At 38.3% G+C, this 144,179-nt stretch overlaps 4 protein-coding genes across 8 annotated transcripts in view; 2 read left to right on the forward strand and 2 right to left on the reverse strand.

Moving 5' to 3' along the window:
• Positions 1–18,844: 18,844 nt before the first annotated feature.
• On the reverse strand, positions 18,845–28,815 carry Spcs3 (signal peptidase complex subunit 3). 2 transcript variants are annotated; one of them, XM_028858282.2, is made up of 5 exons: positions 28,548–28,815; positions 27,006–27,079; positions 24,584–24,660; positions 23,371–23,486; positions 18,845–21,926 (listed from the first exon to the last, which is right to left on the reverse strand). In XM_028858282.2, exons 1-5 carry the CDS (start codon positions 28,688–28,690, stop codon positions 21,794–21,796), a joined length of 543 nt encoding a protein of 180 aa, XP_028714115.1. In that variant the 5' UTR covers positions 28,691–28,815; the 3' UTR covers positions 18,845–21,793. The 2 variants fall into 2 exon arrangements, with proteins under 2 accessions (XP_028714115.1, XP_037067635.1); XM_037211740.1 differs by lacking the exon at positions 28,548–28,815 and adding an exon at positions 28,199–28,487.
• Positions 28,816–57,477: 28,662 nt separating this feature from the next.
• Positions 57,478–96,922, forward strand: Asb5 (ankyrin repeat and SOCS box containing 5). Of its 4 annotated transcripts, none has more exons than XM_028858284.2 (7): positions 57,478–58,013; positions 88,117–88,196; positions 90,819–90,926; positions 91,754–91,904; positions 92,068–92,202; positions 94,388–94,579; positions 96,299–96,922. In XM_028858284.2, exons 1-7 carry the CDS (start codon positions 57,818–57,820, stop codon positions 96,424–96,426), a joined length of 990 nt encoding a protein of 329 aa, XP_028714117.1. In that variant the 5' UTR covers positions 57,478–57,817; the 3' UTR covers positions 96,427–96,922. The 4 variants fall into 4 exon arrangements, with proteins under 4 accessions (XP_028714117.1, XP_037067637.1, XP_037067636.1 ...); XM_037211742.1 differs by lacking the exon at positions 57,478–58,013 and adding an exon at positions 74,029–74,239; XM_037211741.1 differs by lacking the exon at positions 57,478–58,013 and adding an exon at positions 78,427–78,709.
• A 9,082-nt stretch (positions 96,923–106,004) lies between these two features.
• On the forward strand, positions 106,005–117,751 carry Spata4 (spermatogenesis associated 4). Its single transcript, XM_028858286.2, has 6 exons — positions 106,005–106,246; positions 107,006–107,135; positions 107,476–107,594; positions 107,703–107,923; positions 113,116–113,226; positions 117,140–117,751. Exons 1-6 carry the CDS (start codon positions 106,032–106,034, stop codon positions 117,289–117,291), a joined length of 948 nt encoding a protein of 315 aa, XP_028714119.1. The 5' UTR covers positions 106,005–106,031; the 3' UTR covers positions 117,292–117,751.
• Positions 117,752–120,107: 2,356 nt separating this feature from the next.
• The window catches only part of Wdr17 (WD repeat domain 17), a 124,895-nt gene continuing 100,823 nt past the window's right edge, over positions 120,108–144,179 (reverse strand). The window contains 13 exon segments of the mRNA XM_037211745.1: positions 120,108–120,410; positions 122,258–122,441; positions 122,764–122,862; positions 125,752–125,853; positions 127,099–127,201; positions 127,514–127,655; positions 131,361–131,428; positions 131,431–131,471; positions 133,794–133,814; positions 136,063–136,202; positions 137,245–137,344; positions 138,733–138,824; positions 139,685–139,817. Of these exon segments, the coding sequence (XP_037067640.1) occupies positions 120,291–120,410; positions 122,258–122,441; positions 122,764–122,862; positions 125,752–125,853; positions 127,099–127,201; positions 127,514–127,655; positions 131,361–131,428; positions 131,431–131,471; positions 133,794–133,814; positions 136,063–136,202; positions 137,245–137,344; positions 138,733–138,824; positions 139,685–139,817 (1,345 nt within the window). The 3' untranslated portion in view covers positions 120,108–120,290.

The following is a 144,179-nucleotide window of genomic DNA, read 5'->3' on the forward strand; positions in this document are numbered from 1 at the left end:
AAAAATGAAAACACATAAGATAGTCAAGTAGAAAAGACAAAATCAAATAAATTAACAAAGACCAAGAGATTAAAAAAATAAAGACAGGTCACAATTATAAAATAACAACGGATTTCAAGAAATAAAAAGTGTAGCAAATTAACCATGACCAAGAAGGAAAGGAGTGGTTCAAATTTCAGAGTTGAAGATTTGAAAAAAACATTCAGAATGAGATAAGACAAAACATATATGCATATGTAAATATATATACATATATGTGTAGTCGGACTTTGTTTGGACCACCAGCTCCCAAATAATGGCATGGAGACTCCTTATTAATTATGAAAGTTTGGCCTTAGCTTAGGCTGGTTTCCAACAAGCTCTTAAAACTTTAATTAACCCATCTATATTAAATTACATTCTGCCATGTGGCTCATTACCTTTCCTCCATACTGTATGTCTGACTCCCTCCAAGTCTCACCAGTGAATTCCCCCCTCTTCTTCCCAGAGTTCCTATCTCCTCCAGGAAGTCCTGCCTCTCCTCTCCTGCCTAGCTATTGGCCATTCAGCTCTTTATTAAACCAATCAGAATGTGCCTTGGCAGAGACACATCTTCACAGTGTACAAAAAAGATTATCCCAACACATATATGTCTGGAAAAAAAAAAAAAAAAAAAGAGCGCCAGGCAGTGGTGGTGCATGCCTTTAATCCCAGTGCTCACAAGCAGAGTGCTCTGTGAGTTTGAGGCCAGCCTAGTCTACAAAGCGAGTTCCAGGAAAGGTGCAAAGCTACACAGAGAAACCCTGTCTCGGGCGGGGGCATAATGAAAGAGAGTGATGTATAATACATATCACACACCAAATCAAAATTTGAAAGTAATTGTTGGCTTGCGTAGGAAACAATGAGTTTCACTATGGTGTTTCATATATATGTTTCATTATACTTTGTTCTTATTTTTCCCCACTGCCTCTTCCATGCTCTCTGACCCCTCTGAGTAGCCCTTTTCTTTTCCCAAAACAGTATTCTCCCCCTCCTTTATTTTATCACATGTGTCCTGTTAGCCTCTCTATTTCTCCCTGTCTTAAGACCTCTTCCTCCCCTCCCATGGCCATCTTTCTAGTCTCACGACCTGTGCACCCTCTCCTCCCACACACAAGTAAACACACATTTACTCACATACACATACCTTATTTTTTTCAATAGGCCAAACTCAGACAAATAACATGTTTTCTTTTAGATGAAGAACTTAGATTAAGAGATGTCCTATTCGTCTGTGTCTGGCTTATCTTAATTAATACACTGATTTCTAGTTCCACCCAATTTCCTACACATGCTGTGATTTCATTTTTCTTTACATCTATGTAAAGTTTCATTTTATGAGTGTAGTACATTCTGTTTATCCTTTCATCTATTGATGGACATCTAGGTTGTCTCTCTTTTCCAGCTGCTCTGAACACTGCAGCAGTAAACATGGATGTGCCAGTATCTCTGCTGTTCCCTGGAGTCCTTTGGGTATATACCCAGGAGCGGTATATCTAGGGCTGGCTGTAGTACCATTTTCAGTTTTTTCATACTGATAGTCATATATACATATTCACGTAACAACAATTAGTGAATGAAGACACCATGCATTTGAAAGAGAATATGTGGAATGGTTTGGAGAGAGTACAGAGAAGGGGGAAATGATACAATTACATTTGAATCTCAAAATAAAAGAAAAAAATCCAAAAAAAACACATCTATTCAGTTTGTTAGCCCATTTATTGACTGAGTCTTTTGGTGTTTAATTTTTGCAACTCATTTTGTACTTTGGATATCTAGGCTGGTAATCATGAACTGTCTTTTTCGTGTTTGTTTTGAAATGCCTCTATTATTTCTCTATCAGTTTTAAAAGAGAAATTTTCTGGGCAGCAGCCAGTTACTTATTTTCAGGGCATGAAATTTGTCACTCCAGAATTTCCTGGTTTTTTTTTTTTTTGTTGTTGTTGTTGTTGCTGATGAGAAGTTCGATATTATTTTGTTATTTCTGTACTTGAAGATGAGTTGATATGTTTCCCTCCTAGTTTTTAACATTTGCTCTGGCTTTGTATTTTTTGTCATCTTGATTATAATATGTCATAAAGGAATTCCTTCTTGGTAATGTTATTTGAAGTTCAAAACACCTCTTGTGTTTGAACGTCTATTTCTTCCCCTGGGTTGATGAAATGTCTTGCTATAACTTCATCAAATAGATTGTTTATGCCTTTGGTGTTTATCTCAGCTCCTTCTGTCTTGGTGATTCTTAGATTTGGTCTTTTGATTGTATGACTGTATCCCAGGGTTTGGGGATGTCATGCTCATGCATTTTCCCCCTTATTGATGTCTGATGTAGAATTTTGTCAGTCTTGTCCCCCGTCCAGTATTCTTTCTTCTGCTTGCTTGACTGTATTTGTTTTGCTCTATTAGAATTTGATTCAGATTTTCAGTTTCTTTGCTGACATTTCCATCCGTTTGCTTTGCCAGCCATATTGTTGGTTATTCCATCCATTTTGCTGACTTTTTCATCTACATTGTTGGCTTCCCATTCCATATCTTCAGTTGAATTCATTTCCTTGTCCATATCCTCTTTCCCGCCTTTTAACATTTTACCAGAAAACTTAAATTCATCTTGTTCTTTCTCTTTTACAGCATCTTTGAGTTCAGCAATTGAAAGGTTGTGATCTGGGGGTCCTGTTGCCTTGCTGTTTTACAGTTCTTATGTCTCTGTGCTATGATTTTCACATCTCTTGTTTATGGTATGTCTGGTTTATTTAGAGGTTTTCTTATTGAGCAGCCCAATCTGCAAGGCACAGCCCCAGGTGTCACTCAGTGAGGAAAAACAAGCTGCTATTGGCACACTGATTCTGGACTTTTAGCTTGTAGGGCTGAGACAATAAATTCTATTGTTGAAGCCACATCGTCTGTAGATCTTTGTCATAGATGCCCAACTAAGCTGTTGTCCAATCAGAGAAAGCATTTCTCTATTACAAGAGTGAAATTATGGATAACATATAAGCAATAATGAGCTGAGGAAAGTACAAGAATGTCCCAGAGACAAATGGTACAGACAGATATTTAAATTTATTCACATGCTCTCAATATAGATGGGGGCGGAGCAATGAACTAAAGGCAAAATTTCTGCCCAGATTTTTCTCCTGGCTAGCTGACAAAATCATCATGGAACCATGCCCAACCTGCCCACCATACAGTATGCTAGTCTTCAGTAATATGAGTCTTTCAAAAGAAAGTTTGTCGGAGTTGCTAAGTGTGAGGTAGCAAGAAGCCCACATCTTAACACCAGTTCCTTTACTCTGAATCTTATAGGAAGATCAAGAAAAGTAGCAATATTTGAAGAGGTGGTGGGATGTTTCTAGAAGTCACCAAATTACTTCATGTATCCAGAAAATACAACTTAAACAAGAAAGAAAAGTCCTCATGAATAGGTGTGGGAATAGCAGAACACTGATTAGACTAACAGATGCATTCTTTGAGGCTAAAGCAGAAGGCAGATGATAGATACAGACAAAAAAGATACCTTGAAAGTGTTGAGAGAAAATGCCAGCCAATCTAGTGTCAAGTACTCAGTAATGCTTTTCAAAACTTTAGACAGGGAGCATCTATGAAATAGACTTTGAAAGGAGTTTGAAAAGCAAGAAGTCACAGTGAATGGATGAAATGTTAAATATAGAAGGAAATGTAAACTATGACAGTTGCAGTGACAATGGTGTCCAATTGATATCAATAAGTTAAAAACTCTGAAAAAAATAATAACACCAGTGTCAACATCATGAACATTTGAATGTGACTAAAATGATGTAAGAGCTAAACTGGCTGGGATGGTTTAGGAACTTAGCATGAGGACAGTGGACAAAAAAAGGACAAAAGTTCCAGCTTGTGCAGCTTATGTCCGGAATCCCTCTTACTCTTAAGCATTCATTTTAAGACCCATTAATTCAAGAGCCTGTTACACCTGTGTGGTAATATATCAAGGGTAACACTAAAAATTTTAAATCAATATATGAACACATAATAAGAAGCAAACAGAAGTTTTTAATTCAAAAGAAAATATGAAAGAAAAAACTAAGCACCAGATGCAGAGGCCACAGAGGGGTACTCTTTAATGGCTTGCTCCTCATGTCATATTCAGCCTGCTTTCTTATAGAACCCAGGCCCACCAGCCCAGAGATGGCACTGCCTACAATGGGCTGGAACCTCCCCCATCAATCAGTAATGAAGAAAATGCCCTATAGGCTTGCCAGCAGCCCAGTCTTACAGAGGCATTTTGTTAAATGAGGTAATCTCCACTCAGATGACTTTAACTTGTGGCAAGTTGATGTAAAACTATCCAATACATATATGCCTTTGTTTGTCAGCATAAAAACTATACATCTTAGACAGGGGTGTGGAGAATGGAAGGTGAGAGGGAGGTGATAGATCAGGGAGAGGGGAGGGGGGACAGAAAGAGAGAGAAAGGGAAGGAGACTGAACCTCCATCTACATTGTATGGAAAGTACAGGTTTTTGTTTCCACCAGCTCATACCACCAGAGGGCTCCAAAGGACAAGCTATTAAATAGCGAATGAGGAGCATTTGCAGAAAAGATTGCAGGTCTCAGAAAATCTCCCTAGCCTTTGCACAGTATATTTGCTTTGTGTTAAGTATTTTCAGTTCATCTAAGTAAAATGCAATACAAGAGCCCAAGTTATAATGCCTGGGTACTTTTTTAAGTAAAGGAATAAAATTTGAAACTAAGAAATTAAGAAAACCATTGTTGAAAAATTACTTTCCTCTAGGGTGGCTTTACACACTATATCAAATTAAAAATATATTTATTGAATAAATAATTCTAAGATGCCTCACTACTTATGTACATGAATTGGATACATTTGGCTCTTTCTCCTAACAATTTTTTTTTTGAGCTTGTGTTCCTGGGTGCCTTGTGGTCATGAATTTCTTCTGTGATTTCTAGACACACCCATTTCAGCAGAAGATGCAGAAGATGTTAGCTAACTTGCAACTCTTTAGAGCAAAAGGCTGGAGGATGGGAAAAGGCTACTGTAGCAGGCCAGAAGTAAACGGAACTCTTACCTGTAGTAAAGGCCTGACTTAAACGCCAGTGAAACCTGTGCTGAGATGCCTTATACTCTGGGGTTGCGCTATCATCCCCAGGCCTTTTAAAAACATCTGCATCACCCTCCTACCTGTCCCTTAAACGTCCCAAAAATTTCCCTCAGTTCTGATTCTTGGTAGTACTGTATTCAAGACTTCTTTTTCCTTCTATCGCTGTGGCTCCTCCCGGTATCACTGGTGAAATAAGCAAACACACACACACACACACACACACACACACACACACACGCACACACACGCACGCACGCAGAGGCACATGTGCAAGCACAGACACTGTTAATTGTGCTCATGTGTGCGTTTTCATAAAAAGATCAGAGGACGACTTGGAGGAGTTGGTACTTTCTCTCTACCGTGTTTGTCCTGGGCACCCAACACAGGTCACTAGGCTTGGCAGCAAGTACTTCAGCTTAGCCTGCTGAACCATCTTGTCAGCCCCACAGCTTCATTTAAAATAGGGCTTAAGAGTGTTACCAGAGGGTATTCCCTAGTCCAGGTTCTTGGTGCCTTATTCGATGGATTGAAAAAGTCCACATAAATAACAAAGCCATGATTTTCACTTATGAATAAAGCAAAAGTACAGGACAGACACACTACGAGTGCTGAAGGAAACTTCATAGAAGTGAGTGGGAGCTTACTCAATAGAAGTGGGTTGCCATTTTGGAGTTTCCTCTCTCTCTCTCTCTCTCTCTCTCTCTCTCTCTCTCTCTCTCTCTCTCTCTCCCTCTCCCTCTCCCTTTCCCTCCCTCTGTCTCCTTTTCAGATTATAGTTACATCATGTCCCCTTTCCCTCTCCTCCCTCTAAATCCTCCCTTATACCACCCCTTGCTCTCTTTCAAATTCAATGCCTTTTTTTATTGCTTTCACACATACACACACACACACACACACACACACACACACACACACACACTCCTAAATACCCAGCCCACTAAATCCACAGCCAGGCTAGTGAAGTTCTTGGAGAACCTACAACAGTGATTCTCAATCTATGGGTTATGATCCCTTGGGGGTCACATATCAGATATCACATATTGAATATCAAATATCTATATGATGATTCATAATGGTAGCAAAATTGCCATATGAAGTAGTAATGAAATAATTTTATCGGTTGGGGGTCATCACAACATGAGTCTGGTGGTTTGCAGAAAAATGGCCTCCAAATGGAGTGGCACAATTAGGTGGTGTGAACTTGTTAGAGTAGATGTGATCTTGTGTGGAGGAAGTGCGTCACTGTGGAAGTGAGCTTTGAGATCTCCTATATGCTAGAGCCACGCCCACTTCCTGTCAGTCAAGATGTAAGAACTCTCAGCTCCTTCTCTAACACTGCCTGCATGCTGCCTTGCTCCTCACCATGATGATAACAGACTAACCATCTGAACTGTAAGCAAGCCACCACATTAAATGTTTTCCTTTGTAAGAGTTGCCATGGTCATGGTGTTTCTTCACAGCAATAGAAACCTAACTAAGATAATGAGGAACTTTATTAAAGGGCTGCAGCATTAGGAAGGTTGAGAACCACTGATCTACAAGCTCCACTTTACTAAGACAGCATAATCCCTAACCAGATTCTAAATATCTGTCCCTATACTCACAGATAAATGTAATCACTCCCCATTAAGAAAACTTCTCTTTGCAAGGGGTGGAGACCATTCCTAAAAAACTCCAATCAATCAAAAATGCAAAGTTGTGGAGCCCAGACCCAAGTTGTACACCTGCAACATTACTCTTGTACCTAAGGCTCAGGGATCATTGCAGGAGAGGGGTCTGGAAAACTGTATTAGTCAGAGGATCAGGAAGTTGGCTTTGAGATTGTCTCCCCTAGAATTGTCAGAAGCTACACCCACAAAGTCTCACCAACATGGCTGCCTAAACACAACCTGAACAAGGACACACCAATAGAAATGCTAATATGGCAAGGGAAAGATCAGGAAGCCTCAACCCTACACAAAGCACTAAAGACTATCAAGGAATGCTGAGATGTGAAGAAATACTCTTCCCCTTGGGCCTTCTTTTATAGGCCCAGGAGGAAGAGGAGTCACTCATTACAGGGCAGAAGATGGGCAGCTTTTTGTTTTCATTGATAGGCTCGGGCTCTATAAGCTTTTGCTCACTGTGCATGTCCTTATATCCATAATGCATGTGTCCCCCATTATGCACAGGCATAAGGTGGAAAACATGTGATTTTCCCTAAATGTTCACTCAGAGGATACAGTTTGCCTTACTATGCATGAGGTTTAAGCTCAGGTTAGACCATGCCCTTTAATCATGGATACGCTCTAGGATGAATTTGATGATAAACAGGTGGGGGGACTAACAATTGCTAGGGAGCTGTGAGTGTAACTGTAAGCCTTTATTTAAAGAGAGGTGTGGGTGCAGTTTAATGTGGGTGGGGTTTCAGGTTGCTAAGTGCATTATTAGGAAAGGAGTAGGTGTGGAGCTTAAGGCAAGCAGAGGTTGCTAAGTTACCCCTGCTCTCACCTGCCTCACCGACACTTCATTATCCCTTTTCCTTGATTATTTTTATTACATAAAATGTGCTTTGATTTTGTGTGTGTGTGTGTGTGTGTGTGTGTGTGTGTGTGTGTGTGTGTGTGTGTGTATGTGTTAGATACCTACAGGAGCAAAATCCACCCCGAATATCTGTTGTAATTATTGTTCCTCCTCTACCTAGCATATACTGTATTAAACAGCACTCAGCAAGTACTTGTTGACTGAGAGAATCCCAATACTGCTATGACAAACCATGTTGCTTGTAGTCAGTCACCTAGCCCATAATACACGGCTAGTCATTTTAAACTATTATGAATTTTGTTAGGCTTCTATTTTTCAATTGTGATTACTGTCTGAACTGAGTAGTGTTTCTCCAAGGATCCTGAAATTGATTTACTAAGTAATGACTACTAATTTCTTCACTTGTATGGAAGACAAATAAATTAATATAATCTCATAGTCTAAGAATTGTTTTTATGAAGCTGTAATGTAACAGGAGTTGTCACGGGAGTAGAAAATGCTGATAGAGCCCTACCATGGCCCATAGGTCTCATGGAGATCTTTTGGATCTCATTTTCTGGAAGGAACATGACTAACACGGAAGGGCAGGAAGCAATAGGACTTCCATGTGGAAGGAGATGCTCTCTTCCTCTCTCCCTCCTTCCTCCCTTCCTCTTTCAGCCATTACGCTTATTTTAAATTTTTTTTTTTTTTTTTTGGTTTTTCTGAGACAGGGTTTCATTGTGTAGCTTTATGCTTTTCCTGGATCTCCCTCAGTAGACCAAGCTGGCCTTGAACTCACAGAGATCCACCTGGCTCTGCCTCCTGAGTGCTGGGATTACAGGCGTGTGCTACCACCACCCGGCTAAAATTATAACATTATTATAAAATGTTAAAACCACGTAGACAAATAAGATGCTAAGTAAATATTTAATTCCATTATTATAAACAAGTATAAAAACCCAGAGGTCTGTGTAGCAACATTCTTTAAGTTAAATGGTGTAAAGCATTTGAGGTGGAATTGCTCATCTCTTTAGGATTTTAGTCTCCTGATTAAGTTTAATAAGACATCTTACCTTGTGATGTATCTCCTACACAGTTGTCGCATTCTGGATACTGTCTATGGCCTTGCTATCCTACAGAATCTGGAGTTTTCTTAGCACTGGTGACACCAGTAACAATGCTGAATAGTTTTTGAGTTCTGTGCACTCAGAAAGGGGCAATGATTTAAAATTCCTCACCTTTTATGTTCTAAGGAACAGCTGAATTTATATGCCTTCTCCAAAGTACCACTAACTCCTTTTGCCCTTTCTCGTAGCTCAGTTAATACTGAACATCTGGATACCCGCTCTTCATGATTCCCTTGCTTGTCTACCTCTGTAAATACCATTCTTCCTTCCTTGGAAACACTATGCTGCAGATGTGAATGTCCTCTTTATTGTCACAGCCAGGACAACAGCATGGTGCATTTTGTTATTTACACCAACTTTTGTTCATTATTTGTTTATCTCTGACCCTTCTAATGTCAGAAGACTAAAATGGGAGTAAGTTTTTCTAGCTTTCAGAATTATTAATGAATTTTATGGTCAAGCTAAGAAAGATTTTTTTACCATGCTTACCTTAAATATTATGTGCACTATTCATAGAATGTGCTTCCTATATCAACTAAGACACTAGAGCAAGACTCATTGCTTTGTATAACAGGAAACAACAACATAATTTGTTTAAAATTTGTAAATGAAATGTGTTTCACCAATAGACTGAATTTATACTGTGTTCAGTTTGGTTCCTGAATTACTCCACACTCCCGGTATTTCAGAGACAATCAGTCAGCTGTGCACCAACAACACTCAGAAGCTCTTTACATAAATTCCTCACAGCAATTCTGAAAGAAAGGCATAGCCAACCTCATGTTGCTGAGAAAAGGGCAGCAATGCTAAGTAGAACTCAGGGTCTGGTGCCAACTGCAGCATTTGGATATTAGCTTCACCACTAACCATCCTGGTGATCATGGACAAACATCTCACCCATGTCTGACAGGAGCCATGTGACTTCTTTGGGAAACAAGGCCTGAGAATAGCATGGTTGGCTCTCCTTGTGGCAAGACCCTGGAGCCCCTGGTCCACTTGGCAAAGACATGTGGACAGTTCAATGCCTCATTCTGGGCATGACCCCAGGACCATATGTGCTACCTGCTCTCCCTGCTTTCACCAATGCTAGCCAACTGCTGCCTTGAACAGTCACAGTAGGTCATGAAGTTTAATGTTACATATTTGCATAACTGTTCTGGAAAAGATGATTTTAACCACAAGAGTCTTTGAGTAATGTTACTAAATAGATGATATCAAGAGTTAATGGGACCAGTCTAGGTACAGGAAATGTAGCAGAATCACAGTAACCCACAGTTCCCTCATTTCTAATAACTGTGCCAATACCCTAAGAGAGATAGACATAAGAACAAGGGATAAACAGTGTCAACTATTAAGAGGAAGTTTCCAAGTTATGTTGCCTATAGGATAAATAGAAAAACCTGGTATATCCCAAGAGGAGACAGAGTAATACAAAATGTAGAGTGGGTTGATCTAGCGTTGGCTAGTGAGCTGATCATGAAAACCCAAACCCTACTGTAAATATTAACCACAAGAAACAAAACTGTCTTTTACTTGGCATAATGCTGTAACTGCATGTTCTGCCAACTGGGCACACTGTTCTACACGTAGGTGTGTCTAACTGGAAAAGTTCCTCTGTAGCTTGCAAGACTGCTTATGCCTCTGACAGTAGAGATACAGATCAAAAAGGTAATGGCCACTGGTGGGAGAGTTGAGAGACAAGGGAAAAGAGGCAAGGAACAAACTGGTAATTATTGTAACCATTTTTAGAAACTTAGTAAGTAAAAACTGATTGTAAAACTGTTTGTGCAAACCATTAAAACTTTATAAAGACAGCCCAGGCTACCCAGGGCCACTTGTTTGAACAACAGGTGGTCAGTCACTTCTGGGCACTGACTTCATGTGAAACCTGTCTGGAGTGAAGCTTCCAGCACATGTCTACATCAGCTTTCTCCTCTTTAAAATAGGAATGATAATCTGGAGTACTGAATGTGTTAAATGCATACTATGCAATGTATATTGCACATGCAGTTTAATCAGTAGCAAATATGATTGGGCAACGAACTTTATGTTAGGAAACTGCATATAATTTACTTGGGTTCACACAGCTACCAAGTGGCAGTAACAGAATTCAAATCCAGGTATTTCTGACTTCAAGGCCAATAACATTTTCTTTTATGTATTATAGCATGATACGTGGTGAATAGATAGCTATGATGGAAAATAGCTAAAAGAGCATTAACTAAAAGCTGAAAATGTGATACTAAAATTTTGCTTATTATGAAAAGAATGAAAGTATAAGCTATAATGAGGTACAGTATATTAATATACAATAAATCAATGTCAGACAACAGAAAATTGGCAAGAGTTACCAAAGAAATCCAAAGAAGAAAAAAATGCATGAAGCCCGATCTGGAGATCCTGTCTCTACTTGCCTTATATTCCTGTCTCCACCTCCCAATTGTACTCGGATTAAAGGTATTAGCCTCCCAAATGCTGGGATTAAAGGTGTGCACCATCATCATCATCATCATCATCATCATCATCATCACCACCACCACCACCACCACCACCACCACCACCACCACCACCACCCGGCTGTTTCTCTTTTAGACTGGTTCAATCTGTGTAGACCAGGATGGCCTTGAAATCCTGATCTTCCTGCTTCTTCCTCCCAAGTGTGGGATTAAAGGTATGTGCCACCTCTGCCTGGCCTCTATGATTAACTAGTGGCTAGTTCTGCCCTCTGATCTCCAGGCAAGCTTTGCTTTTCAGAACACAAACAAAATATCATACAACAAATGCATGAAAATAAGTCTAACATTTTATCCATAAAGAAAATGTAAATGATAGCAAACCATGATAACTCTGGACACTTCCCAACTTGGCCAAAACTAAAGTTTGCAAAGCCAAATAGAAGCAGAGCATTAAGTAAAGGATTTTCATGATTAGTAAAAGGCACTGGCATAGATTCCCGAAGATTTCAAATCTTTGGTATATTCAGAAAGCAATGTTCTTCAGTCAGGAGCTCAGGACTTGTACACAGAGGCAGACTATACTCAAACAATTAGATGTGTTCTCAATATGCAATCCTTCTCCTATTGACCTTCAGATCCTGTGTCTAAGATTGAGGTCCACTTCCTCTCTCCTTTCATGATTGCCCTTCACAGAACAAAGGCACACCTTGAAGTCAGAGATAATTTGGCATCTGCCATAGGAAGAGTTCCCAAAACCACCCTGTGCATATCTCTACACTTATCTCACCAAGACTTACATCCAGTAGCCACCAAAATTTCTAGTGCGCTGTTTTCATCAGTTGTGTACTACTGCAAACTGTACTCTAGATTAACTTGATTTTTTTTTTTTTTTTTTTTTTTTTTTAGGACTCCTAAGAGTAGGAGCAGGTGTTTCCAACTCTTTGGCCTGCTCTTGGGACTCTTTTTCTCCTCTTGGGTTGCCTTGTCCAGCCTCGACATGAAGGCGTTTGCCTTGTCTTGTTTTGTCCTGTTTAGCTGTGTCTCTTGAAGGTCTGTTCTTTTCTTAAGAGGAAGCACAGGGGGAGTGGATCTGGGAGAGATGGGAGGTGGTGGGTAGCTGGGAGGAGTGGAGGATGGGGAAACTGTGGTCAGTATATATTATATGAGAGAAGGCTCTATTTTCAATAAAAATAATTTTAAAAAGAGAATCAAGAGAGAGAAGGGGCCATGGAGGAAGTAGAGACTGAGCATGTTCAACTGCTTTTTGGTTTGTACTGCTATGGATCTGCTGGTGTTCAGATAGAAATACTTTGATGTTCTTTCCCATTCCTGGTAAGTTGTTTGCCTTTATGAGAAGTCCCCAGTATTTGCCCAGGTCTACCAGTTATCCATGAGAATATCTGTCTAATTCTGTGAATAATTCATAGGCTCATGGTGAGTTTTATTTTTTTGTTTTTGTTTGAGACAGGGTTTCTCTATGTAGGACCTGGCTGTCCTGGAATTCACTCTGCAGTCCAGGCTGGCCTCAAACTCAGAGATCTGCCTACCTCTGCCTCCCAAGTGCTGGGATTAAAGGCATGAGCCCATGGAGGGGGTCCAAAATAGCCCGACCACACAGCTTCCTTGATAGGCCTACTGGCAGGCAACACCCAGATCCAGAAAAAGCCATAAGCTGATACCACCCAGGGATCCACACAGGGATGTGTAAGTACCTAACATCTCAAACATTCCAAGCATTAGATAAGGTGGCCAGATGTCCCTGAGCCTAGCACACACCTATTTTTGTTTTATAGTTACCCCTTGTCAGCCAATCAGGGTCCTGAATCCTGGAAATCCCCTTACCCCAACCTCTGCTATGGTAAAAAAAAACCCTGCCCCGTCTGGGCTCAGGGCTCTCTGCTCTCACTGCCTTTGGTCTCCATGGTGGTCTTTTGTGCATAACAAGTCTTGTTCTTAACTGTATGATCTGTTGTTGCTTTTATAAATAATTGTTAAGTCCAAGGGCACACAAAAAAATGAGAGACAGACCACCGAAGTCTAAAACTAGAAGCAAGCTTTATTTAAAAAAAAAAAAAAAATACCATGGGGAGAAGCTTATCTGCTAGCTGAGACCACAGCCAAATTTTGGGCTTCTGAAACTATGGCAAATGAGAGAGTTTCAAGCCCCTTTTTATAGTAAGAAGTAAGCCATTAGGCAGGCACAAAAGAATTTTTACAATTTTGAAGTAAGACTTTTAGAGACATATTGTATTTTAGGATTTGCAATTTCTCTAACACGTTTTTTAGAAGGTTCCAGCTAGTAGATGCTTGTAGAAGTCTGTAGTCTTCCCTGACACAGCTGAATGATGTTTGCTCAAAGCCTGCAACTTCTCCTGGCATAGCTGGGTTCCCACAGCAGGGCAGATACAAGACAACGCAAAGCAGGTTGCCACACAGAACTCATTACAAGTTAACTTTGGTCTACGGTGGTTGTAAGTGGTAGGGAGGATAGCTAACCCCAGGCTGCAGAAAGCCATCATAAAGAAACCTAACATTTGGGTTGCTGACAGAGCTGCCCATCATAAAAGAAAGAAAGGCCTAGTTAAAGGTTAATCCCTACTTGCTGCCAGAGCTGATGGCTGTTAGCTTCCATCTCTTAAGTTTGTAACTTTTTATTCCTATCTTCCTATTCCTTGGCCCTTTAATAATGATACTGACATATGTTATAAATAATGTATTTGTTCCCTCTTTAAAAAAAAAAAAATGCTCAAAACTTTGAAAATAAATTAAGAAATCACTTTGGATCTACACATGCATACACATGCACACACACAATCACTTTTTATCAAAAAGTTAAAGTTATCAATAAAAGATGTCAAATAGCATTCTCTATAGTATTTATCATAACATTTTGCTGAAGAGAAATACATCATTGAAAGGGAAAAAAGCAATTAAAATGTTAACCATTATGGAAGAATTTATTAGAAAATGTTTATAAGTTCCAGATCATTATGGTGCTTAAATTCCACTTGGATACATTTGAATACATTTGTTAAAATTAATGCCTAAGAGTAATACCAGTGTGTACTTTAAAATGCTAATATTTATTCAATAAAACACCTTTAATTATCTTAATAAGACTTAAAGTTTCCAATGTTTAATAATGTTAAAGGTATTTTCCTAAAAATTTACATGCAGACAAAAAAATTCTAGAAATCCCAGCCAGAAATCCCTTTCCTACAGAAACAAACACTGACATCCAGTCACTGACAGAGATCAATGTCCACTAGTAGAAAGGTGAATGCACAGGCCTATGTTGATCCAAGGCTTTCCCTGAGGCCCTGGTGTATGAAGGAAATTGCTTGGGAAGGCCAGTGAAGGCCTGAGGTCAGGTCCTTGGAGGAGCTGAGACTGCATCCTGAGAATTCTTCCTACCCTAGGGGACTGTGGTTATTGGTCCTAGGGCTCCTGCCTGCTCAGTTCCTGTCTTCCCTTTGTGCAACACTTGTTGATTAGCTTCCTACTGACTCATCTCATTTTTCCGACTTTCCCTCCTTTTCCCCCTGAAAACTTTATACAAGATGGTGTGTTTAATAAATTTACTTGGCATAAGATAGAGCTTGTGCAAGACATCAGATTTCCTGTCTTCTTACCTTCTCTTCCTCTGGTCTCCCTTGTTAGAATCCTGTCACTAAAGAATGACCTGCTGGTTCCAAGTCGGCTTCCTATGGATGGATTGCCAGGGATAACTCCTTATCAATGGAGTACTGCATAGCAATGAATGTAAGAGGCTACAGATTTGTATAGAAGACATACATCAATTATTTAAATTTAGTGCCCAAAGTATTTAAAATTTAAATCCCAAAGTATTTCTAGGATAAAGATGAATTTATAACAAAGTGAAACTAAACTGCATCACACATACCTGATGAATTATATGACAGGATGATGAACTCTCTCCCCTTCTTTATACGTTTATACTTCTTTATACCATGTAACCTGCAGTATTTCCCTTGTGGACTTTCTGTGATCCACTGACTTTGGTTATATGATATGCTTGAGCCAACAAGGAATAGAACTGATGCTTGTCACATTGGAGGCTTCACAATTTTCCATCAGTTTTGTGTACCAAAAGAAACCTTTTTGTTTTCCAATCTGGACTATGAAATGAAGACACATGAGTTTATCCTAGATTAGCCCTCCTTGATGCAAGAAACACTCACTGTACTTACAAATGCAAACCATAGTCTCTCTCTCTCTCTCTCATATATATATATATGTGTGTGTGTGTGTGTGTGTGTGTGTGTGCGCGCACGCGCGCGCGCACATATGTGTTTTCCAAGGAACTAAGTCATGTGATTCGGCTTATACAGCCAACATTTGTACACAGTAAGCCATTTTCCCAGTCAGAACTGTAACTTTTTAGAAGGAGGTGGGGAAGGAGAGAGGGAGGGGGAAGGGAGAGGGAGAGAAAGAAGCTAATTCATTTATCAATAGAAAATTTACTATGAGATGTTTTGAAATGCTTGTATCAGAAACAAAACATGTGAGCAAAACACAATATTCAGCCAACCAAATCGACAGTTTTCACATCTGCAGATCCACCCAAGTGTGTCAAAATAGTTAAAGTTCAACTGATGCTGCTCTGTGCTATGCAGTTAGGTCTGCAATGCCTGTGTCTGTTCTGAACATGTGTAGACTCTCTCTTCTCACCCTTAAATAACAGTTTTACATAGCATTTACATTGTTTTAGGCATCACAGGTAAGCAAGGGATGATTTAAAGTATAAGGAAGCCTACATATGTATTATGTGCAAACACTACACCATTTTACCTAAGAGACTCAGGCACCTTCGGTTTTAGTGTCTTCAGGGAGTCCTTAAGAACTAATCTCCCAAGGATAGCAAAGGTCAATTATAAGTAAAATTTCCTAAACACATTTTCACGTCCTTGCTTTTTAGTCAATCACACGGCAAATATGTATTTAAATGTCCTAAAAGAAAACAAAGAAACCAAGTCTTCATACAGAAAACTGCTAACCAGTATGGGTTTTATAAATACATATGTATATAGATATTCATTTGCATGCATGTACACACAGAGGGGTGACAAAATATAAATAATAGTACTACAAAATAACAAAATAATGATTCAGCAAGACATTTGGCAAGTTTGAGGCTAGCAAGGAACTTAACAGTGAGAAAGGTACTGTGTGTTCTGGTGGTGTGCTCCGAGAAAACAAATCTTACACTTCTTATATCAAAGCTTTGGTGATACAGAAGTTCTAGTATGTTCTTTGGAGTTCAGATTACCTATAAATATCTAGGTCACACTCTTCCAAGCCCAGACACCATTAGCAATTCTGGACAGACGTTGTTAAACAATTCTGAGCAGACTTAGGCAAAGTATCATTTACATATTTAAATTGCATTAAGTTATATAAATAGCACCATACATAAAGGGTCAAAACATAAACTGGGCAAAACCAAACCATAACACTACACAAAAATAAAACAAATGAAAAAAAAAATTTTTTTTTCAACTTCTGGATGTAGTAATAAGCCACAAAGCTTAGGTCAGTCAGGTACAAGATGACCATCAGAAAATCCTTAATGTTTGCACATCACATATCAAATGTGTGCAAACACATAAATTAAAAACAAAACAAAAACATTCATGCCAACTGGTTGTTCTCTGCTGGTCAGTTTCAGCTGCTGAGCGTAAACAAAGTCGCAGCTTAATTAGGAATGCCAGTGGTTCTCAACCTGTGGGTTGGAGCCCTTTCACAGGGCTCACCTAGGACCATCAGGAAACATATTTACATTACAATCCATAACAGTAGCAAAATTAGCTACAACGTAGCAATGAAAATAATTTTATGGTTGGGGGTCACCCCAACATGAAGAACTGTGTTAAGGGCCGTCACATTAGAAAGGTCGAGAACCACTGAATGAAGCAAAAGGTTAGGTTTCTTGCACATGGTACAGTTGTTTCTGAGAGTGATTGCCCGGCTGGAAACTTTCCCACATGCCCCTTGCACCGATACTGGGCTGGGTATTTACCCCTGGAATATGTTGCTGTGTAACACTAGAGGCCGAGCCGAGACGGTGAACTTTCTCTCTTTTTTTTTTTTTTTTTTTTTTTGAAATCTTACCCAATTAATTCAAATCCATGGAGGCTTGAAGAATGTAAATCCTCAGGCGATAGTCCCCCAAACTGGGCTCTCCAATATTGAGCAGAGAGCAACCATCAGGAGGTGGCAGTTCTGGGTTGTCTCAGTAAGGAAGTAGCAGCCACTGAAGCAGGGAACAACCCCTACTTCTCCAATTAACCTAGGAGACACCCATTGGGAAGAGTTCTCAAGATTCACTTCCATCAAAGTAAAGCTATTCCAGATCCACACTGCACCTCAGAATCCTCTTCCTCACTATGGTCAGCAATCCCTCCCCATTCTTTGGATTAGGTCATGAGCTAAGAAAGTTCCAGTCATTCCAGGCCCCCACAAGGGCATGTGGATGAATGAGGCACAGGCATGAACTGTATTTTGTGTTTCAAAAGTTTAACTTTAATCAACGCCTCTGCTGTCAACTCCAAACACCTACTTCCAGTACTCACAGATAAAAGACAGGCACAGAGAGGTTTCAGGGCTCCTTCAAAGGCAGTTTCTTCGCATACATTCACACTCAAGTACCGGAACTGACAGGGTAAGCAGTGGTCACACATCAGGCAATGGTATGGAAAGCAGTTTTGCTTTTATGTTTTTCCAGGGAAAAGGTAAGCAGACAAGTGTGAAGCAAAGCTTCTAAAAAAAATCAAAGAATGTTCCGTCCAGCATGGGGACTCCTGGAGTAGGAGAGAAAACCCAGTCTCAAACCTCTTATACCAATGGAAGGCTCAAACTCATTGATTTTCTTTTGATAGAGCAATTTTATTTTGTTTGTCTAAGTTTGCTGATATGTGTCCCTTCTGAGAAACTCTTCTCTTGAAGAATGGAGAATTTCCACACCTCAGTAGGTTCAGAGCTGTCAACTGGGCCAGACTAGAGTTAATATGCCCAAGGGAAGCTCAGGAAATACACTGGGCTTTCAAATAGCTGGACAGTGGGACTCACTTCTTCAGAGCTATACTTAAGATGCAACTTGAGTATTATTTCACTTCAGTCCATTAGGGTTTTGTATGGTTTACTCAAGTCCTCTCGTCACAGCCGCTCTGAATTAGTACCCTCACGATGAAGACCCAGGAGACAGCAGTGGCAGAATCTGGAGCGACACAATCTACCACTATTGGACAGTCCATCTGTCCAGCTTGAAGAGAGAGAAAGAGCAATAGGGAAGGAGAGAATAAAAAAGCAGCATTCATAAAGGGGACAGTGAACACACAGTCCCCATGGCTGGGTCACATCAGACACAAGCAAGCACTCTGCCATCAATATTTATTGGGTGCTTGCCTATCGTCTGCTAGGTGCTGGGCAGGGTACAAGGGCAGATCTGACAGCATGCCTCAAAGGACTTAAGCGTCTAGTACAGGGGCATAGAGCCCCAGGACCATCCTGGTATACTGAACCCCAAAGCCTGGCTGTACTCTTCTTCCTAAAATCTAATCGTCACTACAACTGGGTTTCCTTTCGGTTTAGCCGCTTCATAAAGACACATACAAATGGACATCTTTAAATACATACGTTTACTCAGAGAAAAACATTTTATTAGAAAAATGTCCAATATTTATTGTAATTAAGAAAATCTTCACATATATATTCAGCATATTTATGGATTATTTTCTTGTGAATTTATTTTTTAAGTAAACAACTTTCCAAATTGCATAAAAACTATGGATTAACTTTTTGAAACATACATCTCTGAACCATTGGCAGTCTCACAGTAAGGTACACAGGCTTGCTACTGAAAGCAAGGGAAGCTTTTGACATAGGCAGATGTTGGCTTACAATCAGAGGTCACGGCTACAAGGGCTCCTCCATAAATGTTGCATGTTAATCCAACGTGTGACACAGCAAAACCTCCACTGGCCTGCACCAGCCTCCATCCAAAGCGTTAGATCCTTAAAGCCCATGTCTTCACACGAGGAACTGACCAGCCAGACCATTGAAGAACTGTAAGATAACTACCAGAAAAGACATTCAAACCAACCAGTTTTCCTATCACATTCTTAACAGTTTCTGTCATTTCCTTTTCCTTTCAGCGTAAGGACACTAAATGCAATGAATGGACATAAAGCACTCAGGGGAAGCTGTTTCTGGGGAGACTGAAGGGATATGCTGAACACTACATCTTAAAGCTCATTTCATTTCTAACTGCAATCACTCTACTGAGTACCTTGCAATTATCCTCTTTTCCCAGAGCCCTCTCTGGGCTCAGACTCTACCCACAGATCGATCACCTTAGTTTGTTAAAATCTCAAGCACCAAGTCTCTGTAGAGTCCTGATGAGACTTCTCTAAAACACTGAGACTAGAGGTGCTTATCAAACATGGAAACTTTGGAAGGTGGAGAACTGTTACAAAGTAATAAAGCTGTGTACACACAAAACTGAGTTCCTGAGAACAGGGCTAGTGGTATGCTGGAGCAGCCATTTCCTGAGCAGCTCCCTTAGTCCAGGAAAAGAGAAGGCCTCTGTTACATTGTGCCAGCTGGGCTTTTCTGGTTCTCCTTACCGAACTCCTAAAGTTGGGCTTTTCTAATAAATGGCAATTCTAGAAAACTTCAGTTCTAGTTTGTCTGTGCTAGATCCACTCATCACAAAATATAGTGAACTATTAACGGAACTGAGGTCTGGCTTTAATGCTACAGATTGTTTTGTGGCTTCCTTAACCAGGACACACCCGGTGATATTCTAAGCTTTGACACTTGCAGGTTTTACACATCTAGTATCTATGCAATGTATAAAGCTCAACTTTGTAGGTGTAAAATGTAACAGAAGCTCAGATCACTATGAAGTATGTGATAATCTCCCCATCACCTTCCTGACCTCAGATGACTAAGGCGATTTCCTGTTCACGATCTGCTGAACAGAAAACACTTCAGATTTGTATCATAGTAAAGGATCATTTTTATAGACAAGGAAACGTTTAATGAAACTGCTAGTGCCAAACTCAGGCTGTACCTTTGACCTTTCTGCTGGTTTGAAAACCTCATGCACATGCATTTGTAAAAACTGCACCACCACATACAAGAGCTGTTAAAATGAATGTCACTAGACACTGATATACTTCACATGAGGTAAATAGAACAAATGCTAATTAATTTATGCTACTGCTAGAAAACAGCCCTTTTAAGTTACTGCTGGATGTACCTACAGTGTCTGCTCTTGGATTTAAGAGTAGCCAATTTGCAGCTGGTAACTCTGAGGGTGCTGATTACTACAAAAAAAAATTTCATGTCAAATATAATTATATATTCAATCATATATAATGTATTTAATTTCTAAATTACTTTACAAATCTACGTACTTTTAATATGGGTAAAAATGAATAGCCACAGCCAAAAAGATCAGTGTGTAAGTTGTTGGCTGCTGGAAAATAAGTTTCACATTCTATCATTCCTAGAAGGAATGTGAAATAACAAAAACTACAATAAAACTAGGTGAATGGGATTAATGTGTAGACTGAGGTATAAGAGAACTCCACCACTTGCTATTTATATTTGGGTGCAAGGCAGTAAGTTTCTGGGTTTCAGTTTCTTCACCTGCAAAGAGTTAACATTTGCACCATCTTCCTCATTAGGACTACTCAAGACAACATTCAAGCATATGAGAGAATTTTGGAAATGGAAAAGCACACCACAAATATTCTTACTATTCCAATTGTTAAAATATGGAGCTAAGAAAACTGTAGCTAATTACAGCGGCATGGTCAGTGGGACAAATCCAGTTCAGGAGGCAACCCATGCAAGCATTTTCAACTTTCAATGGCAAAGCTTAAAATTTGCAGATATACAAAGGAACATTCCGAAAACACTAAAAGACACACATTTGGTTGAGTTAAGACTTTTAAAATGAGCCTGCAAGATTTTACAGCATACACAGAGGTTCTTGGTCTTTGTTTGGAGAAAGCTGCGATTCACCTAAGGAAGACAAGCATTATGGGGATTTCTAAAACAAATGGAATAAAATTTTACCACTCTGCTCTTTTGTAAACCAGACTTCAAAGAACCACATTAATGTTCCCAGTAATCTAACATACACTAAAAGATAAAAGAGAAAGCTCACGTGTAAGTCACAATCACTGTCAACTTACACGAACACAAAACATGTAGTTCAGAATTCTTATGACTAGATAGACACCTGGAAGTTTAACAGCCCTTTATGCTCATTTTATATTCCATAAGACAATGCAAATAAAAGAAATATTTCAAACCTGCCCTGCTCACCAGTTCTCCCTATGCAGATGTCTTGTTCTTAACTGCTCTCTGGCAGTCTTTTGTTTGTGAAGTTAAGCTTAAGCAGCCCAAAACCTTTCAACTATGTCTTCTGATGTTAGTCTTTCTTACACCAAAACAGAAAGAAAAAGAAAAAAGTAACCAAAAACAAATGAAGATACAGGGAAGAGATGAGATGCAATTTATCACGTATAAAAATATGTTTCAAATTCAGAATAATTTAGTAACTCTTCGTTATTTCATATGTATCTGGGAATGGGACAGATACATGTCCCGATCCTGTCACAAGAGGTAGAATTCCAGCATTTGGTACCACATTCCAAGATAGCGTCAAAGTGACGTTCCTGTTTCCCCTACAAAAAGATGTAACAGACAAAGGTTAGCAAAACTCGTCATTTAATAAAATACTTTTAATCAAGTACTACAGAGCCACACGCTTCATTTATAACTAGCTACTTCTACTAAGACAAAAACAGAACCATTTCTTCATACCATCTGACATCCACAGGCAGCACTAGAAGACACCAGCATAAATTCATAGGCAGCCTCAACGACCAACCTAAACTCACAGCTCAATTAATTACCAACAAAAAAGCTTACATGAATGAAACACGATGAAGAGAAAATGAGACTCATGCCAGGAATCAGAAGGTAGTAATTTGAAATCTAATTTTGCTATTATTTAGAGGTGCAAACTCCAGCAGATCAAAATCTCCCATGTTCAAAAATCTTTATTTGTAAGTCCAAAGGTATGGTTAGGTCAAAATAGCTCTTTTCCTAAACCCTTTCTTATAAACCATGAAAAGGTCAAAATGACCTGAGATCTGACTACCAATCATTCTGATTTCCTCTTTTTGTGAAGAGTAAACTGAATTTGGAAAAAAAGAAAATGAGAGAAGTGAAACTAGAAACCTGGGTACCTGACCTACACTCAGCACGTCACTTCCTCATACAGGGCGCCCTGACTGGAGTTCAGGAAGCAGGCCTTCAAGTTCACAGCAGCGACCCGACCACTCATGAGAAAGCCCGTGTCCTTGTCTACCCAACAGTAACAGCTACTGCACCGGCTAGTTTTCAGTCAACATGCTGAAGATATAGTCATCTCAGAGGAGGGCACCTTAACTGAGGACCCCCATCAGACTGGCAGAGAGGCAAGCTTGTGGGGCATTTTACGATTAATGACTGATGTGAATGGGTTCAGCCCACTGCGGGTGGTACCCTCCCTGGGAGGAGAGTCCTGGGGGAGTATAAGAAAGCAAACTGAGGAAACGAATCAGCAGCATTCCTCCACGGCCTCTGCTGCAGTTCCTGCCTCGGCTTCCCCTGATGAACTGTAACCTGTAAGCCAAATAAAGCCTTTCTTCTCGGGTTGATCTGTTCCTGTGTTTCACCGCAGCTAATGCAAACAAACTACAACAGCTATGCACTTTCATTGTGACGACTGCATTTAGCGTTACTAGAGAAATGGCTGCGACGACAGATGCCCATTTGTATCTTTCCTCGGTCTTCCAGCTGAGTTCAAAACACATGAACACTTCTCTCTCAAACTGCTTTACTAATATTTCTATCCCCCGTCCCTAGCTCTATCCTCTTCCCTTTTTTCCTGTCTTGAGGGCTGAACCAGGTCCTTTTCATGACAGGCAAGCGCTCTACCACTGAGCTGTTTCCCCAGGCACGCTATCTGTTCTTCAAAACAAAACCACATTTCATCTTCCTCTCACCAATCTTACTTCAAAATGTTAAAAATAACACACACACACACACACACACACACACACACACACACAAATCACTCACTTGAGGCCATTCCCGTCATCGAAGAAAAAATACTTTGTCTTCATATCTTTCAAAAGCAGCTTCGGATTATCACCTCTTAAAACAATCTTGTCCCAAAGGACAACTTGGTTCAGAGCCTACATCAAATTCAAAGTCAGTCAGATAACTAATAATCAGACACATTATCACTTCAAATTCAAAGCCTATGTAAGCAATGAGCTTGACGAATGAATAGAAATATATTCATTGCTCACCAAAGCAGCAATTTAATTACAAATTAATTAGTATTCACTGACTGCATTTACTGAAGTAAACCAGAATTACAAATACACCTTACATATACTCATCATAAAAGTAACATTGATCCTCGTAATTTTTTGATACCCACTGAATAGTGTTTATGTACAGTAGTTACTCTTATTTTGAAGAACAGCTTCTTCTATTTTTAAAATACATCTTGATGATCTTAAAATGCAGAGATCAAAACTCTTATTTTGAAGGCAAGCTTTTTCTGCTATCTTTAAAATGTTTTGTTGATTTAAAGCTCACTCACCCCAGTATTCCCAATGCCCAATGAAATACCCAGAATAAATTTTTTACTCCAAATAATTACCTGTAGTGCCAGAAATTAGTACATAAAGTGGTTTAACATGCTGCCAATATAGGTCAATAAATATAATAATAATAATACAGGTCACATAAAATATAGACCCATCTTTAATTACAAATTACCTACCTACACTGATGAACACAGAATTGCTTTGGCAAAAACAACACAGAAGCAACGTTTTGTTTCTACACATCTCAATTTGAAGATTTGAACCACTGCGTACTTTCAGTAGCGGCACGAAAGAGAAAGCTAAGGCAATCAAACAATATCCTGCTGTAAGGCAGCATGCGTGCGCATCTTCCGGACCCTATAACGCTGGAGAGCCACCAGGCATGCGCACAGTACCAACAGGCCACTGCAAGGGAGAAAGCTTTCAACCAAAGCCATCTCGCCATAAGCTTGATTTGTTTTATTTTGTTTAACTGAGCTATGCAGGTCAGATTCTTTGACTATATAAAAATTGATACTCTTGGGCCAATAAAAGAAGGCTCAGTGGGTCCAATCCCCAGAATCCTAAAGGTAGGAAAGAACTGACTTTCTAACAGGTAACTTTTTTAAAAATTATATTCTCTCATAAGAAATAATGTTTGAAAAGAAACTATTACAATATACTTAAATACTTACATTATTTTTTGTTGAATACTCTGCTGACAAATAAAGAAATAACTGTTTAACGTTCCAATCAAATATATTCTCTAGATGTAAACAAATTAAGGACTCTAAAGATTGCAAATCAGCACACAACTTTCAAACAGATCTTCTTAAAACACCCTTAGCAACATGAACATTAAAATGAAATAAAACAGGTAGTCCAAAAATGTACAAAATTATTAATTTAAGAAAAAAATACAGGGTAAATACATTGTAAAATGTAGTACATTTGAAAAGGGGTATGTATTAGGAATACGTTAGCATCTTCCCTGTTCCTGTAAACACAACTAGCTGACATATTTATTAAAAAATAAACATAAGAAACTGAAGCTTTAATTCTGCCCATAGCAGAACCAATCATCACTATAAGGAAGCAACATGTACATATGCACAGAACTCAAAATTAACCAAGTACAGCCGCATTATACACAAGTCGATTTGGTTAAAGGTCAGTATAAATCATGATGTCTCAGCGTGTGGGATTTTTTAGTAGGAGGGAAGAAACACTAACAGGGCTCCATTCATCTTGGAGAGGTATACTCACGAGGATGAACTACAATACTATGCCACAATGGAGAAATGAGCTAACATGAGGATTTTTATTAAGTATTATATATAAATTACTGATTTTATTATATGTATATACATATTGATAGTAATAGGCTTATTATAATCTAGTTTTAAGGTACACCAACTATGAGTTATTATTCAGAATTGAGGGGTCTATGGCAGTTCTTTACCAAAGAAAAAGAACATTTTCAAGTATTAGGAGCACATTAAGAAAATCTGAGCAAAGCCGGGCAGTAGCGCACGCCTTTAACCCCAACACACAGAAGGCAGAGGCAGGCAGGTCTCTGTGAGCTCAAGACCAGCCTGGTCTAGACAGTGAGTTCTAAGGCAGACTCCAAAGCTACACAGAGAAACCCTGTCTCAAAACAAACAAACAAACAAAAATCTGAACAAACTATAAGATTGTATAAAAAGAATTGTCAGGAATGTCCTTGACCTGCCTAGGCTCAGTGTGCTGGGCTCTGCTGACTCCCCATGGGAGACCTCGATTTGGGGGATGTGGGGATGTGGGGTGGCTTGGGAAAGGGCTGGAGGGTGGGAGGAGGGAGGAAGGGGATCTAAAGATAGTATGTGGAGTGAGTAGAAATTTTCTTAATAAAAATGAAAAACAAACAAACAAAAAAGAATGTCCTTGAATTGCTGATCCTCCAATCATGGCCCTCCCTCTGTGGTGCTGGGATTATAATCATGTCTCACATACCCAGTTTATGCAGTGCTGGGTAAGCCCTCTACCACATGAGTGACATTCCCAGCGGCTTAATGTAATTTTCCAGATTACAAATTACCACTTTCACCTATGTATAAACTCCTTCTTATCTGAAATTTTAAAAGTAGAATGAAAATTTAAACATAAAGTTTGTCCTAAGATTTTTCTGATGGCATCTCTATTTCCAAAAACTAATTGTAAACCAATTCCTAGTCTATAACTGAATCCAAAAATTCGTTTCATAAAAACTGCAAATAGTTTCAGGATGCACAGCAGGTAAACCTATCAAACATATGCTTTGGTCAGGTACTTTACACAACTGTCTTCATAACCAATAGCAATAAATAATAATAAGTATACACTGCTAGGATTCTAACCTGTGGCCCTAAGGAAGACTAAAGTTGCCAAGATGGTGAGCTGCTGAAGACAGAAACTCGAGATAAAGAGAACTCGCCTCATCCTCACCACAGTAAATCTTCATTAAGATCTCTCTGACTCTAACGATGACAAAATGCTGATATAATGCAGCATTTCTTTAACAAAAGACCTTCTGAACCACCACAGGTGCAATTTCTTTTTAAATATATGGGTTTTCGTTTTGCTGTTGTTTTATTTTTCGAGACAGGGCTTCTCTGTCTACCAGTCCTGGCTGTCCTGGAACTCGCTCTGTAGACCAGGCTGGCCTCTAACTCAGATTCACCTGCCTCTGTCTCCTAAGTACTGGGATTAAAGGCATGTGCCACCACTGCCCAGGAACTTACGAGTTTTTGGTTTCTTACCTATAATACAAGATGGAGAATTATTTGTGCCTGAAAATGGACTATTTCTAGGCAGACTGAGCTCTGGTGAATTTTTTCTTCCTTAACCAAAATGATCTTTTATTTTTTTTTCTTTCCTAGATTCAAATTAATGTTCACATGAAGGATTAAGATATATTCACACTCATGAGTCTCGTGTTTTCTTAAAGTGTGAACAAGGAAATATCAACACTATTTTACAGATGACAGTAACAGCCTGTGGTGGAGTCAATATTCACACTCACTCTTCCTCAAACTTCTACACTTGCATCTCATTTCAAAACTACAGAAAAAGCAATCAAATATTTGTGTTGAAGGATATCAGCAGTTATATCAAATGTGATGAATCCCAGGTCACTTCTTTCTCTCGGGCCAGTGAAGTCTTCTACATTTTTTCTAGAAGTAAAGATAAAAGTTTCACCATCCTCATGGTACCACACAAAATTTACACAACTTAAACCAGCAAGGGCTAGCTGTGTGCATCAGTAAAACGTCCATTTCTCAAAGAAATGAGTAAAGAGAAACTGTAAGTGTGAAAATAAGTAAATATTATAATTCAGTGTAAAAGAAGGTAGTCAGCTATTTTCATTTGCCTTAAGAGAACCTTTGAGAAAACTCAAGATAAACAGAGAATTAAAAGGAAAACACAAATACTTCATGGAGAGCAGGTAAACAGAGTGAATGAGAGCTCAGAGGGGCCACAAGGTGATCTGGAAAACAGCAGCACATGTTTATGAGAGCATACCATATGTCAAAGCCACCACGTATTTTACACAACTATCTTAAATCCGTGCAACAAACCTTCCGGTTACTTTCTTTGCTTCCAACAAAACTTAACAAGCACAAGAGCAAGAAGCCTGTTTAAGATCACATCAATGTTTTAATTCGCTTCAAGTTCATCTAGGCCCTCACAGAATTCAAAGTGATGGCGGGGCGGGTGTCTAAGCCACATCTATTTACACCATCAACAGTATCGAATAAAAATCAATATAGGATAAATGAAAAAAATCAAAAGCAGCTGCAGTAGTCAAGGTGGAGTGGGGGACACTTGTGATTCTGACAAAAATAAAACAAAACAAAAAAACAAAAACAACAAAAAACCTAAGGCTAACGAAGGAGACAGCCTATAGAGGACCGCACAGCGCAAACAAGAATTAAAAACACTGTATTAAAAATACAAAAGTGATAGAAAATAGAGGGAAACGCTATAAATAAAACAGGCAGTCGGGGAAGGGCAGTCACTCCGAATTTCTATTTTTAGTGTCTCCAAAGATGTACCCAGGTTGCTGGCTGAAGAATGACAATCAAAACTAACAAGAAAGCGCTGTATCCAAAGGCTAGGGTGTTTAAAGCGCCCCAGCGCACGCACCCTGCCCACGATCACAACCCAACTTCAGGGCAGCAGTAGTTAGTGTGCGCGTGTGTGTCCGGAAGGTGGAAAAGGCAGAGCCTGGAAAGGGAACCAACTGTCAGAGAGGACCCACTGTGGAGGGACGTGACCCCAGGGCCACCCACCGAACCGCTTTAGCCTCACCCACGCCAGGGTGGTGCGAGCCCCGGCCCCGGGGCCCCGAGGGGGGGGGGTGGCTGACCGCGGACCCCACGCGCGCTCGCAGGCCCCCGGGGAGGCGGCAGGCGGAAGCGCGGCTGTGGGTGTGCTGTTGTGTTGCTCCCTCATTGGCCGGGTGGGTGAGGCACGGGAGGGACAGGAAGGAAGGGGAGAGCGCGGCCCCCGGGCCCCTCGGGAGCGGACCCAGCTCAGGGCTGGGGTCCGAAGGCCACCGGGGGGCCATGTGTCCGCGGGAGGGGAAGGCGCGCACACCCGCTCGCACGCACCCGCACCCACAGCCCCGGCCGCACTCACAGCATGATCCGCGAGACGTGCAGCCGCACGGGCACGCTCCGGTCCTTGAAGGCGGTGGTGATGAAGCAGCCGAAGGTGAGCGCCGCCATCACGCTCAGCGAGAAGGCGAAGAGCGAGTTCGCGCGCGACAGCACGGTGTTCATCGTGACGGCCCTCACCGCCGGAGCCCCCGACGCCGCAGCCGCCGACACCCGGTCCTCCCCACCACCGGGCTCTCCGGTTCCCGCGGCCGACTACACGCCAGCCCCTCCCACCGGCGCCCGCGCGCGCACCGCCTCCCCCCCCCTCCCCCCCCACCCGACCCGCCCCCGGCGCGCACGTCCCGGGAGCGCGCGCCGCCGCCCCGCCCCCTTTCCGGTCCTGGAATGGCTGGAGCGCGCACGCACTCCCGCCCCGCCCCCGACTGGGACACACCCACCGCGCGGCCGCGCCCGCGCTGGGAGGCGGGGCTCTCAGCCAGTCCGCCAATCAGCAGGCAGCCCTGGGGTGGGGGGTCTGGCCTGCCTGCCGGAGACCCGCCCCCTCCAGGGCTCACTTCTCGCTGGGTTCTTGGGTTGGCGGGGAGCAAACCTATTGCCAGTTCAGTTCGCCCTCAGCTCTGCATTGGGCGACTGCGGCTCCTTGATGATACTTGTGACGTTCACTTTCAAAGCGCGTGGTCCAAGCTCCCCTCTATCAAAGCTGATAAATTACGGCATTTTTAGAAAGGGGGAAAAAAGTCATTCAGGCTCCTTGATAGCAGTAAGGAGCACCACCATAGGTCAACCATCCTTAAGTCTTAATTCCTGTTGCTTTGCTTTCAACACAGAATGGAAGTTCTTCTTACAGTATGTGTGTTCGTAGCACAATTCCAAATATTTTCTAACTTAGCCGAACTAGGTAAAGAAAATGTAGACCATGAAAGGTGTCGATGAGTAACTGATACTGGTTGAACTCCTTTCAGTCATTACCACTCGATTAATTTCATACAGCATACAGGTAGGATTTTTAAGAATTGTCAGCGGGCGGGGCAGTGGTGGCGCACGCCTTTAATCCCAGCACTCGGAAGGCCTAGGCAGGGGGATCTCTCTGAGTTCAAGGTCAGCCTGGTTTACAAGTGAGTTCCAAGACAGGCTCCAAAGCTACACAGAGAGACCTTGTCTCGAAAAAACCATAAATAAAATAAAGTAAAATAAAAAGAGTTGCCTAGCACATGGCAGGAACAGTTAAAGGCCTTGAATAGAGAATGCAACAGGAATAAGCCCTGCCTCAAACAGAGCCAAGAAATGAAATGTGTAGCAATTTTAATCTGAACAGTCTTTAGTTGCGTTAAAACCTTGATTTTTTTTTACTCTCCCAAGTAGCCACACTTTATTCAATAAAACAAGATTCTAATAAATATTTTCTGTGCTCAAATGACACAAATGTACATTGATCATTTTCTCCCCCACTGAAAGTGAAGTTATCAAAAATCAAAATCTAAATTAGAAAAATCAGGTATAAATACTGAGAGATGCTACATAATGCTACAGACACAAAATGAAGAGGCTATATATGTGGTGAGGTGGAACAAAACTACAAGCAAAAATTCTAAAGCCATCCTACACACTACTTTCTATTATTGCTATAGTGTATAATGTAGAGAAAGGATGCCTGTTGTGGCAGATGATGAGGGCCAGGATAAATGCCTCAAAACACACTGAACAAAGTACAGGTATATCGAAGACACACTCAATGATCTGCTCCAACTAAACAAAGTACATGTAAAACAACAGGCTAAAATAAACCTGGGAAGGTAATGGCCTATTGTAGAAAACCTGTCCATGAATACTATTCAGCTGTAAAGAAAAGTGAAGTCATGAACTTTGCAGGTAAGTGGATGAAACTAGAAAACAACATATTGAATAAGGTAATCTAGACCCTCGAAAGACAAACCTCCCGTGTTTTCTCTCACTGGAGGCTCCTAGCTCCATATTTTCAGATGTGAATAGTAACTTACAGAACTTCCTTGCCAGGACAGGCACCAAAACTACACAGGGAAACCCTGTCTCAGGGGAAGAAAAGAGGAGGAGGAGGAGGAAGAGGAGGAGAAGAGAAGAAGAAGAAGAAGAAGAAGAAGAAGAAGAAGAAGAAGAAGAAAAGAAGAAGAAGAAGAAGAAGAAGAAGAAGAAGAAGAAGAAGGGTAACTTAACAAAAAGGATATCAGAAAAGGGGAGAAAAACATACTATTAACTGTTTACCCAAAGAAAAACCTATAATGCATGTAATTCAGTGTATTAATATCTATGTATAGATTTAATGAACTTTTCTCATCTGAGCTGACAATCCTCCCTTCAAGATCCAAAGACCACCTAACAAAAACCCTGCTACACGAGAAGGCCTCTTTTGAATTGTTGGCCAGGGTTTTCCAAGAGACTCCCAACACATACAGCCTATTGCTGTTGCCAGTGGTTGGTCTTACCTCCAGAAGGTAAGTCCCTATTGTTGCTTGCACTTCAGAAAGAGATCCCAGAGGCCCCTGGGCTGGAGCTGATCTGAGTGCCTCCTCCCTGAGGACTATCAGGTTACCATGCTAGCTTCAAAGGTAGGAGGCAACCAGAGTCCTATCCAGTAATGACACCTACGAACCACATCAATGACCAGCATGGCACAATAACCAGAAGGGTGTAACAGTGGCACAGTTGCCTTGGTGTAACATAAGCTTTCTAATTGGACTTAAGGCCCTCTCAACAGGATGGAAGCTATGTCTGGTACTGGAAACCTAGCTAACTACTCAGTACTAGTGAGTTATGAATATTGGAAAAGAATCTATACCCACTACTTTAGTAAAACAGCATAATCCTTAACAACAATCTATAAGTATTTAAACCCACAGGTAAGTTTCGTCTTCACTCCTCATCAAGGAAGCTTCTCTTTGCAACAGACAGAGACCACTATAGAAAACTACCACCAATCAAAGTATAGAGTTTCCGAGCCCTGTCCCAATGAGTACATCTAAGAAGCACTTCAGCTCCTAAAGCTCAGAGAACATTGCGGAAGAGGTGAAGGGAAGACTGTGAGAGCTATAGGGCCAGGGAATTTGCTGTGAGATTATGTCTCCTAGTAATGTCCGAAGCTACATAAAGTTATACCACATGACTGAATAAATATTAGCTGAACAAGGATGATGCCAATGGACATGACAAAGTGGAAAGGGAAAAGCTCATGAGGCCTCAGCCCCACACAAGAACTGCAGGTGACTGAGGAAATCTGGGAGCAGGAGAAAGAGTCTTCCCTAGGGAAGAGCACACTAATTGGTTGCCCAGTACAATGGCCAACCCTGAAATTACACATACAAGTAGATTATATGAACTGAGAAGATTATATTTAGAAATATATGAATATACATGTGTGTGTGTGCATGCTATAACAATGAATGAAAAAGAAGCCATGAATTTGAAAGAGAGCAAGGAGGGGGTTATGGTTGGGTTTGGAAGGAGGAAATGGGCAGGATAAATGTTGTAATTATAATCTCAAAACTTTTCAGAGAGTTATCTCAGATGCATGACAATCATTCTATGTGGCCATCCACTCATGTACAAAATATAGCCAAATTAATTTGTATGTGTGTGTGTATTCCCTTTGGGCAGGTGTGGGGGCCCACAGAGACCCCAGCTTGTCACTTGTTTTCATTTCAAGTCAAGGTCAGAGAGTCGGGCCTTGTTTTCCCCTGCAAGGCTGCATAATAGAATGTTTTGGCCAAAGGCGTGGTTACCAACTATCTTCTACCTCAGGTACTATTTATAGGACACTTTGCCATAAGGTGTGATTACCAGATGTATTGAGCACTATGGAGGTGTTTATATTTGACTGTACTTTGTTCCTTGAACTGTGATATCCTTGAAAGGGGAAGGTCTTTTTGCCGCCGCCCCCCCACACACTTTGGGTATATAAAGGCTATGGATAATAAACTCAGGTGTCTGTGGTATTGACCCAGAACCCTCCCAAAGCTATCCTGTGTCTGTCTTTTTCCTCATTGATGTCTAAGTTTTATAGCTATCATTTCCCAATTCCACACTCCCAGCTTGAGAACCGTGCAACAGGTTGAGTGGGACTTGAGAGATAGGTTTATTCTCTATTCTATTTGAGTAAATAAACAAACTTAACTTTTAGAAGATTTAAAAAAAACTGTCCATGAAGTCTGAGCTTTATATTAAATAAATTATATATTGTGAAAAGCATCAGGTACTCTTTTGTGAAATATGCACAAGGAAACCATGAGGATGGTCCAGTGAGACAGAAAAAAAAAAAAGGAAATGGATCAGAGGAACATTTCAGAAGCCACATGTGCATGATTTAGCCAGGGGAACTCTGCAGAAGAGGGGAGGAAAGATTGTAGAAGCCAGAGGGGCTGAGGACACCACAAGAATACAGCCACAGAATCAACTAAGCAGGGCTCATGGGGGATCACAGAGACTGAAGCAGCAGTCTCAGAGTCTGTATGGGTCTGAGCTAGCTTCTCTGCATATATGTTATGGTTGTATAGCTGGGTGTTTTTGTGGGACGCCTAACAGTGGAAGTGGGGGGTGTCTCTGGCTCTTTTGCCTGCTCATAGGACCCTTTTCCTTTTCCTTCTACTGGGTTGCCACAACCAGGCTTGATATGAGGGTTTGTGCTGTAGTTTCCTGTGTCCCAGCCTGCCAGCAGTTGAGACAAATGTCTCCCACTCGTGTCCCCCAAGTAAACACACAGAACTTATAAACTGTATGGCCATGGCAGGCTGCTTGCTATCTGTTCTTATATCTTTAACCCATTTCTATAAATCTATACCTTGCCACATAGCTTGTGGCTTATGGGTATCTTACATCATGCTTCTCCTTGTGGCGGCTGGTAGCCACAGAATTCCCAGAATTCTCTTCCCTCTTTGTCCTATACTTCCTGCCTGTACTGGCCAATCAGCATTTTATTTATCAATCAATCATCCACAGCATTGTGCCTAGTCATATTATATCTTGTTATGCTGTGTTCAGTTGATATCCCTGGGAGGCCTGCTCTTAATTGGAAGGGAAATAGAGAAGGAGTGGATCTGGGGTAAAGGGTAGGTGGGGAGGAATGGGAGGAGTGGGGGAACAGAAACTGCAGCAGGGATGTGATGTATGAGAGAAGAATAGAAAAAAGAAAAAAGTACAAAATAAGGCTGGTTTTGAGATGGAAATGTATTTGGTGGAATATGTGATTGAATCTATTGAAGGCTGATATTTAGAACATATCCATTAATTCAAATTTTGTTAGCAGGTTTGTAGAACATAAACAGAATAATTGAAGAATTAAAATACAACATGAACAAATGGTGAAAATGATTTACATTATCTACCAATGTCTAATTTGGGCTTTTTTTTGCTGTGAAGAGACACTATGACCAAAGCAACTCTTACGAAGGAAAACATTTAATTGGGGCTAGCTTACAGTTCAGAGGTTTAGTTCATGATCATCATAGGGGAAGCATGGTGGCATTCAGACAGACATGTTACTAAAGAGGTAGCTGAGAGTTCTACATCTTGATCTGCAGACAGCAGACCTCACAGCCTGCCTCCACAGTGATACATGTCCTCCAACAAGGCCATACCTCCTAATAGTGCCTTTCTCTATGGGCCAAACATTGAGACACATGAGTCTATGAGGGCCCTATCTATTCAAACCACCACAACCAACAATAAGAAAAAAGATGGACAAATGGGAAGGTAAAGAGACAGAAGCAATCTGTGATCTTTACAGAAAACGTCAGAAGAGGAAGCCAGGCTAAGACTAAGCAGTATGAACACTGGGGTTGATAACTATAGCTGGTCAAATTTCTTCCATTCACATCTTGCATAATTTAAACATTCAGTAGATTTGTGGCATAGTGGAGATGTATCACGGGTGTAATCAAAGCATGTTCAGTGATATAAAATAAGAGAATGTTTATCTGATATATTTGGGGACCCAAACAGCTATTCTAAGGAAAGAGTAAATGTTGACTCTCTGATCTGTATATTACTGTCAGTCTTTTAAAGTTCATTTTTATATGTTGGCCATTGTCATCTTGCTGTCTCATTTCTTAATGTATTTTCACATGCTGACTAAGCTGCCTGTTTGATACAAATCACAAGAGGAGAAATATTTGTTGGTGGCTGACACTACTGTCTAAAAACCCAAAATATTTAATGGTTTCAATAATTGAAAGCAACCTTTTATATGATGCAGTATAGTAACAGTTAAATTGCATTTTAATATTATTCCGCATTAAGCCCACAAGATGCTCTTGTTCAGTGTTTTAAGAATAGTAAAGGAATGAATTTTAAATGATTTGAGACTGATATACACACATAAACAGGTAAATACAAGTCTAGTTTAGCAAAATTAATGCCCTACAAATAGACTTGTATGTTATTAAGTGGGGCAAAACCAAACAACCATTTTCAATTCATTACCCCTGTTAAAGAATAAAGGATCCTACTGAAACACTGCAAGATGTGATATTTTCATCATATTTTTTATTTATGTATCATTTAGGGTCATTATGCCAGGTGTTTCTGCCACCGTATAATATGACATTGCTAAGGATCTGGATTTTAGAGAAGATAATCCATTGCAAAGGAAGTGGAAAAACAATGGGGAAATGCCCCACTGTTATTGTGTAGGTTCAAACAGATCCTTCTGCTACCAAAAATTCCAGTAGGCGACTCTATTTAGAAAACCTCTTTTGGCAAGGAAAATAAAAGAACCAAAGTCAGTCAAGCTGCTTTTAAAATCATGTGAACAGAGAGATCGACTTCAGAAACAAACATGAACTCTAGAGTCTGAGCTAGCAGAATTGCTCCTACATATGTCCCATTCAAAATTCATTATCTGGCTAGTTTTTCTTGTACTATTTAAAGACCTAAAAAAAAAAAAAAACAAATAATTTAAAAGTAAAATAGCACGTTATGATTGCATTTGGTATGAAAACAAATTCAAGCAGGATTACATGTATTTTTTCTTTTTATTCTTCAAAAATTAAAGAAATGAAAACATTTCTGGGCATCCAAAACTATTCTCCAGACTTAGCATCTATGCCTGCTATGACTATAGGCTAAGTGAGCTCTGGTACAGGTTCTGTATACTCTCTCACACACCTAGAAGTCTGAGACTCAAGCTCAGGCTTAGTAAGTTCCCACTAGTTTAAATACTTGGTCATTTATTTCTCAATGATCTTGGCCAATGTGCTGGGAATGCTGTGAATGTGTTGCTCTGATCGATTGATAAATAAAATGCTGATTGGCCAGTAGTATCCTATAGGAAGGATAAGGAGAGAGGGGAATTCTGGGAGGTCGAAGGCTGAGTCAGGAGATGCTGCTAGCTGCCACCATGAGAAGTAAAATGTAAAGTACCAGTAAGCCACAAGCCATGTGGCAACTTATAGATTAATAGAAATGGGTTAATTTAAGATAGAAGAACTAGATAGCAAGAAGCCTGCCATGGCCATACAGTTATAAGTATTTATAAGTTATAACTTATAAGTAATATAAGTCTCTGTGTGTTTACTTGGTCCAAGCGGCTACAGGACTCGGGGGTGAGAGAGATTTGTCCTGACCACGGGCCCAGGCAGGACTAGAGAAAATTCAAACTACACCAATGTAACAAAATAATGAAGTCTTGAAGGAACTCAATTATCAACATCTTTATCCTTCCACAGAAAGAAGAAAAAATGAAAATGGGAATCAAAATATCACTTTTGTTACCAATAGAACAATATTGGTCCCTGTGGTGCTTTGAATGAAAATGGCCCCCATAGGCTCATAGGGAGTGGCACTATTGGGAACCGTGGCCTTTTGGGAGTAGGTATGGCTATGTTGAAGGAAGTGTGTCACTGGGGGTGGGCTTTGGAGTGTCAGAAGCCAAGCCAGGCCCAGTGTTTGTGCTGCCTACCAGTCTGAATATGGAACTCTCAGCTACCTCACCAGTACCATGTCTGCCACATGCCGTCACATTTCCTACCATGATGACAATGAACTAAACCACTGATCTATAAGCCAGCTCCAATAAAATGTTTTTCTTTATAAGAGTTGCAGTGGTCATGGTGTCTCTTCACAGCAATAAAACCTTAAGACAGCCTTTACATTTACTTGTAAGAATTGTAGAAGCTCTCTGAAACAAAGTGAGACTGCTATAGTGAAGCCCTCCTTCCTGGTGAGAACTTGGCTTCTACGAGGCAAAACAGAATAGAGAAGCTAAACTATGTCCATACTTTCCTCTGAGCTCCTATCTATCACATAATTCACTTCATGCAAAGGGCAACAAGAAGGGAAATGGTTGCAGAGTAAAAATCTCAAAGTGACTTATCCTAGTAATAAAATGCCACTTTAAATTTACCCAAGGTCTTTAAATAGTCTGAGAAAAACAAGCCAGATAAGGAGATCTGCATGGGACATGTGTAGGAGCAGTTCTGCTAGCTCAGACTCTAGAGTTCATTTTGATTTTGTTTCTGGAGTCAATCTCTCTGTTCATATGATTTTAAAAGCAGTTTGACTGACTTCGGTCCTTTTATTTTCTTTGCCAAAAGAAGTTTTCTAAGTAGAGTTGCCTACTGGAATTTTTGGTAGCAGAAGGATCTGTTTGAATCTAAACAATAACAGTGGGGCATTTCCCCATTATTTTTTCCCTTCCTTTGCAATGGATTATCTTCTCTAAAATCCAAATCCTTTATTGTTAAAATGATACTTTAGCATTTTGATAGTATTTTAAGTATTTAAATGAAAGGATCCCCTAAAAACAAAAAAAGGATGCATTTCCACCAAAATCATACTGCCACTCTGCTTGATGGTGTGTAAAGGATTTAATGATGCTCATCAGTCCTTCACCATGGTTCAGTTGGTTTTAAATTGTTCTGATCTAATTTAACTTATTAGATTCAACTAATGGTCACTGTGTTGTGTTCACAGGCTCAGGGATGCTCTTCTTGAAGATAGAATGACTCATATGAGGAGCTCTGAGCCAACAGCCCTTGGGCAACTCTTTCTGGAGAAAGATATAAGGTCATCAACCAGAGTGGTGTCTTGGGACATAGGCTATTGGTATGTATTTTCTTAGCTGCAGATACCAACAGATGTTACTATGACAGGAAGTAGAGCAGCATCTATTAGAAGCACATGTCTTTCTAGCTATAGATCTTTTAGATATTAGGACACAGGACATATGATTACTTTTACAATGAATGACAGCTGATAGCTGATACTACTACCAAACACTACTAAGATTCTAAACTTAAAATCAAAATGAACTAAATTCTACATTTAAGGATGTAAACATGAACTAATCTTTGTTGTCAACTTGACCACATCTCAAATCAATTAAAACCCAAGCTTCTGGCCATTCCTGTGAGGAGTTTTGTAATTAGAACTTTTGAATCAGGAAGGCCCACCCTAAATCTGGGTGGAATCTTCTGTGGCAGTCAAGAAAAATAAATGTCATGAAAGAAGAAAATACTGCTTTTGCCTGCTTGCCCTCACTTTTCCTGAAAGTTCATCTATTTGTTACCACTTCCTCCCTTCACAGATATTAGATCCATTTTTTAATTCCAAGGAGACTGAAGACAAATGACTCTCCAGGAATTCTCCAGGACTCCAGTGGTTGATTGGGACTGCTAAGACATCTAGTCTCTGGGACTGAACAACTCATGATTCTCATCCTTTCCAGTGTGAGACAGTCATTTTTGGACTATCTGGACCACATCCTATAAGTCAATCTAATAAATCCCCCATTTAATATTTGCATTCACTCCATTGATCTGTTCCTTGAGATACTAATACAAAATACAAGTTGAGGCTGTACTCTCAAGCAAAAATTTTGAATTTGTTTGACTTATCCAAAGAATCAAATATACAGATACTCAAAGGATCAAGTGTCAAAATGACCAACGCCACAGCCAGGTTCCTAGTTCAACATCCGTTCATGAGTTTATGGGAGTGACTTTGTGAGGCTTCATTTGCTGCCACTTCATTAACTGATATGCAGAACTCCCATTTCTATCAGGTTGTGGAGCTCACACACAAGGCTACAACAGAATATTTGTTAAAATGTCAATCACAGCAACATTTGTCCAGCTCCTGAAGCTGAACTCTTGATACGCTAAATATATTACAGTTATCCCAGTGAAAATGTATGTTGAGGTGGATTTGATGCCTCAAGTGCATTAGAATTGCAGTTTCAATGAGATTTCAACTGTAATCAGTTCCTCAGAGTGTCTCTCACTGAGACTGAGCAGAACAGAAAATTGGAGAAATTATTTTTGCTGGAGAATTTTGATTGTTTGCTTTCCCTGTATAATTAATAACAGCAAACAAACTCCATTTGGGATTCTAACTCCTTTGTGTGCTAACACATTAATGAGCTTATTTCCATTTTAAGTAATTATGAAATCCAACAAGTCAAAAATTCATAAAAATAATTTTAACTTACTACTAAAAAGTGATCATCCAGGTTGAAGGAACAGAAGGTTGCCCTTTCTTGTCATACCTCATGCTTCTCAAAGCTAACTACCAACTCAAATAGGAAACAGAAGAATGCTAATGCTCCTAAGTATGTGTTCCTAAACGGTCCACTTTTAACTTCATATGGAATTTACACAAGTGAAAGTATACACTATTATTTTTTATGTAGGCAATCAGTTCCAAAATACGATGTTTATGGAGGTCAGACGTGCATAGCTGTGGTCTGTTTTCATAACCAGTTAAGTGCCTGTAGGACCTGTGTTCCTGATGGTTTGGCTGAGCTGAAATAGTTCAGCCTCAGTGCTGAACCATAATAGACATAATTTCTCCATTCAGTGACTAGAACTTAGTTCCATGCTCAAATTTATGGCCAGTGGTCCCCTTGATGAATCTCTTATTTTATTGTTCTTGGATAGTGGCCAGTCTCCTAACTGCTTGGCTTCATACTTGGAAAACTGTCCTGTTTGGGGCCATAAACTGTGCAAACAAATCACAGTTGCTAAATTGGCTGTCTGTGTGGCTCTTTTAGATAACCATGATAAGGGACCATTTTTCATTAAACTAGTAAGATATGGCTAGATTTAGCTGCTCACTGAATCTTCCAGCATCCAGTGTGCAGACAATGCTGCCTAGATTTGTAACTACATCAAACATGGCAGCATGACCCCTGTCACAGGACATGGACCTTCAAGGATGTTTTTGCTTTTGTTATTGTTGTTGTTGTCCTTAAGGTGACCACATATTTAATTTCAAAACTAGAAATAGTTTAACAGTAAAATGTTATAATAAAACAAAATTTAATAATATTTTCTTAACTAGATGGTGTTATATGTGCAGACTTGTGGAATAAGTTTATCTAAAGACTTTTTTTTTTGTTTGTTTGTTTTTCAAGACAGGTTTTCTCTGTGCAGCTTTGTGCCTTTCCTGGAACTCCCTTTGGAGACCAGGCTGGCCTCGAACTCACAGAGATCCGCCTGCCTCTGCCTCCCGAGTGCTGGGATTAAAGCGTGTGTCACCACCACCCGGCAGACTTTTAAAATGAATACATTTATAGAACACTAAAGTCAGAAAAAATAAATAGGCAAATAAATAAAAGTAAATTAAAATAAAAACCGTATCGTCTGAATGTTAAAACACAACATAAGAGAGCTTGAGAAATGGCTTAGTAGTTAAAAACATTACCTGTTCTTGCAGAAGGCCCAGATTTGGTTCCAAACACCCACAACTAGGCAGCTCTGACCACTTTTAACTCCAGTTGCATGGGATCCAATGTCCTCTTTGGCCTTGGTGGGTAGCTGCACATACTCAGGTACACATACATACAAGTAAAATTAAAAATCAATAAAACACAATGTATAATAATTTGTTGATATGTATTCAGATACTCTAATGAGCATTTGGACTAGATGTTTTTAAAAATCTGTGCATTTTAAAATTGCTTGTCCAAATAATATAATAGTCTTTCATTTAAAGACTGTTCCAGAGTTCTCTATGTCACTTCATTTCATGATTCACATTTTTTCTTTTTTTTTAAATCTTTATTTATGTGCATTGGTGTTTTGCCTGCATGTATGTCTGTTTGAGGGTGTCAGGTACCCTGGAACTGGAGTTAGAGACAGCTGTGAACTGCTATGTGCTGGGAATTGAACACACATCCTCTAGAAGAACAGCCAATGCTCTTAACTGCTGAGCCACCCCTCCAGCTCCTTCATGATTAATTTGTTTGGCAAATTAAAGTTATTTTTCTTTACAGACATGACTTTTTTTTTCCTTGGTTTTAATTGTTTACAGTTCCCATGCCTTTATGTAATAGCCTTCAATCATTTCCAATCCCCGTTTTCCTCCTTCCCCTTTCCACTCCTCTCTCAATGGTAGCCTTCTTTTAGACAAGGCCTTTTCTGTTCTCATATTTTCTTTTTGGGTGTGGCCTGATGTGTTTAAGTCTAGTTATTTGGCCAAGCATGCATGTGGAGTTATCCAGTGGAGTTACACCAAGGCTATATCACTAAAGAAACTGGGATTCCCTCCAGCAACGAGAATTAACTGCCTATAGCCCCTCTGGTAGGAGTGGGCCTCACGCTGCCCCCCCCCAATCTGTGATACAATATCGATGGGCCCAACCTTGTGCAAGTTCTGTGCAGATAACAAAAGTCACAGTGTGTTCATGAGTGTAATGGCCTTGCTATGTCCAGAAGGGGGAGATGTACAACACAGGAATTTTTTTATTTTTGATGCTTCAGACATATGAAATTGAGTTTTTATTTTTTTATTTCAATGCCAAAAGTAAAGCTGCATGTCAGGTGCATGGCCCTTCTCACAGTTGGCAGACTGACTACATCAGACCTTTGATGCACTGGTGTGGGCTGTTGATAGTCCTTTGCCACAATGAACAGTTTTCTTCCTATGATTTTATGTTTCCAATCTACCCTTACTGCTATAATAAAATACCGTTTTCCAGGTAAGTTGTTAAAATGAACAAAACATGTATTTTTTACAGTTCTGCAAAGTCCAAGGTCAAGAGGCTGTTAAATGGGTGCTCATCCCTGGTGTTTTCCCAATGGACTCTGTTCTTCACAGGACAGACAGAGGAGCAGAAAGGACAAAAGAGTTCATTCCCCAAACTTCTTAATCAAGAATTAAGTCAACCCATGAGGACAGAGCCCCACTGATCTAAATATCTCTTGAAAGCCTCATCTCCCAATGCCATTTCGTTGGTAAATAAATTTCAAAATTAGTTTTTGCAGAGACACTAAAACTATAGCCCAATCCAGTCCTCTTGAAACTAGTGTGTCATATATTAATCTTCTTGCCCTGTTTTTGTTTAACAGGGCTATACATTTTAGTCACAAAGCTACTTGACAGTCAGTAAACAGTAAATATATTTGATAGACGATGCATGTTTGCTACTCTAAAGAAAACTTACATCATTGAACCGTGGAACAACCTACTTAAAACTAACTAAGAAATGACTTAACCTCTCTTTCCCTCTGTATGATATGAGTTAGACAGATTGGTCACTGAATGGGCTGTATCCAGAAAAGCACCCTTTTCTCTCTGTTTCCTAGGTAACAATCACAGCGGAGGGATGAAGTGTTTCATGTGCATAATTTGAAAGTTGAAGATTCTACCTTGACTATTTTGTGTTCATGAAATAGCTTCCTTTTCCTGGATAGCAATCAGGACCAGCCTTGTCAATACACAGTTCTCGTGGAAGTCCCACTAAAAGGAGTTCTTAAGGATTCACACTTTAGTCAATTTAGTTTTCTAATGATTAATAAACTAACTTTTGGACCAAAGGGTTCTAAATCAAGATGGTGATGATGATGGTGATGACAATGATGAGGATGATGATGGCAGCATTCTGGTTGTGGAGAATGCTTGCCAAATCTCATCATAATGACCATTTGGCCCAAACGTAGAGCTATAAGGGGTCTTTCTGTTTTATAAAGATTACTTTTCTATTGCATCTAATATTTTGTGGACAGAAGGTCTGAGTATCAGTAGAGAATTATTGGGAAGAAGTTATGGTTGTAGTTCTTGTATTAGACCAGAAGAATTTTGTGGTAGTAGAATGGAGCATCACAATAGGAGACCAGGAAGGGCAATACTCTTGATTCTATAAGGTATAGGAAGAGAGAAACAAGACCTATAGGGGATCTTTACACTTTTCTTTTTTTTTTTAATGTAGTTTTGTGTTTTGTTTTTTGATGGTTTTTGTTTGTTGTGTGAGAAAGGGTCTCACTATGTATGTCAAGCTAGACTTGGACTTGTGAGGTTCCTGCCTCAGATTCTCAAGAGGTAGGATCATGGGTCTGCACCACTGTGCTTTACCTAGTTCAGTGCATAGATCCCAACTGGAAAGTCGAGGTTTATTCATCTCAACATATACATTCTTATATTATCATCAGTTACGTAAAGATCGGCAATGTTTTTCCTTCCTGGAAAATCATATCATTTTCCCAGTGAGCTCTCTCACCCCACTGCAACCCCTAGCATGTTCTTTCAATTTCTACAACTATCTAAATTCATAGTTCTAGATTACCTGTTCAAGGCACTTCTGACTCTCTGAAAGTGTTCATATCTGATCCAGGAAAAACCACAAATATGCTCTCATGCAACCTTAGAAAAACTAGCTCTATTAAATGTGCTTCAGCTATCCACTGTCCTGAGCTACCACACAAAAGTTGAGTAAATATGAAACTAAAGAGTCTTTCAGGTCAAAAATAAAGAAAAGCAGCTATTTAAATAGCTGTGAAATCTCAATCAATTATTGACTAGCACTCATTCACCTTTTTAGATTCACCTTTCATCTTCTCCGATAGACATCATCAAGTCCTTATGACAAATATGTGAGGCCTCAGTGTCTTTGTCTTGCCAATACTCTCCATGTTCTTTTGATATCACCTTCCATTGATATTTACAAAAATAATCTGATGTTGGTATCATGGACCTCACTGTAACGCATATTTATCTTTGCAAAAATAGTTTCAAAAGCCTATTGCAACTTTTGATGCTAATACAGACTAAGGCCAGATGGGGGAGCTCTCCAAAGGATCTTCCAATTGGAATTTGACCAAGCCAAGCCAGAAGGCAGTTTCCATGACAAAGTGAAGCCAAAACGTAACTGGAAGAAAAATTGGGGCTGGAGAATTATTTAATCACCAAATGAAGAAGACAAGGATGAGATATAAATATCAAGTGAGTACTGATGACATCATCCAGATGAAGGCTTCTCTACTTTTGTCGATGTTACTGACCATACATTAAAGAAAGGGGCAAACAAATTGCAAGATTGAGAGAAAATTGATTGTTTGAAAATCTGGTTATTTCATTTGTTCCAGGTTTGGATTCAGCAGCTGATGTTGAGCTTAGCATCATAAGGATGGAGATCTGATTTGTCTGCTCACTGATTTGTCCACCTTACCCAGGAATGTTTGACTCTGAGGAAGTTCTCAAAGCAGAGCGGTGGGTAGTTCCAGTTGGGTAAGTAGCAGTAAGTTAGAGTTTTATTTATAAATAAACACCATCAGACTTGCTTATTACTTTTAAAAGCAATAAAATCAGGTGCATTGCTTTTAAATGTTATCAAACAAAATATTGGACAAATTTTCCAAGATCCTCACAAATCCACAAGATAACCATTACTCCTTTTTGTAGGTGAGAAATCAGGATCAGAGATATTAAAAAATTTGTCCAAGTCTGCTTAGCTTATAAGTGGAGCAAATGGAACCTTTTATTTGCTCTTTTAAAAAATTGAGGTTTTCTTTTATTTGTTGGTGCACTTATGAATTTATTGTGTATACATGGCCATATGTATGCACATACATGTGGGGAGTGAGTGAGTGAGTGTGTGTGTGTGAGTGTGTGTGTGTGTGTGTGTGTGTGTGTGTGTGTGTGTGAGTGAGACTATGGAGACCAAGGTAAATGTCAAATGTCTTCCTTGATTGCATTCCACTTTATTTTTTGACACGGGTATCTTGATGACCTAGGAGGTCACAGACACAGCTGGATAGGCTGGCAGCCCCAGGGATCCTCCTGGTCCATCTTCCAGATTCAAATGTAGGTCCTCATACTTGTATGTCAAGCGTTTTACTGACTGAACCATCTACCCTGCTTGTCCTGGGGTATTTCTAATTGTAACCAGGTAGGTATTTATCAATGTATGTGCTTTGGCTTTAAGATAACCCTACAGATTCCATTTTCTTCATTTACCTTTGGCTTCAGTTAATTCATTGGTTGGATTGTGGTTGCAATGTTTAACAAAATACATGTTGCTGCCACCAATCTTATTTTCATCAACATTATCGCACCATCAGGTAAGGCTTTGCAAAGCCATAACTTTGCAGAGCCATGACTTAATTTCTTCAATCAATATGTATGATGTCAACAGTATTATAGCATTTTGAAAGCCCTAGTATCGTCTGTATTTCCAGTATGCCCGAACTATTGCTTGCCTTTGTCTCAGAGCCTAGGAAAACTAAAATAAATGGAAAATATTCATGATGATAACATTTCCTTGAAGCTATAAGTAGGTAGCCTTCATTATCACCAATTAAACAGTGTGTGGTGGTTTGAATGAGGATAGCCCCAAAGTCTTTTATATTTGCATGGCTGGTCGCCAGTTGGTGAACTGTTTGAGAAGGATTAGGAGGTGTGGTCTTATTGGAGAAGAAATGGACTTGTTGGAGGAGGTGTGTCACTGGGGTGGGCTTTGAGGTTTCCATAGCCCACATCAGGCTCAATTTCTACTTCCCTCTTTCTCTCTCTCCCTCTCTCTACGCCCCCCTCTCACTTTGCCTGCTGCCTATGGATTAGGATATAAAGCTCTCAGCTACTGCTCCAGTGCTACACCTGTCTGCTTCCCACCTGATAATAATTAACTAAATTCTCTGCAACTATAAGCAAGCTCCCCATTAAATAAATGTATTCTTTTGTAAGAGTTGCCATGGTTATAGTGTATCTTTACAGCAATAAAATGGTGACAAAGACACAGTGTATCATTTATTTTATATATAACATTGCTTATGAGTTCTATAAGAAATAGATACACATTCCAATACTACACGTAGGGAACTGTAGGACTTGAACTTTAGTTTTGACCTCCCCGGGTAAGATGTCTAATTTTACAGAATAACCAGATACTCACTGTCCTTTCCACCTTATTAAACTTCATAAAGGATGAGGCCAGCTCATTTTCCATGCCGTAATCATGTGGAAGAACTAACTTTTGCTTCTTTTTACCTAGCTGCAATGGTTTAAAGGAGAGAAAAATTAATCAGATGTTTTGCTATGGTACAGGACAAAAGCAAAATTAATTAAGGGACTATTCTATTACTAATCTCAACTCTTTGATTCTATTCTGATTCTTTAAACTTTTCTCAAAGTATAAATTTTACATCAAAATTTACAAGATTAATATATATATACATTTTAAACTTTGTTAAGATATGAATGGTCACATAGAGTACTAACTAATTCTAGAAAAAAAGGCTAGCTGCATATATATGTTTTTGTGTTCGAGTCTCTTATCAGTTTTCTGCAGGAAATCACGGCCAGGCCTAACATCAACTGAAGTCTCCAGAAAGAAGATGGGGCCCCACAACAACAACAATTCCACGTGGACAATAATAATATCATTAAGCTGACAAACATCATCCATAGATCAGCTTTGAACTACAAGGTGCTCAGAGCAAATTTGAGATGACTAGCTGAGATGATCCAGTCTCAAAGACTACTTGAATAAGGACTTGAGATAAACCCTGAACTTGGCATTATACACAGACTGGATAATGAAGGATATAGTTACCTCTCCTAGAATTTGACAATTAACCTAAAATTTTTCTTTCAGGATAAAGAAAACTTCGCCCATACCCAGCAGGAAGCAATTTTAAGAATACGACGCCCACATTCCCAAAGAGGTGGTGTGGGGCGGGTGGTTTTTTGGTCTTTTTAATGGGTTTTGGGTCTGGGATAATTTTCATTATTTAGGGGGGTTGGTTACAAGTTATTGTCAAGGGTTAGGAAAAAGGCTAAGCAAAGGAGATTAGATTTAAGGTTCTTATTTAAAAAAAAAAGAAAGAAAGAAAAAGAAAGAAAGAAAAGAAAAAGACAATTACTAATTTTAAATACTTTACATTGGATTGGATTGTTTTATATTGTATACAAATTTGAAATTGATATTGTTAGAGAATGCTATATGTATATTTCTAATTGTATTTATTCCATTTAACAATGTAATGCAAATTTCTGATCCTTGAATGTTATTATTATCAACTATTAGGATATAAAGAAATGAAAGCTAGTAGTTAGACATTATCATTGAACTTGTAGTCATATTAGATATGTTTTAAAATTGAGCAGAGATGTTTTAGACAGGTCATCTTCAAACCCTTCAGAGATCTACAGAATATGGCATTTAAAATGTTTTAATAACTTAGAAAATTTTTCTTTTTTGAGACATGTCGGCTCCTGGCAGTACCAATCTACTTTAGAGAAAATATGGGCATTGAAGAAACTGTATATGGAGTCAACTTTCATTCTGGCAAAAGTTAGCCACTGGACAACAAAGTATCCTCGAATCAACAGGACAAAATGGACAGACAGATCACGAAACAAGGGACTACTGATTCTTGCCAAAAAAGTGTGATTATGGCTTTATCAAAAGGCATCTTCTGAGGCCAGGACAATATGGCCCCATCCCTGAAGTGGCCTTCGCATCCGGAAAAGGTACAGTGCCCTTTTCTTCGAAGGCAGCTTAACAGGCAGAGGGCCAATGGATTCTGTTGTACAATGGAACAGCAGCTGAAAGCTCATGCCTCTCAAAAGTAGACTGGCATTTAATAGAGGGATGTGGAGAAGAAGGGGATGCTGAGAGGAAGCCATATATACACAGCCAAGAAGAATGGACAGCTGAATTTAAAAACTGTCAACAATTTCCAGAATTTAAAATCCTGAATCATGACAGGACACTAGTGGAATTCAGGTGTTTCTAGTACGTGGACTGCTCTCACCCAATATGAGGTTGAACTGTTGACCTTGTGTACATCCTACTTCACAAATGAGTCTGTCAGATACACTAAGCCTATAGGCTGAAGATGATGCCCCAACACTGCGGAGAAACCTCAGGTGACTGCCCAGGCAGCTGGCTGTTTCTGTCAACTCACAAAATTTTTTGGAAGTTGCTTGCATGCACTTCCTGTTTTTATTTTTGTTAGCTAATATTATTCCCTTCTTGGGTCTCTGAGGGAGTTGAAGATTAGTTAGTTATGGTTGAAGATTAGTTAGTTATAGTTGAAAATTAATTAGGATAGAAAGTGCATTAGATACATCTTGGATTTACCAAAATAGGATAGATAATGGAATTATTTTCTCTTGATTTGTCAAATACTGTTTAGGTATTTATCTTGTATATATTGTATATAGTTATTGTACTTTTGTATATAGTTTTTCTTTTGTTAGTTATAACCTTTTGCTTTTTTTCTTTTTATTAAAATAGAAAAGGGGAAATGTGGTGGTAATCTAATTGTACTGAAATATTATTTTGATTGTATGTTAATAAATAAAGTTGTCCGGGGGTCAGAGCTATTAGAGCCATAGCAAGAGTGTGGCGGTGGTGGCACACGCCTTTAATCCCATAAGATCTCTGTGTGTTCAGGGATACAGTCAGCATTGGAGACATATGCCTTTAAGACCTAGGGGGCTGTACATTCAGACAGTGACGAGGCAGTCATGTGTTTGGGTTTACAAGCAATGAGAAGGCAGAACGACATACTATAAAAAAACGAACCGACAGGAAGTAGGTCTCTTTTCGCGAAGCTGGGACAGCAGGAGGAAGGGTGAGATTTTAGCTCTGAGCTCTGACCTCTCGGCTTTCTCTTTTACATTGTTTCTGTGTTTCTTATTAATAAGACGGTTGGTTACATCAATATCTGGCGCCCAACGTGGGGCAAGAGTTTCCACCTAAAACCTGAGTAAAAAGATTCTAAAACGGAACTAAAAACAGCTTCCTAATTGTCTCTCTCAAATGAGCAGCAGTTGCCGGTTTGAGTTACTGGCGGGTTCCTGGCGTGTGCGCTCGAGCTGCAGTATGGCGGGAATGAGGCCTCTGCAAGTGGCACATTAAGCTGCATGGTGGATTTAGCCTTTGCTAGTACAAAACAAAAAAAGAGGTTTCTGGGCTACACGCTGCTTTGATAAAAGCATAGACCCACGATGGCTCCCAGAGCTGGCGGAAAACGTACCACCGCCATGTTGGGAAGCTGAAGTGGGTGGAGCCAGCAGCCACAGCGCCGTTTCAGGCTTAAAAGGCTGCAGTTTAAAGCAATAGGCTCAAGGTAATATAAAAAATAAGCCACATAAAGATGGCTACCACACAGAGAATCTGGATTATGTTCTCTTTGATATTTGTAACTGAAGAAAAACATTTGATTGCAAAAGCTGTTGAGTTATGCCAAAATGTGTATTTTAAAGGTACTTTGACTTCAAAATTTGGATATAAGGATATGTTGCTTTGGAAAAGAGGCTCTGTTTTTGTTTCTACAGAAAGCCAGAGGCTATGGATTTGTTTCAGATTAAGATACATCAGGTTTGACCAGCCAAGACCACCTGAAAGGTCTCTGATGACACCATGGCCCAGATGATCCAACATCCAGAATCGTTTTAAGGCAACTGGCTCAGACAATACGGTCTCACGGACTACTCCATGATCCTAAAATTTTCTTTGTGTCCCATAAGATACAGCGCCCCCCTCCAGCAGGAAGTAGTAAGAGAAGCTACGCCCAAATTCCCAAATATACCAAGCTGACTTTGGAGATGTGTAAAAGTTAAAACCTTCCTTTTAAAAAAAAGAAAGGGGAAGTGCTGTGGGACAGTCTGTATGTCAAATTGCTCTGATTGGTCAATAAATAAAACACTGGTTGGCCAGTGGCCAGGCAGGAAGTAGGTGGGACAAGGAGAGAGGAGAATTCTGGGAAGCAGAAGGCTGAGGCGGAGAGACACTGCAGCCTCCGCCATGATCAGCAGCATGTGAAGATGCCGGTAAGCCACCAGCCATGTGGCAAGGTATAGATTTATAGAAATGGACTAATTTAAGCAATAAGAACAGTTAGCAAGAAGCCTGCCACGGCCATACAGTTTGTAAGCAATATAAGTCTCTGTGTTTACTTTTTTGGGTCTGAGCGGCTGTGGGACTGGCGGGTGACAAAGATTTGTCCTGACTGTGGGCAAGGCAGGAAAACTCTAGCAACAAGCTGCAATGGTTTAAAGGAGAGAAAAATTAATCAGATGTTTTGTACACCCCCACATGGCTGACATCATCCTCATACCAGGTTTACTTTACTTACTAGCCATATATTAGCTGTTAATAGTTATATTTACAGTTATTCCTAAAGGTTTATTTTTATTTGAGCGTGTGCATGTATGTGTCTGTGTGTGTCTGTGTGTGTCTCTGTGTGTCTCTGTGTGAGTGTATGTATGTGTTTGGGTGCCACAGAGGCCAGAAGACATTGTCTGATACCCTGGAGTTGGGCTTACAGGCAGTCATTAGTCACCTAGTGTGCATGCTGGGAACTGAACTTCAGTCTGTCTGCTGCAAAAGCAAGTTCACCTAACTACTGTGCTATCTCTTCAGCTGTGTTAATATTTATAATGTACCTGTGTTCTTTCTGTTTTCAGATCAGGGATTAGCAGAGACCAGTTAGAGGTTGAAGGTGATGGGTCATTGGAAGGTGACCACTGGAGGGTGACCAGTAGAGGGTGACCACTGGAAGGTGACCACTGAGCTCCCATTGACTTGGTTTTGCTCATTTTCTGTAATACTGTAATAAGGAACGAGAATGTAAAGAATACAAAGCTGACATTAAGTCACTGTGGAAAGGTGACATACATGAGTGCTGTTCTTATTAAGATCTGTAACTCTAATGAGAATGTGTTCAAGGTATGGTTTTTCTCCCTGAAATTCATAATTGATACTAAAAATAAACTTAAAAGCACTCCAGGCAATATTTCTGTTGCCAAGGAAACTCCAACAGAATGCTAACCAGACTCATCCAAATATCCCAACTTTAATAGCCGATTGATCACATTCTTTTTAACTGTTTATTTTATTTCAGGAGAAATAATAATTATAAATTTAATGTAACAATCTAAGAATTCTGTCAAATTTCCAGGCTGAACATACCTGTAGGATGTTGTACCCTTTTCATATCTCATGTAGTCCCATTCTTTGATCTTCAACACATGGTGCATGGAAAAGTTCCCCTATCTTTAACCTCTCAAATATGTGATTAGCTAAAGTGTGACAGTTAGAACAGATTCTTAATCACAGGAGGCATAAGTGGAGCCCATTGGATTCAGCCCACTAAAGTATACAAGTGTGGTGATATATTGTATCCCCCAAAATATTGTGCACCCTAATAAAGCTCATCTGAGGATCAGAGGAAAAAGCCAGCCACTAGATTAAACATAGAAGTTAGGCAATGCTATCATACACCTTTAATCCTAGCATTCAGGAGGCAGAAATCCATCTGGATTTCTGTGAGTTCAAGGCCACACTGCGGAAAAGAGCCAGGCATAGTGACACACGCCTTTAATCCTAGCACTAACCACAGAGGTCTGGAGGTCTGTACAGACAGGAAGTGATGTAGCTGGGTGGAGAGAGGAAGTGAGATTGCAGAACAGAAAGGCATATAGGCATGGGTATACAGGAAGTTGGTCTCTCTGGAGGCTGAGGAGTCGGTAAGGTGAGGTTGGCTGTGGCCTTTCCTGTTCCTCTGATCTCTCAGGTTTTAACCCCAATATCTGGCTCTGGGTTTGTTTGGTTTTTTTTTTTTTTTTTTTTTTTTTTAAGACCGTTTAGCAATTCGTGTTACACACAAGTATTTTGCCAAAGGCTACTTATAGTGCACACATGGCACACATACATGCTGTGAGCACAAGGTGTGGTAAGCAGAGGACCGTGGGTAAACTAGACAATGGGAGTGTTTCAGCGCTGACTTTGGAACAATAGCCTCAGAAGCACAGCTGTGGAAATGGAATCTTAGTGCCCCCGCTTCCAGATTTAGAGCTTGCAAATTACTTGCCTTTTTCTTTAAGCTGCTTCTTACCATCATCATAACATTTCCATAAAGACTCCAGAAAATATATCAGGACATTTTCTTTACAAGTTGGAAAACCCTGAATTCAAAACTATTATGATTTAATTATCAACAAGTAGGACTTCAATATTTTATGTTACTATTAAATTCATGTCAGTATTGGATAGATCTGTTTCAGGTAAGCCGATACCCAGATTATCCAATGAAGATAATCTGATGCTTCCCGTCTAAGTATGGACTGAGTTCCTCGTTTTATTGGCAGGACCCACACACAAACCATTCTTTACTTTTGAAGAGCTCCTAGCAACTTTGCTTCTCCTGCAGAGTGAAAGAAAACATTTAACTCATCAGAAATGGTCTCAAAAACATCCTTATTGGCCTTATTTGGTCAATTGTTCTTCTGTTGAGCAAGAAAATTAAGTGAATGGATCCAATTTGGGTGAAATATTATCCTTTAGAGATATTCTGGGCTTGTAAATCAAACAAGAAATTGAAACATAGAACCAATTCCATTGTAATATATAAAAAGATTTAGAAAAGTATTTAGTATAAGGGTATTTACTAAATGTATTCATAATAAAAATATCCTCTATTTTAAACTTTTAAATATGCATGGCTTTGGCTTTCAGTCATGTTTTCTCGAACTGCACAGAGAAGATGAGAGCACGTTGGACAGAAAGTAAGTTCTAGTTAGATCTAATTGAATTTTTGTTAATATAACTGGACGTTTAGATAGAATCTATTCTGTGTTTCAGAGAAAGCCAATGACTTTGCCCTGGGGGCCTGGATGCAACCTGAATTAATATTAATCTTGTGATAAAATATTTGTGTGGATTATCATAACAATAACAGATTATTGTTTTGCTCCATCATGCTGGCAATTGATCTAGAAACTCAACACATTTATTCCTAAGTTCTACAGTCAAACAAAATAGAATAGTTCTCACCCAAACTCTCCCCACCTAAAACTTTAAAAATTATTGTGAAAATTTTAATCCTAATTATATCTTTCACCAATAATTAATGGAAAGGAAGGTGTGGAGGGTCTCTGAGGAGTTGGGGGAGGAGAACCTGTAGCCAGAATATATTCATAAGTAAGAATTAAGTAAATTCAAAAAAGAATAAGTAATAAAAACCTAACATGTTGACATCCATAACTCTTCTTTGCATATGTTTATCATTTATGACAGAGACATTGCATCATAATGTCTGTGACTTTATAAAGAATTGTGACCATATGCCTTGGTTTGCTCTATAAAGTGTCTTTCCTATGAGAGCAGCTTTGGGGTAAGGATAAACACTGAATTTAAATGGAGATAAGGCAAAATTCATTTATTATTTCCTTTAAGGAGTTCATTTATAGACATTTCTGTATTTATTTCAAACTCTCCTCCATTCTAAATATCTAAGTCTTCATTATATTTTTTTCATTAAGTTTCACAAAGCTAAAAGATAAAGTTTGCATTCCATTGGTGTTTTAAGTTTTAACAGTGATGTACAATATCCCCAGTAAGAAATTGTGTGGTTCCTTTCCTTTTCAGTTTCAGCCATGATGAGCCTTCATAGTTATGGGTAAACAACAGAGTTTACACTCACTGTGTATGAGTTATCCTCAGCTCCCCTGTTCTAGAACTGAAAAGATTCCTGAAATTAGAGGAGCTGGGCACTAACAGCTCTTCATTGTTTGAAATATGTTCGTGTTATTTTTCTTTATTTCAGATGTCCATATTATAAATTCATTAAGAGCCTGTATATTTCTACCATAGAATGAAAGAATCATAGTTTACTTAAAAACTAGTGAATGCATACAGAGAAGCTCATTACCATCTTAAGCAAAATAAGCCTGATTCAGAAGGATAAATACTACATGTTTTCTCTCCCTTATAGAATCTGTGTCTTATTTATAATGAGGTGGAAGGAAGAAGAAAGAGAAGGGCATGGAGACATAAATATAGTGAAATATAAAATATACTGAAAAGCTCCAATTACATATGTCAAATTATTTATTTTCCAATTTTTGAGAATTTCACACAAGAGTAACTGTCTTTACATCATTTCTGCCTCATCCTTTCCCCTTCAACATCTCCTGTGCCTCCACTTACTCTAAAATTCATGATTTCTGTAAATTGTTGTTGTTACATATGTGTATGTGTGCATGTACTGGTATAAATATAATCTTCTGGGTCCCTTTAGTGTTGCTCTTCCTATGTGTATATGTTTAGGGCTGATCATTTAGGATTGCATAATATCAAGGGAGTCATCCCTGGAGAAGACTGATTCCCCCTCTCTAGAAGCCATTAATTACCTATATGTCTTCATCTGAGGGATGGGGCCTTATAAGATTTCACCATCCACAGAGGAATGTCAACTGGTGTTATTACGCAGGTCTTGTTTAGATGGTCACATTATTAACATTTCATGAGTGCTGCTCCCGGTCATGTATAGAAGACACTTACAGCAGGCATCCTGGTCCTCTGGCTCTTAGAGTCTTTCTGCCCCCTCTCCCTCCCCTTTGATGTTTCCTGAGCCTCAGGTGGAGGGATTGTGTTGTAGATGAACCCTTTAAATTTGGGCATCCCATCACCATCACTGATTCTATAGATTTTGACCAGTTTAGGATTTATGGGATGGTTTCTGTCTGCAGAAAAAAAAAAAAAAGCTCTTTTGATGAAAGATGAAAGCTGCACTCATCTGTGACTAAAAGGATGAGTATTTGGAATTCAGTAAGTAATTATACTGATTTGGGAAGGTGGCAGCAGTAAATTCTCCTCTAGCATCTGTGACCTCACCAGCGAGATGGCTAGGATAACAGACAATATGAGGCATGAATTCTCTCTTGTTGAGTAGGCCTTCATTCCAATTAGACTGCTTCTCCTCACTCCTAAGACGTAAGTGCCGCTATTGTACCCTTGTGAGTATCTTGTCAATGCTGGTCAGTGTTGTGGTTCATAGGCTTTGCAGCTGGGTAGGATTACTGACTGCTTTTCTCCACTGGAAGCTTGCATAGCACCTTTGAATGCTATAGGAGCTAGTCCTTGAGAAGGAGGCTTCAAGGTTACTTCCAATTCAAATCTTTCAAGTTATGTGTCCAAAGTGCATGATGTCTTCAACAACTGGCTCTTACCTTTAAAGTTCTTGGAGGCAACCAAAGGTGATGGAAATATTCTATATTATTTTAGGGATTGCTTGGACTGCTTTGAGGTTTTTCATGCCTGATACTAGAATTTTTGTTAGTCTATGACCCTTGTGGGGGGCAGCATGCATTATAACCACAATTGATTAATTTCACTTAAGCTATATGTATGTGTATATATATATATATATATATGATATATGTGAATATTTTGTAGTAAACAAAGTAATATGATTCCCTATGGCTTTTTCAAAAATCCTTATTGTACTTTATCCATTCTCCTTCCTTCTCCCTCTGTATTTCCATCCTTTCTTCTGCCCAGAGAGAGCCCCCCATTTTTTTCTATTTTCTGCTCACTAGTGCCTGTACCCTACCATCCCCTTCTCTAGACTTAACTGCATGGGAGAAGGCGAGGTGAAAATGATATAAGACAGTACTCATATATTAAATTCTCAAAAAATATATTAAAAGAAGAAAAAGCAAAAATTGTATTTGAATCAGAAAAAAAAAACAAAAAAGAAAATTCTAAAGCCAAGAAGACGAATGCACAAATACAGATTATTTAAGATGGTGTTTTGGGGAGTCTTTTATGTGGAAATGAGCATCTAATTTGTATTTCTGAGTTCATTTTATCATGCTATTTTATTAGGCTATTTTATTAGGCCTTCAAATTAAGAAACTAGCAGGTGACAAATTATATTATGGGTGAGTGTTACCTTCATAAAACAAAAAAATGAGAATAAAGGCATTTCTGAAAAAACTAAATTTGACCTCTGGAAATAAAATCCTAAATATTGTGTGGTAATGTTTTTCTACTAGTAAAGCAGAAGGGATTTAAGCTTGCTGAGCTGATGACGACAGCCTTAGTGAATGGAAGTGTTTCTTAGCCCCAAAGAATCTAGGCTGCCGAGTAGGCTGTGCAGGGAATTATTTATAATATCATTTACTGGTAAGAGAAAGGGGCGAAACCTTAGACAAGCACTTAGATGTGACTAAGGCAGGTTTATTTCTGATTCCAGAGCACTGGAGTGGAAGTCACTCCATGACTCAGAGCATTGTGATGGGCCAGCTTCCACAGGCTCCTCTCCAGTGTGTGCTCAGACATCACCATGCCAAACAGAAGACTCACCAGAACGTAATTCCGATGAGTTCACTCGCTTGACACAGTTTCCACATCAGTGGTAGACAGGACCATGTAGTCACTTTATCTTAAGCATTTCAACAGTCGTTTGTACTGTGTCCCAAATGGCATGAGCCATGGTGCCCAGGTCCGTGTGTAATAGTTCTGCCTGTGCTGCTGTGGGAAAGAACGCCAAGGACCACCATCGAAGAGCTGGGGATTTCTTTCTAAGGCATCAGTCTATTTTATGCTTCAGGGAGCAGTTGATTCACTGGGACAGAAACAGCTTCCTTCAGTTGGCACATGTATTCCACCACCATGGCTCCATTGTCTTGGGAATATTTGATGAAAGTCAGACTATTTTAATAGGATAGACAGCAGGAAAATGACAAGTCACGCTTATCAGTACATCACATCACAGATATAATCCTTTCTTCAGTCAGGGCCACTGTTGATTGTTTATGTCTTGTGACTTTTAAACTTAGTAGAATTAAGAAATAATCCAAAATGAGCAGCCCCTAAATCTGATGGTATAAACATATATCATAATATTTTGTATTAGTACATTTTCGTTCACTTAAATGCTCAGATATTAACAAGGAAAAGTATTACTTCAAAAGAAAACAAAAGGAAATAGAATTTGTGAAAACAAAGTCACTGAACATCATTTTTCTAAATAATTGACTCTATTTCTCTTTTAAACTATTGTTTATATGTGGGTATACATAAGACTACCTATATATGCATAAGGTACCCATATATCATAGTTATCCAAGAGTATAGGTCTGGAAAGTACATTTTAGGCTGATTGTAACTAGACCTATAATTAAGTTTAGTTTGTTTGGTTTTGCAATCTTTTGTGTAACCGTGTACTTGTTTAGTAATTCTTTGGTGTGTTATATCCCCTGTCCCAAGAAGCGCTGTCATTTCCTGTCAGAATTAGGCTTCCTGCGTATGCTGCCATGATGCTTGTCTTCTATTTATCTGGTTTCTGCATTTCTCCTCTAAACCTGTGCTGCACTAGTGACAGACACTGTTAGTTCTTCTTGGTTTCCTCTGAATACAGAAAATAGGTGATAGGTGTTTTGAAGTGTCACACGGACAGTTTAAGTCTACTAATAGATGATGGGACAACCTAATTTATATAAAAAAATAAACTATTGTATAACATTAAAATCAATGTAATCAGTTACTCCAATGGGTCCACATTCAGGTCCCATCCATGGACTATTTGATGACTTAGTTCATGGCCAACCAATATAAACCCTGGAGTTAGAACAATTGACTTCTCTTCAGTATTATGTATATTATTACATGAACCATGTGTATAGAACACACAAAAGCTTCCAATTTTCTTTTTTAATTTATTTAGTGCATGCATGCGTGCGCGCGTGCGCGCGCGTGTGTGTGTGTGTGTGTGTGTGCGTGTGTGCGTGTGTGCGTGTGTGCGTGTGTGTGTGTGTGTGTGTGTGTGTGTGTGTGTGTGTGTGTGTGTGTAGGTCAGAGAACAAATGGAAGTTGGTATCCTCCTTCCACTGTGTAGGTCCCAGGAACGGAACTCAGGTCTCCAGGCTTGGTGCCAGGCGCCTTTACTGAGCCATCTCGCCGTCCCCCGGTTCTTGATAATTAGACACCAAAAAAGGAAACCATCGGCATTATTTATTTCAATATTTGACTCCTGAAACCCAGAACAGAAAGAGGGTGTATCATTTTATACGGAGAATGGAAAGTCAGGAGGCTTGCGAAACGTGATTCGGTTGCTTCCATGGAATATTGTCAGACCAATAGGAGCTGGTGAAGAACTTTTATGGACAGTATAAATAATTTGAGCCTTAGACATCATGACCAGTTGATATTTTCTTTCCTGAGGACCAGCTGTTCAAGAGCATCCCGGACCAGAGCCAGGCACAGTTGAGACTCGGCTGGGACTTGGCACTGCGGCGGATTCCTCTGCAGCAATGTCTGTGTTAGAAGAAAGCCGGCCGTTTGCTCAGCAGCTCTCCAATGTCTATTTTACCATCCTCTCCCTTTTCTGTTTTAAACTTTTTGTGAAAATCAGCCTTGCCATCCTCAGTCACTTCTACATCGTGAAAGGCAACCGAAAGGAGGCCGCGAGGATAGCAGCTGAATTTTACGGAGTAACCCAAGGACAAGGTACGTTTACGATAGCAAGCTCCTGTTTCAAGTTGACTTGAACTATCATTTGATCTGCAATCCAAGAAAACATCACGGGTTCCCTTTATGGGGCGTTTTATAGACTTTAGTAGAAGGAAGTCCCTGTAACTTACTTCATTGACTTCATGGAAAAGTTTTTCAGTGTAAATGCTTGGGCAATATGGAAATAGAGCGTTAAGTATAGATATCCGTGCCTAGTAGTAATCATTTAAAAACTTGATAGATATTTCATTTTCCACATCGTTGTTCCAGAGAGTAATGAAGAGATAACTGATTTTACTTCAACAGTCCTTTAGCATTAAATTTAGCGTTGATAATATTTTAAAGGAGGTATTGAGGTCATATATAAGAATGTCGAGTCAAGCCTGGTGGTGGAACATGTAATCCCAGGAACTCAGGTGGCTGAGGCAGGAGGACTGTAAACTCAAGGCCTTCCTGGGCTTCAGTGAGTTCAAAAGCAGCCAAGGTAGTTTAACTGAGACCCTGTCTCACAAGGAGAACTGAAGGGAAGGCTGGGGGATAGCTCAGTAGGAAAGTACTCACCTAGAATGTGAAAGGCCATAGGGTCAACCCTCAGCACTGGACAATGAATTGAAATAAAATGAAATAGTTGTTATTAAAAGTAGAGGATTTCAAAATTGGTTTTTATACAATTTATAGTTTTATTGTGAATTAAAACACAGAAATTAGTATTTGTGGCATGTATTTTCCTAAAGGGGTTGATACTGCTTTGCTTGGATTATGGAAATTGTTTATTACATGACAGGATCATGAATAAGCAAATTTGATGTTTGTGCAGCCAGGCTGATCCATGCTTTTTAGAAGAAATTGAAATAGGAGATGAAGTGAAAAATGGTTCTACCACTCACAGATTTTAAATTTGATATGACCATTATATGCTAGTGAAGCAATATTCCAGATAGTAAAAATGATCCACATGTTCGTTGGGAAAGTGACATTTTAATATCTTGCAATCTTTCAATTTATTTCTGATTTGGAATTAACCAAGCCAACAACACTGTGTACATACCCTGATACCCCCCAGGCAATTTAAATATCCATGATTGAAACTTAACATCACATAATTAGAAAATACAACATTTTAAAGAAAGAGGCTTTTAAGCTTTTTGTGTTGAAGCTGATTTTCCTATATATTTTAAATTTTTGCATAATTCATTTAAAAATCTAGGCTACCGTTGATGTGAGGGAATGTCGAGTCTTTACTGGGGGACTCTTCAGTGGCTTGTGAAGAAGATACTGTTGTCCCTCAAGGAAGGTTGCTTTTATGTAAACTCAGGAACTCATCTACAAACTCAGTGAGGAAAATTTAAGCGCCCCAGGAAATTCTCATAGAGAAAATAAAATCCAGATGAAATAGGCTGCAACCCTGTATTTCTCAGCACTGAATTCTGAACTAGCATTTCAAAGTAGTGTCTTTACTTTGTGATCCATAGAAAATGGAAATGTCATTTTGGTGAATGGAGTATTTGAATACTAAATGCAAACATAAAAATAGCTTTTAAAACCTGTCATATTTCTAGGCGTGGATGAACAAATTATGAGATTGTAAGGTGGTAAAATGTAGCTTCACAGAAAGCTTATAGCTCATTATTTAAGAGCAGAGTTTATCCCCATTTTCTGAGAACGAGTGAGTGTACATAAGGCAGTGAAATGTTGGCCAAAAAGAAGAAAGATGTTTTGCCTTCACAAAGGTGCTAGAGGAGACCATGGAAACATTATTCTGTGCATCTTGGCATAAGAGAAGCAGGCATCCCCTTTTAGATCATGGTGTTCTCATGAAGAGAACTCCTGGGCATATATGAATGACTCTGGTGTTTTATTGTCTTATTATAGTCCTTTAAAATATACTAGAATTGTAGGATTTTTCAAGACAGTAAGATAGAAATCAACACTCATTAGTAGAAACACATTTCCTACAAATGTAAAATACAGAGTTTCAAAAAGCTTTGCTGTATTTTAACATTCACTCTATAACAAAACTCCTTTACAACACCATGCAGTATTCGCTGTATACTTAATACCAGGGTATTTAATTGTAATTATTATTCAGGATAAGCATAATTGTGACCAATATTATTTTAACATTAGGAAAATAAATCGAATGCCTTGAAAAAAAGTCTTATTCTCCTGTTAAGAAGAAATTAGTCTTTGCCCAGGAAATTATTTCTCTATTTTATATAGTTTTTTTTTTAAAAATCATAATTATACTATTTCTGATTGGCTTGTGTCTAATGTTGACTGCTCGGGTTTAATTATTGTTGCTTAATCAAGCAATTTCCCCCTCCATTGGCAAGATTATCACTGTCATACCACTTTAAATAGGTTCCTCATTCCTACTTTCAGAGCTTAGCCAGATTGCTCCCCAAATTTCTGGAGTGCAGTTGCCAACTGCACGAAGTAAGCCTGATATGTGTAGTTCATGTCTTTCATAATAGTGGAGACCTTATTGACAACATTCTCAATGTCTTCCCAAGAGCAATAGCACTTCCGCAGGAACTGAAAGAACCCCTTTGCTGACCTAATGGCTATTTCAAGGCAGCTCATTGTGTTAGGCAAGTGTAGACTGTTGTGTTGTTGTTACTGCTGTTGTTCTCAGTTGTTAGGCCCTGTTCAATCAAGTTCGAGATGAAGGTCTGATTACAAACCCAAAACTTGATGAGCTAAACGGTGGATAAACTAGCTTAAGACGTTTCCTTCTTGATCCCTGTAAACTTCATGACTTTGCCTTTTCATTTCTGAAGACTGAAGAAACTCATTCTTTGCTTAGCTTCTCTCTTTTGATTATCATTGCCGTAGTTAAACACTCCTGCTAGAGCCTCTATCTTTCATGGGATGACTTCAGTTATAAATTTGTACCGTACATTGAGACTGACTGTGAGACTACTAAGAATTGGGATGTATTTTCATCTGTAATATTAAATGGTGAAGAAAAAGATAAATATTGAAGGGTATCTTAAGTTGATGAAATCATTCCAAAGCCCTGGAAAAAGACTTTATTAAACACCGATAAGCCAGGTGGCAGTGGCACATGCCTTTAACCCCAGCACTCAGGAGGCAGAGTCAGGCGGATCTCTGTGAGTTCGAGACCAGCCTGGTCTAGAGTGAGATCCAGGACAGGCACCAAAACTACACAGGGAAACCATGTCTTTAAAAAAAGTAAAACAAAACAAAACAAAACAAAAGGTTAAATACAAATAAATATCCCAAGACATGTCAAGTACTCTCAAACATTAAGGGAAATGTTGGTCAAGTTCAATCTTAGGCTATAAGAATTACAGCAATTTTACCTTCAAGCAGATGGAGTCACTTTTAAACATTTGTTTCTTGAGTCCTCTTGATAGCAAGATAATGAAGACAGGAAATGTGTTGGTCGTTGGCATAAGTACTTTTTACATGGAATTCTGAACAATCACTTTCAGATGAACTAAAGTGAAGCTAAAGAATTGCAGTGCCCTTTCACACTTGGACTGCCACAGAGATATTTTCCCAGAGAAGGCAGATGTTTTCTTAATCTCAGGAATGAGCTGAGGCATGGATTTCAGGAGGCACAAGTGGGAAAATAGCACTCGATAAAGTGAAGGTTGTGTGAATTAGAAAAATAAAAAATTAGGCAAAGATATGAAAGAATTTGAATATGAGACAAATAATTACAAATTTTGAAACTACTAGGAATCGTGAGAGTTTGAGTATATATGAAGTTGAGAAGATAAAAAATAATGTAAATAAAAACAATTTATTATAGCTTTCTATAGTAGTAATTGAAGTTGCACAGAAGGACATGTTTGTAATAATTAGACCAGTTTGGACCTTGCCAGAAGGATATTAGAAGCTACTTAAATTTATACTTGTGTTTGTGTGTTTGTGTGTGTGTCTATGAAAATGTCACAGTGAAACACATTTTTTTCTGTATGCCAAGTAAAAAATTAGTTTTAAAAATGATGGGGACCCTTACTAGTTTGATAGTGATTATATGACTGGAAAAGAAATAATAACAAAAACAAAAATAATACAAGAAGGAATCTGTGATGCCTTGGAAGAACATTTGCATAGCGACCATTTATGACTTTAGGCTAAGTCATATATTATATATCAGCATGTCAGTCAGAGTGGGAATTGACCAGCCACAACAGGCCAATATGCATGTCATAAAGCGACCCTTAGCTGCCTTGTGAATCTGGTAGGCCACCTAACTTCACTATGAAATGTGAAGAGAAATCAGGACACAGCAAAGCTAGAATTTGGTTCTATTTATGTGTTGTTTATTTAACATATGAACTCCCTTCATTTATTTTAAAAATCACCAATTAGCTTTCTGATTGTTATTTGGACCCTACTGTAAGAATGGTCTGGCTTTCCCTTCACAGTGTTTTAGACCATTTGAGATCTTTAGCACTTAACTGTGAAATAGTGTATCTATCTCTTGATATCAGTGTTCTTTATTTTGAGCTTTTGGGGTTGCAAACCCACCTTTGAAGCATGAGTTTGTTTCAAAAATAGATTAGATTTCTGATCCTTCCTGGCCATGAACATAATTTTTGACTGTGGAGAATACCTCAAACTAATATGTACCTGTGAGTCTGTGGGCTGACTTTTGAAATTATCTGGAGACACTGAAGCTCACAGGGAAGTGCTTTTGTGGTTGAAACTGAGCAATTTAAGATGCACACAGTCTTATGTGTGTAATTTTGATTTCATACATTTCTGACCTTAAGTTTGGCACCATGGTTATCATCACACATGCATTTCTTGTCATACATATGGTTGAGACTTGAAAGTAGGATATAATATAAAATGCCACCTCCAGTCCAATGTCAAAATAAGTTGTCATTTTGAAGAATAGTACAACCAAGGTATAAAAAGAAGCTAGAGTTCTATGTAACCATGCATGGTTGTTTATTTCTTTTATGGTGCTGAGACTGAAGCCAAAATGTCATACAAGTTTGACTAGTGCTGTACAACTAAACTATACCCCTAAGCTACCTTACGTCTTCTACTCTTTATCAGCAAAGCCTGTGCTGTGTTCATATGATCATTAATAACTAAACTTTAATAGTAGCTGTCAGCCATATCAGAAGTAATACACACTCTGCCATTTTGGAAGAATAATGTTTTGTGTGCTACTGTTTATTTATGAGATCAGTTGTGGTGGGAATGCTTCTTATCTCAACCATGAATACTGTCAGGAAGCAAGTATGATGACTTCTTTAATGGCATTCATTACATAAATGCATAAAAACATCCTGAATACATTTTCTGAACTTAGATGAAATAGCTCTCCATAGGAATAACTGAAACCAACAGACCTGCTCTTAAATGACAGAAGACATTACACTCGAAAGATTCTGTTTTAGAAGGCCAGAACATCTTTTCTAGAAAAGGCTTTTGCTCTCTGATAAATTAAAAAAGAAGTTTGGGAACAAAGTTTCAAATTTAGAAATGACTGCTAGATTTTAATGTATTTGTAATTTGTCGTGCTGCGTTTGTTGAGAAATGCATTAATTCTGGAATTTAAGAACCAAACAACTCATGGTAGCTTCGACAGGATAAGGTTTCCTAGGAATATACTTCCTATGCATTTGTTCTCTTCTTCCTTTAGTAATTCTATCATTTTATCTTTTCTTCTTACAAAGTGTTTCACACTGTTTATTTTCATTTGCCCAAAGTCAAAGGTACTATATTAAGCATTAAGATAAAAATATATCAAAGCCCACAGTCTCCTTACTGTGTGTGGGAGATAAATAACCAAATAATTAGAGACACTGTAAATGGTATTTTACAAAACCAACCAATTGCTATGGGAGTATGGAATGTATAGACCTAGCCAGGAGTAGTCTTGCCTGGGACATGTCAGTTTCAAGCTGTACTAACAACATTCGTGTTCTCTTTCCCAATTTTGGACATGTTTCCTTCATACTTTTTTTGAATTTTAAATTCTCCACTTTTGCTCCATCTGTCTTCATTTCTCAACTTGACACTTCTGTGTCCTATATCTCACACATAAAGCTTGACTCAAAATTCATTTCACTGTTTAAAATGTTTATTTCTAGGAAAGGCACATGCTGGTATTCTCATACCTTTACTAGGCTTTTTGAAGAAATGGCAAGGTCAGTCCATAAACTCATGAAATTTTCATGTCAATGCAAGCAGTAAAGAAAGAAAAATGAATTCTTGTTTCCTGTATTAGTGTTTCTTTTAGAAATTGGTAAAGTTCTTAAAAAATAGCTATTTTTCTTATTTGTTGACATAGATGAGACAGTTCTCAGTCAACTCAGGCCAACAAATATTGGATACCACTTTTTTTCTGGCACAGTGTTGTATGCCGCATGCTCACATTGCAATACATATATAGTATATGCAGAATGCATATGGAATATATGCAAATATACTTTCTAGACACACTGTATTAAATGGTATATGTTTACATTTACAGCATGTATGTGGTATAGTAAATGATTTACTTTTGAATAAAAGGAGACAATGTAATTAAGAGCCAAATGCTGCACATGTAAATAACCAAACAGCAAACAAGGAGGAATTTATAAAGTACTAAGATGAAAATTACCACACTTTACAATGCAATAACTGCCATCTTACAATTCAGTGAAGGGAGCCGGGCGGTGGTGGCGCATGCCTTTAATCCCAGCACTTGGGAGGCAGAGGCAGGCGGATCTCTGTGAGTTCGAGGCCAGCCTGGGCTACCAAGTGAGTTCCAGGAAAGGCGCAAAGCTACACAGAGAAACCCTGTCTCGAAAAACCAAAAAAAAAAAAAAAAAAAAAAAAAAAAGAATTCAGTGAGGGAAAAATCTGAGGTCTACTTATAGAGATGGCATAGTTTAAGACAAAATATATGTTTATGAAGAAGTATAAATAAAACCAATTTGCCTACAAAGATAAAGATGGCAAATTTAAAATGAGAAATGTAAGAAGTTTATTTTTACTAAAGACTGCAGTATGAATCTTAGAGATAATGATACTTGGTTGAGTAGCTGATGTGCCTTTTCTCAAATCCTGTATCCAAACACTCAACAGTTCTGTTCAGAGGTTCCTAATGTCTTTACTGGATTAAGCGTATGAAAGTGTCATTAGCTTATGGGAGAAATAGTTACCATCGTAAGTACTTTGTCAAATCCTTGTAATGATTCAGTGTGTTATGGTCTACAATGTATGAACTGAATATTAGAGAAGGTGGATGGCCTCCTTGTTATAGGCTTAGCAAAGAATGTCCACATAGTGTCTCTAAGTCCTTGTTGTAATGATTCAGTGTGCCATAGTATATATTGTATGATCTGTATGTTGGAGAAGGTGGCTGGCCTTCTTGCAGTGGGCTTAGCTAGCGGGCATGTCTTCACAGAGTCTCGTGGATGTTTTATGGATCCTGGCTAAGTTTTAGTATACTAAGCACATTTTCTAAACTGAAGAAAGATTTTTCTCAGTGACTCCCTCTCCCCAACAACGATGTGATCCCAAAGCAATTAATTATTCCTCCAAAAGCACACTAAAGTGGAGGGAAGAAAGGAGGAAGGAAAGAAGGAGGGAAGGAAGGAGAGGAAGGAAGGGAGGAAGGAAGGAAGGGAGGAGGGAAGGAAGGGAGGAGGAGAAGGAAGGAAGGAAGGAAGGAAGGAAGGAAGGAAGGAAGGAAGGAAGGAAGGAAGGAAGGAAAGTGTGTGTGTGTGTGTGTGTGTGTGTGTGTGTGTGTGTGTGTGTTGCTGAGGGGGACATTTGGCATTTCTTCTTCACCAGCTGCATAGGAACAATTCTTCTTTCCAGCATCCCCTTATCAACGTTACAAAATAAACTATGGGCTTCTAGACTGGGAATGGCCAGCTGCTACATATAGTGTCTATGAGTAAGCAAGTCCATGTTAAGTTCAGAGACAAATTGAATGCTATACAATTTTATAATCATGCAAAACCCCACTAGTTTCTTTGAGAAAGGAGTTTGAATGTCATTTTATTATACTTTAGGGAGTTCTGGATAAGGCTGAAAGAATAAAAAACTAGGATGGTGTGGGGGAAGATAAGATGTTTCATGACCTCCTTTTGCTCTTTAGCTGGAACAAATCTATCTTCATGAGTCTTCCTAAGCTGAACAGTAGACAAGTTTTTTTTTTAAAGACTAGGATAAGATAATAAGATAAACCATCCCAGTTAATAAGGTTTTATTTAATAAGTGGTGTACATGATTAAAGAACCTAACAACCCTATATGACCAATCACCAAGCAGCCGTTCAACATTCTTTGCTGGGGATCAGAAGAACAGTTAACATTTGGGGCCCTTCAGGAACGTGTATAACTGTGAAGTGGCATGAGGGCAGCTTTTCTCCAACAGGGCAGTTAAATATCCATGGCACCATTACCCACCGAGTAAAATAGAAACCTTCAGCAATCCACATACTCTTTCCAGAAGGCTTATAGTCTTAAACTCCGGGCAGAGAACAAACAAACTGAAATGTAACACCGGAATGCCACTCTTGTTCTGAAATAGAAGCACTGGCTCCTGGCAGCTGTCAAGTGTGCGGCTTGAGTCAGAGGAAAAATGACAAACTGAGGTTTATTCGCTGAACATCTACTGTTCTCCATCCTAACATCACAAGGCCCCTCATTAGAGTGAGCCGGGTGAGGCTGTCCGGGTGTGGGAGGAAGCCGTCCATCCATCTAAAAAGATTTCGTTACAGTACCATAGTGCTTCAATCATGAGTGCAGAACCAAGAATGCCTCTGACCCAACTCAGTAACAACTTAACACATTCTTGACTGGCTGCTGATGAGAAATGAAAGCACTGATGTTTTCTGAATTCTCCCTCGGTGACTAGAAAAATAATAACTTCTACCACCCTTCAAGTGAAAGACGAAAGGAATTTTTAGAATGATGTGGTATGGAAAATTAATGACTGAATTTAGAAGCTTTGTGTTGTCTCTTCTTTCCCTCTTGAACTTGACCCACAGTGGTAAATTTGGAAAATGAAGCAGTGTTAGTTCCTTTTGAGTTTGAATACACAGAAGATCATGAAGAGTGCCTTCATAGGGGCTCTTCTAACATCCCAAATCAAGGAGTTGAATACAATCTTGATTCCTCTTTCCTTCTGTCATTCCCACTTCATACAATTAATGATGAAATGGCTCACTGGCTAAGTTTTATGGCTTTTTTTCTAGTTAAAAAAGTCAACAAAACAGTGCCAGTTTGGGTTACAACAACCTCCTGAATTTTAAGTCCTAGAACAATATTTGTGTATCTAACTGATGTGGTATTCCAAGACCATGGAAGATGGGATCATCTCTCTAAGAAAGATGAGCAATTAGGATCTACTGAAATGAATTTAATTTTTAAAATTTCATTTATGTTGGTCAATTGGATTAAACAATAGAATTAATTATTTAAAGTTCAATCATGTTATATTATTATGTTATACAACCACAGAATTTAATTCTACATAATTAATTCCATTTAAGTCTACAGAATTAAAATTGGTATTTTTATTTTTAAAATATTTTTAGAAGACAAAATATTCAGGTGAAAAAAAAAGAGTATACTTAACGCATACCTACTTAATCTGAGACAAATCCAGCTCTTGCCAAGTGCTTAAGTATAAACTAAATGAAAACAGTATGACAAGTAAAATGGATACTTCAAGGCTATTGTTATTCTGAAGAAGGAAATCATAGCTTACTAGACAAAATGTCACTTGATCTTTGAAATAGCTATTCATGACATACAGGAAAAGCAATGCTTTAGATATTGAAGAAAGTCAGCAAATATTTGTAGAATGAATAAAAGACCCTACTTAGAGAAAATGGGAATTAAATTTACATTACATATTGCCAAGTAAATTACTCAGGCAGACACAGATCTATTATGGTTCTAGCTTGCTTTAGTTGTGTGATCCATGGAAAACAGCTTAATGTATGCCAGCCTCAGTTTCTTCATCAGTAAAATAAAAATAACAACCTTTACTCTAATGAATTAGTGTAAACCTTACATTCGAGATAAGTTGTGTAAAATTACTGAAACCACTTCCTACTACACGTGACTTAGAGCTTGCACTGCATAAATGTTAGCTTTTTACATTACAGTGTTATTTTAAAGTTTCAAAATGGTATATAACTTGCTATAATTTAGTAGTGAAACTGCTGATAGGGTATCCAATCCTAAGTGGCTAGCCCTAAACATTTGTACACAATGACAACACTAATTGGATACATTGTGTGTGTGTGTGTGTGTGTGTGTGTGTGTGTGTGTGTGTGTGTATAAAACAATAATTATTCTGGAAGAAGAGATCACAAATTTGAGAGAGGATGAAGAGGACATGGAAGTAGTTAGAGGAGAAAGAATGGGGGATAGAAATGATATAAATGCAGCATAGTCGAGTGAAATTCCAAAAAATTAAAAATTAAAAAAAAAAACACTTTGAAATTCTAATAACAAACTATGTTTGCTAAGAAGCATGTAATCATGCCAAATTGTATCTGCTAAGCTTGCCTTGTATTCCAACTGTGTTAATTCAACAGGTAAATAATTTCAGAACTGAAGTGTTTGAGTTGATATGTCAGTTTTATACTAATCAATGGGGGCCCTGTAGTATTTAGTAAGTTATTATGTGTTCCTTAAACATCTAGAGATGGAATGATTTCAAGTCAGGTTCTGTTGGCTGCAAACTTTTGCTACTCCCAGCAGCTACTTCTACGCTAGTTAGTCCTTCATACTGACAAAAGGAGCAGAGAATGAATAGGGGGAAAAAATCCAAGCTCAGATTCGTGATTCTCTGTCCCACCACCTTGCCTGCTCTCTCTACTGGCCTCCACCATGCAGAAGGATGAGTAGCAGAGAATCTGAATTATTCAAAGAGTCTACAAAACACAGCGCTGGCCAAAAACCCAAACAAGATAAGCAGTGGATTTTATACTGGAGATTCAGGATATCCTTGGTAATTTTGGATACTGTGATATCCTCCATGAAGGAAGATGAGTTGTCCTGAGCCATCACATAGAACTGGAGCAAAGTAGTACAAAGGGGTTGGCTAGTTGACTAGGAGCTAAGCAAAATTCTGTTCAGACAGCCTCGCTCACAGATGGGAGTTTTAAACATTTTTGCAAGAATTTCTTCTATAATCTTACCATGTCAAAGGAATTTTCCTTCACAGAAATTCTTTGAAAAAAAAAACTCACTTTTTAAAAATTTATTATCAGTCTTTTTAAATCTTGTCAAACATTTGCTCCTGCTGGACTGAAGGTAAATAGAGCATGTGTGTTGATTCACAAAAGCTGCATTCATCCAGCTCCCTGCCCAAACTGCAGGCAGCTCCACTGGAGACTTGCTTTTCTCTCCTGCAATTGTTTAGGAGGCTTATAAGGTGGGTCAGGGTCTGTTTAAATCATGTAACTTTTTTGAGACTACTAAGTTTCATGAGCTTCCTGAGCCTTGACAATTCAACTAGCTTTTGGAGTCTTAAGAGTCTCCCTTCCTTCTTCAGGGAGTGTTTGAGTTAGGAGGAAACAGCTCTTAATGGTAAGGACTTCACATCTTTAGACTTAACCTGTGACATTACTCTTTTGTTTTTTTTTTTAACTCCTGCTGAATCCCAGCCCATGTTTTAATTAGTCAAGTGGTTGGAATGGTGAACACAAGGTAGACATTTTGCTTTGGCCCTCATACACAGCTGGTTTATTCATCTGGAGGTTTGTGAAGGAACGCTTTATGTCTATTTGTTGGGAATCCTTAGGATTCTCCTGTCGTCATCTTAATGACAGGGAAGGAGAGAACACCATTCTCCCCAGTGGGTTGGGCCTTCTTTTTGACAAAGACAGTGCTTGAACAACATTCACGGCTGATCTGCCAAAGTGGACAAGATGCCAACTTGGTGTTTAATGTCAGAATTGAGGCCCATATGATTTGTGGTTTTCTATGTTTTCTGTTCTTAAGTGCTTTTGCAAATACACTCAACTTTCATGTGGAAAAAGTCAACATAAAGCATCTTAACAGCTGCCAGAAACCAAGTCTTGTATGAGCATGTGCTTAGTCATGGTAAAAAAAAAAAAAAAATGTGTGGCTAGAATTCTGTGGAGGAGAAAGGTTATATGTAAAATATAATAAGTTCTTGTCTATGGTGCATATTTGTTTCCCTTGCAGCTGTTGTATTCAGACTAGAGAACACAAGTTGCTAATTTTACTCCATCTACAGATTTGTGACCCTTCTAAGATTTCAAGCTGGCAACCTGTAGAGATAGATATAAATGTATGTGAACAAAGTATAGCATGTAACAAAAGTGTTCCTTTGGGAGATTAGTAAACACTTTGTTCGCACACAAGTGCGGGAGGCTATCCTAAAGCTGTCCCTTTATGAACTTAGACAATGTTTCATGATCTATGTTGCATTGGTGATTAAATATGGTTTTGCGCTCCTTATTTTGTATTCCCTGGTTCAGATATGTTAGCCTGTAGTGCCGGGTAGCAAAATAGTATGGTAGAAAGAGCTTAAGGTAACATGAGATACCCTAGACTCTACTGTTGCTTTGCTCTTCATCTTGGTGGTGACGTAGCCTAACACTTTACTTTTCTTAACATCAGTTTTATCAGAAAAATGCATGAGACAGGATCAGTTGTGTTTGAATCCCACCCACTTACCCCCATCCTAATCGACCCTTTCTTTTGAAATGATCTGGAAGCTCACTTCAGAAGCTGATACCTTGGACTCTCCTCTGTGTGAAGACACTGTCCTGCACATCCCAGCACCCTCTGGCAGTTCTATTAAGTGCCTAAGGCTTTCTGAAGGTGTTTGTGAACCTTTGGAGTAGACAGTACCTAAGTCGGCTTCTAGTCTAAAATGTTATATGTTCTTCATATTTTGACTTGTAGTTAATTATTTCTGTACCAGGAAAGCTTTCAGCATAAAGAGCCCCAGTTATGTCTGGACATTGTTGTGCTCATGGCCTCAGCCATGCCACCATTTCTCTGAACTTCCAGAATGTACTCAACAAATGGCAGTTATTTTAGGGCTCTTCTTATGGGCTTGCAAATGATAGATACTTCCATCATGTACTTCTTCTCAAGTATCTTCCGTGCTGAGTTGGAGCACATGGTGGGTCAAGTTATCTTATTTGCATTTGTTTTCAATTGCCTCTACCAAACACACTTAATGGACTTAAAACATGCTGCTAGATCATTTTTAGTGTCCTTTTTCTCCACAAAGATGAACACTTACTCCTTGGTGTACATGGGAGAACCACTGCTCTTACTGGTAGAGCAGGTATTCGGAAGATGTAGACAGTCAGGGAGAGCGACCCAATAATATTCAGCATGGAATAAAGGTCATCAGAAAAGATACTTTTGGCTTCTGCCTGTTACAGCTGTACATTTTCTGGTAACAACCTCCTCTATTTTAAAACCTTTCCAGCTGTGGTTCTCTTCTTGGTTTTGTTTATCTGCCACTTGGTGAGGTTTTGTGATGTGTTGCCTTCATTATGCTAGAACTACTCTCTTGTGTGTGTGTGTGTGTGTGTGTGTGTGTGTGTGTGTGTGTGTGTGTGTGTGTGTGTGTGTGTGTTTTCTATATTGAATTGACCAGACCAGAGAAGTTAGTATAAGGTTCGCTAGCAGCATAACAAAGCGGCCAGTTTTACCCTGTGGAGTTAGTGTAGGGCAGCAGGTATTGTGGCTGTTTGCAAATGCCACTAGTCAGTTCAGACATCCAGATCTACAGCTACCTATGCTCCACCTGATCTCCCTCTTTCGATCTGCTGGTGTCCCCAAGTCAGGCCTATGAACAGTTTTATGGAGGATATCAGCTCTCTTCTTGTCGCCTGTCATAGAGTAAGAGCATATTCAGAGACAGAGATGGTTGCAGGCTTTCCCTGTAGGTTCTGCCTCAGATTTGGCTTCCTCCACTTCACATATGCACTCAGAGTTATATGCACACCTCGATTAGTGAGGTTGTCTGTGGTGACTCCAACCCCCACATCAGGTACAGTGATTTCTTAATCAGATTCTGCAAAGGTAGAATATATAATTTAGCATAACATATCCCTCATACTCAGTGAGATCAAGCTAACAGATCTTTACTCCAACCTCTAACTGTCACTACAAGAAAAGAAATTTTAGGATACTCTCATTCATGAATAATATATCCAGGAAATTTTTCAAGTATTCACTAATTAAATCTAGCGTGATGAATGAGCTTTCTACGGATTTTATTGTGAGCATTTTCTATTTTAAATAGCACCCTGGTTATAAATTGGGAAGAAAAATAATGTTTTGGTACATACCAACTTGCTTTTGTAAGAGAGCACAGACAAACTTGTGAAATTTTCCGAGTAAATTATTTTGAAGAGAACCTCAGCCATTTCCTAAATCAGTAGAGAACGGGTGGATGAGATGGTGGCCAGTGGGTGGAAACAACACTGTCAGCGACTGTTCCAGTATTGCCTTTTTCCATGCTGGTGATCAAAGCCAGACTCTGGTGTGTACTGAGTGAGAGCCTTCCAGGAGCTGCACTCTTAGGCTTTTTGATAGCATCTCCACAGCTTGGCCTCAAGAGCAATGGAATTAGAAATAAATATGGAGATAATCAAGGGAAATTCAGGAGTGGTGTATTGACATAGTGAAGTAATGAATTGGATTATGCACACTTTCACACCAGTAAAAGCCTTGGGGTATGGACAACTGAGTTTGTTAAGACATTTCCCATGTAACACGTGAGACTGCATTTGTAAACACTTACCTTCCATCAGTTCTCTGTGGATCTCAGGTTCACCAGGGGAACTATTTAGATAACAATATTCAGTTCAAACCACCAATCCTGTGAGGTAGACATTGTCTAGGCCACATGGCTTAAACACCCAAGACCTTCTAGCACCTGTGGAATCGGGAGACTCCAGGCTTCAAATGTGTTGCTGCTTCAGTTTACTTCAAAATCCACTGCTTCTTCTGTGCATTTACAAAGTGAGAAGTCATGACATGGTAGCACAGAGCTGTCATCCCAGCCACAGAAGAATTTGAGGACAGCCTGGGCTACACAAGACCCTGTCTTAAAAGCAAAAATAACAAAGCATAAATAACAGGATAACTCCTCATTCCTAGTTTTTAAGGTGTTTTTTTTTTTTGTTTGTTTGTTTTGTTTTTTTTCCACATGAAAATGGCTGATCTTTTAAATACCGTGTTTTATGCTGGAATGAAATGAGGATGAAATGACATGACTGCTCCCAGGTGTGGTTGAAGAGGTTTTTTTTTTTTTTTTTTTTTTTTTTTTTTTTAATTGTAGGAGGGTGAGTCCAGCCAGAGGCATCTGGAAGAGTCCACAGCAGGGAGAAAAGGAGAAAAAAAGTAGTTGACTGAACCAAGCCATGGTGGTGGGGGTGAGAGGTAGAGGAGAGAGGGACAAGATGACCAAGGAGGCAAAAAGAACCAAGAGAGTGAGCACGTGGCCTGGCCGAAATGGCAAGGTTCTATAAGAATGAGAAGGGAAGCAGGAAGGGAGGCTGGAGAAGTTTAGGGTAGGGGGGTGAGATGAAAATAGCTGAGAGGAGCCAAGGAGCCAGACTCTGTTACAGGCACTTGCAGAGAGCCCGAGAGGCCCCGAGACGCCAGCATGTGCTTTGGTATGCTCACAGGCCCACAGCCATTCATCCCGAGTTTCTTTTGGACCTAACAGCACCTGCTTATGTTTTTGAAATTGTACCCAAGCTGGTGAAGTTTAAAAGGCTTACTTATGGAGCATGTCTTCTCAAAATGTTCTCCGCACACACTGATGATACAATGTCCTTTGTGCCTTGCTCTTAGGTGCTATTCTGTAGATAGCCCAACCATCTTTCCCGTAAGTGTGACTTTGAAGTTGCCTCTAACCTTTTCTACCCACTCTGCTCTACTTAAGAGGGGGAATATCATGGACCACAAGACTGTCAACTGTAGGTTTCCCTGACTTTTGAACAAAGGCTAACTGTTAGATAACAATCACGCCGGACACTCCTGTCTGACTTGCCCTCAGACTTCATCTACCCACACTTAAAATTCCTGGGCCAGCAGACTTAGCTATTCAAATGCATAAGTAAAATAGAATAGGAAGTAAAATGGAGAAGGAATGGGGCTCTGAAATGTCACCTAGGAACTGTATGAGCACCTGGCCTTATAAGGAAGCTCTGGCATAGCCCAGGGAGTGAGTAATGCGGCTCTGTAAGGGGGAAAACTTGCCACTGGGAGGTAAGACATTCTTAGGTGCTTTTGTGATGCCATAAAGTGAAGATCCTGTCCAGTCCTCACTGGCTCATCAGTACTTTGGATTACTGAATAGACATCTGTTAGGGATGAGAATGTTACAGTTTAGAAAATGGAGTAAGGGCAAAGGGGTTGCTAGGAGGGAAAGGTGGTCGCTATGCAAACCTGACAATCCCTGAAGTGGTACATGTGAGATGTGTGCATACAGACACACAACACACACCCCATATGGACACAACGATAGTAAATAGAGAACAAAAACCTTCCCAATAATAAAGGATGTGAAGGCTATATAAATTAAAGTATCCCTGTAGAAGCAAGTTTATAAATTGAGCTCCTCTATGGAGAAATAAAAACTGTCAACCCATCTTTGTTTATATAGTAACATCACTGATTGTTCTTTGATAGAATACTGTGATTATAGAGAAAATGTTAGAGACAGATGCTGAAATATTTACGGATGAAACTATAAACTGAGATTCATCACCAAATAATCCTAGAAGCGTTTAGAGTACATTACAGATGACAAAAGACAAGCTGTGAGTTGATAATTGTTGAAGGTGGGTGGTGGTTATGTTGCTATTTGCTTAGTAAAACACTGGGGAAGGAGTCCATCCAGACTTCAGCAGGGCTTTGCTTGGTTACTCTGTTTTCCTGATAGTGGAAAAAAAAATTGCTCTGGATCCAAGTCCCATCATTCAGAATGTACTCTCAGAAATGCTAATCTTTGAATAACCATGCATTCACCCAGATGCTATCTCTCAGAAACAATAATCTATGTGATTGGTTGTACCAACTTAAGAAAAAAGTTTAAATTTGTGCTTTGAATTTAGATTTTCTAAGTGGTCAGAAGGTAAGCCCTCTTTCTATTTTTTTTTTTTTAAGTTCATTCTTGCCAAATCATGTCTTAGGTCATTATGTAGATTTCTGTCATAATTGTTCCCAGGTTTTAGCTTTCTGGCTTGCAGTGTTTAGAAATAAGGATTGCTCTCCTCTAGAAGTACTTACATGTCTTAAGTGACTTCTGGTGCCTTTTTCTGAAACATTGTGAGTTTCAACATCACTTTCTCACTGGAGATCAGTGACAACACCAAAGATACCTATGTGTTCAGACTACTGGGTCATCTCTAGTCCACAGTATATTTTAGTTACATTTTTTTGAAGATTTAGTAATTTAGAGTCCATAATCTTCTATGGGATATAATTTGTCTTAGTTTCTCTAGTGTTTTGTCTTATGCTGGCCTATCTACCTACTTATCATGACCTAATGATACCCTATAATATAGCCAACTTGGCTTTTTGCATTTACACTAGAAAAGATAATAGCTTCTTCTGTTTAAGTAGGGATAACAGAGTACATAGATAACCAACATCTAAAGGGATCTAATTCAAATATTTAATTTACTGTATTTTAATGAAATAATAGAGCTAAGAACAGCAGGTGTAAAATAAGCATGAGCTAGCTATTCAATACTTTGTATTTTTCTTATTGAAAGATCTATAACATATCCTTTAATCCATTAAGTTGCTTTTGAAAATCTTTTCCTTTTGAATAATTTACAATGTTAAAATCGAAAAAGTTTGTCTCAGTCTATCTGCAAGCCAGCACATTACTCCATTAAGTATATAGGTATGGTCAAATTCAGTGTTTTCTTTTATAGTAGGTAGATAGATAGATAGATAGATAGATAGATAGATAGATAGATAGATAATTAAAATATCACCCCCCATTCCTTTCTCTAGCTCTCCCACTTACCCTCCCTCAAACTCATCCCATAACCTCCCTGAAGTTAATGAACTTTTGTTTGACTATTATTGTCACACACATGCATGCATATATGTGTGTAAGTATGCATGTGTATGCACAAATATTATATAACCTGCTTGAGCCTGATTTTGTTGATAGTGTGTATATATACTTTCAAAGCTGGCCCTCTGCATTGAACAACCAAAAAGCGTTCTCCTTCTTGTTAGAGGCTAATTCTCCTTCTCCCAGAAGTCACTAGCTGCCTCTAGTTCTTTGTCTAGGAGTGAGACTCCATGACATTTCCCCCCTTCCACATTAACATGTCCATTGATATTGCCATTCTTGTGGTCTTGCTTATGTAGCCATTTATAGGAGAGATGGATTCACAGAAGACTTTCTGGTATTCTAGTTCTTACAGTCTTTCATCCTCCTCTTCCCCAATGTTTTCTGAGCCACAGATGCAGGAGCTGTAATGTAGTTATATCCATTGAGGCCTGCTTGCTTCCCATGATCTCTTGATCTCTCCATTCTGTCCTGTTATATTTTTCTGTGATGTTCTCCATTAGCTGCAAAGACAGACTTCTTTTATGGGGAAGCTACATTTATCTATGGGCGTACTAATTTTTAAAAAAGTGGTAAGGAATTATGCTGGTCTAGCAAAGTTGTAAATAATAGATTATTTTTTTCCCTCTTTGCACTTAAAATTTGTTTACATCACCAGAGGCTTAGAAAAACTTCTGAGGTGTTCTTAATTTTCATATTTGAGATACTCTTCAAAATGGCATGCCATTTAAAAGATGGGCCTGGGAAATAACATAGTGACTTAGGCCTTACAGTTGTACTACACAACTTAGGTAGAGAGTCAGGCACAAAGACAGTTTAGTATAATACACCATACCTAAAACTGTTTTAAAAACAAAATTGTTGTGGTATTTAAAGCTTCCTGAATTTATTTTTACATTAACAGCATGAAGCTGAACCATCCTAAGCTCAATACTCCATTTTCCTTTAATTGATTTAATTGCTTTTTAAACAAAATACTATGTAAAGAATCTGTACTCTCCTTGTGAGTATAAACTATGCCACAGGGAGCCAATGGTTCATTATCATTGGCCCAAGTGAATGCCAAAGACTGAACAGACCCCTTTCATCTGGGGAATGAGCCACCCATACAAATGGCCTAAGCTGAGCTGTCTCTGAGCTTAAGTTTTATTGGGAATACTTAGGGCCCTCAGTGGTAATATACTGTGCCTAAAACTCATGTGCTAGCTTTTCTTTTGTGTGTGACTCATAAAAAATGAGTCAAAGAATCTTAGAGATAGAGTATGATGACACTCACACAGCCTGTGTTATGGAAAATGAGGAAGGGGTATAGTGAGGTGACTTTTCCAGGTTATCCAAATAGTAAACGCAGAACTTGAGATAGGACAAATGTATTTTCGGTATCTTTTACTGATTTATTTGATGTAAACACCAGCACTGTAATGCGGTAGCAGATATCAACAGATAGAGCATGGAAAATGATTTTATTAAACGATTTTTTTTTTCTGCTGCTTGACTTATTACAGGGGAACAGAGCTTTGATTATTTCATGTCCTCTATGGGCCAATAGCAGCTAGAGCCTTAATGACGATAATAAAAACTAGAGGCAGATAACGGACTCCGTCACCATTTTTCCTCTGGGCAGATCTCAATATGTTAATACCCTGTAATATGATGAGCAGCTCAGTTAATCCTTGGAGTCCCATCACAGTTTAGCTGCTCATCTTCCCTCCATCATGGCCCGTGAGCCCTGTTCAATTCTACATGCCAGAAGAAAAAAAAAATAACAGGCACATGTTTAGTGTTTCCTCTCATCTCTCCAGCTGCTCCTTCCTTTACCTTTTAGGGTGAAAAATCACAGCTGTACTGAAATCGCTTGCTGACATCTTTTGCTTTAGAAATGACCTCTGAAAAATCACAATAGTGAGCTGTGCCTATGTAAATAAGAAGTCTGTGATTTTTCAATTCCAAATTTGGATTCTCACAAAATTAAAACACAAGTTAGATACCAGCTGGTCTTTATACATATATAATGCTTATTTTTGATGGTGATGGGGAAAGCCCAAGGAGTCATTGATTACTTCTGAACCTTTTGACTATGAAGTTCTGTCTGCAGCTTTTATCAGTGGGCAGTTTTGCTTTTGGTGGACTTGCCTATCATTGAAATAAGCCTTGACATGAAAGCAACAGCTTATTCCTCTTCTGTTCTCCCTTCCCACCCCCCAAAAATGATTTTAATATTTTACGGTTTGCATCACACAAACAGTTAAACATTTCTTGCTGCGGAGATTCTCCACTTTAAAAATAGAAAATGCTACAGCATTTCTGGCCCTTCCCCCATGCTGCATCTGCCATCCCCTTTCCAAGTATTTCTGAATAGAGTTCAATGTCGAAGCCTTTCTCCAGGCAGCACACAGGGACCTTTGTGGAAGTCTGAAGGGAAGGAGAAAGTAGGTAGACAGCCAGATGCTAATATTTCTTCTGGGTAGAGCACTTGTACTCTTGACGCCTGCTTGTTACAGACAAAAACACCAACCACAGTATGTCTGCAGACATTGCTGTGGAAGGGAACGCCATTAAGCAAATCCTCACGAAAAGAAAGCTAGCAAATGTAGAGGAATGTTCTTCTAAGCGAAAAGCTAGCTGGGGTATTCTGACCAGTCAAGGTTAGTATAGCAGCCATTGCAATAAACCATATTGACCTTTTTTTTTTTTTTTTCCAAATACTAACTTTAAATTATGGGTGCTTTCCAGAATGTAGATTCTAAGATGTGAATGTCTGGCATGGCATAGGAGTGCACAGCACTTTCGTCTTTTAGTGTTTTCGAAATGCATCTGCTGATTCTCCACTTTGAATGTATATTAAAGACAATGGTAAACTTTTAGATTCTGTGTTAGTCATCTTTTCATGTTAGCAGTTATCTCTAAGTTGGTGTGGAAATGGAAACAGGCTATTAAGCAGGAAAAGACTGCTTACAAGCAACATGGAAATGCTAAATCATGTCATTTAGACCCTGAGCTGGAAGAGTGATTGAAGTAAGAAAATGAGTGCAAGGACTTTGTTGACATGTCCTCACATTTTGTGAATTTTAATATTAGAAAATGGTGTTAAGTATAAAGCAGACTGAACACAGTAGTTCAAAGAGCAGTTCCAGGAGAGAACTTTATGTTAAAAAGAGAAATTACCTTAGCAAATAACAGAGCACCACTATAGTCGTAAAAGATTTAAATGCTGGAAATGCTGAATCTGAAACAAACTATCATCTCATCATAACAGTTATGTTTACTATGTAATAGGGTTTGAAGATTGTTGTGTATAAATTATTTTCAAACAAAGCATTTATAATCCAGAATGCATGTTATTTCTTTAAAAGATTGAAACAAGCAATTGGATTGTTTCTCCTCATTACAAACATATCCACTTATTTAACATTATCGATAGGCTAAACAGTAAAATAGCCCAACAGCATGAGCAAAAGGTTGACTACAAAGGAAACAGGCAGAGACAAAGGGGAAACAATGAGCTGCCATTTTAAAATATGAAAGCCTAATTCAATGATCTACAATTGGTATTTTCTTGTGTGTTTACTATGTGCCAGGCATAACGACAGCTGTTGGGAGGCATCACTAAGTAATCTCACACATCCTTCTAGCTTTTATGTCTGCAGTGAATACAGTGCTTATGGTAGAAATGAAGGTCTTCCAGACTTCTGTTAAATGGAGAGAAAATTATCCCACTGGTAGACCTCAAGAAGCAGCAATGGTAGATGTGTGGGAGATGGCAAAAATACAGTGCCTGAATTCACCTCAATGAGCCTCTTGCGTTTTAGTGCTGGTAGAGGCTCCATGGGAGGTTGATTGTAAGCTACAACATTACGTCCTGAATCTAATTTTAATAAATGACCTTTGACCTGCTTTGAATATATTGAAATTATGTTAAATGAGAAATGCCCTATTTTTTTGGGGGGGAGGGAGCAAGACTTAGCAAGCTTCTATTTGATTGAGCTTCAGAATTTTCCAGCACTGTTAATATGAGTGTAAATAGGTCCAGTCATTTGATGGTAAGGTTCAAAATTTTAGGTATTTATCCTAAGTATATATGTAGGAATATTCACAAAGGTAAGTGAATCTGCTGATTTCCTAAATCTAGAAGCCATGTGAGGGCCAGCAAAATTGTAGATAGGTAGAATTGTAATTTAACAATAGGGAGATTTTGAGGGCTTCGAATTAAGAGTTCAATTACGTTGGATTGTCTATTTAGGTATCTAAGTGGAGAAGTTGAATAGTCAGCTGGAAATGAATTCTTAAATCGAGAGGAAAGGACTGGTCTAGAGATAAACACCTGCAGTAATCAACATGGGTAATGTTTATACCCAGAAAAATGGTTCAGAGGGTAGAAAGTGCATGCCCTCTAGCCAGGCTTGCCAACTTGAGTTTGATTCTTAGAAACCCACATAGCAGAAAAAGAGAAATGCCTTCCACAAGTTTTCTGACATCCACCCTCACGTGGTGGCCTGCATCTTCCTGTGACACATATACGGACATACATTAAATAATTAAGTGTAATAAAAGTGTATTGATCCTTAGTTGATACGTGGTAAGGTAAATAGTAATATATGTGACTATCATAAATGATGACACCAAATAGTAGTTATGTAAAATGTTAGAGAATTTTATTGTGACATGAAACAATGACAGTATCACTAAATAAAACAAGTGAAGTACTGACCTGGTAAGTTAGTTCTGTAATCTTAGCCTACTGGAGACTGAGGCAGGAGGATTGCCATGAGTCTGAGGCCAGCCTGTGCTATCTAATGAATTTGAGTATGGCCTGGACTACAGAGTGATACCCTATCTAAAAACCTTGAAAATGAAACCTCAAATAGATTCAAAGCAGTGTGAATAGTATGGTTGCATCTCAATTTTAAATGCTTGTTTATTTTTAAAACATTATGAACAGGCCAGGCGGTGTGGCACACGCCTTTAATTCTAGCACTCGGGAGGGAGAGGCAGGTGGATCTCCATGAGTTTGAGGCCAGCTTGGTCTACTGTGTAAGTTCCAGGACAAGCCAGGGCTACAGAGAGAAACTCTGTCTCAAAAAACCAAAAAAATCATAAAAAAGTAATAGTAATAAACAATAATAAAAATAATAATGAAGATAAACAGTAAAAATAAAAAGTTATGAACAGTGACTGGGTAGAATTGCCATTTACCAATAGGGGGTTTTAGAGTCTTTAAATCAAGAATTCACTTAAGATGAATTGCCTGTTTATACATGTAAAGAAGAAGTTGACTACCAAGCTGGAAATGAAGTCTCAAATTTAGAGGGGAGGACTGGACTGGAAACACACAACTGGGATACCCAGCCTGTGGGTGATATTTCTATACCGGGTTACTGGTCAAGATCTCAAGAGCTAGTGAAGAGAGACAGAGTCTTAGCTTGGAAAAATGAGGATCCAACCTAGAAAGGATGCAAGGAAAAGAGCATATCTAAGCCAGTAAGAGCTGATTCCTATCAAGGAAACAGAAACAATCAGTGCATAGGTTCTTGGAAATCATAGGCTTAACTAATGACTGTGTTACAGTGGCCACTTGGTGGGGTGGTAATTCTGTTTAAACCAGCGGAGAAGGAAAATAAAAAGTAGCTGCTTTTTAAGGAAATGATGTTTGCTTTTTAGAAATGTTTTGAGAAGTCTAGACATTATCAGGATGAATGCTCCACTCAATGAGAGGAATCAGGTCAACTTCTAGATGTGGAGTTACCCATATGCCTATCATGACTGGTCCAGTACTGTGACCATTCCTTATCTACTTGTCTCACTTATGATGATAGATGAAAAGGGTTAGGTGATACAAAGATCCATTATTGTAAATAAGTTTTTCCTTCTTCTGTTCATTATATGTACTAACTTGTTTCTTGTAAGAGGCACTCACAAGGAGAACGATTAGAAGCCAGTAATCAAAACTGAAATACCATGCACAAACCATTTCTTTCTGTATTTGCTTAGACATTTCCTCATACATAATACAGAAAAGATAACCAAAATGATGCTAGGTAACCAATAAAAACCACAGGAAGCTTCACATTGATAGCTTCTAGTTTGCATGATGCGAAACTCTACTGTATTTATTTATGAGCTCATTAACACCAAAAGCCTATGTCAAAGTATAACATTAAACAATGTTTTAACATTTATTTTATGTCCATGTATGTAAGTGTACCATGTTCATGTCTGGTGTCAGTGACGATCAGAAGAGGGGGTTTTATATTCTAGAACTGTAGTTATGGAAGCATGTGAACCACCATGTTGGTGTTGGGAACCAAACCAGGTCTTCTGCAAGAACCGGTGTTCTTAACCACTGAACTATCTCTCCAGTCCCCAAATAGATTCATGGTTTCTGTATCACTTTTGGTTTTGGTATTTTTTTTTTTTTGTCATATTGGTATTTTCAGTTTGCTTATATTTTAACTTTTGATTTTTGCTTTTTTTGGTCTTTCCCTCTGTTTTATCCTTCCTTCCTTCCTTCCTTCCTTCCTTTCTTCTTTCTTTCTTTCTTTCTTTCTTTCTTTCTTTCTTTCTTTCTTTCTTTCTTTCTTTCTTTCTTCTTCCTTCCTTCCTTCCTTTCTTTTTTTTTAGAGAGGGAGTGGAGAAAACATGAAATTGGGTCGATAGGTAGGTGGGAAGAATCTGGAAGGAGTTGGAAGAATGGGAAAGGGGAAAAATACAATCAAAATATATCATATGGAAAATTTTTAATAATTTTTTTAAGAAGAGAAAATCAAAGTATAGCATTACTATTTGGTTTTCAAATGAAATTTACTATTTCATTTCATTGGTTTTGCACGATATTTTAATCAAGAATCATAAAAATGACCATTAATGTCTACCAATTCCAACTCTAATCAGACTGCTAAGAAAACAACAGTAGGATCTATGGTCGTTTGTAATTATGGTCTAAAGATAAACTGACCCGAAGTCGGTTGAGTGTAATTATATAAATTTCTTTGATTCCAGTAAACTCAACAGCTGGATGTTAACTGTTTTCTGTGAAATTTTCCATTGTTTCTATGATCAAATATTTTCTTCTGTGTGGAGGATTTCAGAAACTGGGAAAACATTTTAACTTTCCTTTTAAAGAGTAATATGCACCTAAAAGTTCTTGGGAGAAAAACATGAAAATATGAATTTTATGGAAGTTTTATTCAAACATGTATAGCACTGAGCTAAGTACTTTATTAACACTGATTTCAGTCTCATGAAGGAGGTGGAATTATCTTCACATTTGCAGTTATAAAATCCCTAGTTTCAGATGTGGACTTCCAAAGGTCCCATACGTTGTTATGTATGTATGCTTGATTTTGAAAGCAAGAATATCTGATAGCCAAGTTCAGCATGCTCTCTTGGGAGCACCATTGATCAATAGTGGTTAATTGGTATGATTAGATTATATGCATCAAATTAAAACTTTTTTTCTTGAAAAAAAAAAATCTTCAAACTCATTTCTTTTGACTTAGGCTCTATGTAGAAAAAACTGATTAGTGAATTCGCTGAAAACTTAATTCAATTCCATAAGATAAACTGTAGCAGGGTTTTTGTTTGTTTTAGATACTTCGCTTTTCTGTTTCTGTCCAACTCTGTAACCATAGGCTGTCTTATGAGATAATGAGTGACTCATAGTGAACAATAAAAAAACTAGTTAGAGGAAGTTGCATGTCCATGTAATTGAGTATATTCTTCTATAGCAATGGAGAGTCCGGCTGCGTCTGGGCTAACATTATTATAAGAAAATTTTCAGAGTGGTGATGAGAATAGAAAGTAGAGGTCAGTCTCTGTTCTTGCAGACACTGCCTTTGACAGCACATGACTTCTGCTTCCCTAAACATGTCCTGGAGAATCTCTGTTAACCTGGTGGTTTGAGTACACAACATACCTCATTACATGCCTGGTGACTTATCTGTAAACTTGTGAGAGAAGACGGACCAAAATGCTCTTGGGCCTGGAGCTTACATACCTTTGGGGACGTCTTTAAGTTCTCAAGTTACAGACTTTTACAGAGGATTCTTGTCAGTTATGGCCCTAAATTTAAGTTGCCTTGGATTCGTAGTGAATCTGCATCCATTGCAAAGGAGACGGTTGATTGAATATTTTATAACTGAGGGAGCTATAAAATGCCTCAACATTTCCCATCAAAATGAAAAGGCTACGTGAAAATGTCACTGTTTCCTCACCAGATCATAAGTTCCTCTTTGAGATAAGTCTGGTGCAATTGCAATTTGGGAAAACATTACGAAAACAAAACAAAACAAAACAAAACAAAAAGCTGGGGTGCCCAAACGCCCATGTCTTCCAGAGCATTCCTAGGTCATCTCTTCAGTGAATCTAGCTGTCACTATTATTGATGGGCTAAGATTTGGAGCAGGCAAAGACTATCTAAATAACAATATGATGTCACTGTAGCCAGGGACAGAAGTAAAAGTAAAATGCTTTTGTTCCATGACAGGATCCATGGTCTTAAGGCTAAAAATAATTTGGGGTTACTATTTCTCAAAGAGGGCAATCAGTGAGAAAAATAAATCAGGTTTTCTAAACAAGTCATCATATTACAAGGAGCTTTGAGCTCTCTAAAATGGCCGAACGCGGCTGGTAAATGACAAGTGATTTTTTTTTCTCATGCTGCTAAAAAAAAGATGAGTCGGATTTACCTCAGCAGTGGCTGGCTTGAAGTGCCATGGGGAGATGGTGACTTAGGTATGGTATAGATCTTTATGAAACTGCGTGTATATATATAGAAATATTAAACCATGAATGTTTTTGGTCTTGCAAGGTGATATTTCCAAAGCAGAGCAGGCTCTTACCCTGTAATAATAAACTAGATGTCTGGGAACTAGTGCTGTTTCTAAATATAGATAGTCACCCCTGCACAGTTCCACAGACCGGAGCAGTATGAATCTGATTAGCATGATGAAATTTATATTTTGTAAAAAGAAAAATTTCATACTGATAATTTATCTGGATGAGTTAAGCTGAACATTTTTCAAGTAAGGATTTTTTTCCCTTTATCCTAGATACTCAAAGTGTAAAAATGGAAAGATTACAAAATAACTATATATTAAGATGTTTATATATTGTTTGATTTTGGGAAAAATATATAAATAGAAAGTATGTTCATATGGTGAAGTATGATATTTAATGTTGAATATATTTGAATACATACTTGGTAGTTGCTAAATTTCTGATATTGACAGGGAAAAGCAGCGATGGGTGAAAACATTTTGAAATAGAAATTAGAACATGATCTAGTATCCTTTGGTTGTCATGTTACCAAAATTAATTACAGAAATTTTCCTAAGAAATTAGAGGATGCAAATAAAGTGAGGTTGATTGGGAATTAGTCAAGTGGAATTTAAGACAAATGATTTTTGTAAATTGTGTATATTTATAAATAATTTCTTTAATAGATTGATTCATTTGTTGATTGAGTAATTCATAAAGAAAAAGTGTAATGCAGTTACTTATTTTGGCCAAGATGGGAGCAGTTGTTCTGAACATCAATACAGTCATTAAGATGAATACATCATTAGACTGCAGAAGAAAGCTGGCTGAAAGGGGTGTGGAGGAGCCCTCCACTTCAAACCTTGTTAGCTTTGATGATTATTAAAGGCTGTCACAATGCTGGAAAGGACTGGGCCTAAAATAAATGTCAAAGGTCATTTTTCTAGGCCTCTGTCAATCTTAATATCTAGTTGTCTTAGCTAGTGACCATGGGAAAGTGAGTAGTCATAATGAAGTAGAATCATATTATTTGGTGTCTGTCTTTAGGATAAATAAAAAATATTGAACTTTATTACATCATTAAATAAGAACTAGAACTCTGACATTATAAATATAATAAATGATTGAATTCAATCATATATCTAAGCATTGATTATATGAATCTCAGTGATTTCCTACCTCTCTCTCGATGAAACTGTGAGTGCTGTGGTTCCCAGTATGCAATCTATTTTGGAGGTAACATAATTTTCATATTTTCTTGCTTGAATATTCACAGTAAGAATTGATCTACATTTCGAAGTCCTCAAGCATTTTATTTTGCATTAAAATTTTTAGTGACAAAGTAAACAAATTTGAATGATTTAGGAGCCATCACATTTCATCTTGGGATCTCGGTCACAGCACACATTCGGAGATCAAAAGACAGTCAGTGGGAGTTGGTTCTCTCCTTCAATCATGGGTTCCAGGGATCCAACTCCAGCTGACAAGCACCCTTGCCCACTGGGCCACTTCACCAGCCATGAAATGATTTTCCTTTCTTTCTTTTTGAGAACGGTGGATGTGCTTGGGTGTATGGCAGTTTGCATGTGTGTGGGTATGCATACAGGTAAAGTGTTTAGACTACGTGGAAAGTGCTTACCCTAGCATCATACATATAGTGCATCTCTTTAACTATTGCCACCAGGATTTATAAGTGAACAGTAAAGAGAAAATGCGCTATTTGCCCCCTCCACCTTAGTATTTCTATTTTCAATAAAACATTATTATGTCATTAGGTATAAAGATACTGATGAGTGGTAAGTGACCTTGACCCTGTGTCGGGCTCATGTGCTTACTCATTTTTCCTTGTCACATGTATCTAGATTTTATTCAGTGGAATTATTTCAGTGTCATTTACAGGGGTCTAGTTAAGCTTCTGGAAAGAGTATAATACTGATTAATAGGTAGAATATTTTGAATTCTCTAGAAGGTGGAAATAATGAAATCACTTCTAAAGTACAGCATTCTTCTATACTTATGTCACCAATAATTTCACAATATAAACAAATTGTAGATAGGAATTTCATAAAACTTGCATTGTTGACTAATATCCAAGTGACTTTATATCAGTTTATGTAGTAAAATTAACCAATAGCTTTAAAATGTGATTTTATATCCATTTATGTAGTAAAATTAACCAATAGCTTTAAAATATGTATTTATCTTATCTTATGGATTTAACAAGGGAAGAGTAGTAGACAGGATGATAGATATTAGTATCCATAATTATACTATTTTATGAATATTTTTTAGTCAGTGTTGCTTTTATTTCTTAAATTTTCTCTAGATAAATGTTTTCTGGCATGCCTAGTCTGGTTATTTAATCACTTTAAAGCCTATATTATTATCTTTATTATCCATTCAATTAAATCAATAGAGACAGGACTGGGGCTCTTTTAATTGCAGGAAAGTCAGAATGAACCCGCCCAGCATCCCTTTTAACTGCTTGAGTGACCACAGGGAGAGAGAGAGAGAGAGAGAGAGAGAGAGAGAGAGAAGAGAGAGAGAGAGAGAGAGAGAGAGAGAGAGAAAAGCAGTTGATGAGTCTCTTGGAGGTGGAAGAGAGGAGAGTTCATGCAAGACTTCTTTTCTTCGTGGGTGGGATATAAAAGACACCCGAGAAATGGAAATTGAGGGGCATGACATCTAGGTCGGGAACTAAGTGCCCTGGCCTATCCACAACTAATACACAGAGAATGGGTGACCTACCAGTGAGCCTTTGACAATATTAGCACCATTTCCCAAACAGTTCACCCCATGTCCCCTTTGGTAAGCCCTTTCTAGAACCTACCTAGGTGATGCCATAATTCAGACTTGGGGCTCAGCTACTTGACCTTTTTAGCAACATGTTGCAGCCTAGGACCAGCACAATCGGAAGCCTGGGGTTAGGATAGGTAATAGGGCAGGCTCAGAGTATGAAGACATGAGTTTGGCTGCTAGCTCTACTAAAAATGCAGTAAAAACATGCATTTCTACTTATATGTGGGAAAGTGTGTAGTCCAAACTTTGGGCCTTTTGTGTGACCCATCCTCTTTGATTGATAATTCAATAGATACGATAAGTCTGATGTAAGTCAATTTTAGAGCACATACAGCACTCTGGATTCACAAACTCATTACTTTCCTGAAGGACCAAGTTTCCCAAAATATGGGATTAGTCACTGGGTCACTTTGTGGAATGCTGGATGTGAATAACTTACATCGAACCTAATAGAGTTTATGTTGAGCCACACAATCATGTTGTCATTCTTTTTCGACAGGCTCGTGGGCAGATCGATCACCACTGCATGAAGCTGCAAGCCAAGGTCGCCTTCTTGCTCTGAGGACATTGTTATCACAAGTAAACTATTATATTATACTTCAAAATAAGCTCCCTTCCCATAGAATACTGTCAAAGCAAATCCATTTGAAAGTCATAAACTTTCTTAAGTGTTACTACTGCTCCTTCTTTATAACTTGTATCAGACAAGACAATAGTTTTCTGTTTTACATTTGGAATTCTTTCCTGAGTGTTTTGTTATAATGCTATGCCTCCCTATTTCAAGTTTATCTTATAGTATATTTGGTCATTAATATGGATATATTTTGAAATAAGTTATTGTATTTATGTGTTATTTATTAAACATTCTAGATATGCTTTTTTATGTAGTATATACAGCTAATTATAGACTTAGTTCAGTCATATGTTCCCAGAGTGGTAATCAGACCAGATGTGAAAACAACATATTTTACATTGTGGTAATTTATGAAATGTTATGGTGAACTGCCTGCGAAGTCAATAGAATGTCCAAGTCCTGCCTACTTCGCCTGAGTGAGCAGAGTGAGAAAGAAAAGCATAGATCCCTCCTGCAAACAGAAAGTGGCCGAGCTTGAATTAGTGCATTACATACTGTCAGCTTCCAGGCGGACTGGAATATATACTCGGTGTGAGGCATGAGTGATGCGCAGTGCCACCGAGAAATCACTTTCTTAGATGATTCTGAGAAAGGAAGGTTCCTAACAACATCATACCAACAACACCCGACACTTGAGGCCACCACAGTCTCCCCGAGTTTCATTTTCTCACCTGTAACATGAAGATGTGTCCAAGGTGTTCCCTTGGAGTGTCCAGTCCTGTGACAGCCATGTGACTGTTCTGCTCATCACTTCACGGTGGGGGGAGGACCTGTGTAAAAAGGTCAGTGGTTTCAAAGGATAATCCCTTGGAGAGGGTCACACAGTGTTTTCAGAGGAAGGCAATTCCGGTGTTTCTCAATGTGTCTCCTCCCCAGGGCTAATGCCAGCCACGAAGAGAGAGAAGCTCCCGTAGAGCCTTCTCACATACTTCCATCATCTGCACACTAGGATGTAGCAGCATCTCCTCAAACCAGAGTGCTTATGAGGACTTGGAAAGGATGAAGACAGGGTAGATAAAAATTCCACTTGCTAGCAACAAAGATACAGTGTGATTGTCTCTGCCTGTGCCTTCATGTGTTCCTGTGTGACAGCTTATGACACGCTGTACTATGTGGGAAGAGCTTGCCTTGAAACATCATATATAGTTCTTAATGAACTAATCAATAATAGGCAATGAATTACTAAGGATCCCCAGAAGGCAAAGACTTTTACATCCTAATAATTTTATATGATTCAGCCTGATATTGTAAGCTTAATCAGAGCACAATGCTTATTAAGCTAGAGAATGAAATATCTTATTTTCTACCCACTGGGAACTGTAATAGTTACTGTAAAAGTATTACCCCATTTAATTCTCATGAACTCAAAATATTTGTTCAAATTACCATGATTATTGTGAGTCATGCTTTAAACACAAGTCTAATTTTGAGGGCATAGTTCTCAACCTTACTGTATAACTTAATCCAATCTATTAAGTGAATAACCACTTAGTGACACATTCATAAATCAATTTACTAAAATTTATTTTTCCAGTCTGGATTGACCACTAATTTTATGATCACAGTCAAAACAAGTTATCCAGCTTATAAAAAGTTTTTAACTCTATAAAATAAAAAAATAGAGAACCAGCATCCCACCACAGATCTTAAGAAAACAAACTATAAAGAAAATGTGCCAGAATCTATTAGCAAAATACTTAACATTATTATGTTGATGGCACCACAATAATGGCAGGCTCTTAAGCCTCAATCATGTTTGTGAACAGGACACATTCCAATGATTACATGTTTATAGGCACAGTGTAGTAAACTGTGTTTATAATGTATAATGACCCAATCAAGGTAGCTAACGGTTCCATCTGACACATTCTAAATTTTATTAACTCTTAAAATTGTGCATATTTGTTGAGTACAGTATGTTTCAACACGTGTATTCGCTGTGATTGGGCAAACTGGAATAAGTGATTTGTATTAGTTACTTTTCTCATTACTGAGCCAATTATCCTACAAGAAACCACTGGGAGGAATGGTTTGTTCTGGCTCACGCTGTCATGTGGGGGAGGCTGGGTGGCTAGGGCTCTGGCTGGGATTGAGGAGCCAGCTGGCCACACAGCTTGTTATATTTCCACAAGAGAGAAGCAGAGCAGACTGACGAGAAGCAGCAGGAATATAACCATAAACTCATCCCGAATGAAAGCGGTCTACTTCGGTCAGTTAGGACTTTCCTCTTAAAAGCTCCAGGACATAACTACAAGTAAAAAATGAGATACAGACTATTCAGTAAGCAATCGACACAGAAAGACAAAGGCCACGTGTAGAAAAGCTTTAAAATGTTGACTTGAAGACAGAAAAGTGATTAGCTGAAATTAAAGAGCTCTAGAACACAGTCAGGTGACGTCACATAACCTAACATGTCTACTGTGTGTAGCTAGTGAGAGGGATAGGCGTACAACAACTGACGGGCTCAACTGCTACACTGGAAGCCGACTGGCTAGATTCTCTCACCTCCAAACAATCTCCATGACATTTACACGGATGACACTGTATACCTTCTTGTCTCACTGTAGGGTTATAATGTAAATGCGGTAACCATAGACCATGTCACCCCACTCCATGAGGCCTGCCTGGGTGATCACGTGGCATGTGCAAGGACTCTTCTGGAAGCTGGAGCTAATGTAAGTTATGAAAAAATATTAAGAATTTAATATCTACTGACGTAGAAAACCAAAGTTCTTACTTTATATTTTTCCCCCTCCTTTCTTAGTAGTATTAAAAACATAGCAATACAAACAATGCCTCAGCCCTCTCAGGACAGAGGAATCCCAGTCATTGTGTAGAGTAGTGCACCAATATCTTTAGTTTTTTTTTTTTTTTTTTTTTTTTTTTTGGTTTGGGAAATCAAAATAACAGCAGATGAGCATCTGTACCTTGTATCTTTGCTTATTTGCTGAACAAGTTTCCAAAAAGAAATTCTCAGAAATCATAGCTGTGGTGCATGCCTGTATTCCTGGATCTTTGGAGGCAGGGTAATGAGGAGTTATATAGTAAGTTGGAGGCTAGCTCAGGCAACATGAGATTCACACACACACACACACACACACACACACACACACACACACACTCACACACTCAGAATAGAACTAATATCTCACATTAAATATCCACACGTAAAGTAGCTTCATTATTTCCTTCATCTTTACTTGTTTCTTCCCTTTTTGACTTATTATGGAATGTGTGTGAATTCCATACTTGAATACTGCTTTTTTCCACAAACAATAGTAGGCTGTCCGTTCCTGTGACTTTTCTCCCACATCATGTTTCTACTTATCTCTTGAAGTATGAAAGCTCCTCTCATTGATGTGTATGAGGTAAATACGCATCGTCATATGTACGGGTGCACATTTCCCAATTAGCAGATCATGTAATTTTAGCAACACATAAACAAATTCATTAGTCCTGCATGATTTATGAATCTCATTCTCAGATTTCGGGTTTCCTTTAGGCAAACGCGATCACGATAGACGGTGTGACTCCCTTATTCAACGCATGCTCACAAGGCAGTGCAAGCTGCGCGGAACTTCTTTTGGAATATGGTGCCAAAGCACAGTTGGAGTCCTGTTTCCCATCTCCAACACATGAGGCTGCAAGTAAAGGTTAGCTGCGGGCTTACATTAAGAAGGGAAAATATTCCCGGATGTGCATACCCCTATTTGTCTTTCAGCGAATGCTACTTCTGTGGGAAATAGGAGTGGAGGTACATGTTCAAGAGGAAGAGCATCAACAGAAAATAAAGCTGTCTTTTCTTTGTGTTGGCAGGTCACCATGAATGTCTGGACATTTTGATATCTTGGGGCATAGATGTTGACCAAGACATTCCTCACCTGGGAACTCCCCTTTATGTAGCTTGTATGTCCCAGCAGTTCCATTGCATCTGGAAGCTTCTTTATGCTGGTACTTTTTCCATTCTGTCCATACTCGGATAATTATTTGTTCATCTAACTAACCTTCTTTTAAAAGTCATATCTCATTGTGAAAATATTCTTATTGTAAACATAATCACTGATGCATATATAATCTATTAAAGAAACTTTTCTTTGATGAGACGACTTCAAAGTTCATAGATGAGTACACATTCTCTACAGGCTGCATCTGAGTCATCAATACACACCGTTGGTTACATAATTGAGCCACTCCTTGTAATCAGTCATAAAATTAAGATTCTCCAGACTGAATATAATATTGCTAAGTATGTAAACAAATCCCCTAAAGACTTAGTACTTGAATAACCTTATTGCCTACCAACCATAGAAACCCATGGACTGTCCCAGATTTTGTACTTTCTGTCCTACTGCTTTAAAAGGCTCACTGCTTTTGCTCCATGAGAAACAATCCTAACCTGATGAGAATTTGGTGGTCTCTCCCATATTAGAGCTGGAACTCCTTGGCGATGGTTTGTGCCTCCCCTTATCATCTGTTTTCTCTAGAATAGAGCTTCTCTATTCTAAGTGTGGTAGGTAGGTACTCAGGATATTCATCAATGAGACACTAGGTTTTTGTTTGTTTGTGACTAAAATATACTATTTACTTTGAGTATATTCACACATATAATTTTAGCAACCCCTTAACGTATTACTCACACTATCTTACCTGGCCTATAAATGTCTTATAAGCAGGACTTAACATTCACTATTTTATTCACATTGCACATAGAATTTTAAACATGAATTCTGTTACTATTGCTAAATTGTTATTTCCTAGACATATTGACCATACATTTAGTATAACAATACCATATATGCTTTATCATCCATTTTCATTTATAAAGAAATATTTTTTCAATAAATACTTTAACTTATGTTAAAGAACATTTAAAATTGTTGTTAGCAATGGTTGATTGGTTGCTATTTCAGGCCCCATTGCTTTTATAAAGTTGATAAGCCCAATGAAGTTTATGATTTCTTTAGAAAAACTTGGCCAAGAGACATTTCTCCACTAGATATTTTATATTTGTTTGAAAATATTGAAAGCGATTCTTTCTAGTGAAAGTTGAAAGTACAAGAGAGCTGTGAAGGAACTTAAGGTGAACAGATTCTTGTGGGTCTGTATAATTTTACCAATTATCAGAAAGCATGTACAACCTTTATTAGTAGATATGTCTTGGTTTCTGACCATTTATATACTAGACAATGGTATTACTATACTTTTATAGTGTTAAATATCATCTACTCGTTACACAGTCATTGAGTGATTCTTGTGTGCCAGCCTTGTGCTAAAACGAATAACTAAGCAATAGAGACTTTTGTATGTTGGCTTAGGTTTTTCAATGAGAACATTTTCAAAAGTTTGAGTTTTTATGCAGATAATGTTGAAGTATTTTTCCAATACTGAGGCCTTATGTCTTTATGTGTTTTTGACTGAAATTACACAAGTGAACACTGGCAGGCAAATCTATACACATTTTACCTAAATGATTCACATATTTATATTTATGTTTTCAAAGAAACCAACAAGCTTTCTTGCCTTAAATGAAAAGAATGAAAGCAGTATTATTCCAAATAACTTTATGATAAAGATAGGTATGTGTGAACTTAGTCATGCTTTTAGGCTGGTGAGATGGCTCAGTGGATAAGGACACTTGTTGCAAGCCTGGTGATATGAATTTGATCCCTGGAGACCATAAGATGGAAGGATAGAACTGACCCCTTGAAGTTGTCCTGTGACCCAAACATGCACGCTATGGCATACACACTTAAACACACATCTCAAGTGTGCACACACATAGACACACAAACAATAATAATAAATAAATAAGGACCTTTTCAAAATTATAAGTCTCTTTCTTCTGACATCTTTCTAGATGTCAGAAAAAATATCCCAAAAAGTATTTGAAAAAAAATATACTAATGTGTATACCTCCACATCCAGAGGTAGCAAATTTAAGCTTTTATGTATGATATATATCATAATATATACCATATATATCCATATATATATACATATACTTATATATAATAACTTGTTACCAAGGTCCATTATGTACCCTTCCCCAAGTTGTCTTCCTCTCTTTTATGTACAAAGGTAACTAACTACTCATGTAATAGTTGCTTTTTTATCATTCTTGTCTGTTCACATACAGGTGCTGATGTACACAAAGGCAAGTATTGGGACACTCCACTCCATGCTGCTGCCCAGCAACCCAGTACTGAAATTGTGAACTTATTGCTAGAATTTGGAGCAGACATCAATGCCAAGAACACAGAACTTTTACGACCTATTGATGTGGCTACATCCAACAGTGCTGTAGAAAGAGTACTTCTTCAACATGAAGGTAGGAAGAATATATGGGAATGTTTATAAATGCTAAAATATACTCTCCCAAAATAGATGGAAGGGAAAAGTGCTTTATTACTATATGAAGTAGTAATGACATAAAATTTCAAGTATTTATTGTAAGAACCAAAAAATTCAACTTGGGTTCTATGCAAGGAAAATGTGATCATTTTAAGATTTTTATTGTATCTAAACTTTTATGTTCCTTTAGTAAAATATGTTGAACTTGTTTAAACAATGCATAATATGCATTTTTCCAATGCACTATCTACTTACATGAACTATTTTTTAAAATATTTGAGTGCCCAGCATGGTGGCACACACCTTTAATCCAAACATTCGAGAGGCACGGACAGACAGATCTGTGTGAGTTCGAGGCCAGCCTGGTTTATAAAGAGAGATCCAGGACAGCTAGGGCTGTTACACAGAGAAAGCCTGTCTTGAAAAACAAAAGAACAACAACAATAAAATTGAGAACTGGGTAACTGAGCTGTAGGTCTAGCACGTACCACACTAGGACATGCTAGGCCAATTCTCTACCAATGAGCCAATGAGCCATATTTCCAAGCAGTTGAATTCCCCTCCCCACCCACCCTCAATGCCATCCCTTTTTTGATGTTGTTGTTGTTAGGGTTTCTTATATCTTGAGCTGGCCTTGGACTCACTAGATAGCCAAGGATGACCTTGATGGTGGTGCATGCCTTTAACCCCAGCACTTGGGAGGCAGAAGCAGGCGGATCTCTGTGAGTTTGAGGCCAGCCTGGTCTACAGAGCAAGATCCAGGACAGGCACCAAAACTATACCGAAAATCCTGTCTCGAAAACCACTCCCCTGTCCCGCCCCCAAAAGAAATACTAATCCTCTGAGTGTGCCTCTCAAGTGCTGGAATTACAGACATGTACCAGCAAGCCTAGTGCGTGCAGTGCTGTGGTTCAAACTAGAACTCCATGTGTTCTGGGTAAATAGTCTACCAACTGAACTCCATCCCCAACCCATTCATCCCCTATTTATAAGTCATGGTGCATGTTCTGTAGTGTGCTGTAGATGCATAATAAGGAAAGATTTCATTTTCTTACCTTTAAGACTTTTTTCTTAAGCAAAGTTTCTAAAGGTTAGCTCAGAATATTATTGTAATTTAAAAATGTGCCTTTGTGGTATATATCTTGGTTTTTTTTAGAGCTCCTTTAAAGATCAGATTTTTTTCTGAAAATTTCAGTAAACAATAATTTTATAATCTTGAGGATAATTATGTCTTTTATTATTTATTTGTATTTTTATTATTTTTACTTTTTTTTTACTTTTATTATTTATTTGTATGTGTGAGTGTTTTGCCTGCATGTATGTAAGTGCATTGCATGCTTGGTGCCTGCAGAAGCCAGAAGAGGGCACCAGATTCCCTGGAGTTAGAGTTAAGGATGGGTGCAGGCCATTGCATCCTGTGGGTGCTGGGAACTGAACCCAAGTCCTTGTAGGAGCAGCAGGTGCTCTTAACTGCTGAGCCACCTCTCCAGCACTACAAAGATTATAATGCTTTAAAGAACATGCATGGGACATTTATCAATCATGAGACAAATCTCACAATCTCACAAGTAAAGGCACTATAAATAAAGACATTGGTCATTAGCCAAATTCATTCACTGTTTTTATGCTTTTAGTTAATTTGGTTATCACATGTAAAGATTCATTTTACAATAACTATGTCCATGTCTTCTTGCAGCAACCCCAAGTTCTCTTTGCCAACTCTGCCGACTGTGCATCCGCAACTACATAGGAAGACAGCGGTTCCATCTCATCCCCCAGCTCCAGTTACCAACATTGCTGCAGAATTTCTTACAGTATCGATAACACAGTAAATAGTTTTACAGTCTTTGAAAATCGAACATTTCTATTTTGTTGTCTTTTTAAAGTGTAGAATGATATGGGTGAAGACGAGTACAGTTCACCTGGGGAAGCAGTAAAGTGTTAACGGATTTCCATTTGAAGAATACTCATCAGTACTCTTTATGAATTTTTATGGTCTTTTGGATTATAATATGTTTAAAATAGCTATACTATCTTAGCAATCTCAGTGTCCCTTCTTGATTTAGGGGAAAAATGAGAGTTTATCCACTTTATTTTTTTTATTATAGAGCAGAAGAGAAAATTGCATACTTTTACTAAATTTTTAATTCATTGTAAATTTCATACTGTGTTACATTTTGAAGGATCTGCATTCTTCAGATGATGGATTATCTTCAGATAATTTTAGCTACCGCCATTGGTTATCTCTGTGTTTTTAATATTGACAAAAAAATTTAGAGCAACTGATATGCTTTTTGAAATAAAGATGAATTATACACTCGTTGTTGTAATGATCAATTTACAAGAGAAAGATACTCTTTCCTCCTCTGTATAGAGATCTCAAATTTGCTTTCACATAGTAAGTAATTTGTGACAGACTAAAAGGTAGAAGGACTGAAAGTTAGTCCTGCCCCCACGATGACAGATGTGGGAGGTCAAACACCCGTGAGGGCTATTTAAAGACCTTCTCAAGATGGTTCACAAGGTCTGACATCAGTGCTCTCAGATGTTACTCTACTCTTCTAGTTCAAAAACAGTACCTAGCAATACCAGACTGAAGAAAACAGGCGTATGCCTCGGTGATGAAGTCCCCCGTTACATTCTGGGGCCATCAATTCATTCAGTGAGTGAGTTCTGCCATAACTGTCCCAGAAGAGTGGGTGCCAGGGCTCCCTAACTCTGTCGTGTCCGCACTTTTAAGTGACTGGGTCACTCTCCTGATAAGTGTATATCTTGGCTTCAGTCTTTGAAATAGGGTCAATGGTCAAGGCAGCAGATGAGTCCATTCCATATCTTGTTTCTTTTGTTTGACACCAAGAGGAAGAGGGCTTTCTTTCCATAAACAATCACATGGATCACTACTGCAGGGGTTCTCAACCTGGGGGTCCTGACCCATTTAGGGGAGGGCCGAATGACCCTTTCATACCAGATATCCTGTATATCATATATTTACATTACAATTCATAACAGTAGCAAAATTACAGTTATGAAGTAGCAATGAAAATTTATGGTTGGGGGTCACCACAACATGAGGAACTATGTTAGAGGGTCGCAGCATTAGGAAGGTTGAGCACAGCTGCTCTAGCACAAGGAGGTTAGAAGATTAATACTCCCTAAGAGGAAGGTGATATACGTGTGTCTTTGACTGACAAGGAGAGACCTGTGGCTATGACACAGTGCCACTTACAGAAAACACACATCGGAAAAGACAGATGAGCAAACAAAAGATTTTTCCTTCGTGTGAATACAGGTCAGCACAGCGTCCTAGAGATGGTCACACTTACAGTCCTGCTGAAAGCTTTAATTATTCTTGGAGGGTAATGGTTCGAGTTAACTGTTCACGGAAACGTGGTTTTAAGATGCATGTGATGTGTGGCAGAGGGAGCAGAGCAGCAACATGATGTGTGGAAGTCTGTTTTCTGGCTGCAGTATCATGAACTCCCCTTGATGTGAAGATCCTTTTGCAATAAATACATCCCAGCCCCATGGCATCTGGATAACGCTTGCTTTCCCGACACACTCAAGGTTCAAAGGGGACAGCTGTTGGCAGGTGAACACACATACTGAGAGTGGACACGAAAGTCATATGTCCTCCCTGGAAAAAGTAGAGTGAAAGTGGAGAGATTTGGAGTAACGAAGTCATTCAAATGGTTTCCCTGAAGAAAGTGAGAGATGAATGAATTGGCTGAGTTTGGCCAAATTTCACTTGGGAAAGGGAAGCTTGAGAAAACAAAAAAAAAGTAAATAAATTCTGTTTAGGGCAGACTTTTTGCAACATGAGCATGTAGTTTGTCCCATAGTCCCTCCCAATATATGGTTTTCATATGCCAAAATTTTTTTAAAATGTTTTTGAGCCGGGTGGTGGTGGCATTCGCCTTTAATCCCAGCACTCGGGAGGCAGAGCCAGGCAGATTTCTGTGAGTTTGAGGTCAGCCTGGTCTACAGATCGAGATCCAGGACATACACCAAAACTACACAGAGAAACCCTGTCTCTAAAACAACAACAACAAAGTGTTTTTGAGCCCCAAAGTTACTTGTAAAAAGATTTAATAAGGCCTTATGTGATAGTTTAGATGGTCAAATCTCTTGCCATACAGAGGACTTGACTCAACCCCTCAGAACCCACGTAAATGTTGAGGACTATGTGATTTGGAATACTTTGATTCTACACACACGCACACACACACACACACACACACACACACACACACACACACACACACACACACACGGAAATACTGAGCTAGATTCCTTGCAAAACTGAACTATTAGAGGGGGTCCCATGCTGACTTATCAATCAGATAACAACATTGTAACAATCTTCAAGTTTGAATGATAAAAAGAATTTTTTTTTTATTTTTACTGTCCAGAAACTATGCAGCCAACTTTTTCCTCCTGTGCAGCTATTCATACACCAGTGAATAATATGCACCTGGGAGAAGTCCTTCTTTCTGGTTAGTCATGTGGGGACTTCTCAGGTAATTCCTTGAACTTAAGAGTATGAGGGAAAATAGCCGCAGTACTGGTTAATTGTTGCCAAGTCAATACCAAGGAGGGTCACCTGGGAAGAGGGAATGTCACTTGAGGAATTTTCTCCATCAGGTTGACACATGGGATATTTTCCTGTTTGTTTATTTTTGATATTGTCATTTAATTAGAACACTTCTCCATTCCCTTTCCTCTCTCCAAACCTTTCTTTATACCCCTTCTTGCTCTCACTCAAATTCATGGGCTCTTTTTCTCATCCATTGTTATTGTATGAATATCATTAATGGGTATACGAAGGCCCGGTTGACTGCGGGCTGTACTACATACACCTAGGCAGGTGGGCCTCTGCTGTAGAAGAAAAGTAGACCAGCAAACTAGAGGGGGAAGCCAGTCAGCAGCATTCCTCTGGGGTCTCTGCTTCAGTTCCTGCTTCCAGGTTCCTGTTTGAGCTCCTGTCCCGGTTTCCTGTTATGATTGACTCTAGCCTGAAAGATATAATAAACCTTGTTCTGCCCAAGTTGTTTTTTGGTTAGTGTTTTTTGGTTAGTGGTTAGGGTCAATTAACAAAAAAAGCAGATCAACTTTTCACCTTGGGAAATGTCACCTGACCTCTAGTCTCTTAAATCAGTGGTTCTCAACCTGTGGCTCACGACTCCTCTGGGGGTGTCAAACGACCGTTTCACAGGGCTCACCTAAGACCATTGGAAAGCACAGATACTTACATTATGATTGATAACATTAGCAACATTACAGTTATAAAGTAGCAACAAAAATAATTTTATGGTTGGGGGCCACCACAACATAAGGAACTGTACTAAAGGGTCTCAGCATTAGGAAGGTTGAGAACCACTGTCTTAGATTCTTCATGGGGAAAATGACCTAGAGAAAATAAAATTATACTGGATTTAGAGAGGCAAAGGGGAACTGTATACAGCTTTGCCATGTGACTGTCTCTTTACTGCCCCCAAGAAGTGGAGTCTGCTTCTGACTCACTTTTGGATGGGTCCTAGTTCTTGTCATGACTAAGAAATGCAGTAAAAGCAATATGAGACTGCTTGATTTGCGCTCTGAAAACTTCTGTTTTCATGTGAAAGACGGAGGCCACCAAGGGAAGAAGCCTAGGTTGGCCTACCAGAAGGTGAGGAAATGTGGAAAGAGGGCTGAGTAACCCAACACCAAGAACCAGCCATGGGAGTGAGGTGTATGAGTTACTTTTCTATTGCTTTGATAAAGCTCCATGACCAATGCAACGAATGGAAGAAAGGGCTTGTTTGGGCTTATGGTTCTAGGTCACCGGTTCTCAACTTTCCTAATGCTGAGACCCTTGAATACAGTTCCTCATGTTATAGTGCCTCCCCACCAACCATAAAATTATTTTTGTTACTACTTCATAACTGTAATTTTGCTACTGTTATCAATCATAAATATTTTTGGAGATGCAGGGTTGCCAAAAGATCATGACCCACAGGTTGAGAACCCATGGTCCAGAGAGATAAAAGTCCATCACCTTCTCAGCAGGGCAGCATGGCATCAGGCAGGCAGCTGTGACAGGAAGTTCAGAGTTCACATCTTCAACCCCAACCTCAAAACAGAGATAGACCATGGGGGATGACCATGGGCTTTAAAACCTCGAAGCCCAGTTCCAATGCTATACTTCCTCCAGGAAAACTATACTCCCTGAACCTTCCCACCAGCGCCACCAATTGGCAACCCAGTATTCAAATGCACGAACCCATGGGAGTCTTACTCAAACAGCTACATGTGGTCATTCTGGGTCATGCTCCCCTGTACCTGTGGTGATATTTTATTTGTGCTGAAATGTGGTTATATTTTATTTGTATGTTAATAAATAAAGTCTGCCTGGAGATCAGAGGAAACAGCAAGCCGTTTTCCGTACACAGAAGTCAGGCAGTGGTAGCATATGCCCTTAATCCAATCATTTGGCAGGCAGAATCTCTCTGTGTTCAAAGCTGCACTAGGGAACAGAGCCAAGTGTGGTGACACACGCCTTTAATCCCAGTACCAACCATGGAGACCTGGAGGTCTGTACAGACAGGCAGTGGCACGGAAGTGAGGTAGCTAGGCTAAGAGAGCCAATGAGAGGGCAGAACAGCAAGACAATAAAAGTCTGGGTAAACAGGAAGTCATAGCATTTTGGAAGCTACAAAGTTGGTGGCTATTCCTATTTCCCTGATCTCTAAGGCTTTCACCCCTATATTTGGCTCCATGTTTTTTATTTAATGAGACCACTTAGAAATTCGTCTGCATGTACCAGGCTTTCTCTTGGGCCACCAACTAGCTCCCAAATCATGACATGGTGACTGACTTGCCATTAGGCAACATTATCCACCATTTCATCTGTGCAGATGATGGCAGGAATGTATTTTCAACATATTATTGTAGATGGTGTTCCTGGTATACATCTAGCAGAGTTATGGGAGAGTAGATCATACTATGAGTATATGAACAACAAAGAGTTTCTAGATTTATTAGCTTCAAAATTATTCAAACTAATACTATCATTTGAGGGATTGAGACATTTAAGTGAATGATTAAATCTTATAATCACTTTTAAGAAGTTTATTCTAATATTGAAAATATTTAATTTGCAATATGGCAAGTAGATATATTCTTAAGCTTGAAGTTCTGATTATTTAAATATGAACAATTTTTCCAATCCATTGTTCAAATTTTTCATTTTCAAATGAAAATAATTGCAGGAGTTGGTATAACTGTTTAAAAGTTTCTTCTCCATTCTAGTTACTTTAAAAATGGACCATACAATTCAGTAAAACCATTTCTGAAAATCGGGCCTCATGACATTATAAAATAGCAGTAGGATGAGATTCCTAAGGAACGGGAGCCTTAAAACAGATGGCTTAGTGCTGCAGCCTCTGGATGGTGAAGAGGAGAGGACAGAAATGCAATTGGCATTGCCTTTGCTATACACATCTGTTGTCATGTGTCTGTGCATTCTGCAAATGCTGTATTCCAGATAATACTTCTGACAATGTTTATACAGTCAGCATCATTAGAAGACAAGTGAAAAAAATTATGTGTTCACAAGCACAGCACAAGTTCACTTGGTTATGATTCTCTCTAGTCTAGAGCAAATATTCAGTGGGTGTTCTAGTAGATCATTATGTAAGACCAGGGTTTCCCAAAGTCAGGAATCCCTGGCTAGGATATGCCTGCTTTATGTCCAAACTTTCTGTTTACACCATTTTATTTATCCTATGAGGCGTGAAGGTAAAGAGTAGTGTGGCCTGAAATCAGAGTTCTTACTGCTTCCTGTGCTGTGATATATAAAGTGCTTTAACTTTACTCCCAGAGTCAGGAGTCTTCCAGAAGATCCATGAAACAGATAGGGTGACTCTTCAGGTTGTCTCTACAGAAAATAGAAGGCAGACAGAAACTCCCTAAACAGAAACAAAACCCTCACACCTTTCCCAATGCTTGACGGCACTGTCTCTAAACTTTAATGTGATGGGCAAGTAAACTATTCTCAATGATTCAAAATAAAGCTCTTCTCCAATATTAGATCTTGGAAGGGGTTCAGTAATTATACCCCATTTCTTGGCCAAATTGAAGTGAGAGCATGGAGATTTTTGCTCTCTGCCTCTAAGATCAGCAGAGATCTGTGGGGTCTTAACAATCTCACAGACAGTTACACTATTCTTTGCATTTATGATACTTCTCTAACTTAACCCAATGAACAAGAAGCAGCTAGTTCCTTAGATGCCTTAGTAAGAGGTAAGTGAGCTAGCAGTAAGAGAAATCTTTTCTTTAGTTATCAGTCAGCATCATGTTCGAAAAGAGAAGTTGTTCTGTGTACCAATCCCTGGGAACTTAATGTAAGGAACATGTTAAATAGATGCTTAAAAATTGAGCAACTGAAATAGGAACATCAAATTACTATTGCTATTGATGCTTCTGAGAGCAATTATCAACCTCATTGCAGATTTTGAGGTCATAAGCAACTGGGGCTTGGAAGCAAAGCTCTATAAAATCAGAATTCTGAGCAGAAGGTGTCCACAGCTAGTGCTGCATTTCAAAAGCTCCTGGGGACCATCCCAGAACAAAATCTGGGTCTCATACTTCTAAGGAGGACAACTGGTGGGTGGGTGCTAAAATCCCTGTAAGAGTATGATAAAGCCAGGCAACAATGAAAAAAGAAAAAGAAAACAAAAGGAGAAAAATTGGATTGGATGCTAGAAGCAATTGCCAGTGCCAGGTGAGGTTTTGTTGCTATGGTAACGTGAAAATGAATAGCAAGCAAATGGAAAACAGCAAATCCTGCCGTTCTTCCTCTATCCCCCGGGTTCTTCAGACTCCTTTATTGGCAGAGTTTACCAAATATTTAGCAAAAAAGAAGTCATACTCCAGAATCCCAGCTCAGAAGCATAGAGAGTATGTGGTAACAGAGATGCATGTACTTGAGAACTGACACATTACAGAAATAAAATTCTAACTTCAAAGTAAGACTCGAGAATTAAACCCCAGTGGATGGCTAATTTACCTCTGTAAGTCTTAGCAACCAAATCTTGGGTTAGTCTTTATGCGTAAACACTTTATATAAGCCTAATGGGTAATTCATTTCCTGAGGAAATATCCATGGATATGTTAACATGGAAAGGTGAAAATTTCATGGGGTCCCACACCTAGAACTACAAGAAACTCCTGACTGCTGAAAGAAGCAGAGTTAGCTTCCCCTAGGGATGAGCCCCCTCATTGGCTTTCCAATGCAGAGTGGCCAGTTTTGAAATCATAGATACACCACCAAGAAAAACAGACTCAGCAGTGTGTGTGTGTGTGTGTGTGTGTGTGTATTCCCCAAATTTACCTTACATTAACTTGACCCAATGAACAAGAGGAAGTTAGTTCCTTAGCTGCCTTAGTAAGAGGTAGGTGAGCTACCAGTAGGGGAAACCTTTACTTCATATATATAGATTTGTGCATACACATACATATCACTGTGTGTATGTAATAATAATTTGAAAAAAGATATCAACTTGAGAGTACAGGTATGGGAGCGGTTCAAGGGGGGATAGCTGGGAGGGGCTGGAGTGAGAAAAGGGGGAAGTGATGGGATTCTATTTTTTTTTAAAGTGAATAAACAATTTATTAACAATCAAACTTCACTAAGACATGTGCAATATGGCAATTTTACTGGGGGTTTAACCCTACCAAGGATATGATTGGTTATTTAAATATTTATTTATTCTTTTATGTATATGAGTGCTCTATCAACTTTATGACATTACAGATGGTTGTGAGCCACCATGTGGTTTCTGGGAATTGAACTCAGGACATCTGGAAGAGTAGCCAGTGCTCTTAACCTCTGAGTCATCTCACCAGGCCCCGGGGTTCTATTTTCATTATAAAAACATTTCTAAAAAAAAAAAAAAAACATTTCTTTATCCCTTTGCACAATTAATCATTTCTTCTATTATGAAACGTACTTCCAGAGTAATAAAAATGAAAATATACACCGAGGACAAAGTACTGCCTATTACCTCTGTTGCTCTAAGAACCACATATTTGATTACTTTATCTAATCCTCACAAACCTCCTAAGTTTTATACCATATTCCCATATTTTACAAATAAGGTTGATTAAATAACTTGCCCAGAGTCACACAGCTAATTAGAAGTAGAACTAGTTCTTTAAAGCTTGTGTCTTAAAAGTATTATTTTAGTTATGTGTATATGTCTGTGTGTTGACTCATTCATGTGAGTACAGGCTCTCTGTAGAGGCCAGAGGTGGCTGATTTTCCTAGAGCTGGAGTTATAGTGGCTGTGAGGTGCCTGGCATGGTGCTAGGAACTGAACTCAGGTCCTTTGCAAGAGCAGTGTTGTGCTCTTAACCCCTGAGCCATCTTTCCACGCTCTGAAACTGTGTCTCAATCAACTCAGAATACTGCCTTCTCAAATCCAATTCACAGACCAATTCCTCTGAGAGTATTTTGCTCTAAAGACTTTAAGGGGTTTCTGTAATCTTTCCTGCATAGCTATTTAATTTACAATTGCCTATGACCACTTTGCAATAATTTTTCATTTTCTACTTCATTCGCTAATGAATTACACGTCTAGATTAGTTACCGGCACGGAAGGACTCAGTAAATATTTGTTGAATGAAACCATGCATCCAGGACATCTTGAAGTATAAGAATATAATCTATAAATTGTTTTAAAATATGTTACTTTAATGGATATCTGATATAATCATTAAGAAATTGGATATATATATATATGTATATATATATATATATATATATATATAGTGGTTTTCAAGACTGGGTTTCTCTTTGGTGCCTTTCCTGAAACTCACTCTGTAGCCCAGGCTGGCCTCGAACTCACAGAGATCCTCCTGCCTCTGCCTCCTGAGTGCTGAGATTGAAGGCATGCGCCACCACCGCCTGGCTAGGTATGATAAATTTTAAAGTATTTTTCTTTTTGAAACAAAATTCCTAGCTTCCAGTTCTATCCCCCATTCCCAACCAACTCCTCCCCCCACCAAAAAAAAAACAACTTTCGCTGCATTCTAGAGTTTTCTCACATCTCTCTTCAAGATGCTTTATTGACCATTGGCCACTGATGATAGACCATAATACATCCAAAATTTGTGAACCCAGATAAAATGAAAGATTTTTCAACATATTGCAGGTGGAACCAACAATTTACACTTGAAGCTCTAAGGTTTAATTTCCTCAGACTGTTATGGTCCGACGGGTCCAAAGATTCCCATCTTCAACATACCACTTCACTTTCCAAACTTCTGCAAAATGCTTCAGGAGGTCTAGGGCAACTGATGCAGAGACCGAAGCCCCGCCCCTGGACCCTATGCGTCCCACCCCGACTCGCGTAGAGCTTGTCTGTTGCCATAGAAACCCAGAAAGCGCCATGGCTGCCGCCGGTCAGGCAGATGAGTGTTCATCACAGCCGGCGGCAGCCCCATCCAAGTCATCCTCACCTTTACCGTCAGCTGTTTCCGTCCAAAAGAAGCCTAAGAAATGTATGATGTATCCGCATCCCCCGAGGAGCTCCCGCCTGTCTCGTACCGTCCTGCGCTGGCTCCAGGAGCTGGATCTCAGCTTTTTCCCTAGGAACATCACCAGGTGCAGAAGCAAGCCAGGCCCCAGTGAGGGGCCCCAAGTCTCACCCCCTCTCCTCTCCGCCACCTGCAGGGCTTCAGCTCAGGCTCTATTGTCCTGGAATTGCCCTCCCCGTTTGCCCATTCACCCTACAAGACATTACATATCAAGACAGGAAGCTCCAGAAAAACTTGAAACTTTTTTTTTTTTTTTTTTTTTTTGCATCGACTTTATTCAACTGATCATTACATTGTAGACTTAGGCTAACACGGAGTGCTTTGATAACTACAAAAGCCAAGGGTTCTCTGTATTAATAGTAATAAGAATTAGTTTACCCTCCTTTAGAAAGGAGGTAAGTTCGAGTGTTACCTAGAGTTAAAAAGCTGCGGTTTACCGGAAACACGCTGAATGTCCCTGGCCGTTGCTATGGAATGTGAACAAAATTCCATAAAAATGAAGACCATGGATCTTTTGCAGGAAGACTAAGTTACTAGTTTCAGTAGTGGACTTTTCAAACAAGCGTCTGTGAAACTTTCAGTGGCCATTTGAATCACTTGGCAATATTGTTAAAGCTAATCATTTGGATTCATTAAAGGAACACCAAAGCCTTAGAGAATAATTTTAACACACTGTTTCCCCATTAAGAGTCCTTCTTAGAAAAATGAACCAACACAAGTGTTTCCAGACATTTTGTCATTACGAAGTATTAGCGATTAATCACACAATTATATAAATTATATTAACGATACTTTTTTTCTTCATTTCCTTATTGTTATGCATCAGGGATTTTTCAAATGGCTACCTAGTTGCAGAGATATTCTGTATATATTACCCCTGGCACCTTAGGTTATCATCCTTTGAAAATGGAACCTCCTTAAAAGTCAAGCTGGATAACTGGGCACAGATAGAGAAGGTAAAAGAATAAATTCACAACAGTTTACTGTGGAGTTTGTTTTAGAAAGTGCACCTTTTAAATTATTGGTATCTGTGTGTGAGAGAGAAACAGGAGAGAATATGTTAAGTCTAGGATATAACTGAAGTTTGTCGAGCTCCAATTGTTTACATTACAAAATTATAAATAACCTATGAAATTCAGCATATATCAGTTAGTGTGGTACATAACAGTGGCTTCCTTGCAAACAATAGCAAACATTGACAATTAACAACAATTTTAGTTCAAAAGAGAAGAGGGCTGATTAAAGTAAATTCGTACTCTAGAACTTTCAATGACTAAGTATTTTCTATTATTAAAGTTTCTAGCAAAAAGAAATTTAAAACTACCTAAAGAACTAATCCATGGAACAATTCACTGTAAACCTGGGGTGCCAGAAATACTGATTCAAGAGGTTTACACTTTACTCACACATCGCGAGTAAGTAGTTTGAAATTTTCTAACTGTATGATTTAACGTAAACTTGGGATGGTGTAAGGCTCATGAATAAGACGTTTTGCCAACAATACTTTTGTTTGTTATTTCCAGAATTAGAAGCATCCAGGAAGACTACCCCAATTTCACAGACTATAGTTACCAAATGCGTTTGCCACTCGTTCCCAGGTCTACCCTTTCAAAGTCTATTAAAGATAACATTAGGTTATCGGAATTACTAAGCAATCCTAATATGCTCAGCAATGAACTCAAGATAGAATTCCTCTTCCTTTTACAAATGTTGCAAAGAAAATTGAGTAGAAAACTGAATCCAGGTAAGCTTTCCCCGCCGACAGGTGAGTTCTTCTGAAATCAGCAGGTTTGGTCTTGAGCTCAGATGGGAGAAAATGATGCGGTACAATGAGTGATTCTCACTGGAGTGGATTCTTTCTCAATCTGTTTCTTTCGGAAGCCACAAGTTACATAGGGAATAGACTCCCATTTTTAGAAAAATGTTTATCAGCCTACAAATCAAACGTTTGTGGAAAATAAGTTCACATATCACCCACACTTCAAGAGAGCAGGAACATTTGCCTCAAGCGGTCCTCCAGGTGTTGGGAAGAGCTTAAGATTATCATGATTCATTCTTGATGCCATGGGGGAGAATATGGTCGGAGATATTCTTTCTCTAGTATAGTTGTTGGTATGTGGGTGGAAGGGCAGTTTCCCAAAGGCTCGCCAAAACGATTGTTAAGTCTTCTTATGTCCTGACCATCAGTTGTCCCAGGCAGGTGGCTGAGTAAGTGAAAGTGAAATTCTATTTCTACCATTATCTCCAGTTTTTTTGCCTCTTTTTTTTTTTTTTTTTTTTTTTTTTTTTTATCTTTCTCATGGCTGTATCTTATCAACTGCCTCCTGGATTTCACACATAGAAAACCGATTGTTTCTGTAGCAAGCCAACTGTTCAGGAAATCTGTGTTGTTAGGATGTTCTTCCCTTTGAACTATATTTACTGAAGGAAAGAGCCACGTTCTTTCTTTGAAGGTGGAAGGCTGCAGCTTGAATTCTTCTCCACACTTGGGCTGTGTGGATAGCCCCCACATGAATGCTGCTTGGCCTTTTGTCTTCCTTTACTGTGTTCATTTCTCAAATTCCTATACTGTTTCTCTTCCTTGATCTGTTATCTCTGGTTCTACTCATTTATTTGTGAGCAAAGAAATAACATAAGGTATTAATACCTTTGCAGGATTTTATACTTAAAATGTGTATGTTCTAAACATTACAGGTAAACATTATAATTTTGTTGCAAAATGTATTGCACACCCATGTATTTATATATATATATAATATATATATATAATATGAACAATTTAAGAAGCTGCTAATGATGGTAAACTGTAAGACAAATTACTAAACAATCTTACTAATAAAAACCTGGAGCCAGATATTGTGATTAAAACCAAGAGATCAGAAAAACAGAAAGAAGTCAGCCACGTTTTTCTCACCACTTGGCAACCCTCAGCCAAAGAGACCTACTGCCTGTATACCCACACCAATATGCATTTCTATTCTTTATCTCACTTCCTCTCTGTACAGACCTCCAGACCTTTATGGTTAACTAGAGTTGGAATTTAATGCATGTGCCACCACGCCTGGCTCTGTTCCCAGTGTGGCCTTGAACTCACAGAGATCCACATGGATCTGCCTCTCGGGTGATAGGATTAAAGGTATGAGCTACCATTGCCTGACTTCTATGTTTAATATAGTGGCTGGCTTTTTCCTCTGATCCTCAGATACACTTTATTAGGGTGCACAATATTTTGGAGGACACAATACATCACCACAGCAAACAGTTGTCCATCTTTATGCAGTTTAAGAAATAGAATAGTACCAACACCTTCTCTTCTCTTTTTTTTTTTTTTTTTTTTTTTTTTTTTTTTCTTCGAACATTTTCGTGTAGCTTTGCCTTTCCTGAACTTCTTTGGAGACAGGCTGGCTCGAACTACAGAGATCCGCTGCTCTGCTCCGAGTGCTGGATTAACGTGTGAACTTCTGAAACTCACCACACTCTCCTCCCAGGGAAACCACTGTCTTCCTGCTTGAGTTGATAGATTTAATTTCCTAGCTTAAATTAATTTCCTAGATAAAATAAAGTTAAACCATATATACCATCATGTTATTCTCAGTTTTAGCCACACACATATACTCACATGTGTTTGCATGTTCTGCACGTGTTTTTACTAGCGATTGAATCAAGGGCCTCAAATATGCTAGGCAAGTTCTCTACCATTTAGTTATATCTTCATGTGGTGTTTGTTTGTTTGTTTGTTTGTTGTTTTTCCCAACAGGGTTTCTCTGTGTAACAAGTAACAACTCTGGCTGTCCTGGCACTCACTTTTTAGACCAGGCTGGCCTTGAACTCACAGAAATCTGCCTGCTTCTGCCTCCTGAGTGCTGGCATTAAAGGCCTGCACCACCAAGCCTGGCTATATCTCCGTGTCTTACAATACTTCTTTTCTTTTCTCTTCTTTCCTTTCCTTTTTTAAAAGTGAGTTTCTTTCATTTTATTTTTTATTGCTTTTGTTGTTTTTCAGAGAAAGCCTTTGTCATTTTTTATGTTATTGAAAATAGATTTCTTTTTATATAAATATATTCTGATTACAGTGTCCTCTCCCCCAGCTCTTTCCAGTTCCTCCCTGTCTTCCCTCCGACTTTATTGTTATTTTCCTACACCATATTCTGATTATGGTTTTCTTTTCATCTCTTCCCGGATCCTCCCCATCCTTCCAACTCCACACCTTCTTTCTCTCTCTCTTAAGAAAACATGCAAATAAAAAGGACAAAGAAACAAAAAAGAAAGAAAGAAACTAAGAGAAGGAGAAACACATACTGAGAGACACAAACAAAACCCATATCTATACATCTAACTTCTGTTGATTTTATGGAGCTGTGTAGTGTGCAGAACAAGTCTTCACATTGCCTGCACCTTAACATTTGAGAAGCATACTTATTACATGGCAGTGCAGAGAGTCTTTTGCAGATAGAACCAAAGCATGGAATTCAAAATCAGGTGGGTCCTGGGCAAAGGTCTTTCTCCAACTGAAAGTAGAAAGATGTAGCAGCAGAAGAGAGATTGCTGACTGGGGGACATAGAAAACACAAGAAACTATGTGGCCCAGCTTCTAGGACAAACAACCATGTTTGGTTGATGGCTAGGAAAGAAAAAAACTCTGACCCACAAAGGCAAAGACAGACTCTATGCCGAAATGAGCATGCACTGGCAGGAGGAGTCATCCCCGGAACTTCCAGGAAGGAATACAGCCCAGCTGATGCTTAAGATCATAATTGGAAGACTCCACATGGAGGACCCAGACATCCAAACTGAGATTAAAATGGCTAGTATAATTTTAAAAAGGTATGGCATTGTGTTACGGTAGAAAGGAAGAGTAAAACTTGATAGGTAATTCTGTGTTACCACCACATTGTCAATGAGACCACTTTTATCTAGTGATTAAATTGAGCCTTTTGCTTTTAAGATCTTTCTGCATCTGTGTTTTCTCTGAGGAGTGGCTTATTTTAGCACCACTTTGGAATGGTTTATTCTCCTTTCCCTAACTTCAAGGCCCGTTCACATTCCACCTCCTGTGTATCTGTTCCTCCAAGCACTCTTCTTCTTACTCACCTCACCAACTATTGTTTTATAAGTAAGTGTTGATAGCTCACGAAGCCGCCAATCTTGTTCTGCTCTGACGTGGTCTATTGAGTGGACCTAGCTGATTGATTTTATATCAGCTTCCACTGTTAGGTCATCAGTGTTGCCTACAGTCATGTCTGTATTTAGATCTATCCTAACTGTTTAAGCTTTTCATCTATCTTGTTTCTGTAGCTTCTCTCTTTTACTTTTCTTTTGGTTTGAATTCTTTCAAAAAACATCCATTGTTATCAGTTTTTGAAAACCTCAAATTGCAACCCTTTAATGCTACACTGGAAATAGGAACACGTACTTTATTGTGGTCTAATAGATGTGCACCATCTTCCTTGAGCTATAAAAAACCGGGAATATCGAGGTGAGGTTCTGCTACCTCCATATGTCACTGAAAACCTTTTGTCTAGCATTTCACTTTGCCTAGTTAGGTTTTGTTGTTGTTACTGCTGCTGCTGCTGCTGCTGATTTTCTTTTACCTTTTGGAAGGTGTCACTTAGGCTATCTTAGAACTCACTCTGCAGCCCAACTTGGTCTGAAAACCATGATCCTCCTGCCTCGACTTCCAGGTACATTGATTTTAGACATGAGACTCCACACCCCAACCAGGTTGCTTTTAAAACAACCAATCAGATATTAATGAATGTTTCATCTCATTTAAAAGTCCATCTTTACTCCTGTATACTGTTTTCTTTGGACATAGCTTCATATAGCCACGAGCACATTTTTTTTTATTCTTTAAATAATACTCAGTCTCCTATGGTGATTCATACTTTTCAATTTCTTTTATTATTATTTATTTATTTATTTTGTGTGAGTGTGTGCATGCATACCACAGCACATGTGGTCATAGGACAACTTTATGGAATCAGCTCTCTCCTTCCACATTTACTTTTTAACGTGACTGAGCCATTTCCCTGGGCTCATCTTGGTACTTTGGATTATGAAAGTTTTCCTTTTTTAAATGTATTCCCAAAGCAGTGAACAGAGATGTTAAGCGTTACGGGACTGGTGCTGATGGGTGTTTCTTTTGCCCTCAGAAAGCATGGGTGATGAGCAAATAACCATGATGTAAGATAAGCTACAAGGATGGAAAGGGCCCTTAACTGGGAAGAGAAAATGGTCAAAAATGGGACTAGCTTAAAGGAAATTTGAGAAATGTGAAAACAGTGTTGTCACTAAAGTAACTACTTGTTTGCAGAACAAAACAGATGCTGTATGATTTATTTACATGAACTACAGAAATAGACAAAACTAACTCACAGTGACAGTTGTCAGTCACCTCGTAGGGTACTCTGGGCAACAGTGGAAGGCGTGGGGTACTGGCATTACATGATTTCTCTTGAGCTGTGTAATGATACCTCAAGGTGTGTTCATTCCAAACACCAATTCATTGGCATGAATTCAATTTATGATCTATGTTTTTATATAAGATCTTGAATAAAACCATAGTAAAAACTGAAAGGACCACCTACAAGTCTCAGTGGGAAAAGAAAGCCTGGTGACCTGTGTTTGATCCCCGGAACCCACATGGTACTCTTAAGCTGTGACACTCATGCTCCTACCTCCCCCATTCACACATACACTGAAACAAATACATGCCACAAAGTAAAAAAAAAAAAAAATACAGGAGCATAAAGACATGACCTTTAAAGTGATATTTTAAAATACAATGACTACTTTGTTTGTCAAAAATGACCAATGGGGAGGAGAGTTATACAATATGATAAAAATAATATTGTCCTTAATTATTAAAACACAATGACTTCTTTCAATAATTCCAGTGTGAATTTAAAAAACAACTTTGGTGTTTATATCCTATAGGGTGGTTCAACATCAAACCAACAGTGGGAGAAATTACAATTGACCATCTTCCTGTGCATGGGCGCAGATATAAGTCAAAGATTTCAAAAGAAAGAGTTATGTCTTCTTTATGTAAGTTTTGGTTTTAAGTTTTTGTCTGGTAACTTGTTGCTGGAGGGCTTCTCTCCAGGTTCCCCAAGCCCCGCAGTCCCACAATCCACTTATAAAATAATCACTCAGACGCTTATATCACTTATAAACTGTATGGCCGTGGCAGGCTTCTTGCTAACTGCTCTTTTATCTTAAATTAACCCATTTCTATAAATCTATACCTTGCCACGTGGCTGGTGGCTTACCAGACAGAGTCTCTCCATGCTGCTTGTCCTGGCGGTGGCTGCAGTCTCTCTCCTCCTTCTTCCTGTTTCCCCAATTCTCCTCTCTTTGTCCCGCCTATACTTCCTGCCTGGTCATTGGCCATCAGCGTTTTATTTATATAGAGTGATATCCACAGCAGTAACTGGATTTTTAAAAATTGTTCCTGTAGAGTTTTGGAATAAGGTAAAATGTCGGTCTGAACTTCACTCTGAAACCAGGTATTAACTTAGTGATGTTCTGAATCTTGACAAGCAGAGTGAGGTAGCCAAAGGTCTTCTCTGCCAAACCACACTATACAAACCATCTGAGTTCACATCCTCAAGAGCAGCTGCTGGAAATAAGAGAAGCTTCACTCAGAGCTCAAAAGCCAATCCCTCCATAGCTGGGGGGATGGGCTGGACTTCCCAGAAACAGAATGACAAGAGGACAGTATTTAAACCACATCAACACAGGAAGCCCTTGAATCACAGCAAACCTCAGTCCACGAGAACGCAGGTGGCCCGGTCAGCTGTTGTGCAGCTTATCAGTTAAGAAAGCTTTTTTTTTTTTTTTTTTTTTTCTTTTTCTTTTTAAATTTCTGATGGCTGGAAAAATCAAAACAGTATTTCCAGACACAAAAACATGTAATGGAATTCAAGGTTTTCTGTTGATAAACTACACAGGAAATACCCACCCAGCTTGTTTTCTGCCTGGTCGTGACTCTTTTTATTCTATAGTAGCAGGCGTCAGTAGTTGCCCAAGAAATTGTGTGGCTCACAAACTATGAGTTGCCAGATTTAGCTAATAAGAACCAAGGTTCTTTTAAAAAAAATTTAAATTCTAAAATTCTTTTTAAATTTGCTTTTATTTTGAGATACCATCATGTTTTAGAACCCAGGCAATCCTCCTGCCTCAGCCTTCTGAATGTTGGGGTTATAGACATTTACTGCCATAGCTGGCTACAACAAATAACATGTTTGCTTAGTATACATTTTCACTTGAAAGATGATGCTTATCTTATTTACTAGGTACTCTGTATTTTATTTGACAATTCTAAAATATTATCAAGTCCTTTATAGGACATATTTGTTCATGTTGGAACATGTTGCTTTGCATGGTAAATTTTAATAGGTGGAGGGTATTTCTTGTTTCCATCAGATATGAAAGAGCAATCTCAGCAGGGCCATTTCAAAAGAATTATGATCTCTGCGGGGTCTTTAATATACTAATACATATTTTGATTATTTTTTAAAATGGGTTTCAATCCTCTTTTAAATAAATCATAAATTACTGTTATTTACTTTTGCTCTGTTAAATGGCCCACTGAACACGTGTTCCTCAGAGCCCAGACTGTAGACTGTAATACCCACACACGAAGCTGCCCATCAAAACCCCTTGACTCATCATCCACCTGAGGTGTACAACATTTAGTATGCTAGAATCCAGCAGTTATGACTGACCATGCTTCTATGAAAAATGAATCCAGAATCTCTTTGGATTCTACGAATGCATCCTGTCTTTCAACTTCCATAACCCTTTTTCTGTAAGTGGGATTTGTAATAAAGGCTCCAGCTTGGTGAGGCTGTCAGTAGAAACAGTATGGAACTGGTCCTGATGGGAAGACCGCAAGGGGCATCTTGCTCCATCCTCTTCTCCTTGCTTCTTTTTCCTTATAGCTGTTGGATCTGATTAGGAATGGGAAATGGTGGGAGGGGACAGGAGATTCAAAGAATGGTTTCCTTCCTGTGTACAAAAGAGAGGCAGCATACAAAATCCTGGATCTCCACATTCCCTCAGTGGTACACAAATGAATAAATTAATTTAAAAAAAAAAGTTTAGAACAGGGCCTGTGTGCTGGCTAGTTTTATATCAACTTGTGAAAAGCTAGAGTCATTAGAGAGGAGGGATCCTAAACTGAGAATGTGCCTCCATGAGACTGGGCTGTCGGTAAGCCTGAAGGGCATTTTCTTAATTAGTGGTTAATGTGGGAGGGCCCAGCCAACTGTGGGTGGTGCCATCCATGGACAGGTAGTCCCGAGTTCTATAAGAAAGCAGGCTGAGCATGTCATGGGAAGAAAACCAGTAAGCAGCATCCATCTATGGTCTCCTGCCTCCATGTTCCTGCCCTGCTTGAGTTCCTGCCCTTACTATTTTTGATGATGAACTGTTCTATGGAACTGTGAGTCAAACAAACCCTCTTCTCCCCAAGCTGCTCTGGTCATGGTGTTTCATCACGGCAGCAATAAACCTAACCAAGGCAGTCTGAAACCTAGTTAACTGCAACAAAACAAAACAAAGTCCCGAATGCTTCATTGAATTGCTAATGGATGTTTCTGATTATGGTTATTTAATTTGGGACCCTCTAAAAGCTCACGCAGGTATTTAGGAAAACTGAATGACAAACTAGTCAGGGTAGTGTTTGTATGTGTGTAGGTCCATCACTTGTCAAGCTGAGGCCAGGAGCTGAGTCTTAGGTCAGCTTGCATTACATAAAGAGATGCTGTGTCTAAACAAGGAAATCAGAAAGTAAACCATAAAAGAAACAAGGAAATGAAAACAGCCTGCTCTCATTACTTCAGAAAGGACTTCAAATAGAAGGAATGTTTGCTTTTACCATTTGAAAAATGGACTGATGTGTAGACACTTCCTCCTTCATAGCCTTCCTTCAGGCTTCCTATTAGTGACCCTCTGGGTGGCCTTTTAAGATTTGCAATTCTCTTCTTTTTCCAAATGGCCGATAGGTTTGAGGGATAATGCCCTCTGGATGGGATGTGGACACACATATCTCTCTTTACTTCTCTCAGTCCTGTTCTAGTCACTTAGATTTTTACTTGAAGTGCACTAGGATGAAGGAATGGTTTGCTTGATTTGGGTAATTTAATATATAAAAACTATTTTACACATTTTATAATTTTTATAATTTATAATATAAAAGTAATTTCAGTTCAGGTGTTTCTGGCAAAAGGATACAATGATTACTTCAAGTCAGCTTTTATGAACTGAAAGCTGAGGACCGAACCCAGGGCCTTGTGCTTGCTAGGCAAGCACTCTACCACTGAGCTAAATCCCCAACCCCGTTAGGGGGACTTTATTCTTTAGGTTTGGTCAGAATCTCACTAAAATTACATGCTGTTCTCTGGAATACAAAATTCCAGTCAATGGTAAAGCAAGTTACAATTTAAAAAGTTATACACTTAAGTTTCTGTAGTCACTTGCCTAAATCTTGTGTCTCAAGGGACAGCAAAGGCAGATTTCTTTGTTGCCACTGGCCCATCACATTAGAACTGAATGATCTGGAGTCTGGGTGCCCAGAATGGATGACAGAGTAATGGGAGTTCTATAAACTGAGTTATGACCCATGCATATTTGCCAAAGCTAAGTACAAAATCAGGTCTCTGTTTGTTCAGCTGCTTTCTGAAGCAATATCTAAAAATACATGAGTTATGTCATATGCACCAAAATAAACCCTGGATATTTTCAGCCATTGCTGATAAATTTTGGAGGAGGTAACGCATTATATTATATTATTTATAATGTATGATTTAAATATTCTGTTTACTAATTTATTAAGTATAACCAGTGCTCAGACTTTTGTTATTCTGAAATAGATTTGCTATATTAGAGAGATCCTGATAAGGCTATAGACATCTCATAACTATGAATTCATTCTTTGTTACTTTAAATATCCCAGCAAAATCAAGCAATGATGAGAACCAACATAGAGAAATTCAAGTGAAGCAAAGTGGAAAACCTTCTTGTGAGTCTGTTACAAAAGCTATTAGAACTTCGGACGAAACAAAAGAGGACTCATGTGAAGCGGCTTCGAAGAAACAATGTCACTAACATCTGCCACAATGTGAGAACATAGTGACCCAGCCTTGGATGTATTCCAATAATAAATAACTTAAATTGGTGTCTTCGCTGCAATTGAGCTAAAAAAGATTTCTTTATGTGATTCCACACATAGCTAGCTTCTAAGCGTCATCAGAACATGGTTGAAAGAACATCACATGATGAACAATGCTTTGGGGAGCTATGAGAGAGGCCCAGGAAAAAAAGGCAGAGGCCTTTTACTTCAGGTTGCATTTTTTTCCCCTTGGTTGTTCTTGGACATGATTTCCTGCCTCCTGAAACAAACATCTGCATTCAATTTATAAGATATGTTATTCTTGTTGGGTATCAGAACACAGCTATAGGACCCATCCTGATGAAAGGATGTGCTGACTGCTGTCCTCGGTGTGCCCTGAATCTGGGTATGGCCTTCTGTCTTGCTTTCATGCTTTCCCAAATATAATCTATAATATATGCCTGGCAATTGTGTTCTAACTGGTCTGTCCTGAGGAAGTTCTGGAAAAAAGGCTGCTCTGTGAATATTTAGTATGTGCTTATGGGCATTTATTTACATTTTTTTCTGATCATGTTTTTTTTTTTTTTCTGAACTCAAACAACCTTCCTTGTACCATTGTTTTGTTTCATTCTTGTATAAAGGTGCTCTGAAACTGAATTAAAATTCCAGGTCTTGCAGACAGATCTACATAGGTTGGCAAAGGTAGACAAGTAGGTACATCAAGAAACCAATGAGCACAGCCAAACTGCATGGACAAGAAACAGCAGCTCCCAGCCGGGAAAGCTTGTTGGGTTTTACAGAGGCACTGATGGGAGGGATGCTCCAACACTGGAATACCCAGGTGGGTAACCATGGGAACACTAGAGATGCTTCAGTTGTGATCAGAAGCATTCAGGTACCAACTGCCATGGTCAGGCAGGTTCAAGTGTGACTGTTCTAGTCAGCAATGCTCAGGCAGCCATTAGGGATTTGAAAATACTTCAGGTTTCTGTTTCTCAGCAAAACCAAGTCTCCTAGCAAAAGCGAGGCCATCGTAGGACCTGGACCAGCACCTTAAAATGTTGACATCAGCTCTGCCATTTTGGGGGCCCTGTCTTGGAGACCTAACATTCCAGTCCTTTGTTGGTGGTAAGCCACTTACAGTTGAGCAGAAATATTGGAAAAGGGAAGGTTTGGAATTCTGGTCCCAAGCAGGGCCTCAAGCTGGCAGGTGGTGATAGGAGACCTGAGGAAATTCTGTGAGAATCATCTGGCTTTCTGAACATCTGGTCAGCTCATTGTTTCCTGGAAAAGGAAAAAAGTCTGAAGAGACTAGGCAATCCTTACTATGAGGAAAATACAGATGCGAGGCTAAGGAGAGGTACAAGCCACAAGGCAACAGGAGACTACAGTGAGGGTCTTGTGTTGGAATCAGCCCCTGGGGGTAACAGGGGGTAAGATTCTTCATGCCAGCTCATGGAGGGTTTTAATCTGCTCTTCGAGCTGCCCAGATTGGTAGCAGTTTGTTTCAGAGTAACAGCAGTTTCCTTCCTTGAGAATGAAACAAGTGCCTTCTTCATCAGCTGCCAGAGGGTCTAGTTTGGGCAGAGTGTATTTGAAATCTCCATGCCACTTACCCAGTCTGAGAGATCAGGAGGACAGAGAAAATTCCCAGCAAAAGGAGGAGAAAGAGCCCATACTAGATGTTCTCAAGGATAGGAGATTTGTTGGCATTCTCTAGATGAGCAGAACTGATAGAATGAGTATAGATGATAGATTAGATAGATAGATGATAGATAGATGACAGATAGACAGACAGACAGACAGACAGACAGACAGATAGATAGGAAGGACAGATACAATCAGTGTGTTCTCTGAGGTGTTTGAATAGAGTAAGTGAAGATAAATAGTCATAGAGTGGGCCTGATTCAAGAGGAGGTAACTTTCCTGGAAGAATAGGACAGCAGTACATTAACTCAAATGGGCTGAGGGAGGAGGGGCTGGCACCTGTCCTGAATGCAAGTTAGGGCGAGAGGTAAGGGTTGAGTTCATGGAAAGTCAAGTTCAGAAGACAATTTCAGTGAGTTTTAATAAACATTAGCCCTCTCTACCTTTCCTGAGGATCTAGAATGGTAGGGAATGTGAAGATGCCAGAGCTCTTGACACTAGCTAGGTGACTTTAGAGATGAATGCCAGGCCATTATCTGACTGTATGGATCTAGGAAATTCAAATATGAACAAAATACTCATGTGGTGGAAACATACCACTTCTGCAATCTCACCCATAATAAGGAAAGCTCCCACCCGCCCTGAGAAAGTCTACCCTAGTAAGAAGATATTTATTTGTTGTTGTTGTTGTTAGGAGGCATATGTGTAAAATCTACCAGTTTTCCCCAGCATGACTACTCCAAAACTGGTATGGATTGAAGGAAGGAGGAGTTCACAAAGCTCCCTGTGGGGAAGTTTGGGTACAGGGGTGGGGCATCCCTAGGTGACCAGAAGACCAGAAAGCTGGGGTGGAAGAAGGGAGGTTAGAGGAAGTGGTGAAAAGGTTGATACCCAATATGAAAGGATTTGTGGATATCTGTCAGGAAGGGTTTGCCTGAGCATCAGGGAGAAGTATCTGTCTTGTAGAAGAAGCAGGCCCCAGGGGCCTACAATGGCTTCCATGGCCCAAAGAGTCAGTTACTGTGACTCAGGGTAGGTAGGCATTTTATTGACTTTCATGTCTTTTGAAGCCTATCTGCTGTGCAGTTTATATAGTCCTTTATAATTCAATTAAAACTTCCCTGTAAATATATAAATAATATCATTTATCAATGAGATACATATATTTCCTTTGGAATTATAGAAATATTTTATTTTTGAAATTAATAAAATTTAATATTTCTTCATGTTTTCCAACCACCAACCCACCTCCCAACCTATTATTCTTGAACAACCAAAATGAAGGTTATAAATATTCCAAATTTCCTTCTTACAAAAACTACTAATATGGAGAAAAAAAAATCTTCAGTCAAAATGGATTGAGTCGTATTCCAGTTCCTAAAGGTGAGAATGGATTCACCTTTGCCCACATCAGAGCATCGTTCAAAGAAATAGTCGATTTCCCATCTTCCAGGAAATACACAGGGCCCTGTGTACAGAGTTGAGAAGAGAGAAGATGAAACTATACATTGGAGCATTGGCTTAAAGTTTCAGCTTTATGCTATCATTTTAATTCTTTGTATGCAGTGGTACTATCAATGACAATAAGTGTTGTTAGTTTATTAATTGCCCCATAACATATCTTATGAAAGCCCACTGTCAAGTAGCAGACTTGGATATACTTCATTGAGTTAAGTAGGTAGCTGATGTCAGCATGCCTGGAAAGTGACTGAAGCCAGACACTTGGGTCCCTCTCAGCAGAAGAGGAGAAGATATTGCTACACATGTGTGTGATTTAAAACTATATTCTGTCACATGACTTGAGAGACTATTTATAGTTTAGTTCCATCAGATATTAGCACATCCTGAGTTTTGAAAAGTCTTCCCATCTGTCTTACTCTGCTCTGAGAAGGAATGAATGACAATAAAAAAATCACAAGGTAAGTACAGTTTTAATTTTTTGGTTAGGCTATAAATCTATCAAGTTCTGGTTATAATCTTTAAAGATGTGTTCTATTGTTTTCAATTTATTTTTAGAGTTGGAAAAAGTTAATCATTAGTTAGCTTCACATTAGTAAGTACTTGAGATTCATAAAACAAACATTAATTTCAAGTTAAAAATACTCTAGAAGGTTGTTACTTATTCTACATCAGTTATATGTGCACTGGGATGATTAGTAAGTAGATCCTTCGGTGGATGTGGGCCTGTGTAAAGAAAAAACTCAGTTGGTATCTACTGGTGTTTTGGCAATCCTGCATGGAGAAAAGGGTTATTGAGGGAAAGAGATGAAAAGACCAAACATTTAAATGGCCCATGAGAGCAGAAAGTGATTTTGAGACAAATTTCCAGAGTTTCATGATTCACTGCTAAGCTACTGGGTTCACTGATTTTTCTTTAATCTCTAAACACAAGTGAATGATATCAATGTGCACAGTCATGTGTCCTGTGCTTTGGAGATTATTGTTTTGTGTTCTCAAGAGTCTGGCTTACAATTGGCCAGCTAAGCTATAAGCAGGGATTGTACTAATGAGCAGCTATTGCACTTAATTTGAGTGTCTGGATCACTCATTGGTCTGGAATGTCATGATAATAAACATATTTTTAATATTACATCAGAACTACAAGGACCTGTCCATTGAAATGTATATGACAATGGCAGCCAGAGCACTCTGTGACAGACTGTGATCATTCACTTTGCAGAACTGGGCTTTGTTTACCTCTCAGGGACATCTACTATAAGATAATGACTTCTCTTCTAAAAATCTCCTTGGGTTCCCTTCAGAGGCCCTAAGCATTGTTCATCACTAATTTGACTATAAGTTAAAGAATGCTCTTTGGGAATTAGTCATCCTCTGTGATGAATCACAGTGAACTTTAATTGCTGTGAGTTCAGTAAAATAATACAAGGTCACTTGATGTATCAGTAATATCCATCTATCAGTTTTATTTTATTGTGCTTATGCAGCACAAATGGAGACTAGAAAGTAAAATACAATCTTCTGTGATAAAATCATGTTGACTATTTTTCACTGACTTACTTTCCTTTAAGATATGAAGCATATTTATTTTAAAAACATCCCTGTTACTATATATGTAAATAAGCTGCTGCTAAATGTATGCAATTGCTTCACTGATGATAACTCAGTGATCATCTATCTCTCTGGGTTTAAGGGAAAAGAGACCACTTGTAATATCACAGAGCACCAAGAGCACTATTTTCTTACTTTTCTTTCTTCTTGTATATCTGCCAAACTTACTGAGTTTATATTTGTTTTAGGATAACATGAAAAATGCATGATGGAAATATAAAGTTGATGTCTGATATTAGTCTGTACCTGAATTTTTAGTCCAGTAAGACAAGAGATGTGAATGTCTGAATGGCTTGGAAGATTTGATCCAGTCACATAATCTGGTCCAATAATTCCTTTGAGTGGCTCTTCTTTCAGTCTCTTTAATAAAGTTTCATAAATGGTTTGTTGTGAATCAGAAGGGGGTGTACATGGAGACTCTTCTGATGATCTACATTTTAAATAAATGTTCACATTTCATTTTTTATAGAATTATAGAATTACTGAGATGTAGACTAGAAATTACTCTGATTAGTTTATTATCCTTTAGAGATTGTTACAAATCAATTTAAATTAAAGCTTAGAAAAACAAGAGACTTCAGAAAGGCAGAAATTAGCATCACAATAAATTACTACTGAATATATGTTAAACAAATTGACAATTTATTTTTCTAAAATTGTTTGAAAATAATTGAAAAAAATACACATCTGAACATTTTTGTCTGTAACACTAAATTCCTTCTGCATTTGAATGTTATATTGAATTCACTCACTGTTTGGCAGACTGTGTGCAAGCTCTCCATGCATCCAATTCCTCAGAGAGATGTTCAATTTTTAAAGGCACCGACACCACTCGGTGTCTTAATAGCTGACTGAAACATGAAAAAAAAAAAAAAATTGGCATCTGGCATAACAGTAAAACATCGGACAAAACAAATGACTTTAATAACTGAAATTTTATCTGTAATAACAGTTTTCAACTGTTCAATAGTGTGTATGTACATACAATTACATATACATAGGCATAGATGTGTTCCCTTATATGTTTATCATTTAAGCCCCTGGTAAGTCTAAAATGCTCAAGAAACATGGATAGATGAGTGACTGTAGTTAAAGGCATTGTATAATCTGTGGAGCATGGTGAGACAAGACAAGCAATGCTGAACAGCAGAAGTGAGATAGAACAGCTAATCAGAACCTCGACGTAATTCTGGATAACAGAAATACAATGGCACAATTAGAAAAAGCAAAGGACTCCATTTGACAAGCTTGTTTTACTTGAGAGCACACCGAGTTTAAGGCTGGAGTGTGGTGCAGGCCTTAGACTCACACAAGGAGCTCTGAGATTAGATGACATCTGAACATAAAATGAGTTATCTCCAAAACGACGACAGGTAAGGCTCAGAAATGAGTTTTCAGTGCTGGTCACGCAAGTCTGGCAACCTGAGTTTGAATCTCAGAACCCACTTAAAGGTGTAAAGAGAGATCAGCTCCACAGAATTTTCCTCTGCCTCCAGATGTGTGCCTTAGAATGGGCATGAACCACTCCACCCCACTACACACACACACACACACACACACACACACACACACACACACACACACAAACACACACACACTCACACACACTTCACAAATGAACCTTCTGTAGAACACACAAGAGAACAGAGAGAGGAGATGATGATGTGAGTGTGTAGGGGACGGGGAAGTGGGGAGAGAAAAGAAGAAAGGAAACAGAACAAGACAATGGAGAATTGGAGAGTTAGTATAAGAGGAAATGAAAATAGACTGCAGGACATAACAGACAGAATCATCATGAAAAAGAAATCCTCTAAAACTGAGACTTCTTAAAGTTCTCTTTCTTAATTACTATGCTTTCCATAACCTAGACATAGTCTATGAACTTTCCCCTGCCCTATGTATAATAACTTTTGATTTTCCACTTTGTTTGCTTTTTTGCTTCCCAATTTCTGAGGCAGTCACTCTGAATACAGGCTTGTGTGGAACTTTCCATGTAGCCCAGGCTGGCCTTGAACCAGTGGGAATCCTTTTACCTCAGCCTCCCATGATGAAGATTGCAGATATGAGCCGCCACTCTCTTCTTTCATCTTTTTATAATTAATACTAAGTTAAGAGACCGTTTTTCTCTCACTTGTCATCAGTGAAGTCACACATAGCTGGACAAATTCAACATAATTTTAGTGTCCCTCATAGCACCTATTGATCCAATATTTTAAGGTTGAAAGTGGGCTTTTGGCTTGTTGCCTGTGCAAAAACACATTTTCTTTGCGCATCCAGTGGTATTAATCTACCTTATTAGTTAGCTTGTACTTGGTCGCAGTGGCTGCTTCTTCACTAGAGTTAGAGAGGAATAATAAAGTTTTCCATTTCTCTTACAATCCCCTACCTTCTGTAAAAGGTAGAAAAATGTGGAACTCATTTTTCTCTGAGTAAGTGGGAATCCTTTTAGATTAGCTTCCCATGATGAGATTGCAGATATGAGCTGCCATATCTAGGGAAAATTTTCCCTAGACTCTAAGCATCAACAATAAAAAAAGCTGCATATCATTTAGCAAGTTAATGGGCCTGGAAATAAATTTTCCGGAAATATTCTGTGAATTTGTTTACTCCCCAAACCATACTCATACAATGAGATGTGTCTTGTTAAATAGTGGGATGTATTAGAAATGAAGAATCCTTATTTTATCCTTGTATTTTATTTTTGAAGGAAGTAAGCTTTAAGTATAATAGATAATGACTGAAGTAGTAAGCTGTTAGAGAGTGAAGATGTTTGGCTGGCAGGGTTATAAAACACAATCTATCATGAATATAAAATACTAGCTTATTTGCTACTTTGAAATGTCCTTTAATTGAGTTTTTCTGCCTCAGAGATGGGGATCTTGTAGTCAGAAGGTTTCTCTGGTCCTGAGGAATCTCTCCCACCCATGTCCCACAGCTATTTGTCCCAAATAAATGCACACAGGCTTATATTAATTAAAACTGTTCAGCCACTAGCTCAGGCTAACTATTGACTAGCTCTTACACTTAAATTAACCCATAATTCTTATTTATGTTTTGGCACATGGCTTGGTACCTTTTCTCAGTTCTGTCTTCACATCTTGCTTCCTCTGTGGCTGGCTGGCGACTCCTGACTCAGCCTTCCTGTTCCCAGAATTCTCCTCTCTCTTTGTTCCACCTATACTATCTGCCTGGCTACTGGCCAATCAGCGCTTTGTTTATTAACCAATCAGAGCAACACATTCACAGCATACAGAGCGATATCCACAGTAGGAGCTAATATATGTGACCTCCTATTATTTAACAGTGGTGTTATGCCATGATGGAAGTGAAGCACAGGCATGCCTTCCAGAACAAAGTGAAGAAATCTGGCATCTTCTTCTGAAGACCTTGGGAAACTCACAGAAGGAAAGACACTAAGAGTTTCAGAGTAGAAAAGAAAAAGGGAAAGATCCAAGTCCTTGATGGAATTACTGGACCGCTTTATAAGTTCTGGGACACCTCTCTGAAGTGTCCTGATAGGCAACCATCAACATATCCTACATATTTAAACTTCTGTCAGCATCTCAGTCATTTATAGCCTAATGCATTCACAACTCATAGTCATAGCCCTTGCTTTATTGCAGAGCACACACTGAATGAACAAGTGAATGCACAGTATAATGCATTCAGTTCCTGTGATCTACTTAGAGGCTATTTATCTTAGGACAAAGGATTTCTCAATAAAATGGTTTTATTTTTACCTTGTGTACTCATAAAGAGCTGGAACGATGCTTTGATACTGTCTCCTGATAGCCAGTAAGGCACCAATGTAACCACATAATACGAGTAATTCATTTCGAGCCCTGAAAGAGAATATATTTATTTTCAATCTTTACAATTTGAAGCATAGGACATTACATAATTCAAACATGTCTATTTATATTCTTACAGATGATACTTATAAAATATATTTAGGGGGTCGATGGCTCAGTGGCTACTCTTCCAGAAGTTGAGTTCAATTCCCAGCTTCCACATAGTGGTTCACAGCCATCTATAATGGGATCTGATACCTCCTTGTAGCATGCAGGTGTACATGCAGCAGAGCATTCATACATAAAAAAATATATGAACTTAAAAAAAAGAAAAGCCAAAATTATAAAAAAGTACATTTAGAAAATTTTGTAAAATTGGAGGAAATGATTTATTCATTAGCTAAAAATTAATACATAATTCTTATTCCAAAATGAATGCTATAACATAAATTATAATTTAAAATAAATGTCTTTAAATAGCACTTAGTTCTTATCTGCTCATTTTATATACTTAACATTTTTGTGTTTTCATGCTCGAACCTGAGCATGAACCTCACACAAAGCAAGGGCCCTACTGTTCTAGTTGATTTGCACCCTGAGGCTGCTCCTGCCTGTCTCTTCATGTCATTTATCTCTAAGTGATTATTTTTATTACATTTAGGAACTTATGGCCCATTATGTCAACTCTAGGAAGAACAAGCAAAATCAATTGCATTTCCTGTGGGGTGAACTTGACAGTTTTCCTGGCTGTTTCATTAAAAACAAAAACAACAACAACAACAACAAAAAAACTTTCTTACAAATTATTCTCAAATCTCTGAGGACTTTAGTTAGATGAAAAAAATTCCTAGGTGGTCCTTGAGTTTAAGGATGCTGTCATTTTTCTGTTTTTTAGCAAGTGTATCTCCCTCATCTAGGCTTAGTATGATGTTTTATGTACAATAGATATTGAATAAATATGATGTTTGGTTTCTTAAGAACTCCATGCCCACAACTACCTAAATGTTTTCAATTTAGCCTTCTTTGAACAAGTGTGTATAAGTGAAACTACACACGCGTTCACACACATACATACACACACTAGCTAGTGTTAATAGTTACTATTCAGATCAAGTTCACTTTATTGTCTTTTCTTGTTATTGCTGTCATAACAAAAAATTAATAACAAAATGCATAATTTGAATTTATAAATCCAGCTAATTAGGATGATCCTATTTCTTGATTTGAATACCTAAACCATTAGTGCCATTTAAAAATTTATACTGATCGTTTTATGTCTTGAAGAGGAGTACTTACTCAGTGCATGTATGCAAAAGTAGTTTTTCAGTACGAATAAAACTCAATAGGTCAAGCACAGGGTAAACAGTATCCAGAGTCCAGTTTGAGTTATTGATACATCCTGACAACATGAAACCAAATGAAATGTATTTTAAATTACAGTATTGAGTCTTGTTCATCCAATTGTTAAAATTATATAACCAACCCTTGTGTCCTAATTCTGAAGTTTGTATAAAAAAGACTATTGTTCCTTTCGCTGTCTCTGGGTCTCCCATACCATAAAATCAGGAGAGACACCACATTTTACATCAGTAATCTCCCTCCTTGTGAAATGTGGCTTGACTAGTACACAATTATCAGGGTGAGTATCAATTAATGAAAATATCAAGTGAACAAATAGATCTAAAAATCCAACCACGAACTAGAAACTTACCTTTGACAAAGTCAATACCAATAGGGAGAGCTTTTTCAGGTTCCTGGCTTAGTAAATAATACTTTATGGTTTCAAATACATTGCCATCTGCCTGGGCCTTTTCAGCCAACTGCATGCATTCTTCCACTGGGGGTAGATTGCACTAGAAAATGATTTAGTGAAAGACAATGTTACTAAGATTTACAGGGATAAAAGCTATAGGAGAAACACTCATTATTGCCACATTAATATGGCTGTTTCACTTATTAAAACTGCCCAAGATATATGTAAATGAAATTGTTTATAAATAAAATTATTTATGGAAATATTTTTAAGACTAAAGAATGAAGGTGAAGTCATTACCTTATGAGTTAGTGGCTTTACACCACACAAATGCTTAGTAAAGATGTAGAACTAAATTTTTCTGACCATAATGCTGTAATTAGTATTCACTAATACAGCTCAGCAAAAACAAAACAAAACAAGCCCATACTGAAGTCGTCTGCTTTAAAGTAAATGTATAATACAGACATTGCCAAAACTACATTTAATGTAACAAGCACAGAACTACACCGTCACATATTCCCTTACACTATGATTGAACTTAGCCTTTGAAGCCAAACAACCCTATTTCTACAACACTAACCATATTTAAGGTCTAAAACTTGACAGTTTAAAATGCACACAGAGTGGAAAGTTTGGTTTCCCAAAATTTCATGATTAAAAAAGGAAAAATAATGTTCCTTAATACTGAAAATAGACCTTTCTGTAGAAAATGGAAATTCTGGTCTTCTCTCAATCAGGATGTTTTGCTTCTACGATATGAATAGAATTAATTACCACTCACATAATTTTAAATATATGTAAAAATATACTCGATAAAGTAAAAAATGGAAATGACATCCATTCAATCTCAACAATATTGCTACCTAAAAAGATCTGAACAATTCCAACAACAGTTGACATTCCAATATAGATGGGGAAAATTTCACAGGACTCTACCCTTAGATAAAGAGCTACAAGAAATTAATAACTGCTAAGAGGAGGAGAATGAGTCCTCCCCAGAGACCAGTCACAGCCTGGTTATTCAATACTGGGCTACCTTGAAATGTGTAGACATGTAGGTAACACAGACCAGACTATGCCTGTGTGTTTATATGTTTATTCCTCTATATGTATATGAAATGACCATGGTTAAAGAACAAAAAGCTGTGAATTTGGGAAAAGGCATATATGGGAGGGTTAGGAGAGGCGAAATGATATAATTATATTTCAAATAAATTTTAAGAATGCTGAAGCTTACTAAGCAACAGCATTAATACTATTACAGCTATTAAATAGTTTCACATTTCTTATTGTTCAAAAACTAAGTAGACTGAATAGTTTAGGTCTTTCTCTCTCCCCTCTCAAAAAAAAAAATCACAAAAAGGTTTGCTAAGGAATATATATATATATGTATATATATATATGTTACTCCTTGCTTTTCCATTATTATTATAGCTCACAGACAACTTAAAAAGGATAGTTATTACATTTGAATTAAAAATTAAGCATAAAAATAATAAAAAGTGATTGTCACTGAAATTTCACACTCTAGAGTACAAGAGTAATTCCTGTCCTATTAACAAATTTCTCAGATAGGGTAATACTGTGTTTGACTGTGGTTTGACTTTGGTTTTATTATCAGATTAGAAAATTTTTAGAGTTATTAACAAATTTACATTCACTAGTTTTCTGAAGAGCAACTAATAAATTCTGATCAAAGATTCTAATCATATCCTTTAGACTGTAATGAACATTAGTCGAATGCTACTCTTGCCCTATTATTCCCACAAGAAGGGGAGAGGCTGTTCATGCTGTCTACAGCTCAGAGTCACGGATGGGAGGAGTAAATTCTGTTCTGCTGCACAGAAAGGTGAGTCCTTAATAGCAGCGCGTCTTTCAAAACACCTTGAAGAAAGGATCTTAGGTGTTTTTACCCTAGAGACTAATAAATATTTGAGGTTTGGGGTGTGGAAGTTGCTCTGATATATATGCAATATAATTCAATAATATTAAATTATATCATACTATTAAATATATATTATTAAATATATATAATTAAATTATAATGCATATATACCTATATATATCAAAATGTTACGTTGTGGCCTTTAAATACATACAATGACTTTTGTCGATTAACATAAGCCAGGATGTATAAACTTAGGGAAGTCTTCCTTCCTACCCTTGCATGCTAATACCAGCACTTCTTGCTCTGAGGTTGTTAACACATATTCAAACACTTTATAATACATAGAGAGAAGTAGAAATAAAAGTCCCATTGCCTCTTACCACATGCATTTTAATTTAAACTAAGAGTTTCTAGGGGTGTTTACAAAAATAAAACACAGATACTTTTTATTTATTTTTATTTCAAAAGTTTTATTTATCTTTAGATTTGTCTTATATTTTTACTTATTTACTTCATGTGGTAAACACGTGGAGGTCAGAGGACAGCTTGCACGCATCATCTGACTCCTTCCACCATGTGAAAAACAAGGTTTGAATTTGGGTCATTAGAACTGAGGATAAGCACCCTTACCCACAGATCCATCTCCACAGTGCTCATCGCAAATTTTTAGACAGGAATTCAAAGAATACAAAGTGTACAAGGAGTATTTGAAAATCTCCAAAAATTACTGTCACAAACTACTGTCAGATTGAATATTAATCCTTTCATAAATACTTTCCATAATATCAGACATGGACACACACATTTACTCTATAACAAATCTATACTCACCCACCCCTTTATTAATTTTGGTCTATCTGTGTTAATATAATAATAAGTATATGCTAAATGATGAGCGTTATTCGCTAATTGGGAAAAACTTCCAATTTAAAAAATGAAACAAATTTTTTTTATTTTGAAAGTTGAGGATGAGAAAATATGGTTCTTTCATTTTTCTTTTGCTTAAAAACTGTAGTATTTTTGGCTGTGCATAGGGGTGCACACTTTTACCTCAACACTAAGGAGGCAGAGGCACATGGATTTTTGTGAGTTTGAGGCCAGGTTTGTCTACACAGTGAGGTCAATGACAGTCAGAGCTACATAGTGAGATCCTGTTTCAAACAAACAAAAAAACAAGCAAATAAATAAACTAAATAACTATAGCATTTTCTTACACGTGTTATAACAATATGTAGCCAGGTGGCAGTGGCTATTGCCTTTAATCACAGCACTCAGGAGGCAGAGGCAGGTGGATCTCTGTGAGTTTGAGGCCAGTCTGGTCTACAGAGAGAATTCCAGGACAGGCTCCCAAGCTACATAGAGAATCCCCCATCTCAAACAAACAAACCAACAACAACAACAAAACACAACCAAATAAAAACAAGAGGTGGGAGCAATAGAAGAAAACGTGACATTGTCCTGTGACCTCCTGATGTACATGTGTGCGTGTGTGTGTGAGCACTCACACAAACACTCATATACACCCACACATTCAAATATGGTCTTAACTTGTAAACAAACCTTCAGCTACAAAGTGGTACAGTAGAAGGACTACAGGATGGCAAGATTTTTTGGAGTTGAAATTATCATTCCATCTTTAATTTGGGCAGATTCTTTACTTCTGTGAGTTCCCTTTCTTTGTAAAAATTATATCTATATATACTCCCAAAACTATATGTATATCTATTCCAAGTCCTGAATAGAAGTCAATAAATATTCTTTCTTTTGGTTATTGGTTTTGTTGAGTTAATAGGTTTCTCAAGTGACCGTGTTGTTATTTAATTTTTGGCATGAATTTCTATTTGATTGAACCAAATATTAAGAAAATCACAGTATTTCATTCCAGCCTAGATTCATGGATATACCATCAGCTACCTTCTTGTGAAGATCATTTATTTCTTCAGTGCATCCTGGGTAGAAGGCACAGAGTTTTACTAGCTGAACTCGTTATCAGGAGTCATCAGGAGAAGATCAGCTGCCAAGTTCCTGTTTGTATGACAAAGGAGAAAACCCCATTGAGGAAGTGATCCAAAAATAGATCTACAAGAATTTCAAAAAAAAAAAAAAAAAAAAGGAGACTGATATAATATAGCACCCTTGCTTATCCATTTACACAATGTTTATTTTGTTATTTATAGCAAACTGTCTCAAATATAGATTATAGAATACACATTTTGAGCACATTATGAAAAGTTTTCAAAATGCCAAATTTGCATAACTTAAATTCTTACACTGTAGCACTCAATTTTATTATTAGAGAAGAATTCTCTACCAGACTACACAGCTGTAGACAGGATTTTGGAGAAAATCATAAAGTAAAGTGAAAGCTAACACGTTTTCCCTTTTTAATCATTCTTATCAACAATGGGAAGTTCTATTAGCCTCTGCTCTGACTCCAGCAAAATGCTTAGCTAGTTTTATTTTTAAACTTCTGTTGTTCTGCATGCTTTTTAAGCTTTAGGAGGAAACCAAAGAAAGAAATATAATTTTAAAATACTTTAAAAGATTTCAACTAGTGTAATAAGTTGCTTACAAGAATAAAATGGTATGGACTTCTTAACTTTGTGATAAATGATATTTTCTATGAGAAGCTTTCCTCAAAGCAGTAAGTGAGGACTTTTTTGTTTCACACATTATAATTAAGGAAACATCAAATTTCCAGTGGCTTAAGATATTTAACTTTCAAGAATGGCATACACACACACACACACACACACACACACACACACACATATGTGTGTGCCTTTTGAACACACAATATATTAAAGGGTACTTTATAGAGTTGTAAACGTGGGACTCTTAAGTTAGCTTTTTCACAGTGGCTTTTAATCATGTATATGATCAATTAATTTTTAAAATACAAGAAATTCTTTCAAAATGTTATAAAGAATATAGAATAGATATAGAAATCATTTGTAACCCTTGTGAAATCAAAAATTTTAGTAAATACGCATGCTCACATACACACACCCATACAAACCACAAACTGTTAGAACAGTAGCTTTCTAAGTTTGGCTTATATTCAAGTTGTTAGAATTAAAAATAACTTCAATGGTGTTTCACAAAATTTTACATAAAATATTTCAATAATGCAACATTCCACTAATATATGATTAGATATACAACTACTTGACACATTGATAGACAACTACTAAAAGTCTACAACGACTTTTCAGTTTGTTTTCACCCAGTCAATTAACAATCCAATCCTAAACTGCCTATATTATTATTACCATTGATCAAGTAATTTCTTTATTTTCTCTTTTATTCTTATCTATGTGCATTGGTGTTTTGCCTGCATGTATATCTTTATGAGGGGTTTGTGGACTCAGGAAGTGGAGTTATAAACAGTTATGAGCCACCCTGTGGTTGCTGGGAATTGAACCCAGGTCCTCTGTAAGAACAGCCAGTGAGTGCTCTTAACCACTGAGCCATCCCTCCAGCCCCAGATCAAGCAACTTTTTAAAAGTCCAAAATAGAGTAGTTTACCTGTTATTTCTAAGAGGTACAAATTATTGTACTTTCTAATAACAAAATTTAATAACATTTTAATTATGTTATATATTAATATATGTGTGTGAGATACAGGGACAGAGAGAGACAAGGAGTATGTGCATGTGTGTGTGTGTGTGTGTGTGTGTGTGTGTGTGTGTGTACATGTGTGTGCATGTTTGTGCAAATGCATACTCTTTCCATGGGGTTGAACTCAGGTCATCATACTTATACAAGCACTTTTACCTCCTGAGTCATATTGCTGCCCCATAATAACACTTTTAAAATAATATCCTGGAGAATAAAGAATTACATCCTGATTTTCTCTTTGAAAACAGCTGCACTAAAACTACATTAAAACTTCAAACAACTCCAAATAAAACCCAACTTCTTCTTGCAAACTATGTCCTTATCTAGGAAAATTTTCATTAAGGGCTGCTGATTATATTCATTATTTATTTTACTGTTTCTTTAAAATTCAGTACATTATTGTGTGTGTATAACAAAACATAAGACAACCAAATCATCTAAAGTTAAATTTCATTATCAGAATATGGTTTATTTAACTTTGCAGAGTTAACTTTTAACCTCATACAAAGTCATAGTTAGTTTATTTTCTGTACAACTTTGAATTGTAACATCATATATTTAAGTTATAAAATATCCTTATTTTATATGGTTAGGTTTTTAAAATATATAACTTACATATACAAATTGGAATATTGTTAAACCAAACAGTATGGAGGTAGTCTTAAATACTTAAAATTATGTGAATATTTAAAATAACATGTTAATAAGAACAAAACTAGGCAGTACCTGTATGCAACTGATGGGAAGCTGGAGAGAGATATTGAATGTGAATATCAGACAAACATTATACACTTTAAGAAGCAAACAAAACTGCATCAGTAAATGTAAAATACATGAACTGTCTTGATTTATGAAATTATGACTAGCTTCCTTAAACTAAGTAATTAAATTTTGTTGATTTTTAATCTGTAGGATGCCAATAGCTATGTATGCATTTCTTGTGAAAATTATCATACTAAGCAGGACGTTTTCCATAATTTGAACTTTATCCCGATTTCTGGTCTCTGGCTATGAAAAGGAAGAACACCTGGGAAGGTGTCACCAGGTAATGGAAGTTTGATTTTTGATAGAAGGAATTATGACAGATGTCAGCTCACTGAAAAAGTTCTAAACACCTGGATAAAACAATAATAATTAGCAATTAGCAACCATGTTATCTTTTTTCAAATGTGTAACATTTTTTGCTTTTTGAGATTAGAATTATATCATTTATACCTTTTCCTACATCCAAACCTCCTTATCCCCTCCCTCAAATCCATGCCCTTCTTTTCTTTGTTCTTACATACATACATACATACACACACACACACACACATATATATATGTAATACTAAATTTATGAATACAACCTGCTCATTCCATATAATGTTATCTGTACATATATCATCTTTCTAAAAACATTTCATTCATCTACGAGCATGGAGTCAGCCACATTTGTAAATAAACGACATGTGTTAGATTTCAAATTTTTTGATTGGCCTAAGGCCAATCATAGTAGACTACATAGTGGATTGCTGCAGGCTTTTGACAGGGATGGGGGTTATTTGAAACTCTCAGAGGACAGTTGATTCTGGAGACACTCAAAGCTATCATGAGTTACTACTATGTTTTGGTAGTGGGGAGTGTTCTTAAATCATTGTAAAACATGAGTTAACTCTGAGTAATGATGATATCCTTAGTTTACTAATAAATTCCAAGGTCAGGAAAAAAATTAAAAATGTCAAAAGCTTTCTTTCAATGAGACAGTGATATGTTTTGGCAATTAAGGGTACAAGCTTTATAGCTAGCTTATTACTTTTGCTCATGATTCACTGAGTCCTCTGGCAAAACAGTATCTGCATCACAGAACTCAGTAGTTAATGACATGTGAGCTAAACTATTGCTTGGTCCCCGGTAAGAAGTTCAAACATGTTAGCTGTGCCCAAACCTTCCTCCTCTTCCTCTTCTTCCTCCTCCTCCCCCTCCTCCTCCTCCTCACTCCTCCTCCTCATCACCAGCAGCAGCAGTATCACATGTGTGGTTTAATACTTATGGTCATCAACAAATCTTAGCAATTTGTTCACATGAAGTATGGACTAGGAAGAGGTCAAGGTCCTCATTAAAAGTCTGTTTAGAAATGTCCCAGGACTTATGTATTTTGGAAAAACATAAAGTAAAATTCTGAAGTTTAATATTTATTTTTTAGTTTTATGTGAATGTTTGTGTTTGAGCAAAAGTATGTGTACTATGTGTACAGGTTCCCACAGAGGCCAGAAGAAGCATTGGAACTGGAGTTTGAGGTGCTTCTAAGCTGCTTGACATCAGGCCTGGGAACTGAACCCATGTTCTCTGTAAGAAGAGCAAGTACTCTTAATTGCTAGACTCATGTCTTCATACAAACAAACTCCATAGTCATCTTTGTCATCTTTAGTCAATAATTACCTATTTAAATGACAGTATCCTATATTTTCTAAAAGTGCCTATGTAGTGACAGACTGTCTAACCGAAGAATAGGGAGATATAAAACTGAGTGAGAATGGCTTAGACCAAGATTGCCATGTAATCCCTGGGAAGCTCTACCTCTTGAAAGTACAGAGTTTGGACAAAGACTGCTCTAAGATTTCAGCCAAACTCATTTTGTTTCTCAGCCTTAAAGTAAGACACAAGATTTGACAAGACTAGGAATAGAGGTGAAAAATTGTAATAGTGGGAATTGGTGGTCCTAATAATGTTGAAAAATAAACATTTATTGTCTCATGATATTATAACACTTGAAGTATTACAAAACTATAACAAGGCTACCTCAGAAAGGGTCATGATAGATTTCATTCCCCTGCCACACTTTTTTTCACAATGATATCTTAAATATATACACATAGACAGGTGGTATAGATATTATAGCTATAGATACTCATACTTAATATATTCTTCACATTATCTTTTTAAGAGTAGTTTATACTTTTCTAACATGCATGCCATGACTGTAAAGTTACTCTTTCGATTAGAAATTTCTTACCACATTGGAATCATCATGCATTTTCTTGCCAGTAACTGCAGGGCATAATGGGTTGCTGGGGACGCAGATGCTCCCAGGACAGTGCCCACTGAGACTGCCAGCTCTAGTTCATTCCCACGGATCAGGTATGCCATGGCAAGCTTGTTCATAAGAAAACAGTTCCTTCAGTTGCACAGATGCTTGGTGGAATGGTCATTTTCATCCAAGCTCATAAGCAGATGCATTAACATTGGCCTAGATACTAATTTTCTGAAATATGTTGAATATAATATTTCAATAAAGTACCTACGCACAATAATAATTTCAATTTTCAGACAGAAAAACTGAAGCTGATGGTGAGAAATGCAGCTTATTTTTCAGCTTAGAATTTAATTTAGTTTTTTTTTTTTGCAATGCTAGTGATGGAATCCAAGTCTTCACACATGCTAATCATATGGTCTGTCAATGAGTCATGATCCAAATCTATTTGCTCCTATAGTATTGTCCAGTATCCTAAACATGTCATTTGGTCTCCACAGAAGAGAACATAAAATCTTAAAAGCTTCTTCTAGATTATATAATAGTGCTAAATTATTGCCTATGTTGCTACAAATATTTATTTGGTAAGAAAAATAGATAAAACCAGAAAAGCACGTAGTATGTTCATGTGCTAATTCATCATGAGACTTGGAAACATACAACGCCAGATGCCATTCCCCACTCAAGCACCGTGACATATCTGAGAGTTATTAAGTACATCATTGGTTTTCAACCTTCCTAATGCTGTGACCATTTAATATAGTTCCTTATGTTGTGGTAACCCCCAGCCATAAAAATACTTTATTGCTACTTCATAACTGTAATTTTGCTACTATTATGAAATGTAATGTACGTATCTGTGTTTTCTTTTTTTTAAGATTAATTTATTTATTAAGTATACAGCATGTATGACTGCAGGCCAGAAGAGGACACCAGATCTCATTACAGATGGTTGTGAGCCACCATGTGGTTGCTGGAAACTGAACTCAGGACCTCTGGAAGAGCAGTCAGTGCTCTTAACCTCTGAGCCATCTCTCCAGCCCTCTGTGTTTTCTTATGTCTTAGATGAGCCCTATGAGAAGGTCAGTTGACTTCCACCAAAGGAGTCACCGACCCACATGTTGAGAACCCTTGAGCTATATGCACCACTTTGAACTATTGTACCTCAATATCATCTACAGCAAGATGACAGCATGCAGCCAATACTGCTCGGCCATCCTGAAAATACCATTCTGCCAGTTCATGTATGACTTTGTGTAGAAGCCTAGAAAGAAAAAAGAGTAATCAGTATTAACTTAGCAATTCTATCATAAAATATGAATTAATGTCCTTTTAAGGTAATTAAGAGAACAAATAGTTCAGTTTACATCCTTGTTTTAGACTTAAGTCTGATTTAAGATTTCAGTTAGGCAATCAGTCTTTCAGAATGTATGATATAAAGCTCTGCCTAGTCTTGGTCCCTGCAAGTGCCAACAGAAAGACTTGCGTAGTCAAGACATGATTGTGTTGTCTACCATTCTGCATTGGCTAATTTCTAACAGCTATAGGCTGACTGTAGAAAAATAAAGGTTGAAATGACATTTTAAAAAAATTTAGTTAATATCCACGATGTGGTATAAACACATCTTTAACACACCAAGTTTAGAAGAAAGAAAGCAAAGAACAGCAGCTAAGACACAAAAAGAAACATTTGTTTAACATTTCACAATTGTTTGCTACATGGTGGATAGCCTAAAACAATTAAGTATATCATTGTCTTGGAAAATAACAGGAACCATTAGAAAAGTCATAGGAAAACAGATATGTGCTGTGGGATGTCATTCTGTATGCTGTGAATATGTGTTGCTCTGATTGGTTGATAAATAAAGCTGTTTGGTCAATGGTGAGGCAGAATAAGGTTAGGTGGGACATTCAAACTACAGAGAGAGGAAGGAGAAAGGAAGAGCAGAGGAGATGCTGCAAGCTACTGCCAGAAGACGCAAGCTGTAAAGTACCAGTAAGCTACAAGCCACGTGGCAAAGTACAGATTTATAGAAATGGGTTAATTTAAGATATAAGAACTAGCTAGCGAGAAGCCTGAGCTATTAGGCCACAAGGTTTGAAAATAATATAAGCCTCTCTGTGTTTATTTGGGTCTGAGTGGCTGCAGGACTGGGCAGCACACAAGACAACTTCCAGCTACAGATAAACAAAATAATTTAGGGAAAAGGTTGAAAGTCTATAAAAATTTAAGTCCTAACTTTTTACAAGGATTTCTTCTTTAAAAGAAAAATAAATTGGAATTCTAGGCACTAACACTGGCAAATGTGATTACCAAGAGATTTTGGATATTGTGATTTCTGCTTTTTATAGCAAGTCACCCCTCCTCTACAACATGTCTTGCTCTAGTTTTAAACTCATTAGGTGTTCCCATTGCTCTCCCCTTGAAAATTATGAGTGTTTATGGGCTGTGTCTACCTGCCCAACAGTTTTTCATTCATAGGAATGGATTTTGTCATGGAACTAGATGGTGGCAAGGAGTGCATTTGAACACTAGATAGCAAGTGCTCACCTCACAAGAGGAGGTTGAATGACCTCACTTTCAAAACTTCTAATGGGAAAACAGCCATAAAATAATGGCCTGAACAAATGAACAAATGACACATTACTCACTCATTAAAATCTTCTTTGTAGATATCATCAGAACTTGAAGCTCCCTTAGGTGTAGAAACATGTAAGGTTTGCATATTTCCTTCACAGGCAGCCTAGAATTCAATTGGAGCTTTAATTAATCATTAGATAATTACTGACAACTAACTTCAGGTTGTTTTTTTTAAAGATGATATACTTACCCTTGCACGCACGCACATGTGTGTGTGTGTGTGTTTTTTTTTTTGTGTGTGTGTGTGTGTGTGTGTGCGCGCGTGCTTGTGCTCATGCGTTGGGTGTGTTCGTGTGAATCTGTGTGTACAGGTGTGTGGACCTGCAGAAAACAACACTTTTGGTGGCAGTTCTTTCTTACACCTGTTTTGATGCTCAGTCTCTCTACTTTCTGTCATTGCTCTGCACTGCACACTCTGGCTTCTGGCTGATTATCTTGTCTCGGCTTGCAGTAAGAGTGCTTGGATACACAGCAACAACTACCACGTTGGTTTGTGAGTTTCAGGAATGAAACTTAGGTTGCAGGGCTTTGTGTTGAATGCACTTTTAGACATTGAACCTACCCTGTGAATCCAGGCTATTGTTTTTAACAAATTATACTTAAATCATGTTTGCAGTTTACAGTATGTTTTGTAAACAACCTCAGAAAGAGACAATATTAACTCCATTGTGAGTACCAACATCAAATTTCAAGTAACTGATTAAAGAAATGATTGTTCAAACTTTAAGTGAGATGATCAGAACAGAGACACATGCAGACAGACATGATTGTCTATAGTGTCTAGAAGAACTCCAATGTGACCAGGCTAGGATAGCATGACTGAAATGTTAAGGCAGACGGCTGGGAAAGTGCTCTGAATACAACAAGCCATCCGTGCTTGTCCATCACATGACCCACATGGCTTTCTCCATTCCCCATATCCAGCCACCAATATATTTACCTGGCATGTTTATATGTTTATACCTGTGCAACAAGCAGAGCTTCTTTAAGCTGACCTCTGGACACAAAAAAATTGACCAGTTTTTTCACATCACCAATGGCTATACAGTATGGGATGACATCATCCTTATCTTCCTGAATTAACTGGTCAGCTCTCCTAAAGAGATAAAGACTATCTTTATTATTCTAAATTTAACTGAAATATTAGTTGTAATGTTTTCCAGTTTGAACTGATATTTTTAAAAAACATGTCTAAAATTTCTAGGTTTCATAAAGACTAAAGTTCATATTTTAAACATAGATCACATAGAAATATGAATAAAAGCTCTATAAAATACTTGATTGATTTTTCCCTTGGAATACTTTTAGTTTATCTATCTATCTATCTATCTATCTATCTATCTATCTATCTATCTATCTATCTAATTAGATAAAGCATCATATGTATCCCAGTCTAGTCTTCAACTCACTATATAGCTGAGGATAACCCTGAACTCATATTCCTTCTGCTTCCATGTCCATGTGCTGGGATTAGAGACACATGCCCCATACTCAGTTTATAGGGTGCTGGGGATTGATCCCAGGGATTTGTGTCTGGGGATGTCTTTCTGTATGCTGTGAATGTGTTGTTCTGATTAATTGATAAATAAAACGCTGATTGGCCAGAAGCCAGGCAGGAAGTACAGTATAGGTGGGATGAGGAGAGAGGAGAATTCTGGGAAGTGGAAGGCTGAGTCAGGAGGCACTGCCAGCTGTCACCACCATGAGAAGTAAGATGTAAAGATACTGTTAAGCCACGAGCCATGTGGCAAGGTATAGATTTATAGAAACAGGTTAATTTAAGATATAAGACTAGATAGTAAGAAGCCTGCCACGGCCATACAGTTTATAAGTAATATAAGTCTCTATGTGTTCACTTGGGTCTGAGCGGGTGTAGGAGCCGGGTGGACACAGGAAAACTCCAGCTACATTTGTGCATTTAAGGAGAGTACTCTATCAAGTGAGTAACATTTAAGAAACAGAAGAAAAAAATCAAGTATTGTTTTTTTACGATACAGTTGGAAATTTTTTCTATATTCCAGTATGTTCCTCTTGTCCTATTGAACTTATTCTAACCTTGCTTTTCTTTTCTCTGCCCAAAGCTCTGACCTTCCAACACTTACTAAGGAAAATAATATCCTAGGGTGTTCCAACTTTCTTGTATGGGCTAAAGAAGTGATATTACCTATTATATATTGCTATGAAAATAACAAGCAATCTTCAACTCAACAAGCTCAAAAAAATTAACAATATTAGTGCTACTTAATTCAAGTATGCCTAAGTTTTGTTGGTACTTTGCTTTTTTTTTTTTACCTTAATATATATTTATCTTTTTTTAATTTTTTTATTTATTTTATTTTTTTTAGGGTTTCTCTGTGTAGCTTTGGAGCCTGTCCTGGAACTCATTCTGTAGTTGTAGACCAGGCTGGCCTCAAACTCGCAGAGATCTGCCTGCCTCCGCCTCCCACGTGCTGGGATCAAAGGTTTGTGCCACCACCGCCTGGCTTGTATTTATCATTATCGAATTCCAGAAAATATAATATGTTCAGCAAACACACTAAAATGTTGAATATATTTAAATATGAAGAACTTGAGTTGCACAGGTCTTTAATCCCAGCACTTGGGAGGCAAAGGAAGGCAGATCTCTGTGAGTTTGAGGCCAGCCTGGTCTACAGAGTGAGTTCCAGGACAGCCAAGGCTACACAGAGAAACCCTGTCTCAGAAAACAAAACAAAACAAAACAAAACAAAACAAAACAAAACAAAACAAAACAAAACAAAACAAAACAAAACAAAAAAGAACCCCTTTGGTTAAATGGTGAAAACTGAACAAGAGAAACAAAATTCAAGCATAAAACACTAGGGCCTTATGCTTGGAATCAGATATGGGGCCCAAAAGGAGGTGAATACTGGCAAGCTGCATTGTAGGGAATGACCAGTGAGAATAGAACTCTCTAACTTGAGGATAGGATCCTCTGACTGTGGGGATGGGACCCTCTGACCTGAGGTTGGGACTCTCTGACCTGAGGGTGGGACCCTCTGACTGTTTTGAAATCTTAGTAAACAGCAAGCAACATGTACCCATTTTTTTCAAACCTAAGGTCCAAGAATTATTTATACAATCCCTCATGTCTATTACTAAAGCCAGTTCATTTTAACTCTTAAGTATGTCAGATTTTTTCAGCTCTTCTTCCCTGTCACTGTGGAAGGCTTCCATGCCACTCTTGTCTCCTGGAGCAGAGGAGAAGGAACAGATGCCACTGTGCTGCTCTTGTGTCTGTTGCTGACCTTCTCCAATCTGCCTCATTCTTCAGCTTATGTGAATTTTCAATATGAATTTTTTTCATTTCTTTTAATCTTTATGTTTCTTTGTATTTGTTCCCAATATTGTTTCTAATATTTATTGGTCAGAGAACAGACACTAATACAAGTAGAAAATGTGATCACCTTTAATCCTAGATTCAGAATAGAATCCATCTGATTCTGTGAGTTCAAGCCACACTGAAATACAGCATGTACACATGCTTAATCAGAAGCAACCTTTAATCCAGGTGTGGTAGAAAGAGAAAATATATAAGGTGAGACAAAACTAGAAGATTTTGCCTGTTAACATTGCTGTTAAGCTTTCAGCTATGAGCAATACAGTTCAGTGAATCATTCTGATGAGATCAGAGCTTCAACTGAAACAGACCACTAAGAATTGCAGTGATGTGTGTTATTTGTCTCTCTGACTTCCATATTCACCCATAACTGCCTCAGTTTTTTATTAATAGAATTTTAAGATTCTTTACAGTTTTGTTGTCTTAGAACAAAAAAAATCTTAAATGTTCAAAACCCTAGAACAGTTAGGTCTTGCTTCCTTACCATTCCATTACGTACCCACACCTGAGGGTACACTGCACTCCAGCTACAACCTTTAACTCCTTTTCTCTACTGACTAGGTCTCAATCACTTTGTCTAGTGCTTTCCATTAGCTTCTCTTAATTTGTGGTAGCTAGTACAAATACAAGTCTATGTCTTCCTTTATAATATATTTGAAGATTGATAACATTTATCTCATAAATACCTACCATTAAAACATTATATTCAAATATTAATATGATAAAAATTCTACAAAAGTGCATTAGCAATCATACAAAATAACAAATATTGTTTAGTTTTACCTGTTATTAACAATGAGTGAGTGACTATACCTTGTTCCTAAGTGATATTCACTTAAGTTTATATTGAGGCAAAATAGTGTTTTATGTAATAAATCACTACTAGCTTGAATTTAGTAAGCATTCATGGGAACAGTATCATTCCTAAGTATGCTGATAAAGTATAGAAAGTATCTGGCATTCTGGGAGCTTTAAGGTTCATGCAAGTGGTGTACTACTTATCCTATTTCTGGAAGACTGGATGCTAGCCAACCGTATACTTTCCCATGGCAAACTGTATACATCCTTCTAACTTTCTTGCTTAGCCTTTACTAATTTTAATTTATGCACATGACTAGAAACAGCATTTTTCCTAAACCAAGTCTTAAAAAAAAAACTCTCACATTTCTCTTTATAATAGCAAAAGAAAGAGAATTACTCTCTAATAGTACTCTACTGGCTTAGCACAGAGATCAGTACATAACCACATAATGGGTATAAAATAAACAGTTGCTGAATGGTAGATTAGATAAAATGTGTTCTGAGTACAAATGAGCTCCAAAAAGGCATACATTTAACTCTTAACATGTGGAGCCCTTGAATGCAATCCTACAATGAACTACAATCTTTTCCCATGTACTTTACTAAGTTTATTGGGGATTGCACCAAATTAGGATAAGGTAGGCCTAAATTTCAGTATGAATAATTTTTTAAGGAAAAATAAATTTGGCCAAAGAAACAGTGTGGATAAATCAAGTGAGAGCAGTGATGCATCTCTAGCTAGCAGATGCTGAAGATTGCAGCAGCCACCAGAAGATATTTACTTCCTCGGAGCCTCCAGTGTTAAAACAACTCTGACAACACACTGATTTTGGATGTTTAACTTCAAGAATTGTGGAATTATAACCCAGTGTGTGGCCTTTTGTTACAGTAATTATAGGAAATTAATATGACTGGAGAAAAATGTGGTTTCTTTTTAATGTACTCAAAGTTTCTTCAGTGGTCAGACAAATCTTTCGTTATTACCTTAGACATAACATGGAGACATGGCAAGAATTAGCGTCTTCAGATAGTTGCAATTATACATAGAAAAGTATTCTACAAGCTTTTGATAACCTTCTGAAAATCTTCCCAAGGGTACTTCAGTAGTAATATATATTTGTTAATTTGCTGGTCTTTGTTTTTCTCCATTGGTAAGAAGAAACTTCTGCCTACTATAGTCATGAGTGATCAGGATAAACATAATAATACCAAAAGGATTTGTAAACAATTCATCTAATTATTATACAAAATTCTTTTATTAGTTAATATAACATAGGTATAAGAACTATTAAGAACTGC

Source organism: Peromyscus leucopus, chromosome 17 (assembly GCF_004664715.2).
Source record: "Peromyscus leucopus breed LL Stock chromosome 17, UCI_PerLeu_2.1, whole genome shotgun sequence".
Taxonomy (NCBI): Eukaryota; Metazoa; Chordata; class Mammalia; order Rodentia; family Cricetidae; genus Peromyscus; species Peromyscus leucopus.

Bases quoted from the DNA above. Each gene is read 5' to 3' on its own strand.
- Spcs3 (XM_037211740.1), bottom strand. From the start codon at position 28,476: ATGGCCCCCCGGTGGCCTTCGGACCCCAGCCCTGAGCTGGGTCCGCTC. The intron at 23,487-24,583 runs GTAAGTATTTAA...AATTTGATGTAG, and splicing joins AGTATTCAACAAAAAATAAT to GCTCTGAACCAAGTTGTCCT. The intron at 21,927-23,370 runs GTGAGTGATTTG...ATCTTTTTGTAG, and splicing joins GATGACGGGAATGGCCTCAA to GGGAAACAGGAACGTCACTT.
- Asb5 (XM_028858284.2), top strand. From the start codon at position 57,818: ATGTCTGTGTTAGAAGAAAGCCGGCCGTTTGCTCAGCAGCTCTCCAAT. The intron at 58,014-88,116 runs GTACGTTTACGA...CTTTTTCGACAG, and splicing joins CGGAGTAACCCAAGGACAAG to GCTCGTGGGCAGATCGATCA. The intron at 91,905-92,067 runs GTTAGCTGCGGG...TTGTGTTGGCAG, and splicing joins ACATGAGGCTGCAAGTAAAG to GTCACCATGAATGTCTGGAC.
- Spata4 (XM_028858286.2), top strand. From the start codon at position 106,032: ATGGCTGCCGCCGGTCAGGCAGATGAGTGTTCATCACAGCCGGCGGCA. The intron at 107,136-107,475 runs GTAAAAGAATAA...CTATTATTAAAG, and splicing joins ACTGGGCACAGATAGAGAAG to TTTCTAGCAAAAAGAAATTT. The intron at 107,924-113,115 runs GTAAGCTTTCCC...TATATCCTATAG, and splicing joins GAGTAGAAAACTGAATCCAG to GGTGGTTCAACATCAAACCA.